The sequence below is a fragment of the Parasteatoda tepidariorum genome, unplaced genomic scaffold (assembly GCF_982258835.1).
Source record: "Parasteatoda tepidariorum strain Cologne lab strain unplaced genomic scaffold, Ptep-v5.0 scaffold_58, whole genome shotgun sequence".
Lineage (NCBI taxonomy): Eukaryota > Metazoa > Arthropoda > Arachnida > Araneae > Theridiidae > Parasteatoda > Parasteatoda tepidariorum.
This window is the reverse complement of record NW_028257417.1, coordinates 108,056-252,234: the sequence shown is the minus strand read 5'-3', so window position 1 is coordinate 252,234 and position 144,179 is coordinate 108,056. Positions and strand designations below refer to the sequence as shown.

The 144,179-nt window shown below is 28.2% G+C and overlaps 1 protein-coding gene and 1 long non-coding RNA gene across 21 annotated transcripts; both read left to right on the top strand.

Annotated features, from left to right (window-relative positions):
• Positions 1-18,604: 18,604 nt before the first annotated feature.
• On the top strand, positions 18,605-19,840 carry LOC147800819 (uncharacterized). Its single transcript, XR_015431152.1, has 2 exons — positions 18,605-18,925; positions 19,717-19,840. It is a non-coding gene; the product is annotated as an uncharacterized LOC147800819 (long non-coding RNA).
• A 31,802-nt stretch (positions 19,841-51,642) lies between these two features.
• LOC147800818 (uncharacterized) lies at positions 51,643-128,714 on the top strand. Of its 20 annotated transcripts, none has more exons than XM_087156435.1 (14): positions 51,655-51,976; positions 54,662-54,847; positions 57,000-57,169; positions 57,263-57,382; positions 59,849-60,021; positions 65,779-65,884; positions 81,392-81,509; positions 85,545-85,643; positions 91,605-91,841; positions 91,942-92,023; positions 92,118-92,218; positions 95,362-95,435; positions 98,402-98,515; positions 127,951-128,714. In XM_087156435.1, the coding sequence occupies exons 6-9, from the start codon at positions 65,847-65,849 to the stop codon at positions 91,614-91,616; spliced, it is 267 nt and encodes an 88-aa protein (XP_087012561.1). In that variant the 5' UTR covers positions 51,655-51,976; positions 54,662-54,847; positions 57,000-57,169; positions 57,263-57,382; positions 59,849-60,021; positions 65,779-65,846; the 3' UTR covers positions 91,617-91,841; positions 91,942-92,023; positions 92,118-92,218; positions 95,362-95,435; positions 98,402-98,515; positions 127,951-128,714. The 20 variants fall into 20 exon arrangements, with proteins under 20 accessions (XP_087012557.1, XP_087012556.1, XP_087012548.1 ...); XM_087156437.1 differs by having other exon boundaries at positions 65,748-65,884; positions 92,118-92,222; XM_087156439.1 differs by lacking the exon at positions 57,000-57,169 and having other exon boundaries at positions 57,263-57,369.
• Positions 128,715-144,179: the final 15,465 nt, after the last annotated feature.

Here is a 144,179-nt window from a genome sequence, read left to right as displayed (position 1 = left end):
AATATATCAAAAAACACATTAAATAAATAATATAATGTAAAAAAAAAAAAAAAAAAAGAAATTAAAAATTTTAAAAATCAACCTCTGCCGGGGATCGAACCCGCACCCCTTCGCTTAAGGCGAAAGTCACCAGCAGGCTGTCGTAGCCGTTGAACCACGTTTACACAGAGATGGGGCTACTACATAGCTTCAAGTACCCTCTCCCGGTGAGCTAAACAAAAGACTTAAGGGGCGCTTGCAGCCCCACCAATAGGCCTATAAAAATTTTCCTCTGTAGGGTGGTTCGGCTCATAGAGGCCAAATTTCCGCCCGAGTTTGGAATTTATAGCTTAATATTAAAGGGAGTTAGATGGGCTTGAAGTTTGAACCTTTTTCCCGCCATTTTATTTTATTTTTTATTCCATTATGCGTTCTTTCACCTAGAAAGACACTTGATTTCAAACACAGAACACATTTCGCATGCTAAACAATCGTGAAAATATTGTAAAAGAAATTTTAAAAAATAATATCATAAAAATAAACTAATTTTCCGGGATTTTTCGAGTTTTTGAGCATTATTTGAAATTTCCTGGAAAATAAAAATTATTTTTTACTTATAGGATCCTTTAATATATCGAAAAGCACATTAAATAAATAATATAAAGTAAAAAAAAAGACAAAAGAAAAAAATATAAGAAATTTTAAAAATTTCTCTCGGCCGGGGTTCGAACCTGCACCATTTCGCTTAAGGCGTAAGTCACTAGCAAGCGGTCTTAGCCATTGAACCACGTTTACACGGTCATTGGGCTACTACATAGATTCAAATACCTTCCCTCGGTTAGCTAAACAAAAGACTTGAGGGGCCTTTCTGGCCCCTCTAATTGGTCTATAAAAATTTCCAATGGTAGGGTTATTCGGCTCATCGAGGCCAACTTTCGATCCGAGTTTGAAATTTATAGCTTAATATTAAAGAGAGTTAGATGGACTTGAAATTTGGACCTTTTTCCCGCCATTTTATTTTATTTTTTATTCCATTATGCGTTCTTTCACCAAGAAAGACACTTGATTTTAAGCATGGAACACATTTCGAATGCTAAACTATCGTGAAAATATTGTACAAGGAATTTTAAAAAATAATATAATAAAAATAAATTAATTTTCCAGGAATTTTCGAGTTTCTAAGCATTATTTGAAATTTACCGAATAAGAAAAATTATTTTTTTGAATAGAATTCTTTAATATATCGAAAAACACAATAAATAAATAATATAATGTAAAAAAAAAAAAAAAAAAAAGAAAAAAATATAAAAAATTTTAAAAATAATCCTCAGATGGGGTTCGAACCCGCACCCCATCGTTTAAGGCGTAAGTCACTAGCATGCAGTCTTAGCCGTTGAAATACGTTTATACGGAGATCGGGCTACTTCATAGCTTCAAGTACTCTCTCCCGGTGAGCTAAAGAAAAGACTTCAGGGGCGTTTGCAGCCCCCCTAATAGGTCTATAATAAATTTTCTTTGTAGGGTGGTGCGGCTCATAGAGGACAACTTTCCATCCGAAATTGAAAATTATAACTTAATATTAAAGGGAGTTAGACGGACTTGAAATTTGAACCTATCTCCCGTCATTTTATTTTATTTTATTTTTTATTCCATTATGCTTTCTTTAAACAAGAAAGACATTTGATTTCAAACACAGAACACATTTCGCAACTTATAATTTTCAAACTCTGCGGGAAATAAGAGTTTTATATACCAACCAATCGTACCAAAGGGAATTTTTATACACTAATTAGGGGGCACATAATGGGCCAAAATAGATTTTGTTAATTAACCGGAAGGAAGTTCTTTAAGCTATATATTCGAGGAAGCATCGTGTGAGTCGTGGTCTGGTTGTTAGCGCTATGGGGAAAGAAGTTTGTAGACTCGGTGGTCAGGGGTTCGGTCCAGGTCACGGATTAATTTTTAATTCTTTTTCTATTTACTTTATTTCATTTTTTAAAATTTATTTTTCGATATTTCAACGTGAATAAAGTGTTATATAGATAAAAATAATTATTTTTCTTTGGGAAAATAGGATTAATAGCTGAAAAAGGGATAAATTTCGTCTCCGGAGCTACGCACACCACTCACTCCGTAACTCCCTTTAATATTAACTTATAATTTTCAAACTCTGCCAGAAAATAGAGTTATATATACCAAAATATCATACCAAGGAAAATTTTTATACACTAATTAGAGAGCACATAATGGGCCAAAATAGATTTTGTTAATTAACCGGAAGGAAGTTCTTTAAGCTACATATTCGTGGAAGGAACGTGTGAGTCGTTGTGAGGGTGTTAGCGCCTTGGGTAAAGAAGTTTGTAGACCCAGTGGTCAGGGGTTCGGTGCTGATCACGCATTAATTTTTAATTTTTAAAAAAAAATTTTTTGTTTAACTTTTTTTAAATTTCATTTTTCGATAATTCAACGTGAATAAAGTGTTTGATATCAAAAAAATAATTATTCTTCTTTGGGAAATAGGGAATATTAGCTAAAAAACGGATAAATTTCGACTCAGGAGCTACGCACACGACTCACTCCGTAACTCTCTTTAATATTAACTTATAATTTTCAAACTCTGCCGAAAATTAGAGTTTTATATACCAACCAATCGTACCAAAAGGGATTTTTATACACTAATTAGGGGGCACATAAAGGTCCAAAATAGATTTTGTTAATTAAACGGAAGGAAGTTCTTTAAGCTATATATTCGTGGAAGCATCGTGTGAGTCGTGGTGTGGTTGTTAGCGCTATGGGTAAAGAAGTTTGTAGACGCGGTGGTCAGGGGTTCGGTCCAGGTCACGGATTAATTTTTAATTTTTTTTTTTATTTACCTTATTTTATTTTTTAAAATTTATTTTTCGATATTTCAACGTGAATAAAGTGTTATATAGATAAAAATAATTATTTTTCTTTGGGAATGTGGGATTAATAGCTGAAAAAGGGATACATTTCGTCTCCGGAGCTACGCACACCACTCACTCCGTAGCTCCCTTTAATATTAACTTATAATTTTCAAACTCTGCCAGAAAATAGAGTTTTATATACCAAAACATCATACCAAGAAAAATTTTTATGCGCTAATTAGAGAGCACATAATGGGCCAAAATAGATTTTGTTAATTAATCGGAAGGAAGTTCTTTAAGCTATATATTCGTGGAAGCATCGTGTGAGTCGTGGTGTGATTGTTAGCGCTATGGGTAAAGAAGTTTGTAGACGCGGTGGTCAGGGGTTCGGTCCAGGTCACGGAGTAATTTTTAATTTTTTTTTCTATTTACCTTATTTTATTTTTTAAAATTTATTTTTCGATATTTCAAAGTGAATAAAGTGTTATATAGAGGAAAATAATTATTTTTCTTTGGGAAAATGGGATTAATAGCTGAAAAAGGGATAAATTTCATCTCCGGAGCTACGCACACCACTCACTGCGTAACTCCCTTTAATATTAACTTATAATTTTCAAACTCTGCCAGAAAATAGAGTTTTATATACCAAAACATCATACCAAGGAAAATTTTTATACCCTAATTAGAGAGCACATAATGGGCCAAAATAGATTTTGTTAATTAACCGCAAGGAAGTTCTTTAAGCTATATATTCGTGCAAGCATCGTGTGAGTCTTGGTGTGGTTGTTAGCGCTATGGGTAAAGAAGTTTGTAGATGCGGTGGTCAGGGGTTCGGTCAGGGTCACGTTTTAATTTTTAATTTTTTTTTCTTTTCATTTCATTTAACTTTTTTTATATTTCATTTTTCGATATTTCAACGTGAATAAAGTGTTATATAGAGAGAAATGATTATTTTTCTTTGGGAATGTGGGATTAATAGCTGAAAAAGGGATAAATTTCGTCTCCGGAGCTACGCACACCACTCACTCCGTAGCTCCCTTTAATATTAACTTATAATTTTCAAACTCTGATAGAAAATAGAGTTTTATATACCAAAACATCATACCAAGGAAAATTTTTATACGCTAATTAGAGAGCACATAATGGGCCAAAATAGATTTTGTTAATTAACCGGAAGGAAGTTCTTTAAGCTATATATTCGTGGAAGCATCGTGTGAGTCGTGGTGTGGTTGTTAGGGCTTTGGGTAAAGAAGTTTGTAGACGCGGTGGGCAGGGGTTCGGTCCAGGTCACGGATTAATTTTTAATTTTTTTTTCTATTTACCTTATTTTATTTTTTAAAATTTATTTTTCGATATTTCAACGTGAATAAAGTGTTATATAGAGAAAAATAATTATTTTTCTTTGGGAAAATGGGATTAATAGCTGGAAAAAGGGATAAATTTCATCTCCGGAGCTACGCACACCACTCACTCCGTAACTCCCTTTAATATTAACTTATAATTTTCAAACTCTGCCAGAAAATAGAGTTTTATATACCAAAACATCATACGAAGGAAAATTTTTATACCCTAATTAGAGAGCACATAATGGGCCAAAATAGATTTTGTTAATTAACCGCAAGGAAGTTCTTTAAGCTATATATTCGTGGAAGCATCGTGTGAGTCTTGGTGTGGTTGTTAGCGCTATGGGTAAAGAAGTTTGTAGATGCGGTGGTCAGGGGTTCGGTCAGGGTCACGGTTTAATTTTTAATTTTTTTTTCTTTTCATTTCATTTAACTTTTTTTATATTTCATTTTTCGATATTTCAACGTGAATAAAGTGTTATATAGAGAGAAATAATTATTTTTCTTTGGGAATGTGGGATTAATAGCTGAAAAAGGGATAAATTTCGTCTCCGGAGCTACGCACACCACTCACTCCGTAGCTCCCTTTAATATTAACTTATAATTTTCAAACTCTGATAGAAAATAGAGTTTTATATACCAAAACATCATACCAAGGAAAATTTTTATACGCTAATTAGAGAGCACATAATGGGCCAAAATAGATTTTGTTAATTAACCGGAAGGAAGTTCTTTAAGCTATATATTCGTGGAAGCATCGTGTGAGTCGTGGTGTGGTTGTTAGCGCTTTGGGTAAAGAAGTTTGTAGACGCGGTGGGCAGGGGTTCGGTCCAGGTCACGGATTAATTTGTAATTTTTTTTTCTATTTACCTTATTTTATTTTTTAAAATTTATTTTTCGATATTTCAACGTGAATAAAGTGTTATATAGAGAAAAATAATTATTTTTCTTTGGGAAAATGGGATTAATAGCTGGAAAAAGGGATAAATTTCATCTCCGGAGCTACGCACACCACTCACTCCGTAACTCCCTTTAATATTAACTTACAATTTTCAAACTCTGCCAGAAAATAGAGTTTTATATACCAAAACATCATACCAAGGAAAATTTTTATACACTAATTAGAGAGCACATAATGGGCCAAAATAGATTTTGTTAATTAACCGGAAGGAAGTTCTTTAAGCTATATATTCGTAGAAGCATCGTGTGAGTCGTGGTGTGGTTGTTAGCGCTTTGGGTAAAGAAGTTTGTAGACGCGGTGGTCATAGGTTCAGTCCAGGGCACAGATTAATTTTAAATTTTTTTTTCTATTTACCTTATTTTACTTTTTAAAATTTATTTTTCGATATTTCAACGTGAATAAAGTGTTATATAGATAAAAATAATTATTTTTCTTTGGGAAAGTGGGATTAATAGCTGAAAAAGGGATAAATTTCGTCTCCGGAGCTACGCACACCACTCACTCCGTAACTCCCTTTAATATTAACTTATAATTTTCAAACTCTGCCAGAAAATAGAGTTTTATATACCAAAACATCATACTAAGGAAAATTTTTATACACTAATTAGAGAGCACATAATGGGCCAAAAGAGATTTTGTTAATTAACCGGAAGGAAGTTCTTTAAGCTATATATTCTTGGAAGCATCGTGTGAGTCGTGGTGTGGTTGTTAGCGCTATGAGTAAAGAAGTTTGTAGACGCGGTGGTCAGGGGTTCGGTCCAGGTCACGGATTAATTTTTAATTTTTTTTTCTATTTATCTTATTTTATTTTTTAAAATTTATTTTTCGATATTTCAACGAGAATAAAGTGTTATATAGATAAAAATAATTATTTTTCTTTGGGAAAATGGGATTAATAGCTGAAAAAGGGATAAATTTCGTCTCCGGAGCTACGCACACCACTGACTCCGGAACTCCCTTTAATATTAACTTATAATTTTCAAACTCTGCCAGAAAATAGAGTTTTATATACCAAAACATCATACCAAAGAAAATTTTTATACACTAATTAGAGAGCACATAGTGGGCCAAAATAGCTTTTGTTAATTAACCTCAAGGAAGTTCTTTAAGCTATATATTCGTGGAAGCATCGTGTGAGTCTTGGTGTGGTTGTTAGCGCTATGGGTAAAGAAGTTTGTAGATGCGGTGGTCAGGGTCACGGTTTAATTTTTAATTTTTTTTTCTTTTCATTTCATTTAACTTTTTTTATATTTCATTTTTCGATATTTCAACGTGAATAAAGTGTTATATATAGAGAAATAATTATTTTTCTTTGGGAATGTGGGATTAATAGCTGAAAAAGGGATAAATTTCGTCTCCGGAGCTACGCACACCACTCACTCCGTAGCTCCTTTTAATATTATCTTATAATTTTCTAACTCTGCCAGAAAATAGAGTTTTATATACCAAAACATCATACCAAGGAAAATTTTTATACGCTAATTAGAGAGCACATAATGGGCCAAAATAGATTTTGTTAATTAACCGGAAGGAATTTCTTTAAGCTATATATTCGTGGAAGCATCGTGTGAGTCGTGGTGTGATTGTTAGCGCTATGGGTAAAGAAGTTTGTAGACGCGGTGGTCAGGGGTTCGGTCCAGGTCAAGGATTAATTTTTAATTTTTTTTTCTATTTACCTTATTTTATTTTTTAAAATTTATTTTTCGATATTTCAAAGTGAATAAAGTGTTATATAGAGAAAAATAATTATTTTTCTTTGGGAAAATGGGATTAATAGCTGAAAAAGGGATAAATTTCATCTCCGGAGCTACGCACACCACTCACTGCGTAACTCCCTTTAATATTAACTTATAATTTTCAAACTCTGCCAGAAAATAGAGTTTTATATACCAAAACATCATACCAAGGAAAATTTTTATACCCTAATTAGAGAGCACATAATGGGCCAAAATAGATTTTGTTAATTAACCGCAAGGAAGTTCTTTAAGCTATATATTCGTGGAAGCATCGTGTGAGTCTTGGTGTGGTTGTTAGCGCTATGGGTAAAGAAGTTTGTAGATGCGGTGGTCAGGGGTTCGGTCAGGGTCACGGTTTACTTTTTAATTTTTTTTTCTTTTCATTTCATTTAACTTTTTTTATATTTCATTTTTCGATATTTCAATGTGAATAAAGTGTTATATAGAGAGAAATAATTATTTTTCTTTGGGAATGTGGGATTAATAGCTGAAAAAGGGATAAATTTCGTCTCCGGAGCTACGCACACCACTCACTCCGTAGCTCCCTTTAATATTAACTTATAATTTTCAAACTCTGCCAGAAAATAGAGTTTTATATACCAAAACATTATACCAAGGAAAATTTTTATACGCTAATTACAGAGCACATAATGGGCCAAAATAGATTTTGTTAATTAAACGGAAGGAAGTTCTTTAAGCTATATATAGCTCCCTTTAATATTAACTTATAATTTTCAAACTCTGCCAGAAAATAGAGTTTTATATACCAAAACATTATACCAAGGAAAATTTTTATACGCTAATTACAGAGCACATAATGGGCCAAAATAGATTTTGTTAATTAAACGGAAGGAAGTTCTTTAAGCTATATATTCGTTTAAGCATCGTGTGAGTCGTGGTGTGGTTGTTAGCGCTATGGGTAAAGAAGTTTGTAGACGCGGTGATCAGGGGTTCGGACCAGGTCACGGATTAATTTTTAATTTTTCTTTCTATTTACCTTATTTTATTTTTTAAAATTTATTTTTCGATATTTCAACATGAATAAAGTGCTATATAGAGAAAAATAATTATTTTTCTTTGGGAAAATGGGATTAATAGCTGAAAAAGGGATAAATTTCATCTCCGGAGCTACGCACACCACTCACTCCGTAACTCCCTTTAATATTAACTTATAATTTTCAAACTCTGCCAGAAAATAGAGTTTTATATACCAAAACATCAGACCAAGGAAAATTTTTATACACTAATTAGAGAGCACTTAATGGGCCAAAATAGATTTTGTTAATTAACCGGAAGGAAGTTCTTTAAGCTATATATTCTTGGAAGCATCGTGTGAGTCGTGGTGTGGTTGTTAGCGCTATGAGTAAAGAAGTTTGTAGACGCGGTGGTCAGGGGTTCGGTCCAGGTCACGGATTAATTTTTAATTTTTTTTTCTATTTATCTTATTTTATTTTTTAAAATTTATTTTTCGATATTTCAACGAGAATAAAGTGTTATATAGATAAAAATAATTATTTTTCTTTGGGAAAATGGGATTAATAGCTGAAAAAGGGATAAATTTCGTCTCCGGAGCTACGCACACCACTGACTCCGGAACTCCCTTTAATATTAACTTATAATTTTCAAACTCTGCCAGAAAATAGAGTTTTATATACCAAAACATCATACCAAGGAAAATTTTTATACACTAATTAGAGAGCACATAGTGGGCCAAAATAGCTTTTGTTAATTAACCGCAAGGAAGTTCTTTAAGCTATATATTCATGGAAGCATCGTGTGAGTCTTGGTGTGGTTGTTAGCGCTATGGGTAAAGAAGTTTGTAGATGCGGTGGTCAGGGGTTCGGTCAGGGTCACGGTTTAATTTTTAATTTTTTTTTCTTTTCATTTCATTTAACTTTTTTCATATTTCATTTTTCGATATTTCAACGTGAATAAAGTGTTATATATAGAGAAATAATTATTTTTCTTTGGGAATGTGGGATTAATAGCTGAAAAAGGGATAAATTTCGTCTCCGGAGCTACGCACACCACTCACTCCGTAGCTCCTTTTAATATTATCTTATAATTTTCAAACTCTGCCAGAAAATAGAGTTTTATATACCAAAACATCATACCAAGGAAAATTTTTATACGCCAATTAGAGAGCACATAATGGGCCAAAATAGATTTTGTTAATTAACCGGAAGGAATTTCTTTAAGCTATATATTCGTGGAAGCATCGTGTGAGTCGTGGTGTGATTGTTAGCGCTATGGGTAAAGAAGTTTGTAGAAGCGGTGGTCAGGGGTTCGGTCCAGGTCACGGATTAATTTTTAATTTTTTTTTCTATTTACCTTATTTTATTTTTTAAAATGTATTTTTCGATATTTCAAAGTGAATAAAGTGTTATATAGAGAAAAATAATTATTTTTCTTTGGGAAAATGGGATTAATAGCTGAAAAAGGGATAAATTTCATCTCCGGAGCTACGCACACCACTCACTGCGTAACTCCCTTTAATATTAACTTATAATTTTCAAACTCTGCCAGAAAATAGAGTTTTATATACCAAAACATCATACCAAGGAAAATTTTTATACCCTAATTAGAGAGCACATAATGGGCCAAAATAGATTTTGTTAATTAACCGCAAGGAAGTTCTTTAAGCTATATATTCGTGGAAGCATCGTGTGAGTCTTGGTGTGGTTGTTAGCGCTATGGGTAAAGAAGTTTGTAGATGCGGTGGTCAGGGGTTCGGTCAGGGTCACGGTTTACTTTTTAATTTTTTTTTTCTTTTCATTTCATTTAACTTTTTTTATATTTCATTTTTCGATATTTCAATGTCAATAAAGTGTTATATAGAGAGAAATAATTATTTTTCTTCGGGAATGTGGGATTAATAGCTGAAAAAGGGATAAATTTCGTCTCCGGAGCTACGCACACCACTCACTCCGTAGCTCCCTTTAATATTAACTTATAATTTTCAAACTCTGCCAGAAAATAGAGTTTTATATACCAAAACATTATACCAAGGAAAATTTTTATACGCTAATTACAGAGCACATAATGGGCCAAAATAGATTTTGTTAATTAAACGGAAGGAAGTTCTTTAAGCTATATATAGCTCCCTTTAATATTAACTTATAATTTTCAAACTCTGCCAGAAAATAGAGTTTTATATACCAAAACATTATACCAAGGAAAATTTTTATACGCTAATTACAGAGCACATAATGGGCCAAAATAGATTTTGTTAATTAAACGGAAGGAAGTTCTTTAAGCTATATATTCGTTTAAGCATCGTGTGAGTCGTGGTGTGGTTGTTAGCGCTATGGGTAAAGAAGTTTGTAGACGCGGTGATCAGGGGTTCGGACCAGGTCACGGATTAATTTTTAATTTTCCTTTCTATTTACCTTATTTTATTTTTTAAAATTTATTTTTCGATATTTCAACGTGAATAAAGTGCTATATAGAGAAAAATAATTATTTTTCTTTGGGAAAATGGGATTAATAGCTGAAAAAGGGATAAATTTCATCTCCGGAGCTACGCACACCACTGACTCCGGAACTCCCTTTAATATTAACTTATAATTTTCAAACTCTGCCAGAAAATAGAGTTTTATATACCAAAACATCATACCAAGGAAAATTTTTATACACTAATTAGAGAGCACATAGTGGGCCAAAATAGCTTTTGTTAATTAACCGCAAGGAAGTTCTTTAAGCTATATATTCATGGAAGCATCGTGTGAGTCTTGGTGTGGTTGTTAGCGCTATGGGTAAAGAAGTTTGTAGATGCGGTGGTCAGGGGTTCGGTCAGGGTCACGGCTTAATTTTTAATTTTTTTTTCTTTTCATTTCATTTAACTTTTTTTATATTTCATTTTTCGATATTTCAACGTGAATAAAGTGTTATATATAGAGAAATAATTATTTTTCTTTGGGAATGTGGGATTAATAGCTGAAAAAGGGATAAATTTCGTCTCCGGAGCTACGCACACCACTCACTCCGTAGCTCCTTTTAATATTATCTTATAATTTTCAAACTCTGCCAGAAAATAGAGTTTTATATACCAAAACATCATACCAAGGAAAATTTTTATACGCTAATTAGAGAGCACATAATGGGCCAAAATAGATTTTGTTAATTAACCGGAAGGAATTTCTTTAAGCTATATATTCGTGGAAGCATCGTGTGAGTCGTGGTGTGATTGTTAGCGCTATGGGTAAAGAAGTTTGTAGACGCGGTGGTCAGGGGTTCGGTCCAGGTCACGGATTAATTTTTAATTTTTTTTTCTATTTACCTTATTTTATTTTTTAAAATTTATTTTTCGATATTTCAAAGTGAATAAAGTGTTATATAGAGAAAAATAATTATTTTTCTTTGGGAAAATGGGATTAATAGCTGAAAAAGGGATAAATTTCATCTCCGGAGCTACGCACACCACTCACTGCGTAACTCCCTTTAATATTAACTTATAATTTTCAAACTCTGCCAGAAAATAGAGTTTTATATACCAAAACATCATACCAAGGAAAATTTTTATACCCTAATTAGAGAGCACATAATGGGCCAAAATAGATTTTGTTAATTAACCGCAAGGAAGTTCTTTAAGCTATATTTTCGTGGAAGCATCGTGTGAGTCTTGGTGTGGTTGTTAGCGCTATGGGTAAAGAAGTTTGTAGATGCGGTGGTCAGGGGTTCGGTCAGGGTCACGGTTTACTTTTTAATTTTTTTTTCTTTTCATTTCATTTAACTTTTTTTATATTTCATTTTTCGATATTTCAATGTCAATAAAGTGTTATATAGAGAGAAATAATTATTTTTCTTTGGGAAAATGGGATTAATAGCTGAAAAAGGGATAAATTTCGTCTCCGGAGCTACGCACACCAGTGACTCCGTAACTCCCTTTAATATTAACTTATAATTTTCAAACTCTGCCAGAAAATAGAGTTTTATATACCAAAACATTATACCAAGGAAAATTTTTATACGCTAATTACAGAGCACATAATGGGCCAAAATAGATTTTGTTAATTAAACGGAAGGAAGTTCTTTAAGCTATATATTCGTTTAAGCATCGTGTGAGTCGTGGTGTGGTTGTTAGCGCTATGGGTAAAGAAGTTTGTAGACGCGGTGATCAGGGGTTCGGACCAGGTCACGGATTAATTTTTAATTTTTCTTTCTATTTACCTTATTTTATTTTTTAAAATTTATTTTTCGATATTTCAACGTGAATAAAGTGCTATATAGAGAAAAATAATTATTTTTCTTTGGGAAAATGGGATTAATAGCTGAAAAAGGGATAAATTTCATCTCCGGAGCTACGCACACCACTCACTCCGTAACTCCCTTTAATATTAACTTATAATTTTCAAACTCTGCCAGAAAATAGAGTTTTATATACCAAAACATCATACCAAGGAAAATTTTTATACACTAATTAGAGAGCACATAATGGGCCAAAATAGATTTTGTTAATTAACCGGAAGGAAGTTCTTTAAGCTATATATTCGTGGAAGCATCGTGTGAGTCGTGGTGTGGTTGTTAGCGCTTTGGGTAAGGAAGTTTGTAGACGCGGTGGTCATAGGTTCAGTCCAGGGCACGGATTAATTTTAAATTTTTTTTTCTATTTACCTTATTTTATTTTTTAAAATTTATTTTTCGATATTTCAACGTGAATAAAGTGTTATATAGATAAAAATAATTATTTTTCTTTGGGAAAGTGGGATTAATAGCTGAAAAAGGGATAAATTTCGTCTCCGGAGCTACGCACACCACTCACTCCGTAACTCCCTTTAATATTAACTTATAATTTTCAAACTCTGCCAGAAAATAGAGTTTTATATACCAAAACATCATACTAAGGAAAATTTTTATACACTAATTAGAGAGCACATAATGGGCCAAAAGAGATTTTGTTAATTAACCGGAAGGAAGTTCTTTAAGCTATATATTCGTGGAAGCATCGTGTGAGTCGTGGTGTGGTTGTTAGCGCTATGAGTAAAGAAGTTTGTAGACGCGGTGGTCAGGGGTTCGGTCCAGGTCACGGTTTAATTTTTAATTTTTTTTTCTATTTATCTTATTTTATTTTTTAAAATTTATTTTTCGATATTTCAGCGAGAATAAAGTGTTATATAGATAAAAATAATTATTTTTCTTTGGGAAAATGGAATTAATAGCTGAAAAAGGGATAAATTTCGTCTCCGGAGCTACGCACACCACTGACTCCGTAACTCCCTTTAATATTAACTTATAATTTTCAAACTCTGCCAGAAAATAGAGTTTTATATACCAAAACATCATACCAAGGAAAATTTTTATACACTAATTAGAGAGCACATAATGGGCCAAAATAGCTTTTGTTAATTAACCGCAAGGAAGTTCTTTAAGCTATATATTCGTGGAAGCATCGTGTGAGTCTTGGTGTGGTTGTTAGCGCTATGGGTAAAGAAGTTTGTAGATGCGGTGGTCAGGGGTTCGGTCAGGGTCACGGTTTAATTTTTAATTTTTTTTTTCTTTTCATTTCATTTAACTTTTTTTATATTTCATTTTTCGATATTTCAACGTGAATAAAGTGTTATATATAGAGAAATAATTATTTTTCTTTGGGAATGTGGGATTAATAGCTGAAAAAGGGATAAATTTCGTCTCCGGAGCTACGCACACCACTCACTCCGTAGCTCCTTTTAATATTATCTTATAATTTTCAAACTCTGCCAGAAAATAGAGTTTTATATACCAAAACATCATACCAAGGAAAATTTTTATACGCTAATTAGAGAGCACATAATGGGCCAAAATAGATTTTGTTAATTAACCGGAAGGAATTTCTTTAAGCTATATATTCGTGGAAGCATCGTGTGAGTCGTGGTGTGATTGTTAGCGCTATGGGTAAAGAAGTTTGTAGACGCGGTGGTCAGGGGTTCGGTCCAGGTCACGGATTAATTTTTAATTTTTTTTTCTATTTACCTTATTTTATTTTTTAAAATTTATTTTTCGATATTTCAAAGTGAATAAAGTGTTATATAGAGGAAAATAATTATTTTTCTTTGGGAAAATGGGATTAATAGCTGAAAAAGGGATAAATTTCATCTCCTCAGCTACGCACACCACTCACTGCGTAACTCCCTTTAATATTAACTTATAATTTTCAAACTCTGCCAGAAAATAGAGTTTTATATACCAAAACATCATACCAAGGAAAATTTTTATACCCTAATTAGAGAGCACATAATGGGCCAAAATAGATTTTGTTAATTAACCGCAAGGAAGTTCTTTAAGCTATATATTCGTGGAAGCATCGTGTGAGTCTTGGTGTGGTTGTTAGCGCTATGGGTAAAGAAGTTTGTAGATGCGGTGGTCAGGGGTTCGGTCAGGGTCACGGTTTAATTTTTAATTTTTTTTTCTTTTCATTTCATTTAACTTTTTTTATATTTCATTTTTCGATATTTCAACGTGAATAAAGTGTTATATAGAGAGAAATGATTATTTTTCTTTGGGAATGTGGGATTAATAGCTGAAAAAGGGATAAATTTCGTCTCCGGAGCTACGCACACCACTCACTCCGTAGCTCCCTTTAATATTAACTTATAATTTTCAAACTCTGATAGAAAATAGAGTTTTATATACCAAAACATCATACCAAGGAAAATTTTTATACGCTAATTAGAGAGCACATAATGGGCCAAAATAGATTTTGTTAATTAACCGGAAGGAAGTTCTTTAAGCTATATATTCGTGGAAGCATCGTGTGAGTCGTGGTGTGGTTGTTAGCGCTTTGGGTAAAGAAGTTTGTAGACGCGGTGGGCAGGGGTTCGGTTCAGGTCACGGATTAATTTTTAATTTTTTTTTCTATTTACCTTATTTTATTTTTTAAAATTTATTTTTCGATATTTCAACGTGAATAAAGTGTTATATAGAGAAAAATAATTATTTTTCTTTGGGAAAATGGGATTAATAGCTGGAAAAAGGGATAAATTTCATCTCCGGAGCTACGCACACCACTCACTCCGTAACTCCCTTTAATATTAACTTACAATTTTCAAACTCTGCCAGAAAATAGAGTTTTATATACCAAAACATCATACCAAGGAAAATTTTTATACACTAATTAGAGAGCACTTAATGTTCCAAAATAGATTTTGTTAATTAACCGGAAGGAAGTTCTTTAAGCTATATATTCGTGGAAGCATCGTGTGAGTGGTGGTGTGGTTGTTAGCGCTATGAGTAAATAAGTTTGTAGACGCGGTGGTCAGGGGTTCGGTCCAGGTCAAGGATTAATTTTTAATTTTTTTTTTCTATTTACCTTATTTTATTTTTAAAAAATTTTTTTTTCGATATTTCAACGAGAATAAAGTGTTATATAGATAAAAATAATTATTTTTCTTTGGGAAAATGGGATTAATAGCTGAAAAAGGGATAAATTTCGTCTCCGGAGCTACGCACACCAGTGACTCCGTAACTCCCTTTAATATTAACTTATAATTTTCAAACTCTGCCAGAAAATAGAGTTTTATATACCAAAACATCATACCAAGGAAAATTTTTATACACTAATTAGAGAGCACATAATGGGCCAAAATAGATTTTGTTAATTAACCGGATGGAAGTTCTTTAAGCTATATATTCGTGGAAGCATCGTGTGAGTCTTGGTGTGGTTGTTAGCGCTATGGGTAAAGAAGTTTGTAGAACCGGAAGGAAGTTCTTTAAATGGATATTGGAAGGTAAGAAGAAAAACACAACCAAACCAGTCAGATTGTTGAAAAAATTGTATTCTTTCTTTTTATAAGGGCCTTTCAATTCCTTTTTTTTTCTGTGTCATCCCTTATGAAAATTTAAGGTATATTTAAGGTTGCAGAGAAAACAGAAATAAAAATTATACCTCGTAAAGGTTGTAATTAAGGTGTACGAGGTTGATTTATATATACTTCAGCTTGTTTTGAGGTTGTTTAAAATTCACTTCAAATCATCCAGATTGATAAGGTGATTTTTAAGGTATACCAGGTTTATTTTCTTACATTTGTAACAAAAGAGGTATTTTTGAGGTGTAAAATTTTTTACCTTATTTCAACTAAAAAGAGTGAGATATTTATTGAGGTATATGAAGTCATTTTATTTATACCTAAGCTTATTTTGAGGTTGTTTTAAATTCACTTCAAATCAACCAGACTGATAAGGTGATTTTTAAGGTATATCAAGTTGATTTTCTGATACTTGTAATGAAAGAGGTATTTTTGAGGTATAAAAAAATTGACCTTATTTCAACTAACGAGAGTGAGATATTTATTGAGGTATATGAAGTCCTTTTATTTATACCTAAGCTTATTTTGAGGTTGTTTAAAATTCACTTCATATCAACTAGCTCACTTCCCAGAGTTCCGTGCTAGCCGGCAAATGGCGTGTGTGTTTACAATAGAAAGTTTCTTTAAAATTCGGTAAGTGTGCTTGACATTTATTAATTTAGCTTTGTCACTTTTAATCAAATATGCTTCAATTTTCAAACTTAAATTTCATTATTTTTGTTTTAAAGACGCGTCCTGATCTTACATTATTTAAGTCGGAGGATATTCTTTGAGGCTATTGTTGTAGGCTTAGCAATAAGACAGATCAATCTAAATATTTCTCGTCGCTGTTTAGGGTAACGTTACTGGTGAATCGTTACAGCAGGTTACGCACAGTATATTTTATTGTTTGTAATTTATTCAAATATAACTATTCTTTTTGTTTTGCTTAAATGTATATGTTTTAACGTAGCAGTATGCAAGCTGATTGAGTAAAAGGTTCATAATTTCTCTTATAAATAAATCACTGAAAATTGAAAGTTAACAGTTTTTATGTATTGCAGGTAATAAAACAAATAAATAATACTATTGTAAGGAACGAAATGCATATTTGTTGCCTTCAACAAAAATCTAACATGCATATTTAACTAATAAAATAAACATATACAATAAAAATTGCAATCAGGGTAAATACATCACACAAAAATTTTAATATTTCTTCAAAAGTTGCATTTTCATAAAAATATATATTTACAAACATGAAGAAAAAAAACAATCCTGTTTTTCGAAGTAAATATTCATTTTTTTAAATTAATGTTTACTATTAACAGGTGATTCTAAGGTAGGAAACAAGTTTACCATATCAAATCAACAAATTTCATAAAAAAATATATGAGAATTCCTAATAAAATCTGAAATTTTTTTTAATAAAAATATATGTAATATGAGATAAGATTCAAGCTAATTTTAGTGAACTAATTTTTTAACCCCGCTCACAAATTAATAAAGCAAACTTCATAAATTTTCATAATCTGAAAAATATTTTGTTTTTAAACTCCAGAAATGATGAGAAATTGGAAATTCTAACATTATCGCAGAGAAAGAAAAGAATTTTTTTTATTTTTAAATGTGCAGAGTAAATAAAAATATAACGCTAATAAATAAAGAATTTTGAAAATTAAATTCTAATAACATTAAATTATGTAAGGATCACAGAAAACTATAATATCAATGAAAAAAAAATCAGAACCGAATAATTTCGGTAATAATAAGTGATTGATATTAACAGCGATTACATTATATATAAGCGGGGATTACTGAACTTACATATACATTGCCTCTAGAGAGAAAAAAGTTATTCTAATTCTAGATTGTTCACCACATTAGCAAAATAAATTTTTCCAGTGTCATCGCACTGGATGGAAATACAAACAGAAGATATATTTGTCACAGGAATTAAGTTAAAGTTGCCAGAATTAGTTACTTGTGTAATATGGCTTAGTTCAACATTAAAATTAAGATTAAGAGAACGCATCTTTTCACCAGAAATCATTTCTTCAATAACACCATAATAATTCCAGCAACAGCATATTGAATTCTGACAAGTACAAGTTACTAAAATTTTTACGAAGAAATTAATGCAGCCTAGTTTAAGTTTACTTGCCCTTTTATACATAAGCTTGGTTTAGTTGAGTATCTTAAAAGTATTTGTATGTGTATCACCTATTAAATAATATCTGAAGTTAGTTAGCAAAAAGGCAACTATAGGTGAAGGAAAACTGGCATCCACTTAAAAAATTCTCATGCAAAATTCAAACTTTTTGTCCGTTTAGTCCACTAAGGCAACGCCCCGCTCTTCCGTGCCACAGGTCCTGGGTTCGATCCTTGGGCCGGGCAAGGTTGACTCAGCCTTTCATCCCTTCAGTGGGTCGATAAATGAGTACCAAGCATGCTTGGGAACTAAACACTGGGGGTTCCGCGTTCGGCTGACCACCTAACCGGAACATCTGCTCCTGCATCCCAGAGCCCAAGGTCAAGAAAACTGAAATGGGCACAGTAGACCTTGACCCTCTATGGGCTGTCGCGCCACTGTGTTTAGTTTTATTTTAGTTTTTAGTCCGCTAAGGCAAAATCTTGAATATTATTCTAGATCAACATGATGCAGTTTAATATTTTGGAATATTTTCAATTTATTTTTAATAAGACTCGTGAAGACTCGTAAAGAGACTAAAAGAACATGAAAACTTTTCGTATAAATAGTGTGCTCTAATAAAATAGTTTTTATCTTTAATCCACAAAGAATATTGTATAAAACAAATTTACTGAGACAGCTATTCCAAAAAAATAATTTTATTATTTCAATTAAATATTAAAATAATTTTGGTGAACCTATACTTAATCTGCCTATATTGTAGTTAAAAAAGTTTAAAAGTATTATTGACTCTGGATTTTTGTTGTCAACATTAGTAACTTATCAAAGTTATATAAATATATATTTCAATTTCCTTCAATTTCTTAAAAAAAAATCTCATCTGAAAATTTCCAAATGAAACTTGCTATGCAACTTTTATATAACTTGATTTTACTCAACTTGAACATGCAACTTTTACAGAGCTGCTCCGTAAATGGCATCCAGAATTTCAAGGTTTGAATAAGGCTGTCAATAATACATGCTCTGCAGCTAGGAGGAAGTGGAGACTAGTAACTGGAGAGCCTTCCCCTGGGAGTAACTCTAAATATACACCAAAAAGAAAAAAGACAAGTAAATTATTCTCCTTTGATTCAATGAAATCTTTTCACCTAAAAAATTACTGATAAAGTTTGCATGATCTTTGATTTTTGAAAACATTATTTTATAGCATTATCTTAAATTATTCTCTCAGGCAAGTAAACATATAAACTTAATGTTGCTTTTATTTCGATGGGGCATGAAAAACACAAAACATTGATGTTCTACATTCTTTTATTAAAAGATGATTGATTCTTGATCACATTAAATAAAAGGTTGAAAATGACCTTTTGTTTTTAAAAACCTTACGTGATAGACAATTATTTTCGGAATCAGCAGCATTGAGAATTGGTTTTAGTACAATTTCTTTTGCGAAATTGGACTAAAAATTTAAACAAGCAGGCCAGTGTAATTGAATTTATTCAAAATTTGCTGAGAAAAAAATTTAAATATCAGCATAACAATCCATAATTAAAAATGGTCGGTTGAATTATTGGAAAATTAAGAATTTCAATAAGCGTGTTATTTCTACAGCAGTTTTTATATGCATCTTATAGAAAAATTAGCTTTTTTAAGTGATATGTTTAAACAGTCAAAATAAAGAATTGAAATATACTGGGAGGAGAGTTTTGCAGGTCATTATTATTATTCTTATTCATCTGCTGTTACTAAAGAAACCATTTATTTATTCAAAATTGAATAGAAATAATAATAAAAGGTGATTTATGCAACGAAATAAGCTTTAAAATATTATTCTAATCTTTTAAAATTTGTCATTATCAATGTAAATATGACTCTCGCTAATTCAAATTTTTTATTTATAGGTTCCAATGCTCCAAATAACGTAAGCACAGCAAACTTGCAGAAGAAGCAGAGTAATTGTCAAGAATTTTGATTTCTTGAACGAAAAATTAATTTTTTTTTGTTAATAAAAGTTTTTATTTGTAAGCTGGCTAAATTATTTAAATTTGCTGTTATTTCGCTTTTAAAAAAAATTAGCGCCTTTAACATCTGTTCTATATAAATGAGTTCCCACATTTTTCTGAAACAAATGTATCCTCTTTTCACGATAGTTTAATTGAAATTATTAAAATTACAGAAACATTTGAAATGTTCTTTTAAGGTTTATGAGTCAGCATACTTAACATTATTCAACTCTACATGTTAATTCAAGATTAATAAATTTTATGAACTATTTAATTGCAAATTAGCACAAGGTTCACAAACTATAAATTAAAGGCGTTAAGGCGGTCCTAAAGTGGATTCTAGCCTCAAACTTGAAAACTAGATGGCGCTGAAAATCACACCCCGCCTCAGGCTAAGATCTAGTTTAGCCTTTCCCAAAATGATTCTAACTCAGGGTGGAATTCAACTGCAACATCGACTGTCTTAAGACGGGTGAAATCGTAACTTTCGCAATGCATGATGGAAAATCTCGTAAGTTTCAATTCAACTGAAACACTTACGCTGAAAATGACAAATCGGTCTTAAGACGGGTGGTTCGACTGACTTAAGACACCCTAATCCAATATGGCGTTTGTGTTGTTTTGTTATGATGATCCGTTGGTGATCATGAAACAAAACTTACCTGTTAATTCTTAAATATTATTGATTTAATCCTTCTCATTTATCAGTCTGTACTTGTTATTAGTAATAATGTCCACAAAATTTGTTTTAAAAAGATAAATAAATACGAACCTAACACCTTATTTTTACTCTTATTCCTGTAAACAAAAAAGTATGTTTAATTTTATTTTTCCTGAACTGAAGTAAAACGTAAGAGTTCTATTGTTTAATGTGTGCATATTAAACTCTTTTGTATGTAAATTTTATTTGACTATTTTTTATATCTTCATCAAAGTTGTTTGCTGTATGTTTTGAACTAAAACTATTATCGAATATAAATTTTTCTTAAAAGTACACGTTTCATACGTAAGTAATTTATTTGGTTACAAAGCGAGTAATCTTACGAAATTTAGTTAAAATTGTATCGATACACATTATGTTATCTTTGTTATTGTACAGTTATAAATTATGCTTATTTTTTATTGATATGCTTACGGATAATCTATTTGAGTTCTTAGGTTTATAAAATTTTAAATCCTTTAATGATTCTTGGTTTATAATAATTATTATTCATTTTAATTGTTAATAACTTTTAACTCTTTATCTTTTTAGATTTAACTGTTGCTAACATTTAATACTACAAAATGCACTAAATTTTTACCTTTTGAACTAGGAATAACTTTTTTCATTGTTTTTTTTAAACTATTTATTTTTGTAGAAAAGTTGCTTTTGTATAAAGATATATTTATTGAAATCCTATCATAAAACATGTTTAACAATTTTAGAAATACAATTACTGATTTTTTAATCTTATATGTTCATTAAAAATATGGGATTATTTCTGTATCATGATTTGTCATGCCAACTACAATTGCTCAAGTCCCAAATAGCTTTTAAACTTGCAAATTTTTGTAAGAAAAAAAAACGTGTAGATGTTTGCCCGGGGGTGGCTACGAGTTATTCTTTTTGTGATGTTTTTGTTTCTTGTAGGCCGCTGCCCAGAAATTGCCGAGACTTGGCAATAAATTACGATCCGAAAATCTCCCAATAAATATTGGCTGTGTGAACTTATTTTATTACAGACATAACTGCTGTTTATGGATGTAAACTTTACAGAAATTAGGAAGTGAAATGCTTACAAGCTTGGTAATTTATGCTTTTGTGATGGTGTAATAAAAAATTGCCATACACTCTAGCAGAAATTTGTTGGCTTGTTTTAAAACATCCAGGAGTGATTGAAGATCAGGATACAATTATTACCTGTTTCTGAAGTTGAATAGACTGTCTTTTATTGTTAGGTAAGAGTGCTTATAATTGATTCAAACAATTATTTAATTAAATCCCAATTAATAAAAACTAATTGCAGATTTGTAATTAGTTTTTATTAGTTAGGATTTATAGGTCTCTTTATTGGGTTATATTAAATGAATAGTATTTAGTTGATGACTTGTTTTATATGTGTATCAAAAATTTTAAAAATACTGTGATCAAATTTTAAATTGCCTTATCACATTTAGTATGCAAAATATATGTATTGTATTCTCTGTTATGAAGAGCATACTAATTTCCATAAATAAGTGCTGTTATGTATGAGTACTTGAAACAAATCTTGGATAATATACCAAAGGCGTTTCTCAACAAATATTTTTTTATACAGATTTCATTATTTATGTTACCTATTGGTAAAATTATAAAATAAAAATAATCTTAATAATTTTTTAATGGTGAATTTTAACTCTAATGCTGAACTCTTAATGTTGAATAATAACACAAAATTTTTAAAAACGAAAAACAACGTTAATATTCTAAACTCAAAATCATGGAAAAATTTAATGAGCACTTTCAAGCACATTTACTGTTTCATGGTATTTAATTTAAAAGATGAGACTTGAAAATTTTTAACAGAATTATTTCCATATTTTGATAGCTATTCCTCTTTGATTTTACTTGAATAAATTTGGGTTAAGAAATTAGCTCTTGTAATTCTGTTGCTAAATGTTTTGTTTTTTCTTTTAAAAAATGACAAGTGGTGAAAACCCTAATTAATATTTAAAATTACTATTAGTATTAATGTTTGTAATGAAAATTTCACTAATTGAGAAAAAGTTTAAAGTTATATTACGTAAATAAGATTCAGAAGTAGTCTATCCTTTACTGTTAGGTACTTGTTAATAGTAAATTGAAATTTATAATTTTTAAAATTTTTCAGTTCTTGCAGATTAGCATAAAGTAGTTATCAAATATGGTTTTTAAGTCAGTTTGTTTAGATACATAAAATAACTTGTATATAGCACTTAGGCTATCGAAATACATTTTTCTCACAAAAAAGATCAATAATATTTAACCGATTTTAAAATCTATTGAGTACTGACCTACTGATTCAAAGTCTATCATAATATGATTAAATCTAAGTTTGACTAACTTCAAAATATCTGTTAAATGCAGTTTTATTCTAAACCAAAAATCAAGTTTAGAAAATAACATAAATTAAGTCAAAGTTAATTAGTTAGAAATTTTGCTTTTCTGAATAATGATTAGTAGTATTGAATTATAGTCTTTTTCAATTTTATATCAATATAGTCTTTTTCAATTTTATATTTATTTTCATAGTTATTTTCAATTATTTTTAATTTATTATCTAAAAAGTTAAAGTGGTCTAAAGTTTGTTTTTTATTTAAAAAGAAGCAAGAAGCACTGATAGCAACTTTAGAAATAAACTATAATATGGATTTTACTAAATTAAATTCCAGCTTTTTTGTTCAATTTATAATGGTATTCATTTGAGAATAAAGTGCTTTGAATCATGTTAAATGATAAGTTTTTTTCTTCCAAAAACTATTCCCCTTGAAGTGCATTTCTGCTAAAAGAGGGACAGGTTAACTTAATGTGATAGAAATCGATATATAAAAGGCACAAGATAAATTAAAGCATACTGATAAGCTCATGAATGTCATTCTTAAGAGTAAGAATTTGTTCAAATAAACAATTTCACACTCAACTAACATATATCTCATATTTACTTTTGGCTAATGTAGGATTCAGTGTTACGATTTAATCTCATTAAAAGTAGCATACAACAATGCATTTATTAAAATATTAATAATCATTAGCTTCATTGTTTTTCTTTTTTAAAGTGATTAACAACAATTAATTCAAAAGTACACTCAACAACAAACAGCACCGCATAGATAATTAAATTATTATTTGTAATTGAGTTGTTTAAAAATATTGTTTTTATACATATAAAATGTGCTATGAGAAATTATTATTCTCATGTCTAGCAAAATAGTTAAATATTTTATAAAGCCTTTCTACCTTAGAATAAGCATCAGTAATTTTTGAAGTTAATATTAATATTGATAATTATTTGAAATATGTTACTTTTCATTTATAAGACTATGCATTAACCAATAGGAAACTAAAAATTAATTCAATGCACAAAATAAAGGTTCTTTTTAATTTATTTTATAAATAAATGTTTTTTCTTTCTCTTTTACTACCCTCATTAAATTTATTTATTAAAATTTTTAAACACCTTAGAACTAAAACTATTAATAATAAAAATAACAATTGTTATTAGATATGTGTATGATTTTATTTAAATCTTAATTGTTTTTCTTTCGTTGGATCACATTGAAAATTTCTGCAATCACTATTGTTTTCGTAAACATTTTTCGAATTTATATTTTTATTTTCAAACAAATTTAAAACATCAACTATTAATAAACGGAAACTAATCATGGAGCTTTTAAAGAAGCTTTATTACGCGAGATGCGATATATGCTTGTAGCTTTCTTTTCTTGTTTATTCACTGTGCAAAAGAATCTGATTGGACAAAAATATTTTGACGTCACTGCTGATCGTAGGGAGAAATAGGTAACAAAATCCCCGTCTTAAGCCAGGGTACATTTAAGATACGACCAGGGACTAATATAGGGGATAAGGACATTTAACTTTCCCCGGGGGGGTTCAGAAAAGCAACACGCTTTTGACAGACCGGTTTTACGCACAAAAAGTGGCGTTCGCGTCGTTCCAGTGATTATCTTCTAACATCCCCGCCGTACCTTAGCATTGCGCGTAATCGATGTTGATCATTAAAAAGCAATTTAATTTAAATTCTAAAATTTTTTCATTTCCGTAAACCAGTATATTATTTTGTATATTGTTTAAAGATGTCTATTCATTGCTCATAATTTATTTGTTAGTTTATTGAAGCTTTAAAAGCAGAGATCATTCAGATTACGAGCAATTATATACTATAGTTTCGGTTTTGTTTAGTTTCGGTTTACAGAACTTAGGTTAATTAAAATCGAAGGAAGGATATTTGCTTATTCAACCATAGTTATTAGTTTGGAGAGTCTGGTTCTATTATAACTGAAGTATAGATGCTTATATTAGCTTTTTTTTATATTTAAAAATATGATTTAACAGAACGAGTTCAAAACTAAAATCCTTTGAATTTTATAAGTTTACTATTATTGTTTTAAAATCGTTAGAATTAAAAATGCACATTAATGACATATTTTTTTTAAACAAAATATAAGCCATAATTAATTTTGTTAAATTTTCGTAATCGTAAATTTGTTAAATTTTCCGATGAGAATTAAAAATAATTATTTGTAGCATTTATTATGAATTTGATTGAACTATCTATTAATTTCCGATCCTTATTAATGCCTTTGCACAAATAATTATTCAAATTATTATTATAATATATATGTGTGTGTGCGTGCGTGCGTGCGTGTGTGTGTGTGTATTTAATTGCCCACAATCAAATGCTCTTCATTTTGTTTTGATTTAACAAGGAATAAAGATTGAATAACTCATAATTTATGTAAATATTTAAACATTGCTGCCTTCATGAATGCTTTTTTAATAAAACAATCATATTTTGCGTTACGCGTAAATGGAAACCACGAAAAGATCATTCAGATTGCTTGACGCTTAAGGAGTTCCAGCGAAATGCTCAGTAATCGTAATGAATATTTTTATATAATAAATCATTTTTTTAGCGTCTTTGACAGACGGTCAATTATTTCGGTGAATATAGCGAGATGCTCTTCATATTTTTTGTAATTTTAAACTCATTCCAAAAATCAAAGTAACGTGCAATTTAAATATTAGAGTAAAATAATGTTTATAAAAGCTTTTGTGGTAACCTATATATTATTTAAAATTAAATTAAAATTTAGACAAATCAAATGTGGCGTTAAATGCAAAGGAAAACCACGAAAAGTCTTCTAGATAACTGAACAATAATGACAATACAGCTGTATGTTCATTATCGCAATGAATTATACTTTTAACCATTAATTTTTTTATCATTCTTGACAGACAATTTGTCATCTTAGTGGATGTTGTGAAATACTTTTCTTATATTTTTAACTTTTAACACGACCCAGAAATCAAAGTAACTTGCAATTTAAATATCAGAGAAAAATCATGTTTATAAAAGCTTTTGTAGTAACCTATATATTATTTAAAATTTAGTCAAATCAAATGTGGCGTTAAATGCAAAGGAAAACCACGAAAAAGTCTTCTAGATAACTGAACAATAATAACAATACAGCTGTATGTTCATTATCGCAATGAATTATTTTTTTAACCATTAATTTTTTTATCATTCTTGACAGACAATTTGTCATCTTAGTGGATGTTGTGAAATACTTTTCTTATATTTTTAACTTTTAACACGATTCAGAAATCAAAGTAACTTGCAATTTAAATATCAGAGAAAAATCATGTTTATAAAAGCTTTTGTAGTAACCTATATATTATTTAAAATTAAATTAAAATTTAGACAAATCAAATGTGGCGTTAAATGCAAAGGAAAACCACGAAAAAGTCTTCTAGATAACTGAACAATAATAACAATACAGCTGTATGTTCATTATCGCAATGAATTATTTTTTTAACCATTAATTTTTTTATCATTCTTGACAGACAATTTGTCATCTTAGTGGATGTTGTGAAATACTTTTCTTATATTTTTAACTTTTAACACGATTCAGAAATCAAAGTAACTTGCAATTTAAATATAAGAGAAAAATCATGTTTATAAAAGCTTTTGTAGTAACCTATATATTATTTAAAATTAAATTAAAATTTAGTCAAATCAAATGTGGCGTTAAATGCAAAGGAAAACCACGAAAAAGTCTTCTAGATAACTGAACAATAATAACAATACAGCTGTATGTTCATTATCGCAATGAATTATTTTTTTAACCATTAATTTTTTTATCATTCTTGACAGACAATTTGTCATCTTAGTGGATGTTGTGAAATACTTTTCTTATATTTTTAACTTTTAACACGATTCAGAAATCAAAGTAACTTGCAATTTAAATATCAGAGAAAAATCATGTTTATAAAAGCTTTTGTAGTAACCTATATATTATTTAAAATTAAATTAAAATTTAGACAAATCAAATGTGGCGTTAAATGCAAAGGAAAACCACGAAAAAGTCTTCTAGATAACTGAACAATAATAACAATACAGCTGTATGTTCATTATCGCAATGAATTATTTTTTTAACCATTAATTTTTTTATCATTCTTGACAGACAATTTGTCATCTTAGTGGATGTTGTGAAATACTTTTCTTATATTTTTAACTTTTAACACGACCCAGAAATCAAAGTAACTTGCAATTTAAATATCAGAGAAAAATCATGTTTATAAAAGCTTTTGTAGTAACCTATATATTATTTAAAATTTAGACAAATCAAAAGTTGCGTTAAATGCAAAGGAAAACCACGAAAAAGTCTTTTAGATAACTGAACAATAATAACAATACAACTGTATGTTCATTATCGCAATGAATTATTTTTTTAACTATTAATTTTTTTATCATTCTTGACAGACAATTTGTCATCTTAGTGGAAGTTGTGAAATACTTTTCTTATATTTTTAACTTTTAACACGATTCAGAAATCAAAGTAACTTGCAATTTAAATATCAGAGAAAAATCATGTTTATAAAAGCTTTTGTAGTAACCTATATATTATTTAAAATTAAATTAAAATTTAGACAAATCAAATGTGGCGTTAAATGCAAAGGAAAACCACGAAAAAGTCTTCTAGATAACTGAACAATAATAACAATACAGCTGTATGTTCATTATCGCAATGAATTATTTTTTTAACCATTAATTTTTTTATCATTCTTGACAGACAATTTGTCATCTTAGTGGATGTTGTGAAATACTTTTCTTATATTTTTAACTTTTAACACGATTCAGAAATCAAAGTAACTTGCAATTTAAATATCAGAGAAAAATCATGTTTATAAAAGCTTTTGTAGTAACCTATATATTATTTAAAATTAAATTAAAATTTAGTCAAATCAAATGTGGCGTTAAATGCAAAGGAAAACCACGAAAAAGTCTTCTAGATAACTGAACAATAATAACAATACAGCTGTATGTTCATTATCGCAATGAATTATTTTTTTAACCATTAATTTTTTTATCATTCTTGACAGACAATTTGTCATCTTAGTGGATGTTGTGAAATACTTTTCTTATATTTTTAACTTTTAACACGATTCAGAAATCAAAGTAACTTGCAATTTAAATATCAGAGAAAAATCATGTTTATAAAAGCTTTTGTAGTAACCTATATATTATTTAAAATTAAATTAAAATTTAGACAAATCAAATGTGGCGTTAAATGCAAAGGAAAACCACGAAAAAGTCTTCTAGATAACTGAACAATAATAACAATACAGCTGTATGTTCATTATCGCAATGAATTATTTTTTTAACCATTAATTTTTTTATCATTCTTGACAGACAATTTGTCATCTTAGTGGATGTTGTGAAATACTTTTCTTATATTTTTAACTTTTAACACGACCCAGAAATCAAAGAAACTTGCAATTTAAATATCAGAGAAAAATCATGTTTATAAAAGCTTTTGTAGTAAATGAAATGAAAAAATTTGAAATTTTGAATGAAAATAATTAGAATTTCCATTACACATAAATGAAAACCAAGAAAACGCTTTATTAGCAAACTAATTGTACGCTAACAGGCTAGCTTGGAATGTTTACTAAAATGCTCTTTATTTTATTTATTTTTCGTAAGTACATAAATTGTGTGTTTTATTTCATTTCAAATATTTGAATTTCAGAATGATATAGAGAATTAATTTTAAGAACATACTAGTTTTCTTTTTTTTTTTTAATTTTAAAATTTAAAAATTATAAATCTTTAAAAAAATCTGAAAAAAAAATTTCATAAAATTTGCGAATTTCAGATTTTTCTGGCAAAGAAACTAAATGTTATCAATTATTATTAATCATTACAACTTATATAAATCAAATAAAAAAAGAACAAATTATGTACAGCTACAATAAACAAAAACCGCAGTTCACTAGAGGGCGTGGATATAGAGTACAAACTGGTTACTAGACCAGTGTTGTCAACGTTCACCGTGACGTCCGTTTGGTCGAGTGATTGATCTTTCTGCCTTTATATCTATGGATACGACGCAAGTGTTTCACTTGAATAGCTATTTAAGACGATAGGCGTAACTTCCCGAACTTAAGACCGTCGCATACGTCGAGTGGCGTGTCTTAAGACTGTTTCAGTTGAATCCCAGCCTCATAGTTGATTGGCTACCTCAAAAAGAGCTATTCTACCTTTTAACAGTTTCTAGATGTAAATAAATCAATGTATCGCAATGATGTATATTGATGTAAATATGTAAAGAACGACTTCTAGTATCGTAAAACAAATAATCTTAGATTAATAAATGAAATGAATTTAACTGGAGAATTTAATTTACACTTCAGTTTAAAATCATTTTTAATAAAATATGAGCTGAAACACCATAAATTATTAGTAATTATTTATTCATGTTTGCATGAACCAGTTTGTTATTCTAAAACATTATCCTAAAACAACAATTTTTTATGCTTTATTCGACAACAAATATTCAGTTTGAAAAATGCGAGGAAGTTATCTAATATTTGCAATTTTATGTGCTTAAGAAATTAAATACATCGGAAATATGTTAGTTTCTTTACTTTGAAATAACTTCAATGTTTTTCATAAGTGAACATTCACACTTGAATATATGTTTAAATTGATTGCTGACATTGTCTGGGCATGAATATATGGTCAAATTGATATCTCTTATTCATAATGACTAGTATAAATGCATAACTCTTGCTTATGCTCAGCTGCAGTCACAGGGATCTTTTAACTTTAGAGCAAACGTTTCTATTCTATAAAGTAATTGTTAAAAATAATTGCGGAATTTCTACAAACTACTGTTTTTTTTTTTTTTTGCACTACACTTTTTTTTTTCTTTTGAAAAAGCACATTATGCTACAAAGTACACAAAAAGTAGCAATTATTGTACATAGTTTCACTACTTGTAGTACATTACTTCAGATCTGTTTTTTCCCTATAAAAATTAGGTAAATATTGTTAACCCATGTTTATTGACAGGTAGTGGTTTGTTATTTATAACTGATTGGAATATATTTCTATATTGTAGATATGATTTCTTTCTACGTATCATTTATTGAATAAATAACTACTCAATTTATTGGTAATATTATTTAATATTTTTGCTTGTCCTTATCAGTCTTTCATGAAAAGAACATTTTTTGATATTTAGTTTTTTTTAAAAAAATTCTGCTTATTAAAGCTTTTCTGCTATTTGAGTGTTTTTGTGTATATTGTGCAGCTGCAATAAAGTTATAGTGTCCAATGATACATACAAGGAGATGTTCACAAAAGTGGCATAAACAATAAGACTTTGTTCTGAAGATGGTAAAAACCATAAGAAAATGATTTGTTTTACAAAACAACAAAAACTATGGGAAATCTTACTTTTTGATAGAGTGAAAAAACTATACGAAAACGTGGTTTTTCCTAGGACCATAAAAACTTCATATGGTCAATACTGCTCTGAACCATGCATCTGCACAGAATCTTGCTCTCCCTACAACAATGCGCAATAAATAAAATTGCATCTTGCAAATAAAAGTTGACAAAAAAAGAGCTTTATGCTAATATATTTTTCTTAATGTTTGTGTTAGGGCACCACATAATGAATAAAATATGCTGATTATTTTAGCCTTTGGTAATTATAAAATAAATTTCTTTAAAATAGATTGTGTAGATAATTGCTTATATTTTCTTTCTTTTTAATGAAAAAAACTATCTTATGAACCAAATGATGCAATGCAATAAATTTTTATTTATTTTTTGAACATTTGTTATAAACACTAAAAGTATTTGTTCTCATGTTAGGTAAAGGAATATATTAAGTACAGAGTGTCTTTTAAATGTACAGAGAGTTCTTTTAAGCGGTTTTAGTTCTACTACTTTTAAGCATTGTTCGACAACAAATTTATGGCTTAAGGACCAAATGTATGGCATTTGAGAAATAATTACCCTTTAATTTTTTCAGGCAATTACACATATTTTTATATTTTTTAATCAAACTTCCTTGTTACAGATTTAATAAATAATATAAATTTTTCACCTAAGTAACCTAATAGAATATAATTAAATTTAAGAATATAATAAAAAGTAGCCTTACAAAATGTAATTAAATGTAAAAAAATCTATTAGGTGCTTTTGTAATAAATATGTAAAACACAAGTTTGTTCATTTAATGGTTGAAATGAATAATATAATGTTATTTTTTGTAATTGTATATATGCTCTAATACCTTAATAGATTATTTTTGAAAAATCGCTTGCATGCATAAATAACAAATGATGCATTTTTTAAACTAAGCTAGATAACATTAAATTTACATAAAAAATTATGTTTCATGCCGTAACCACTCTCCTTTCCTAAGATATATGGGTTATTTAAATAAAATTTTAAAGCCATAGTCATATCGACAAAATTTCATAAGATTCATATTTATTTTGATGAAGAAAAAAAAATTCTAAAAAAAAATTTTATTTCACAATAAATTAAGATTACATTACACATATCTGTAAAAAGTAATTTTTAAGATATGGAAAAAAAAAAGAATCATATTTTTCAGTTAGTTGGCTATCTGTTGATCACAAAAGTACACAAGTATTACAAGTGGTGAACTTCAACATCTTTTTTTCCTGTGGTTTTTTATAAAAGAGTTTCATATTTTAATCTAAAATAATCACCCTTTCAAAAAAAGAAGAAAAAAAATGAAAAATACATAAGTTAACAATCGAAATCGAATGAGTTTCAAAAAGGAAATTTTTTAAAATTTATTCAAATAATAGAAAGTAAGAGGACACTGTCTCAAAAAATCATTAAGTTTTTCAACCCTTAAAATCAGTTAGGTTAATAAAACTAATATTTTCCAGTCGGTGTCATTAACAAATCAACGAGGCTGTTTTAGAGATTTCAAGTAATCAAACTGTTTTAAAAGAAAAAAAATCTGATTTTTCTTAAATAAAAAATATTTTCCTCGTTTAATCATAAAAAACCATTCTAATTTCATACTATTTTATTTTCATGTGGACATAAAAGTAGAATAAATGCCTATTTTTGACCCTCGTAAGATAAGAAACTTAATTCCCACATATATTATTAGAAATGCGAGGAACGTTCTTTGATGAAGTTTATCGAAAGAAGTAAGGTTGAGGGATTTTCGGTGGAGATCAAAGTTATTTACATGGTACGCCCTGTTTTTTTGTGTACCAAAAATTGAATTATTTCCTTCGGTTTAAAAAAAAGACTTTTTTAAAGAATATTTTATTTCTTTCTTTTTCAGTTTTGTATCTGATAGGATAGGTCGTTCATGAAGGAAATAGGTTATATTTCAATTAACAACAGAATGTAGATAAATTGTGCTCGAGGCATTTTGAAATAATTATACAATATGGGCATTTTAGCTTGTTTTAAATGTGTGATCTTAAATTTCGATTTACCATAAATATCAACTGAGAGAAGGATTCTGATTGTAACGGTCAGAAAACGAAGAATACTTGTATTATCATCTAATAAAATTTCTGAACTCTAGCTACAGGGAAAGTGATAGGAATTCCGATTGCGAGAAGCCATATATGTCTTTTGACAGATAAAATATGCAAAAGCGTACACGTTATCAGTTCTTTAAAAAAGTTCTTCTTTACAGGTTTTTGGTTTTTCTTAAAATTGATACACTGATTTGTAATCAAAAAATTTAATTGATTTATAGTTGTACTTTTAAACCTAGTGTGCACATAAGTTGAATAGAAATTATGTTTTTTTTAAATTTTTAATGCGTAATTGTACCCTTAAATTTTCAATTTAAAAACTGACACCGAATTAAGTGCATATCAGTTTCTACAAAAATAAAAGAAATGAAAAGTTATGTTTCTCATTTATTAATTTTATAAACTATGTAGTACAAGTAGTCAAAAAAAAAGAAAGAAAAAAATTTATTCTTTTAGACGTTAGTCACTCACTTCGAACAAACCACTTTCGTAATATATTTCTATTAACGGCGAACATTTATCCCACAATTTTTAAAAACGATTCGATCCACATTTTTTATTTTAGATCTGATTAAATATATTTTCCCAATTTTAGCCTACTTGTTTTTAAGATATTTACTTTATTTTCCAAGTTGTAAATTATTTAATTAAAATTTTTAAGTTATTTTTTTGGATTCTCTTATAGAAATTTTATAACTCATTAGTTTGATTGAAAAGTTGTTCAAAATCTAACACAGTTCTGATTATTACTAAATATATAGAAAACATAGATTAATTAGGCTAAGGTTGGAAGTAGAAATGTAATCGCTTCGGCTAGAGCTCCTAAAACTTAAAAGAACTTAAAGAAATTATAATTTTTTTCTGAATAATTTAAAGGAATCGCGTCAACCACTTATATATTTGTTATTTAATCATCTAAATGTGAGCCAATGGACGCTATTAACACTCTCTATTACAGCTTGTCAAATAAATCATACGTTACATTCAAATTAAACAAAAATAGGATAATTCGTTTCAAATTAAATTTATTGTGCAAATGGGTTGAAAGAATAATTTCTAGTTTCAGGGAATAGGGACATAATTACACATCGTCTATGAATGGAATTTAAATACACTTCTCCCTCAGTGTCATTGTTCAAAAACAGGTTTTTTTACAGACATTCCACCCCACTTCCTCTGACCTCGAGGATGCTACTTACCAAGAAATTTACCTCAAGCAAAGCTCATATTCTTTTCGTTCCTGTGTTGAACATAAAAAAGCTACCTAAAAGTACCTAGAACTTAGATTATTCGCGTGAAAGTTTTCAATAAATCAACGATTCTTTCTTTACACAATTTTTTTCCAATAAAACTTTAATAGAAAATATAATAATTTTTGTAAAAACAATTAAATAAACTATCTTAATAATTGAGTGTTAGGGTTTTAATAAGTCAAGTACAAAATTTTTTGCAAAGCCTTATAATTTAGAACTTCTAATATTTTTCAAATCGATATATAACTTAAAGTTTCTGTGTCTTTTAGTTCCAATGCTAATCGGTGGCGTAACTAACTAGTGGAGAACAAGATAGGACTCCTATCCCTGAGCACCAATATCTTGAAAATGATTAAAATTAAATTATAGACTAAAATGCTCTTTTTTAAAAGTTTAATTTGCTAATTATAAGCCTCATAACTTCTTCAAATTTCTATTTTCTTTACCAAAAAATTGAACAAGATGTTTATTATTATTGATGTTTATTTTGCATGAAGAGCATTTTCTATTATTATTTTTTACAAATTGGTAATATATTCAATGGAAAATGTCTTTAGGAAAACCGCATATCGTTCAGTAAAAAATATCAAAGTATAATATAAGAACTAAATCGAATTAAAATTGATAAAGTTACTTAAGAATCACTGTGTAAAGCTGCAACATTTTATTCAAAGAAAAATTTAAAAAATAATTACAATTGCGTTTTATTTAAGTTTTAACCATAAGTAGAGCAAAAACTTAATTTGGCCTTGGATGCCCAGTTAGTAAAAGTTCATACGCTGGTATTTTATTAATTTCACAAAATCATATGACTCATTGAAACTAGCTTGCGTACAGCCGAGAAAATCTTTTATTATGTATTTAGATTTTTCGGAATAAAAGATACAAAATCAAATTTTGCTCAAGCCGTAATTTCTACATGAAGTAAAGATAATAAATAAAATTTTATTTCATTTACGCTAAAAATGCATTTAAATTTTTGACGTGGCATTATTTTATTATAAATTTTAATAATGCTATTTGCTGCTGTAAAAATTACAATCCAAATATTTATATATATATCTGTGTGTACACACTATTTTTAAAAATTAAGTTAAAGCAAATTTAACAAAAATGAATTTATAAACTGCCAAATTAAACGGTTTTTGCAAATAATCTGTAATGGAAATTAATTTTTCATGTAACGCTTTAGAGCAGGGTTTCTTAACCTGTGGTTCATGGACCCCTTAGGGGTCCATGCGTCATACTTTGAGGGTCCACCGACTATTTTTAAGACGATTGGATCAATAATATTTAAATAACATTGATCTTTTTTTTTCTTCTAAAAGATGAAAATACATACATATTTGAAACTAGGTGATTGAGATACCCCAAATTCAGTGCGGACCCTCTAATATCCCTGTCATATTTTTAACATTCGCCACCAACCGACTTTCAGTTTGCCGCAGCAGGGCAACCCCCTGATTACGTCCGATTTGTTATTTTTATAATCCTCTATCAACCCCTCATTTTTTATGAGCCGTCCCTTTGCTCTTAGATATGCCAGCAATCCTCCATAATGTGAGGAAAAGAACATTCGCAAACCATAAAAAAATTTTACATTTTCAAAAACACAAAGTAGCCTTCGAATTTTATTTCAATTGAAAATAAAGTAAAGTAAAAATAATTAATGATTTTTGCAATAATTTTTTTTACAGGGGGTGGTCTGTAACTTCTTAAAATTTTTTAAAAAGGGTCCATTATACCAAAAAGGTTAAGAAACACTGCTTTAGAGTTTTCAACGCTAATCACATATTATGTATCCTTAGCTTCCGAGCTAAAATAATTTTGCCAATTCTAGTGTTTAATTTTTTAAGAAAATCTCTAGCTCACAAGTTATTTTCATTTAAATTCTGTAAAATATATTTTTATTCAAACTTTCTGGGTGTTCTTTGATGTTTTCTAATGTACTAATGTTTGCTAAAAATTAAGTAAAAAAGATATTTTTATTGTGGATTTGAAGTTAATATTCATGTTTAAAAAAAAGTATCGAATTTTTATAAAAAATACAATAACGTACAAAATCTCGATTAAGTATAAAAACGGAATTAATTATCAATGGAAAAAAAAACAACTCTTTTCTTTTATCACCGAAAGGTTTATTATTATTAATAACTGAATTAAATTGCGATCGAAATTTATACTACTTTCCGTCTAGCTACAGTACTCGTATCTCTTCCGGAGCTCCTGAGCTAATTGACAACACAAATCGTTCCCTGATCACAGCAGAGTTTATTACCATTTTATCTGCAAATAGAACAATCACCACTAAATATCTTGAACTCCTTCTGAGAACCAAAGTGCTCTAAATGCAACCATTATTCTATTGATAAAACAAGCTGCGTTATCTCCTAGATCATTGGTTCCCAAACTTTTTTGTCTCGTAGACCCCTGCTTACCTGATATTAATTTTTTGTAAATTCATAAACTTCAAATGTATTTTTGACAGCTGGTATAGTGCTACTTACTGTGACAGATATAAATTTTTAACTGTAGAGAAGTGTAGTGTGAAAAACTTAAGAGAAAACACATGTTAATTTTATACATTTATTAATTAAATTCAAATTAAAACGAGTCAAATTAAAATGTATTATCTGTTATATAAAATAACTAAGCAATAAATAAATGCTTTTAGAGGGAGGGATGAACCTGATACTTTAATAAGTAATTATCAACATTTGGCATCAGTTTACTAAGGTTTAATCTCAAATCTCATCAGTAAATGACAGGGCCGGATTTAAGCTTGGTGGAGCCCTTATAAGTTCAATTCTATTTCTGTACACCTAAAGTAAACTGTCATTATTTTTTATTGTTGAGTATTAACATTAAATTTTTTAAAAAATTTGATATTACTTTATTGTTAAATATATTAATTGTGATGAGACTATAATGTAGAACCTTTCTTTTATTGCACATATTTTTTGAACGATAGAAAAAAGTTACAACAGAAACAAATTTTAAGCACAGAGTAAAAATTTGGCATGCTGGAAGGGCCACTATATATTTAACAGAGTTTTTTTAAATTTCATTTTGAATATATTTTATTTGCAATTTTTAATGATTTTTTGCTAATTTTTTCTCAATTGTTTTTTCTTTACGGTTCTCAATTGTTCACGACTACCAATGTTTAACTCGGTAGCCTTGTAATTTTGAACCGAAGCCAGAAGACAAGGGAACTGCTGGATCAGTACCCAGAGGTATTTCTTATGAGAACTTGGAGGACTTTGTGACCCCAACAGATTTAACATGCGTCAGTCACCATTTTATACATGGGTATTCTTCTGCCGGCTGGATTCAAACTCCAATTCTCACGAACACGAGTCAAGAGCCCCATCAACCAGGCTATCCCGCCCACATTTTTAATTTATTTTATAACAGTCATTGCACAGCCAACCCAGTTTCGAGTTTACGACTACTAATATTCAAATCAGTAGCCTTGTCAATTCCCAATCCAGCAGTCCCCACACCCTGGATACCGTTATATTAATACTGTTTGTAAAAATAAAAAGAACATTTCGTAAGCTGATATTATTTAATTGATGTTTACATTAAAAATATTTCTTCATTACTTTTGCTTTCTTTTTAATTGTTTCAAGTACATTTGTTAAATTTTAGTGCAAGAATAAAAATTGTCATTATTTATGTAAATTTTTGGCTTATATTTTTAAGGATTTATTAAAGGGTCTATTAAATATCAGAGAGAATAAATGTAATACGGGTTTGAATTATCAGCTCGTCTCTTTGTGTATAGTGGCTAGGATGTGCAAGAGCAGCATCCAGTCAAAACGAGCATTCAACATATCAATGAAACACAGTAATGCTTTATATCAATTAGTTTTAGATAATTACAATTGTAGAATATGGAATGAATTTTATTATGGAATGGAATGTTTTAAAAGACAACTATCTGTTAATGTTAAACATTTTAATCAACGAAAAAACAGAACCAATATTGGGAATAAATGTATTATTTTTAATTACTGATAAATTTTGTGACAGAAAAAAAATTAAAGCCTGATAGATTTCAGAATTTTAGAAACGCCTTCTAGTTTTACCAATCAAATAGGTTTCGATGTCTTTCATACCACCTGTCTCATTTGTGATTCAACATTATCATTTCTGTTTCGTTCTTACTTAATATTAATATGATTGCGACAGTTAATTTGCATACCTCTTTTACTACATTTTTCGAGGAGTTTAAAAATACAATATTGAGGATTTTAACTGAAATTTGCTTTTTTTGTATGCCTCTTTCATTACGTCATCATCACATCCACACGCAACTGTCTCCTCTAAATAATGCTATATAAAATGAGTTTGCAAAACAAACGTGTGTAGTTATTTAAATTCATATTCAAAAGTAATTGTTTTTTGAATTGACAATTTCAGTCATTTTAGATATTTTTAAGTGCTATTTAAAACTGCTGCATATCACATGAAAGCATTGAATATATAATTTGTACACTTTTAAAGTAAAACAAAAGGAAAATTCTGATCCTTAGAAACAGATATTAAATAGTCTAATGATCGAATGAAGGGGTTAAAAAAAAAAAAAAACTTTTTTATCTTTTAAACTAAAAAATTTATTTATAAATAATTTATTAATACTTAAATTGCTTGAAAGATGATATGTTTCATTCTAATGACAATGAAGTTTTTTGTTTTATTCAGTCATTTATTTATATTTATTATGTCCGATAATGCAGAAAAGAAGCATTTTGGGCTTCTGAGGGCCCTTGTCATCTCGGGGCCCCAAGCTACAGCTTATACGTAAATCCGGCCTTGGTAAATGATGTCCAGTCTGTTTCTTTCTTTTTTTGTTAGGAGATTAGCAATTAAATTAGAAATGTTTTAAAGCATTAAGCTAATGCATTACTATATTATTTCATATTTTTAACGAAAGCTGCTTATTATTTCTTGTAACAGCATATTCCATTATTCAATATTATGAATATTTCGTTTTTTTGTTTTTTTATACTTATTATTTAAAAGATAAATACAGAAAGCATCACTATTAAAGTAACTTAAAAAATTATTAAATTAAAGATATTAAAATATTATCAGTTTGTGAAACTAACAAATCTTCTCTTTTTTTTTTTAAACTTCAATTTATTTTAAACGATTCATTTCGCAACAAGTCACTACTCACAATTATGTGAACCAAATAAATAATTAGGTGATCAGCAAATGTCGTCGAATACGGAATAAATTATTCGGAAAATCAATAAAACAATATGTTTGTTTCGTGTCCTAATTTTCTTTAAAGTACCAATTTTTCTTTACTTAAAGAAATATAAAATAAAACTCTTTTTGGATTGTATAAAAAGTATCAAAGTCAAAACTTATCTTAATAATTACTATATTAATATAAATTTGAGGTCCACTTTTATTTTCGATGTTGAGCTGGAATTCAAAGTCAAAACTTATCTTAATAATTACTATATTAATATAAATTTGAGGTCCACTTTTATTTTCGATGTTGAGCTGGAATAAAAGATTTTTACTGATGTAACGAATGTTTGAATTAGAGTTGTACCATATCCTAAAATTTTACTGGGTTTGAGTACCCCATAAATAAAGAAAAGAAAAGAGAGACTTTGCAGTGAACGAGCCATTAGACAATGCCAACCTTCATCTATCAAAAGGTATCTCAAAATTGAATCAAGTTATCATGTCTTACATATAAGTGAATTGATGTTAAGAAATAGTAGTGGTAGTTACGCCACAATTCATCCCCTCTGTATTTGTGAAAGACCAGGAGAGCTGGATTAAGGTCACCAGGTTTTGAGCTTTAGCCATGAGAGTTGTATTAAGTTCATGGCTGTGTGTAGTGAATCGATGTTTAATAATCATATTGGTAGTTACACCACATGTTTTTAATAAATTTTGTGATTTAAGTCTGTTATTAAACACACCAAAATAAAATTTATAATTTTAGTTCCAAATTGCATAACCTAAGGTAAAAATATAAATAGAGACAAGTTTCCTAATATAGTGAAGATTTCATGGAGAGGAGGAGAGGGAATCCATCAAAGCTAAAAAATAATCATTTCACAAAAAAAAAATATTCAATTTAAATATCAAAAAAAAAAAAAAAAAATTTCAACAATTTCAGTTCAATTGTTACAACTTTGATCAAGACATAAAAAGTACATCCTAAGAAATGAGATTAGAAATATGATTTTCATAACCATATAACATATATTTTTGGTCTCAATTCCTTTAATTTAAGGAAAACATTTTAATTTAACTCATCATTTTGGGTAAAAATAAGGTAAATATTTTGAATAAGAGGTAAAAACAATTTACCATGGCAAATAATTTTAATAAAATGTTTCTGATGGTCAATTGAGCTAATACAAAAAAAAAAAAAGTCAACTATATTTCTGGACTGCATTTCATAATTAGTGGTTACATTTAAAACTTTTGTTACATTTAAAAGAATAAAGTTTTTTTTTTTTAAATAAAAACGTAAAATAATTGCCAAAGGAAGTAAAATTTTAAATTATATAAAAACAGGAAGACTGAAAAAGAATTTCATAGTTCGAACACAAAACCTAACTTTCGTCACTATTTGTATAATAACATTTACAGGATTTAGATTGGTCATTTTATTCAACCATATCACTATATAAAATTATTTTGAAAAAAGTAGTAAAGAATATTTGCAGAATTCTAATGCAAAGAGTGCTAATTTAAACCTCTTTAGGCTTTGATCGAACTGCTGCAGAATTTTTAAAGTTTTTGCTATCAGATAAACAACACTAAATATGTATAATGGTTATTAAACAACAAATTATTTAACATTATTATTTATATATGGTACAATTTGAAGGTTTCATGGAGCTTTTATTAACAAATACTAGTATCTTTTTACATTTATCAGTTAATTTTTGACATTAAATAATTTACATACATTTCTTTCCTTTTTGTTACTTTAGATACGGATACGACTTTTAATATTGATAAAATCAAAATTTAAAGAAACTTAACAACACTGTGAATATAGGGATAAATTCTGCATTACAATTTTTCTTTTTTCTCAAATGAATGTCTCAAGAAAAAAAAGAATCTTGCCAATCCTGAATAAAACTGAAGTTATATAATCGAAACTATCGAAAATAGATAAACTTTTTTTAAACATTTTCTTAATCAGATGGAATGAAAAAAAAGGTAAAAAAGTCATCTGCAAAAGCACTGGTAATACAATTCTATTCTACCATTTAGCAAAACTATAAAACATCAGTCATTATTAGACAATTGTGTTTCTTTTAAAAACTGATATTTTAAAATTGAAGCAATAATCAACATTTATAGACTGCATGTTTTAATATTAATTGATATTAATAAAAAACAAAGGCTTTCAAACTGAAGGTATTCAAATTATAATTTGACATAATTAAATTTAACCTATCTTATATAAAAGGGTTTTAATAATCTTAGTTGGACGAAAATAAAAGTATTATTCGAATTTCAAAAGCACAAACAGAATAATCATAAATTTTTAATACATTCAATTAAATGCTACTGATTTAATGTCACTTATTTTGAAGGATATACTTATACAAAAATCTTCTATATTACATTTAAAAATGTAAATACTTTCAAATATTTTTTTATAGTCATAAACATGGTTAATTTGAAAAACCAAGGGCTGAAGGCACAAAAATCACGCAGTGTGTACTCTACTCAATGCCATTATTTCAAAGGAAGTGTGTACTCTACTCAATGCCATTATTTCAAAGGAAGTGTGTATACCTTGCTTATATAGAAAATTTCTTTTAATAGGGTGCAGTAGGAATGTATACAGGAGCATGGCATACTGTCGTTTGATTGTTTTTGTTATGATAATCATAAATTAAGCATTTTTTATTAATGCAAAATTGCTTAAATTTTTTCCAATATTCAGCTATATAATATAATTTAAATGGGCAAAAAATTAATAAATGTATGTGTATGCATAAGGTAACAACTCTTTATTAATATAATAAACTTTAAATTGTTATAAAATAAACAAATAAATAAAAAGAGTGAAACCACTGTAACCAGGTTCTAGTTAAAATTAGTTGCAGTTAAAATAAATTGCAAAAGTTCAACATGCTATTTTCAGAAGAAGAAAAAAGAAAGATCATATTTATAAAATTTGTAAATTTTAGTTCTCTCAAATTGCAAAATTTGCTATCACAATACTGCTTTTTGAATAAATAAAATACTCAAAAGTAAAGCTATATTTTTTAATTAAATTATCCGTACTCAAAACTCTATTAGATGCTTTTGAAGAAAAAATGCTTGCAAATTTTAAAATTCTTTTGAGAAATTCCAGTTAGTCCAATTCCAGTGCCATCAACACTTAATACACAAAAAGTGAATTTAACACTTTAATCATTATATATATATTTTTAAAAAATTATTAATAATAGGTCATTAATTAACAGGATCAGCTATTTTATTTCATAATAATAATTTCCAAATAATGCAAGAATGAAATTGATTTTTCTAACATTAAATACAATTTTTTAAACTTCGGATTCTTGAGAAAACAAAAAAATATTGAGCTCTTATTCGTTTAGAAAATATAACGATTTTGATAGAAATATTTTAGTAGCGTATAAATATTAGTAAAACTAACTAGCAGATAATTTTATTTTGAGACATTTGCCAGAAATTTCAACAGAGTATGTAGATTAAATTATTCTTATGTCTCTAAGTTTTAACATAAGAAATACGATGTTTTAACACCTTTGCATCTAGATTTCCAACGATTTTTCTTTGGTTCAACTTTCAAGTTTATTTCGAATTTAAATGTGAAGAAACAACATAAATGAAAGCTACGTGATATCAATGTAAACATTAAAATTGCTGATGCTAGTCGCTAAATCCTGAATAACTCTCTTTCAAGCGCGTTCGTAAACAACTGAAAAAACAAAATATTCTTATTTTCGATGCTGGAAAAATTATTAATTAGTGACTTTTCTCCCGAACAGTTAAACAAATTAAATACTGAATAAAATGTTTTAAAACTGCTATTGGAATAAAGCTAACAATCTGTATTAATACCTAAAACAAAAAGAATTTGCAATTAATGAGAATATAAATAAGTATTTTATGCTTTCTTTCGCAAATTGTCCTCACTAGCGATAAATTCACATTTCTCGTAGCCTTGTAGCGCCATCTAATTTCCAGAACCAGAACTACAAAATCAAATGTAACAAAACTTTTATATGCTTTTAAAAATAATTCACAATCTAATTTTGCAAAAATAAACATTTTAGGTTCTGGCTAACAAGATTTTTAAACGTCGTGAAAAATTTCGAGACCCTTAGTACGCTATTTAATCTGTGTAACTGTTCGGCAGTTTTTAACATTACAGGTATACGGCTTTAGGACCACCTTAAGTGAAAATTCCTATTCTGAATTGTGTGAGGAAGAATACATTCCAATGAGTTGTATTTCAAAATTAAAGGAAGATATATTCTTTGCATTGCATTTTACTTTTCTTCACACAATACATGGAAATCAGTCGAAAATTCTTTCGAAAGAAAGATTCATCCGTATTCCGCCTATGTGTTTAGAAAATAGTTTCTTAGCATCAGGATTAGCAGTGAAAATTAAGACAGACCGTAAAAAGTTAATAAGTAATTACCACCTAATGTGTAACATTAAAAACTCCATCAGAGTGATAAATACCTCTACAAGTGAAAAGATATATAAACTGCTGTTTGTAGAAAATGCAACACCATGAAGGAATCATCAGAATCAAATGAAATTCGCAGCAAATGTCAATTATAGGATATTATGCAAATTAATAAAGTTTCAGAGCCATCGCGCGTGCGTGGCGCGCGCAGCGCCCTCTGAATTGATGCTGAAAGCGTATAAATAAAGTGCTGTAGCGGGACGTTGAAAATAGTCTATGATTATTTGTTAGTGGCAAACGTTTAGTGAGACCTGAGTATGCCTCCACGACGGAAGAATAAGAAATTCAAGCAACTTACGGAGTTTGAACGAGGGAGGATAATCGGCCTTCGAGAAGGAGGATTTTCCTATCGCGCAATAGCAGCTCGTATGCAGCGGAACAGTTCCACAGTGATGCGAGTTTGGAAGCAGTGAACCGACGAGCACCGAACAACTCGAAAAACAGGCACTGGACGACAGAAGGTGACGTCAGAGCGCGATGATCGACACCTGCTCCGCATGGCGGTGAATGATCGCACAGCTTCCTCCAGGCAGCTGGCAGCACATTGGTCTACTGCTACAGGTGTACAATTGTCGGCTTCGTCAATTCGTCGTCGTCTGCTGCGCCGTGGATTGCGTGCAAGGGTGCCATTATACAGGATTCCCCTCACGGCGGATCATCGACGGCTGCGTCGGCAGTGGGCTCTTGAGCACAGAGACTGGCGAGCTGATTGGCACCAAGTTGTCTTTTCAGATGAATCACGCTTCAATTTGTGGACCCATGATGGCCGTGTTCGTGTTAGACGTTATGCCGGTCAACGCTGCCTTCCTGAGTGTATTATTGAACGACATAGTGGTCGAACACCCGGAGTTATGGTCTGGGGTGCGATTTCGTATCATGGACGATCCAATTTGATACGAATTGAGGGTAATCTCAATAGCAACAGATACGTCCGTGAAGTGCTACAGCCCGAAGTCGTTCCTTTCCTTCAAGGCATCCCTGGAGCTATCTTTCAGCAGGATAATGCACGCCCACATGTTGCGCGGACTGTTAGAGACTTCTGTTCAGCACAACGCATGCAACTTCTTCCTTGGCCTGCTTATTCGCCGGATATGTCGCCTATTGAGCACGTGTGGGATATGGTTGGTCGGCGTCTCACTCGTGATCCGCGTCCTGCAGTTTCCAAAGACGAACTTTGGTTGCGCATACAAGCGATATGGAATTCTCTTCCTCAAGCAGATATTCAACATCTGTTTGACTCCATGCCACGTCGTATAGCAGCACTTATTGCAGCGCGTGGTGGCTGCACCAAATACTGATTTCGGACGCTTAATTTGTTTATTTTGTTTTGAAAATTTCATCATTTATTTGTATCAGTACAAGTCGTTTCTGCATTAAATTTCATTTGATTCTGATGATTCTTTCATGGTGTTGCATTTTCTACAAACAGCAGTTTATTTTAGGTTAAAAATTAGCAGTCTAAGGAGAAATATTTTAATTATATTTAATTACCAGCACTAGCATAAAAAAATATAACCTGAAGGGAAAAATGGCATACTTTAGTTTGATTAAAAAAATTTCCTTTACAAGTATAAAAAACCTATATTTGAGGTGAAAAATAATACACCTTACGTTAGTAAAAAATCACCTTTCCAACTATCAAAAATTACACCTGAGGTAGATTTGAAATAACCTGAAGAGTAAAATGATATGCCTCAGGTTGAAAAATATATACCTCTACAAGCATAAAATTAGATACCTGAGGTTGAAAAATAATTACCTGAGGTCGAACAACATACACCTGAGGTTGATTTATAATAACCTGAAGTGTAAAATGACACACCTTAGGTTGTTGAATAAATACTTCCACAAGTGTAAAAAAATATATTTCAAGCTGATAAGTAATAACCTAAGGTCGAACAAAATACACCTGAGGTTGATTTGAAATAACCTGAAGTGTAAAATGACACACCATACGTTGAAAAATATATATCTCTACAAGCATAAAATTAGATACCTGAGGTTGAAAAATAATTACCTGAATTGGAACAAAATACACCTGAGGTTGATTTATAATAACCTGAAGTGTAAAATGACGCACTTTAGGTTGTTGAATAAATACTTCCACAAGTGTAAATAAATATACTTCAAGCTGATAAGTAATAACCTAAGGTTGAAAATGAAACACTTTAAAGTAGTAAATATCTACCTCTCCCCAGATGTAAAATTAAACACCTCAAGTTGAAACATATATACCTCTGGAGGTATATATTAAGGTATATTTGAGGTTGGTTTTGAGGTATTCATTTGCACCCTTTTCAACCTCAACGACGTCTTTAAATAACAACCTCCTTTATACCTTTAAAATATACCTTGTTTATACCACAATTATACCTCGATTTTTTCATAAGGGATAGTTTCCCGACAGGGATGGGGGTATTATCACGTTAGGCGGTCCCTTCTGCAGGGACCTAACAAGATTGTGGTTGATTAAGAGATGTTATGGATTTTCGGAAAATTTTGAAGATTGATGTATCCTTTATTTTAATTAAATATACTATTTTTCAAATTTAGAAATTTGATACTAGAAAACTATGAAGTATGCAAATATTTGTTTTTTTAACACTTTTTGTAAAGAATTCTTGAAGGTATTGGTAAGATAGTTCATTTGTATAATTTATGTGCTTTTTTTTTATTTTTGTGTGATAATTCAAAGGGATGTTCTCAAATATACTTTACCTCACATTTTTTGTTAACTCATAAAGTATATGTGATTCGATTTTTAAAAATATTTCACTCAGAGTAGTACTAATAAAAAAAAATCAGGCGGTGGATTGCAGATCTACCAAATAACATTTTTATTATATTGTCGGCATTGAGCAGTAGACGCAATTCTGAGTTTGCGACTATCTATGTTCAACTAACCTTGTAATTTTGAACCCAGCCCAAAAGACAAGAGAACTCATAGATCAAGCATTGGGATAAACTAGCTTTCGCGGAGGTCATCTTGATGAAACTAATTCGCATTTGCGTTATAGTGAGAGGAAAACCACGAAAACATTTCACAATTAGCCCGAAGGCTGAGGTATACTAACCCTTGATCCATCTACCACTGAGGATATCCTACGAGTGCACTGTGTTCGGTGCGAGTCGGGACCGGAATTCGAATCAACCAGCACCTCTGGGTTTCCAAACCAGGGCATCTCATTGAGAGGTGAACGCTCTATCTACAGCAGCTCTGATAAAATTTGTCGAAAAAATTTTTCAATAAAATATAACAAAAATATTTAATTAAGTATTTAATTTAAATTTCAAAATGATTCCGCTGAATTTATTTTTACGCAAAAACACTTAAATTATTTACTTAAGATAGAACTCCGATGTTAAGCATCACTGGCTGCTGTCAGTGTGCGAGTGGGTAACCATATTGATCAGCCTGCGTAGGGACCGAGGATGCGCCGTATTGGTCCGCGTTAAGCTATTCTACCATATAGTACTCGACTTCGTGCGCAGGTCGTCGGCCTACCAAAGCAGGGGAGCCTTTGCAGAGGATCAAAATTGCGATATTATGTCTTCGGATCATCCTCACGGATGTTTCCCAGACCGTCGCCAATAGCCCATTGTGTAGCTCTAATGCGTCGTCAATAAAGTACCTACCTACCTGCATAGTAGATATTTTTACAAAAATTAGGAACAAAAAATACGTTTATAGTTTAAATGCATTAGCTATAAAATATATTTTCCATTATTTGATAGAAAGGTTTCGGAAGAGCATCAAAGCAAAAATGTTAAACGACTTAATATGGGACTAAAATGTTTATAACTTCATATTCAAATATTTTTCTATACGCTGGAGCTGAAAGGTTTTTCACTTGTGACCCAAAACGGTGACCCAAAATAAGTTGGGAAGCTATGTTATACACGCTAAGAAGATTTTAGTCCCAGCTTCTTCAATAATTATCGTTATATTTTTGACGGTGTTAAACATTAATTTACGACTTTTTTTGTCCTCATTTCTGACAAGGATTCTAAAAATATACACATTAACCGCTTCCCTTACCAATATTTGTTGAAACAAATGCATAAAAACGATATTTTTTTTTATTTCATTAATAAATACAAGGAACTGAAACAAAAGATAATAAACAAGTTTTAAGTTAAAATTTTTTTTTTTTTTTATTTGTGAAAAAATATTTAATTCACTATTAGTTTACTATCCCGAGTTATCTCGGGAAAGTGAAGAAAATTAAATAGTAGTCTTTGTATAATAGTTTTTAAAAGTGACAACACAAATTAATACTTTACAACAGCCAGTGAAGTGATGTCCCATTTGTTTTATCCTCTTTCTTCCATGTAATGTCATCAACCATCGTATAAACAATTGCACAAAACATGTTTGCAGTCCCACAATCTAACAGCATAACTCCCTAACAAACTTCTGATCACAGCAGATTTTTTTTTTTTTTTTTTTTTTTGCTTTAGGAAAACAAAGCGTACCGACAAATTCTGCTATGCCCGAGTTTTCTCGGGATAATAAATATTTGCAATATATACGTACCCGAGTTAACTCGGGATAATCAGCGAAGCGGTTTAAGGGCGGACGTTGCAAATCACCTGAATGACGGTTATTTTTAAAAGTAACGCTTTAAAAAAGAAAAAGCGAATAAATTTAACCCTTTGCACTCGAGGGCCTTTCATCGATTAAACACAATTCACACGCAAAACTAAGGAGGATATTATTGAATTAGTTTAAATAATTATTAAAAACTATTTTTTATGTTGAATTATCATCGGATAAAGGAATTTTATAATCGTGTGCATAAATTTTACGATTTGCTTTAAAAGTTTTTCAGTAATAGCGAAATACGCACAAAGTGACATTTACAATTAGGGTACCGAACTTTCAATCGCTCACCAGCCTTAATATTTGGAACCCGTATTTTATAGACTACGGGCAAGGCAACAACCCTCCATGTTTTGATAATAACGAATCGAAATCCTTCGAAAAAAAGTTACATTTAATGCAAGGAAAATACGGGTTTGTGTTTGAGTTTAGTTGAGTTATATTTCTTAAAAAGTGTGAAAAGTATAAAGAAATAAAAACTGAAGAGGGTAGAAAAAAAAATGAATAAAATGAGAAACTAAATTAAAGATTTAAATTACGGCTGCAAATTCTTCTGATTACTTGCCAACATATTAATTATTTAAAAATTGCTCAAAGTTACTTCCGCCCTCCCCACTTCCCTTGTCATCCATTTGTGTTTTTCAATCTTTTCTTTGTAAGGTCTCCTTTTTAGAGAGGAATTCTAATTTTTTTTCCTTTTCTTGCATGATTCCCATATTTAAGTCATTATCTTTTTCATAGTTTCCTTTCAAACTTGCTAATTCACTAAATAGGAATTTTTAGTGTAAGATACGTATTAAATTAATAATAGCACATAAAATAATGACATCCCGCCTGGAAGGGAGGGTAGGAGTTCTTAAAACTGCAACAGTTTGATACAAAGGGCAGGGAGGGAGTTCTGCAAAACGCACATTTCGATTAAAATCAAAACTTTTAAAATCAGTAGATTAAATAATTTGTATAACTAGTTTTTGTACTGTTTATATATTTTTCATCAAAATTAGTACACATGTAAACAATATTGTTATTATGCTTACAAATGTCATTAGAAACATGCAGTTAAATTTTAAAAATAAAATGTGAAATACGATCTATAATACGCCTTTTTGTTTCTGAAATTGTTATATTGTTTATGTATTGTAGCGTGAATGCCTTTTTTAACACATAAAGTTTTAACGAAATGATTAAAATAACTCATTTCCTAACTAAAAATGCTTGCACACAATGCTAACTAACATGCATGTTTTGTTTTTTTCTCTTAACGAATAACATGTGATAGATAGCAATCAGCTAGTCAAAAAATAACATGATAATTGTTTTTCTTTTTCGATAATTAAATGTAATTGGTTTTCTAATGATAAGTGTATTGTTTTAAAATATTATCCTTCCAAGGTGTATTTCCGCATATAAATAGTATTTTTATTTTGAATATAAATACCAAATTTCATATAATGTTGACTTACTTAAACTAATGTAAAAAAATTATTAAGAAAAAAGCTTTTTTATCGCTTTGAACAAAAAATAAATATTAGGTATAACTTGTAAGAATCGAGTTAAGTGTCTCACAATTTTCCTGATATTATGACCATTTTGTAGAAAAGTTTATCTTATAATGTGTCATAAGAATTTCTTATAATTTTTTTTTTAAAGAAAGCAGATGAAAAGACATTGGTTAATTGAATGTTATTTTATTTCATAACCACCGTTGAACGGGTAACACATTTCTGAGTTAACGCATATCAATGTTCAATTCTGTAGCCTTAAAATTTGAACCCAACCCAGAAAACAAGGAAACTCCTGGGACAAGCATTGCGAAAATCTAGCCTTCGTGCAGGACTTTTTGAAGAAATTAATCACACTTACGATAAGTAGGTATATGTATATACCCCTTGCCTTTAGGATATAAATAGTAGAAACGCATGACCAGTTAGTAGAACAATGTGTATGTTTGAGTAGTTTTAAAGTTACGGTAGTGATTTTTATATGTTATAACCGTCGTTGAACAGCCGACCCACTTTTGTTTTGTGTTTACGACTACTAATGTTCAACTCCGTAGACTTGTACTTTTGAACCAATCCAGAAGACAAGGTAACTCCTGGATCAGTACCCCCAGAGGTTTGATTTGTTATGGGAACATGGGGGGGGGGGTTGTGACTAGACAGATTTAACGTGCATCAGTCACCGTTTACTGCCCGGGGAGTCCTTAGCCGGCGGGGTTCGAACCAGCGTCCTCTTGAACATGGGTCCAGTGCCCTATCAACCAGGCTATCCCGGCCCTTCGGTAGTGATTTCTGTTAAATAATTTAACTTGAGCTGCGATGGTTCAGAGTTAAGAGCGTTCACCTTCCAATGAGGTGAACGGGGGTTCGATTCCGGCGATGGCTGGTCGATATGAATTCCGCATCCGGCTTGCTCTGACCAAAGTGCTGATATGAGATATCCTCAGTGGTAGACGGATCCCCTAGCCGTCAGGCTAACCGTGGGAGGTGTCTTCCTCTCCATGTAACGCAAATGCGGGTTGGTTCCATCAAAAAGTCCTCACAAATGCAAATTTCTCCCAATATTTGATCCATGAGTTTCCTTGTCTTCTGGATTGGGTTCAAAATTACAACGCTACGTAGGTGAACATTAGTAAACGTAAACCCAAAAATTGGGTCGACTGTTCAACGACGGTTATAATATAAAAACGAAATAAAATAATTCAACTTATTGTTATAGTCAATTAGCTGAATAGAAAAATAAACGAGCATATCTTTTTATTTTATCGCATTAACCTAAACAAATCGAGAATTTAATGCTACAAAATATAGGTTGTTGCGTAAAAACTGCCTCGATGTATATTTTTAGTACCCTTTTAAAAATAGAAGTCATAAAAGTCTGCGTAGTGGGAGTTGTGAATTTAATAGAGAGGAAAAAAGAAAGAAAACGCTATCAATCGCCGTCTGAGGGGGTCGGTCTGAAAACATCAAAATTTGGTTCACTGATAGAGGAAATATGGAGAGTTATAAAGCAATTTGTTAAAAACACCAAGTTTAAACCGTATTCAAAGTGGTTTTAATATTTTCTCTACCAACTTCATTCTTATAATGGCTCGATTTTAACAAAAAAAAATTTTCTTTTTCTCGCTATCGCTGAAATACCGATTTGAGACTTCTAATGGTCATTTTTTTTAAAGGATTCTGAAAGTTCATAATAAAAACTTTTTTACGAAACAAACTGCATGTTCTGGATGTTTTAAATCCTCGGATTTCGAATTCATAACAAACTTAAAATAATAATAATCTATATATTAATAGGCTAGCAATATTTTGTCTCGCTAAAAACTCCCAAACTACGCCACAGAATTAAACAAATAAGGTGTCGTTTTAAAGGTATTGTTATGTAGATGTACAATAAGTTCTTAAATTATGAAAATTTCCTTTAATTAATTAATAAAATTAATAATTTAGTTTCAACCTATGAGAATGCAGCAAATCATTTTTTGGGTGGTTCGCATAAGCATTGTTTCCGTAAGCATCGTTTGATTTAAAGCATTTCTGAATTAGTAGATTGATAAACAAAAATAAGAGTGGATAAAAAAAACGGAACTGAATTTCATAAAAAAAGAATTCAATATCTTTAGTTCCTTTGATAAATTTTTAGTTTCATGATAAATTTTTTGTTTCGTTACAATAGAATGGCAATGTCATCGTGCGAATATTCAAACCAAAACAAACTTTCTACAAACAATTATTTTGATTTGAGATTTAAAGCGATATCTTAGTTATTTAGTTCTATTTTTATTTATTTAGTGCCTGCTGCCTAAATAAAATGCCTGCTATCAGGCGTCGAAATATCTCTGGCAGACGTCAGAGAAATGAATGGCGGAATTCTAAACGGGAAAGCATTTCTTATTGAGATATATTCTCTGCTACAGCTCCAAATTTCTCAGCTACATGAAGAAAAGATAATCAAATTGTGAAGGGGGCAGAGAAGTGTATAAATTTCATTAAGTAATTGATTTCAATATCTGGCATTTTTATTTTAAAATTTAAATTTGTTAAAATGTTTTTATAAGATTGCGAAGCAATATGCAATGGAACTGCGAAGCAGTTCTGGGGGTTGGCGAGCGTAGCGAGCAGGGGGCGGAGCCCCCTAGTAATAATAAATCTAGCTCGACCTCTTCGTATTTCACTCAAGGAAAAATGAAAAAATAGAATCCTTGAATATTAATAAATAAAATTTTTAATGTTATTTTTAATCATATAAGAAATATTTTCAACTCGAAAAATTAGCATATTTTAGTCTGTTTTTTTTTTTTTTATTTGTTTTTATGCGATAAGATAAAATGAAATTTAATCCATTATAACCAGCATACAAACACTTTTTTTTCCCCACTATCACAAAAAAAAAATTTTTTTTTTCCAAGTATTTCTCTTTATTTCAAAAGAAGAATAAATCACGAAAAAAACGCTCATATTATGGCACATCATAATCATATCTTGAAGGATGGATTTTCAAAACAAAAAGATTAAAATCAAAAGATTAAAAGATTTTTATAAAGTCGTTAACTCGAATTTTTAAAAAGATACTATGATCAACAATCATTGAATTGGCGACCTTTTCCCCAATGGAAATACATCGTAACCGTCTCGCCCCGCAGTGGACTGATCGTTAAGACACGGTTCTCAGCAGATCACCGAAGTCAAGCATCACTGGCTACGGTCAGTGTGCGGGTGGGTGACCACTTGGATCAGTCTGCGTAGGGACCGAGAGTGTGCGGTATTGGTCCTCGTTAAGCTGTGCTATCGTAAAGTGCTCGACTTCGCACGCAGGTCCTCGGGCTACCGAAGCAGGGGTGCCATCCCCTCCGCAGAGGATCAAAATTGTGATGGCATGTCTTCGGATCATCCTCCGGGATGTTTCCCAGACCGTCGCCAATAGCCCATTGTGCAGTTCTAGTGCGACGTAAATTAACAACAACAACAGCGTAACCGTCTCAAGTTCTTCTTCCCCTCCGCAGAGGATCAAAATTGTGATGGCATGTCTTCGGATCATCCTCCGGGATGTTTCCCAGACCGTCGCCAATAGCCCATTGTGCAGCTCTAGTGCGACGTAAATTAACAACAAGTTCTTTTTTTTAAAATTTTTTTTATTTAAACGACTTAATACTCCTCATGCACCACAAAGTATAGCATGAGGCTTACAGTTGTAAGTAGAAAACAAAAAGAAGAAAAATTTACAAATTTACATTAAAAACAAAATTCCGCAGCAAGACTCGTCTCAAGTTCTGAGGTGCAAATTTCTATGCGCATCGTTGAATTTGATTGGTTAACAAATTCAAGGCTTAGGCGAAGCGCTGTTATTGGAAATCTTTAATTTGTTCTTAATAGTCGTTCTGTGTGTACACAACGTAAATCACTCTGTAATTTTTGTAATCTATTATTAACCTTTGCACCTTTAATAAGCGAAACTAATTTTGTGTCATGTCATCTTTTATTTATCATGAACGAGGATTAAGGGTCTGGATAGACCCAGGGACCTCTCTACTCCAAGGCTAAGCTAGCCACCGTCTGTACATCTGTCTTTATTTCCAGGCAGATATATTAATTTTATTTTTGTAAATACAGTAGAATATCACATCCGTTATTTTAAATAAAGTGTTTTTATTTACAATTTTATGTATTTACAATTAGTATTTCTCAGTTACTGCTGCCATAATGAAACAATTCATGAAATCTTTAAATTAAAAAGCACTCTTTTTATTGCTTAACTATTATAGTATTGACCATTTTATTTCAGTAACAGACTTTTTGTTATTGGATGAAGTTAGTTCTTTAGCTTAACTTTGCAAATCTACTATTTGAAACGTGTGTTGTTTCTTGTGTTATATTTTTCCCCTATATACTACTATGATCAGCGGTGGTCTAAATTGAGTTTTAATACTGTTTACATTTTCAAATATAATAAAATGCAATTAATCTTATAATTTTCCGGTGATTTTACAACACTCAAATTAAAGGAATACTTTTTTTAAAGTTTAGCTACATAGAATTAACCAATTAATTTGAGTAACAAGTAAGCTTTCTGTTAGTTGCTTTGGTTTCTCATTGCAAATCTGCAATTTGTAATTTTTGTTACTTCTTTTGTTTTTTATTCTTTCTATCTACTAATTTGCTGACCCTTGGCCTAAATTAAATTTTAATATAGCTTACGTTGTGAAATATATTAAAATGCAATAGGTATTTCATGATTTAATTTTAAGGTTACTTATTTTTGAGCTCAGTTTAACCATTTATTATACTAGTAAATATTTTATGCATTTCTATATTTATTTTCTTAAAAGATATAAAATGTAATAATTTTCATTTTTAAATTTTTCTAAAATGTAGGTGTAATATCAGTATATTATATTTAAAATTTCGTTTAAGTATTCATACTTAACGTTATATGATTATAAAAATTTCTATGCTATTAGTAGTTGTGAATTAAATTTGTGATTTGGAGTTGTGTACCTGTTATATTTAGTTGTATTAATTAAAATTCATTATATTTTAATAATTCTTTAGATCATAATTTTTTTTAAAAAAAGGTTTTATATTGTTTATGTAAAATATTGAAGGATTACAGCTATACAATTAGATTTTAATTATAAGATGCTTTAAAAAAAGTTGTTTTAATGTTTGATATTTCTCTAGGAAAAAGTGTTACTCGGGAGAAAAAAAACATATATATTCTTGGGCAATTGGAAGATTTCCCTATTATGATCTGTGGCTGAATAATCTCCAAATATTTGCAACTTCCGGGCAGTGGTTTACAAGGTACTGGACACATTACAGACAAGGACCAACTTGAAGGATATATATCTCATAACCTCCAATCAAGTTTGTATATTTTTTTTCTTCTTTTTTTTTTAAATTGAGATTTTAAAATCTATTAAATGCATTGGCAATAGCAGTTTGCACGACAGGTTCTTGTGATATGGAAAAATTCTTGGAGAGATTTCATTTACTAACCAGGGTTTTAGTTTTTGCATCAAAAGCTGGTTTTGACACGACATGTCAAAAACCTGTCGAAAATTATAATAGACTGTTTGTCGAAATGTGGCAAAAACTTATAAAAACCAGTGACATGTTTCTTTTTTGTCATTGAAGATATTTTATTAAACAACCATCTACATAATTATTTCAATCATGCATAATATTTGCATTATAATTACTAATATAATTATTACTCATATTATGCATCATATATTAAAAATGTATCTAAAATAATTTATTTGCTTTCTTAATGACTAATGTATTATTTATATTTTAAGGTTATTATGTTCGATTTATTATAACTCTTAAGTTTACATTACAGATAATTACTATTGTTCTAATTGTTGAGTTGGTAGTTGTTATTCATCTGAATATTGATGGTACAATTTAGACAGATTTCTTAGCTTAATTAAAACTAAAGTTGTCACTAATAATTGTATAATCTTAACTTGTGAATTTTTTTTTTTTGTAATTCGCATTGTTTTTCATGCTTATGTATGCAGCGTGAAAAAAATAAGCAGACCACCCAGGATGATTTTTGATCTAATGATCAGATCTTCACATTCTCTGACTCAGTCCTAATGGTTTGAAAGGGTGATCTCAAATGTGGCAATTAATTAGTGCAGATGACATTTTAAGGTACAAAATCAGATGGATTAAGGTATTCTGAAGAATTAGGATTTCTGACCCACAATCGTGGATAAGGTCCCAATAGTTTGGTCAGGAGAGTAGTCCAAAATTTGTACCCCTTGATGTTAAGTTTTATATTTCGAATATTTCGTCATATCTGAAGAACTTTTTAGTCGAATTGAAAATTTTTTGCCCACAATTATTAAGTTGGTTTATCCAATGATAATTCGATGCAAAAAAATAACTTGCATATTTTATTTAGCAATAATAATCTAAAAAATTTTATACTGTAAAGTGCACAATTATATATATTTTACGGAATAATTTTGCTATGTAATCATTATATCATTTACTCGTATAAATCGATTAATTTTTTTCAATCAATCGGTTAAAGTGCTTTATCAAGTTGATAACAATATTTAGTACAGTTATTAAAATAAATTTCCCAATACTCAAGTGATTTCGCTAGCTTTGATGAAACTGCAGATCTTTAGGAACCTGTAATTCTAAACTTCTGGGTTCTTTTTTTTTTTTTTTTTTTTTTTTTTTTTTTTTTTTTTTTTTGTAAAAGCAGGTCTCTATTTAAAATTATTTAAATATCTCTATTTTAAGAATCTGCATAAAATGTAAAAATTTGAAAAACTGTGATTTGCAACTAATTCCGTAATAGTTCAACTAAGGATTTTAACAAGAAGCACTTTGCTAAGCATAAGATAAAACTAAATCTGTCCATTGCTTGTATACAAAATAATTTAAAAATGAGTGTATAATATTTGGTAGCTTCAGCATAACTTAATATGAAAATATTGTATTCACACAAATTTAATCAAATAGATTATTCTCAATAAATTTTTGTTATCATATAGGTAATTCAAATGAAATATACTACTAATAAACTGCAATAGATTTGAAGTGAAAATTAAAAATTTGACTGTAGCAACTGTTACATCTGTTAAACTCTGACTTATTTTATTAGATCTGTGGGGAGGAAACAAAATTTACTTCTATTTTTTTTATTTCATAACTTTATTTATTATACTTTGTATATTTCAGTGACTGCACTTTGTGCTGGAAAAAAAAAATCATAATTTTTTTTCAATTTCTATATATTTTTCTAGCAGTAAATTAGATAAATTGCAATTTTGAAAATTCTTAGTCATAATTATTCAATATTTATTATTGATAATCAATCATCCTCTTCACCAAAACTTATGATTTTCAACAGTGATTATCAAAACTAAAAGGGGGGTTAATGTCAGAACAATTGAACATCATAGTTGATCACTTTTTATTTTCTATGTTTATTTATTTATAATTACTTCACATTCATATTAGCTAACAATTATTTTCTTACCTAAAATTTTAGGTTTCTGATATGAGTGTTAAAACTGTGGTTAAATCTGGATAAAACAGTCAATTGTCTAATGCGTGCCAACTTTGACTTTAGCGTTTTCTCCACTGTGAATAAACTTCGTCCTCTTTGCTTCAATTTTGATTTTTTTCCCCAGGCATGAAAATTTACTTCATTTCAATGAAGTAAGTTGTCATGTCTTTACTCGAAAACATTGTTATATACTTTTCTATGGATGTTTAGTTGACATTTTATAACATTTTTATATTCTCTTTCAGAGCATATTCTCAGTTAAATAGTTTGAAATGACTTTTTTTTAAAGTGCACTGGATGATGAACAGAGGTTCTGTATCTATTTATCCTTGTGGTATTTGTGGACAAGAGGGTACGAAAACAAGGTATTTTTCAGTTAGCTAGGCGCAATAAATTTAATTATTTTTTTTAATTTTTATGTGTTAAAAAAAAAGTTGGAGGTCTACATTTTTCATCAAAAATATTTGTTTATGCAGGTGTAATTATTTCTTTTTTTTTGCTGTTTAATTATATTTTGTGACTTTTTTTTTTAAACATAATATTTATTTTGTAAGAGGAAGATATAATAATTTATATTTATTAAACATTTCTATGTTTAAAATTTTTGTTTTTCTTTTAAATTGTAGTTTTTGACTAAGTATGGTAAAATAATAAGCATTTCATTCAAATTATTTGTTGATGAAAGTATTTTATCTAAAGTCTGTTTATTTTTATAGATTAGTTTTTGGTTTTCACATACAATTTATTTAATGTTTCTTTTGCTTTTGTTACATTGCTTCAGCTAAAAATTTTTTAAATCTTTACAAAAATTAATGATCAATTTAATAATTTATGCTCGCCATTTTAAAGTTTTTATAATATTTTTCTCAATTGTTTTCTGTCCATTAAGTAAATAATTCTATTGTGTATTAAGTGCAGAATTTGCATGAAATACAAAATATTTTCAAGTCAAAATCTACCATCCTTTTTTTTTTTTTTTAAACTCATAATTATTAAAGATTGTTACTAATTGAAGATTATTATGGTCTTTGGTGTAATATATTCATAACATTTCAGTTTTATAGCTGATTTCTTTTATAGCCAGGCAAGAGATTGATCTGACTTGTCCCTGGACAAAATTTCAAACTTTTTAAACTTTAGAAAAAAGTTCCTGAATAAAAAAAAAATCTTTAGTGTCTATTTTTCTTAATATTTCTGAATTATTTTGTTTTACTTTACTATGTTATCCTATTTAATCATGATAATCTTTGGTTTGTTCGACTGTTAATGTGCACAAATTATAACTTTAAATAAGTATGTAAATTATGAAAATGAGTTTTACATACTTTTTTAAAATTATTTTTTCACGAGTTGATATGTGTATTTTAGCTTTTTTATACTTTTCTCACTCTTATAACAAGCCTAGTTAGTGACTATAATAAGCTATCTGATTGGAGGAAATAGTCATCCCGGGGTCGGGGAAGCCTGTTTCAGATGCTTCAGACTTTTCTGTTATCTAGTAGAACTTAGTCAGGCATAAATTATAATGTTATAAGTTTTTAAAGTCACACCAAGCAATTAAAATTTAGTAGACCAATGGGAGTACTATTCTTTTAGTGTACCGAGATCTTAATATGGTAGATAAACTTGAAGGGGAAAAATAAAACTTTATGTTTGCATAATTTATATTATGGTACACATGCTATGAGATAAGAGACAGCTGCATACAATAAAAAACAGAAATTGGGACACATATAATAATGAAACTTCACTAGAATTTATTTGCATTTATAAATATTATTAAAAAAATTGCATTTAAAGCTCTCTGTTTTTAGATAAATGCAGTTTTCATTGACTTCTATCAACATAAAAAATTAAAACCATACACATCAATATCATTACACTGCAATGCGTCTTATACATAAAACGGAACTTAACTTTTTTTTTGTTGACAAATACATTGTCCAAAATAGTAAATATCATGTAAAGTAATTTTTATCAGAAACATTAAGAATAATTATTATAAACATTAAGTATGCTTTTACCATTGTTATAATATAAGATAATGATTTAGGAGTACTGTTTATTAAAATCTAAATCTAAAAATCTAAAAATTCCTAAATAAAGTAAATTCTCAAAGCCTAAAAGATATTTCTTTTAGCTGATAGACAAATCTCGCTGTCAGTCCACAGAAAGCATGTAAATTTGAAATTTAAACATTTCAATTTTAAATGCTTCATCTCATGGAAAAGGGGGGTGGGTGGACAAGCCTTCCAAGTGTAGCCACTTTCCAGAAAAATTTAAAAGCTGGTAGCAATTGTTATCCAAAAATATTTGTAAATTTATGTTACAGCTGACAAATTGTATTCATGAAATATCCCTAAAATTAAAGCCTTTGAAACTTGCAATAACCTCATTAAGTAATTGGCGCCTCTTTTAAAAATTTTCCAGACTGTGGCCACCCTGCAACGCGCGGAAGAACTTATTTATTTCTATAATATTCGCTACCGAAACCTTCAGCTTAGAATAATAAAATTAGAAATTTTTTTTAACTCATGGAATTCAATATAAAAATTTTTTTTTTCATTTTTATTTTGCTAATTCTTAACATTTTGACAAATTTGGCACCCATGCATATCATTTGGGTGACATTTGTAGAACATTTTACGTAGATTGTTGCTATATTGGCATAAATCTTATAAATTTTAATCAAGCTCGTTGCAGTATTTAATTCTTATGATACCGATCTATTTAATCAATCCAAAAAGTTAGAAATTTCAAACTGTTGATAGTTTCCCACAACATATATTTATTTTATTATATATTTTATTAATAATATATTTTATTTTTAGGATTAAATGGGCCTTAATAGACTTCATCCTAATGGCTGTGATAACGTTGGGGCTTCATAGCTATTGTTTTGCATAGCTGCAAATGCACTGAGAGTCCCGCAGTGAACTGACTGATCATCAAGATCCCAATAGAACACTGAAGTCAAGCATCACTGGCTGCGGTTAGTGTGCGGGTGAGTAACCTCTTTGATCAGCATGCAAAGGGACCGAGAGTGTGCTGTATCGGTCCTCGTTAAACTGTTTTAAGCAAAGTGATTGACTTCGCATGTCATCAGGCTACCGAAGCAGAGGTCATCTCCTCTCCAGAGGATTTAAAATGGTGATGGCATGTCTTCGGATCTTCCTCTGCGATGTTTCCCAGATTGTCGCTAATAGCCCATAGTTCAGATCTAGTGGGAGGTAAACCAACAACAACTGAGACTTAGATGTTCTGTATTTTAAAAAATTTAATTTAGAACTACCTATGTATAATCATTTGTGTGGATCGGCTCTTCTTTGTCGCTTTGTTTTCACTCTCACTGTTATGTCATTAATTTATGTAAATGCCATCTTTAATGTAAATTTAGCTTCGTACGTTTGCTTTAAAATTAAGTTATTTTAAATGACCTCGGCATGTAAGTGATTTATTATTTCTTATTTAGCTACCTCTGAGTGTAAATTTTTTTTTTACCCTTAAGTTTATATTTTATTTAATTACCCATATATATTTTATTTACCTGTCCACAGTAAATTTTCATTTCAAGATCATTTAAAAAAAATAATAAAATTCTGTTTTCAGTTGTTTAATAGCAATTTGTTTTGTTCATTAGTATATTTCCCTTAATTTCTTTCATGAATCATAGTTTGTCCGTTTAAAACAAGGTCAAAACCAAAAAAAAAAATTTTTTTAAAAAGATAAAGCCTGGTTTTCTTATAATTTTTTTTTCAATAAACATCTTTTTAAATAAATTTTCTGCTATTTATGTGAATGTTTTTAGTTTGAATATTGAAAAATGAAATAGAAATTCTCACATTTGTTACAATTTTGAGTTTAATTGATAATTGGAATTCACCTACTTGAAATAGACATAAATCTGCAATTTTTAATTGTTTATGTAAAATTAATTTTGTCCCCTCCAAAAAAAGCCTATGTAGAAGAAATTAATGCAATCAATTTTTAGCTAAAATCATAACTCTTAAAATGTTTAAAATAAAATAGATTGTTAGTTGTTCCCTGTTATGTTAGTTTTTTTGTATTAGTTAAATTGTGTGAATTAAAGACTGAAAGAATTAAAGTTTTTCAAACTTTATTTTTACAAACTAGTAAAAAGATACATTTTTGCTGCAGTCAAGCGTATAAACAGGAATGAATTACTTTTCTAAATTTTATTTTAACAGTTTAATTTAAGAATTATTTTTTATTATTTAGGTGAACAAATTTGTATTGTATTTATGCAGTATGCTCATATTTATTATTATAATGTTTAAAATTGCTATTTTTATACTTCATTTAAAAAAAAAGTTTGAGAAATTTTTTTAAAATATTTTTTTTTGTTTATGCTGAAATATAACAATAAGAACTTTGTTACATTTAAAGCTAATGACCAAAAAGTAATTTTTTTTTTGTGTGTGTGTTTTAGAATCATTAAAGCTGAAATATACTTTTACAATTTTAAATGTTTGTAATTATGTAGCCCATTTATCAATTTTATTCTTTTCATCATTTTAATTATATTATTTAGTTGAAATATTACATTGTCTTGTTTCTCCCATGATGCTGCATTTTAAAATTGCATTGATTTCACATTTCCTCGATCACATTGATTCGAAGCAGCCAGGTTGTATAATTTTTATTTGACCTATATCAGTTCATAAAAGCATGTCTAAGCTAAGCAATAACAAAAATTATCTAAAGACGACTGTTATAACTATAAACTTATGCTCACAGTAATTTGGTTTATATGTTTTATTAGTATTCATTATACATAAAAAAAATTTTGTTGCTTAATAATTTAAAAAATATGCCGCGACAAATTTCTTTTAAAAAAATAAATAACCAAGATGATAGACATACTAAAATAAAAATCTTAAAATTAATAAATATTCATATTTTTCTTTACAACAAAAGATGTATAGTCATTCATTGATTCAGTTAGATTTTGAGAAGTATGGGTCTCTAAGACTTAGAAAGTCTGCTGTTAAAGAAAATCGTTACATACGTTTGAGAAATCAAGGCTCATTAAGATTGGTCAAACACCTGCATCTAGGAAAAACTATGTAATATGATGCTGAAAATTATTCTAATTTTCTCGTTAAGCTATTTAATTAAATAGCTTAATTAATTAAATATTTAAAGTTTTGTCTACCATCTCAGATAAAAATATTTTAGTGGATCTGTTAATAACCATTTCTTTTTAAAAACTAATTCCAATTTCTCAACATTACTTTTGTTGAAGAAAAAAAAATAGTTACCTCAAAAGTCCTTGAAAATCATTAAATAGAGAGTTAAGGTTACTGAAATTTTTCGCGACTGGTAGACAGGGTTTAAAAAGCTATTTTTTTCTTCATAAAAACCCAAAAACCAGGTGTTTTTTTAATTTTTTTATTTTAAACGAAAGGCTAAATAGTATTTTATATCTAAATGTTATCTTAGTAATGTGTGAATATGTATATATACTGTGACGAATTTTAATATCAAGGAGAATGAGATATTCAAGAAAATGTATTTTTTCAATTAAGAAATATTTCATAACAGATTGATGAAAAGAAATAAAATTGATAAATGTGTTACATAAATATATACACACATATTATAGTAAAGGTGGGTTTTAGTTTTGACCGTTAGAAAAACGAAGAACTATTTACTTTTGTGTCATTTATTTTAACATAATTGAGCTTTAAATATAACAATGTTCTTATTGACATATTGCAAAATTATGAAACATTTACTTAAAAAATATTTTAAATGAATTTTAAAATAATGAATGTAAGCATAAAATTCACATTTGTATACAATTCAAATTTGTTTATCTAAGTAGCAGAAAACAAATATGAAATTGAACTGAAAAAATAAAATTTAGAAAAGCACCTTATTCTTGTTTATACTTTTGTTAGAACAAGAATTACTTTTGAATTAGTTATGGTCTAATTTATTTTAAGCATTTTTACAAAACCTCATGTTTTTATTTTAAATTTGCTTACAATACTTTATTTCACATTGGTATTTTTGTGAAAACTCAAATTCTACCTTAACATTTGAAAATTGCAGTTTTGTGTTTATTTAAAATAACGGAATTTAACTCAAAATTTCCAAAAAGGTGAAAAAACCATCTTGTCACTTCGCAATATTTAAACAAATAAAAAATCAATATGAATACAGGAAACTTTATTTATTAAAAAGATTCTTTTAAAAAAAATATTCTGACTTTGTTTTTTTCTTTTAAATCATTTGGTTTAAACGGCATTGTTTTTAACCAGCTAAGTCTGCTAAAGAGGTGATTGTGCTCCGGAAAAATACCGGATTTTTCGCCAACAACACCTGAAGTTTCTGGAAATCCTAGGTCCATCAAGAAATCATCAATCATGTGTAAAAATTCTTGTCTATTTTATTTAAAAATATTAGAACTAGAATTTATACTTGGCATCTTTCATTTGTAAATATTTTTTCTGACAGAATAATAAATGTGATTAGAGATTAAAGTAAACTTATACATAATTATTCATTTAAATTATGCTGTAAATAATTTATTTAGAATTTAATGTTTTGAAAATATAAATGATTTAACTTTATAAAGACATTAATTTTTTGAAATGCGTCATTAATGATTTTAATAAGAAATTTTCAGGATTTTTGAGCAGGGTTCGTTGATTTAAATCAGCTTGATTTAAATTACGATTTAAATCATGATTAAAATCAAATGATTTTTTTAAAAAAATCATTGATTTAAATCAACTAATTTATATATATATATTATATTGATTTTAAAAGTTAAAAAACAGTGCTTTAAATATTGATACTTTTATTCTTTTCTTAGTTTTAAAATTTATTTAAATAAATTGCTGCATTAATTAATTTTAGTTAACGAAATTACTTTCTTTCTTGGTGTGTGTTAAACACATTTAAAATTACATGTTTAAAAATCTTTTGATTCTTAACATTGAAAGTACAGATTAAAGTAAATATTTAATGCTGTCTTAATATAGACTTGCATAGCTGTAGAAAGTAAATAAACATGATTTTTTTTCAAAAAGAAAAAAAGCAAATGTTAATTAAAATGATTAATAAATAATAATAAAAAAGCATGGAATTCAAATCTACATTATAGTTTATTGATGGAAATTTCTATGTTTCTAAAGTGCGAGGTAATATTAAAAAGAAATTACCTTAATATGCCAAAAATAGAAAAAAAAAAAAAAGAAGCTGAGTTCAGATATTTTTTCCTGATATAGTGTCATTCTTCCCTTACAAAGTCTATTTGAAGCAGTAGGATTTATTAACTAGTATTTTTTCTTTTTCTTATAATATGTTTACGGTATCTTTGAAATTATCAGATTTTCTTTTGTGAAAAAAATTCCAATGAGTACATAGATTTTTTTAAAATGTTTTTTAGCTTAACTTATGTATTTTGATATAGGATTAAAAATGAATATTTTAACATAAAAATTTATAGATTGAATATTTATTTTTTGATGAATGACAACATTTATAAACACAATCTGTTGCATTTATTTTGCCATTTTATAAATCATGAGGAAAAAAAAAAGAGATCACAATTTTAAATTTAAATTATGGTGGGCTAATTGAAACTTTGTGTTACTAGTTAAAGTAGTATTCTTTAAATTATCTATTTTATCTTGTCTTTTAATTTCAATCATGCCCTTGTATCAAAATGGTCGCTATGCATTATAATGAAAAATTATTTTAGTAAGTTAGAGCTTCTAAAATATTGTTATAATATAGTTTTAATATTAATTTAATTTTGATTAAACATTTATAAGATTTTTTAATCATAAATTAAAGCTCTTATAGTGTTTTTGAATAGAAATAAAAAAAATCTGATTTAAATCAAAAAAATCTGATTTAAATCAAAATAATCCGATTTTTTTTTAGAAAATCAAAAAAATCACGAACCCTGTTTTTGAGTTGGGATCACAATCACCCCTGAATAATTCAACAATACATCGGAATAAAAATCCAGATGAAAAAATATATTTAGGAATAGAAATGAGGCAAATGATTGTTACAGTGATCAAGAGTTTTATGGATAAAATGTGATAATTTTCATTTCTAAAGATATGAATGTTGAACATTGTTTGATTGACATAGTCTTTTGACATTTGCTTAAAAACTTATAAAATAGTTGATATCTAACGTCTAAAATTAAATTAAGGAAATGAAAGTAAAATACAGGGTCGCCACTCCACAGGTAGAATAGGAAAACCTAAAAAATAAAGGGAATTAAAAAATCAACTAAATTAACAGGGAAAATGCAAGGAATATTTATTTCTTATTTTCTTTTTTTAAAAATATTGTCCTCTTTAAGTGCAATCTATGGGGTATTTAAATATAGTTCAGTTGTACTTTACTATTTTATTTGCTGTATGTATTTTTTTATGTATGTTAAACTGTTCCTTATTTAAGTTTTTCTAGCAATTAAAACTAGTATTAGTTATCCTGATATAGCGTACAAATTTGCGCAGTAATTGTGTGTTACCTCTTAGTATATTGTGTATAATATATACAGGGAAAACGCAGGGAGCTTTTTTTTTCTTCCCAGATTTGAGTAGCAACCCTGTAATAAATCTATAAAATAACTTTTTTGCTCTATGAATTATTAATTATTTCTTTTAAATTAAATTTTGTAATTTTAAACTATATTTGTGAAAAAAATGTCATTCTTTTTCTCTTGTCTTTATGTAGATATCTCATTTTATCAATTTTTGGCATTTAGCTGAACAAGTCAAAAAGGGGCGAGTAGTAACAGCTCAACAAATAAAGTCTTGGCCATGTACTCAACTAATGTTATTTCTTGACAAGATTGGAAGTAAAAAAAATGAGTATGTTCATTTTAATTATGTCATAAATTAGTTGTAGTATTTTAGTATAAAATTTTTTAATATAACCTGGAACAAAATCCCTGTATTAAATTACACTTGTTTCAGATTGGATAAATTAGAATAGTTATGAGTGTAAATTAAATACTTTGGTTTCAAAGCTCAAAAGATTTTGAAATTTTTTTGAGGTTTTACAGTTGTGTACTGTTAATTATATTTAATAACTGTTAGGCAATTATCTTTGGTGTTCATTTAGTTTTGACTTCTAATTGATCTTGCTTTTTTGAATAGCAAATGTTCACAAGTTCAAAAACTTTTTTAATTTATGATCAATAGAGAAACAGGTTCATGGTATCTGCACGCCAGGAAAGTCTTAAATCTTGGTATTGAACAAAATTTGTCATGAAATGTCTTGATTTTAACTATTTATTTTTAAAAAATCATGGATTCAGGGCGCCCAAAAGTCTCTTTTTTTAAAATAGAATTTACCCTCTCACACACACACAATTTCATGATGTACCGAATATCTGAATTTGTAACAAAATCCCCACTCACAGTCATATTTTATTAAAATATAAAATGTTTTTATTGTGTTCTTTAAAATTATGGTGTTCTTTAAAAAAATGAACGATAAAACATCATTTCTAGAGCGAATTATCTTTTAAACTTCTGTAATTTCAGAATTTTTGTTATTATTTTTATTTTATTTTATCAATTTAAAATTCTAGCTGAAGCAAGCCAGTCATTGGCCATTTTTTTTTATTCCGAAAAGAGAACAGAAATATCAGGAGTATTTCTTTAATCTCCGATACACAAGAAAAGCATCTTTAAAATATATTTCTGCAGTAAAAAAGAGGAGAAGCAAATTGCTTTTGTATTTTTTCTGCTATTTTATTGCTTCAACTTTTTCTTTACTCTGTTTTTTAAATTTAAAATAAATATAAAGATGCAGAGTATGAATTTTCGTTATACCTATTATTTCAATTAATGTTATAATGCTTTTTTAAATTTATTGTTGTGCTTTTGTCGGAGAAAATAGTAACTTCGTTAAGTCATGGAATATTCTTGGAATTAGTCATGGAAAGTTATGAATTTGAAAATTTAAAATGTAGTAGATGCAGCTTATTAAACAAAATGATTCATGAAACAAAGATTTTTTTCTGTTTGGAAAGTGATGTCCAATATTTCTGTGATGGACAATCAAATATCTAAGTAGGCCAGGCCCACCGTAGCCCTTTGAATAAATGTACATGTTAAAATTCCTGTTTGTGTGTAAATAAGAGCAATAATTTACACTTATTATGATTTTTATCTTATTCATTAATTTATCCTTACTATATTCCCCATAAAACATTTCTTAGTTAAAACTTTATTGATCTTTCTTTTTTTTTCATTTATGATAATATCTCAAAATGGGCTAATACGAAATGCTATTTAATAAAGTGATGAAATTAAAACAAAATCGAAATTTCGCAAACTTATATGAAAACGACTTAAAGAATTGTGATAATATCGATCTAAAGCTCAAAATATATTTTTATAAATCAGAAAATTAAAACTGATGCACCATTAGTACAAAAAAAAGTAAAAAGTTTTAAAATATCTTTTTGTAATTTTTTATAAAAATATAAATTTTAGATAATTTTTTATTTCTGTACATTTTTGTATTTCCAACAAAGTTTATTTCAATAGTTGTATTGAAGTTTGTATGATGTGGAAGAAATATATATTATGATTTTTTTCTTTATAAATTAATGTTTTCTTCATTGGGATTTTTTTTTTGTTTTTTTTTGCAAGAAATAAAAAATAACATAACTCCGATGCATAGATGAGTTTCTGTTAACTGTAAAAACAGTTACATTTTAGAACTATAATTGATTTGAAAGAGTGAAACGTTTTGAATAAGATTCAGTTTGTGTTTTTTCTAATCATATATTTTTTTTAATGTAAATAATTAGTAAGATCTATCAAAAAAGTCAAACATGGATGAAATGAGTCCAGTTTTATTTTGATAAAAGTATCAATTGTTTATTACCACTGTCTCCCCTTATACTTTTACCTTTGAGTTTGTATAGCATTTTAAATTTTTACTTTTTGTTATTCTTATTTCAGTTCTTATACAAACTTTCTCAAACAAAATATTGAGTCTATCACTTAAAAACAAAGCATGCCAATAATTATTGCATTAATGCTCCTGAAGATTTTGCTCAATATGAGTGTAGGTTCTTTACATGATCTTCTCATGACATAGTGCAAAAAGTTACACTGGTTGTTATAAATTAAGGAAAAATGATCAAAAATTATATCTCAAAAAGTTAAGTACAAAATGTAGTACATGTAGAAAAGTTCAATAAAATTGACCCGCTGGAGTGCACATATTAATGTATAAAATAACATGAAGTGATAATCCCTGTGTCAGAATCATAGAGACACACCGTCTGAGCACGTTAGAGTTATTGCAAAAAGATTTTTCTTTTGAAAAGTAAAAAAAATATATATTTAATTTTCTTTTCAGAAATTTATGCATAATATTTGAATCATGCATATAGATAACCAATTTTTGACATGCTCAATTTACGCCGATAGTATCGTAAATTAATATAAGGTTTTAATTGTATTTTCAGCAGTTATTGATATTGATTTTCACTTGGATATTAAATATCCCCATATATTTGAAACAATCGGAACATTCGTATTGTGCATTTGAGTATTTACTTTTTAAGGTGATAATTCTATCCCACTTTTTGCAGTTCTTGCTATTGATTTCTCCATTTTTTTAAAATCTGATATTTTTTTATGCGCTGTTGTTTATTACAATAAGGTAATCTCGAAACGAAGCATTTGAGGAGCCTGATTCGAAACACGCATTTGTGGAGCTGGATTCGCATGATTTCGTCGATCTTTGGATTTCATACTTTTTATTTATTTTTTTATTGTGATGATTATTTACAAAATGCAAAGTAGGAAATAATTTGTGTCCACCCCACCCCTACAAAATGAGAGAATATCACCCATAATATTAAAATTAAAAATTATTGCGTGTTTTATTTAAAAAATATATATATATTTTTTTGTTGTAAACACAGTGATTTTGTTACCTTAAATTTGAAACATATATGTTTGTTATTCTTAAAAGTGTCTTGCAGAAAGATATTAGTGCTAGAAAGTTTTGTCGGAGATAGCTCGAAAAAATTCTGCCGTAAGGGTGATAATTATTATGGTATTACAGAAATAATCCTATGCAGCATCAAATATTCCCAAATAATCTTTGAGACGTATACTAAAAGGCTGGATATTTCCAAATCTTCTGAATATCCATGAAATGCTCCTCTGAAATCCAGGAGTTACAACTGTTAGATATCAAACAGATATTTGGGTATTGTGACATCTGTTGTATATCCCAGAAACACCTGACACATACATGTGACTTATCACAGATATCCATGAGATATCTGAGGGACTTCTTTCATTTATGAATTGTATGTTTTATCTGGATATCTCAGATATATTCTTATTGGATATTAGAGCAATGTTTTAATCGTTCAAAAACTTTATTCTATTAAATTTAATGATCCTATATAAATAGTAAATTTAAGTTTTATATTCCATAATTTTATGAGTAAAACTGGTATTACATCATTTAATTTTGCAGAATAAGTTCATTAACTCTAAGCATACTATCCCTTAATTTATACCTATTTCTACCATAGCCGGTCAAATGACTGTATGTTTCTTAATTGAATGTATAAAATATGGATGTTAGGAAAGAAATAAACTAAAAAAAACTTTATTATGATTAAATAAAATTGTATATTGGCAATTTTTATGTATTACAAACACGAAGAATAAAATTTTTTAATTCATTATTAAACTCATTTTTTACATATACAAAGTGTTTCCATTGTACATTTTCCACAGACATATTTCTTGTAATTATTATTATTTCTATAATTCTTATTATTATTCTTATAATTATAATTCTTATAATTAATATTATTTCTTCTAAGAACTTGTGCTGTCTTGATTGTTTTGACATTTTTCTTTGTAAAAACTAACAATTAGTTCGAAATGAAATATAGCTATCAAAATAAAATATAAGCTACTTACGAAAACAGTTTTTGCCACTTTTTCTTTCACAAAAATGTCAAAATCTAAAATTTTAGGTACTTTCTTGAAATTTGAATTCACAGTTATTCTGATTGAACTAATATGCAACAGTCTTAGTAGAAATATGCAACTCACCGAACGCAATACATTGAACGCGCATTACATCGTAATTTCTGATCCGATAACCTTATAAAGCAATAAATTGTTCTCCCGGTCAAATGACTGGCTGTGGTAGAATTAGGTATATGACAAGTATTATTCGAAACAAACAAAATACCAAAAGAAAAATATAATATTAACTATATATAATTGTTAGAAAAAGTCATGAAGTCAAATGTTAAAAAATGATAAGCACATTTTCGATGCAAAAATTCTTAAATGGTCATTTTACCGGTAATGGTATGTTTAGTGTTAAATTTAAAGTTCTGTGAATTATTCATGATTTATAAATAACGATGTTGGAGAGATGTGTAAAATAAAAAGTGTTTATGATAAAAAAGAATTTAGTGTATGTGTAAAATAAAAAGTGTTTATGATAAAAAAGAATTTAGTGTATTTTGGAAACTTTTGCATGTAGAGAAAGAATCAAATAAGTAATTTTTTTTTACTGACAGGGATATTTTTTATCATAAAATCAAACAAAATTATGTAAACATTTCAAGGCTAGATGGTCATTCGTGATCATACTAGTTTTATTTATTTTATTTCAAATTTATAATTGCAATAACTTTTTCTATAATGATTTTTTATAAAGCATCAGTAATTGTAAATCTGTGTCTGTTCAACATTTGGCTTTGTGTATTTGGTAACAGAAAATTTGTTTTCAGATAAATCTGTTACAGTGAATTCTGTAATATGAAATTGTATCTTCAACAAGATAAAATACACTTTAATTAAATAATATTTATGGTAACATGGCCCTAATATTTTGAATAGAAGTACAAACTGAATAAAATTTTCAGTACAAATGCTGCGAAATAATTAAAATTTATACTTTTTAAACTAGATGAGAGAAAAGTTAATGACAATATTGTTTCAATCAAGAAAATGCTTAATTTTAATCTAAATACTTTGAAATTATCTGAAACCATTTGTTTTTACTTTGTTTTGGCAATTTTGTAAATGAACAAATTTCAATTATATTTCCAGTCTTAATAATTATTAGGTAATAATTTGTAATAAATATTTTTTAAACTAATTAATATAAAAATTTTGTAACAAATATAAGTGCCTAGTTCTATTATCCTTAGAGCATAAAAAATTTTACTTCAACTTATAATGCTGTATGAATTTAAATTAACAACTACTTTCTAAATTTACCGTAAGAAAAAAAAAGAATTTTTTTAACAAACTTTTATTTAAGTTCTATATCAAGTTCACTTACTTAATACTTGGATTCTTAAATTTGTTTAAATGAACTACGAAAATCATAATGGGTTTTAACCACCAATATTATGGTATAAGTGTTTTTCTTTTAATTTAGACTGTTTTAATTGTGTCCAATTTAAGATGCTTAATTTTAACACTTACCTGTATAATAAATCTGAAGAAAAAAAAACGTAAAATAAAGTATGCTTATCTTTTTCATGGGTGGAGCATAAAACAAAATATTATTGATGCCTGTGATTATTTTTTAATGGTGTTATTATTAGTTGCTATGTGTTTTGTGTTAATAGGCACTGTTATAAACGGTACCCAAATTACTCTTATAGAGACCTAATGTAGCTAATGTTTTAATATACTTCTTGAATTATGTGAAAAAGCATAAAAGATCAAAAATGCTTCAAAAAGAATTGATCCAATAAATATTTACTGTTAAATGTTCTTTTTTTAGAAATAATTTTTTATTTATTTTGTTTTCTTTCTTTCTTTTTATTTTTTTATTCATACTTTATATACTGCTGCAGTAATAGGCTGCAAATTAATTATCTAATTAGCAATTTTTTTTATAATTAACCTTTTTAAATATTGACTTTTCTCTTACTTAAAAATGATTTATTAAATGACTTGGAAATAATACAATTGTTTAAACTAGATTATAGTTATGGATTTCTTAAAGTTTTGTTTTAAATTCATGCTTGATATTTCTTTATTGAAAAAAAAGTTTCTTCCTCATATGTGAGAGGAAACCTATTTCTTTCACTGTGGTTAAAACTTTTCATTCCTGGTTTCAAGTTCCCTTTTAATTTTCTTTTCTGTGAATGTTTTTCATGTTGTGCCTTATTAAATTTTCTCAATCATAAACTGAGAATCTAACTGTTGCAATTTTAATGTTATGACTTACTGATATTCCTGAAGACTGTTGTTTCTCGCAAAATAATACCGCTTCTAAAAATAATACTATATTATAGGGTTCAGAAAAGAACCAGCCCAGAAAGATTTTTTCTTCTTCTTTCCCCGTGAAACAACTTAATTTTGCCCAGAAATAAGTATTTTTCTATTATATTCGACATGTTACTTTTACATACTAAATATAAAAGTTAAGTAAAGTAAAAACTGAAAAAATATTGCTTGCCTATTACCAAAGGGATTAATAAAAAAATTATTATGAAAATAACTATTTCAGTTATATTTCTGCATTTTAAATGTATAATGTATTGCATAATGAAGTTACAGAAATGGTTCTTTGTAAAATGTAAAGCATAATGTTCTGGAATTATTTTTAAATTATGAAAAAAAGAAAAAACCCCCCCGCATAGTTTGCTTTAAAAGTAATGAATGGAATTTTTAACAGTATTGTATACATATTTTTCAATGTATTCGTTCTCTGTATGTCTTAGAATTTACAAAAAAATTATTAACTTGTTTGTTGTTTATACTTTTTGCTTTAGAGAGGCAGGAAAAGAGAGAATAAATTTTAAACATTTGTTTTCTCTGTTATTTAACATTTGTTGTTCATTTCAAGTACATAATTTATGATTTTTACGAGCTTGTAATAATGCTTCTTAAATTTAGCTAATAATTATGCAGTCCATAGTGTATGAAAGCGCCAATCATTTAACATGTTTGGTGAAATACTTGCCAGTCTGCATATCCGTCTACTGGCTGAGTTTGGTGAGATTCTTGTACTCTCATGTGCAACTCTGCTACATTTTGTATTCTCAATTTCAGGCTTCATTTTCCACCCTCTGATATCAAACTGAAAAACCTCCTGATCCTTTTATAATGGTTAATATAATCAAGAAAAGAGTTCTTTGTCAGAAACTAGTTGTTTTATTATGATCATGTAAAGTCTTTGAAAATTAATTTGCATTTTGTTAATATATATATTGCTTAAAAATATTGTTCCTAGTGCTTAAGAAGTACTTAAAAGGTTCTTATTTCTTGTTGAAGCATTTGGCTCTGCACCCTGATTTATATAAAGTATGGGTTCACAACCTGCATCCCGTTGCAGCTTTTAAATACAATGATTTTTGTTTTTTGAAGAACAAAAAAACCGACAAGTTAGAATTGCTCATTTGAGTTATCACTTTTTGATGCCATTAATTCTATGTTGTTTCTTGATTGCTTTTTTTCGCAGTTATTGCTACAAAATTCAGCATGCTTTTAGTTATAAATTTTTCAATGTGTAAATGCAGAGGGACGATGGCTCAGGGGATAAAGCGTTCGCCTTCCAATGAGGTGCTCACCAATCATACGGCTTGCACCGACCACTGTGCTGAGATGAAATATTCTCAGTGGTAGACGGATCATGGGTTAGAGTCTCCTTGCAGTCAGCCTAACCGTGGGATGTTCTCGTGGTTTTCCTTTCCATGTAACGCAAATGTGGGTTTGCTCCATCAAAAAGTCCTCCACGAAGACAAATTTCTCCCAATCCCTTGTCTTCTGTAATGGGTTCAAAATTACAAGGCTACGGCTATAAGAGAATTGTAACAAAATTTTGTTTCATATGAACTTTTCAATCATTTACATGTGGTGTTGTGGAAAATAATTTTAAATGAGATTTATGAAACAGAGATCATACATCAAAACATAAACTTAGCAACCACAAGGTGTGTAGCGTTTTTTAAAAAGTGCTTGCATGACAATTTTCAATCACAATTTTCTATGCAGCATTTATCAGAAACTAGTTATTTCATCATCATTATGTAAAGTTTCTGAAAATGTTTCCAAATTTATTGACTTCATGTTTATAAATTAAGAACTTTAAACGATAGAAAAAAAATAATTTTTATTACTGCTCAGATCCTAATTGTGTTTTTGTTTTTGGAATGTGATTAAAAATATTTGATTGCTTAAAAGGTGCTTATTTTTCGTTGAAAAATCTGGCTACGCACCCTGTAACAAAAAATTTTGACCCTCGAATATTTTATGATTTCTTACTGTAAACAGTTGTATCTCCTCAGTGCCAAATTTAATAATTGCTTGAAAACGATAAATATTGGTTGCACGATATTTTTATAATTAGCATTTATCTTGGCTAACTAAATTATTTTGATTTGTTTTCATATATTCGTTACGATAAATATTATAGGGTAGTTTTCAAACAGTGGACAGGGTTGCAAAAGAAGACTAAAATGCGACTATTTGCAACTATTTTCGGTCTGAGACAACTATGGCAACTTTTTGCCTGAAAAGGCTAAAAAAAGCAACTATTTTTCTGGAACAGGAGACTGTTTAGAAACTTTTCTGTACTGCTAGCAATGTTTTTTTTTAACAAAACTTAGTTTGACAACCTGCAGCCCTCAGGCTTCTAAACACAATGAATTTTTGTCCCCCCCCCCAAAAAAAAAGCAAAATATTTAAAAAATTTTGAATTGCAAATTTGAGTCGTCACTTTTTAATGCACTCAATTTGCTCAGATTCCATTCTAAGTCTGTTTTGTTTCTCGATCGCCTTTTCAATGGTTATTGCTACAAAATTCTGCATGATTTAAAAAAAATAATATATTTTTAATACGATATTACTATCAGCGAATTTGAGTAACCACTTTTCATAACGTATATGTACATATATATATATAAATCCCATTCAGCATGAAAGGGCAAATAAACGTCAAAAATCCGTTCGTCCGTTATAAGGTTTTGGGCTTACGTTAAAATTACGTTTATTTCACGTGATGATTTTCACCATTTCTTTATTCGTCAAAACGTATATGTTAAAATTACATTACTTTCACGTGATGATTTTCAAAAGTTCTTCATTCGTTATAAAACGTATCCGTTAAAAGGACGTTATTTTAACGGTATCAATGATTTAATTTTTTTTTTTTTACAAAAACTTCAATAAATAGCAAAAATAAAATTTAAGTATTTTGAAAAATGTATCAATCTTGTTTCTTTAATGTAGTATATATCTTCATTACTGAAGGAAAAAAAAAACATACGTATCAAAAGACAGATAATAAGGAAGTCTCACAATTAGTTTCCGTAATAAAATTTAGTGTAGGAAGTTTTAAAATAATTGTTCTTATTAAAAAACGTTTTTACACAGAAAAAAATTGATTACATTTTGTTTTGAATCTTGAATTTTATAATCTAGAAATTGTTTCATAATAAAATCTTATATGAAAATCATATATAATAAAAAATACGTATTAAAAATCCGTTTTTTAACGTGCACTTTTTATCCATTTTTCGACCGTTTTTTAAAGTTGTTATTTTAACGAAAAATTGACCTTTTGTTGCATAGTTATATTTACGTAAATGTTTTAGGATTATAAACGTAAATTGAATATTAAAAATGTTTCAAACAAAAAGGGTGAACCTGTGAGAGCCCACGAAAGATAATCTTTTACGTCTCTCTTGAATTCGAATAAACTGTACATTGCAGATTTTCATTACAATTCATATTAAATTTTTAAATACTTATAATTATTTTTGTTTCATTAAACTGGTTATAAATATTTGCTTGTTGATAATATTGAGTCGGCTCATTATCAGTAATTGACAAGGGAAATATGAGTTTTAATTCTTATATAACTAAACTATGATGAAAATTAAGAAATTTTCCAAAATACTGAATAAAGTAAAAATTTGCTACAACTTGACATGCAACGAACATAACGTAGAAACACATTACTTAAATTTAAATTATCTCAGTCTAGAACAAGAGTCGTGGTGTAGTGGTTACAGCGTTCGCCTGAAGGGTACGGCGTCCTAGGTTCGATCCTACTCTAGAGTGGGATGCTAATATGCTAATACTTATAATTATTATTATTCAAAGATCATGAATTAAAAAATTTATTTTTTTGTTATTATGTAAAAATTGATTCACTATTTTTTTTATATTGTAATTATCGCTCACCATACGAGTTTATAAAAAATAATTTTAATATTATAATAATTATTTTCTACTTCAATCAACATGAAATAGAAACGATTATTTTTGCTTGACTATGTTAACATTTATTTATTAATTTCTTACTTTGCAATTATCGCTTACCCTGTATAAGTTTTTTCGAAATAATTACTAAGAAATGTGTCTACTTTTAAATTCCACGTTCTTACTGCATGAAAGAGACATTTACTTTATTTTAAAATACTGATTTAATTTTTTTTCCTTCCAAAAACTTCATAAATTATAAAAATAGAATAAAAGTATTTTGAAAAATTTATCAATCTTGATTCTTTAATGTATATAATATTTATTAATGAAAAAAAAAATATACATATCAAAAGACAGGTAAAAAGATAATTCTCATAATTAGTTTTCGTAATAAAATTTAGTGTGGGAAGTTTTAAAATATTTGTTGTTATTAAAAGACGTTTTTACCCACAACAACATTTTTACAAATTTATTAAATTTGGCTTTGAATCTTTAAATTTGTAATCTTGAAATTGTTTAATTATAAAATCTTAATTGCAATAAATAAGTTATTTATAAAAATCATACATAGTAAAGAATAATATAAATTTATAAAATATAAAAAATAATATAAAATAGCATAAAATATAAATAATAATTGTAAGTTTTGTTGTAATGTCAGAAAAATAATTTTTTTCATAAGAGCAAGTAATGATAATTCTTTATTTCTTTGCAAAATATTATTTATGAGTGAGTTTTTGTGTATGTGAAATTGAAGCACTTTTAAAAATAGTTAGAGCGTTAGTTCGGTTTATTTTTCCGAACTGTCAGTTTTTGGCTTTCTTGCATTGAATAGCCTTTTTTTTTTTTCATATCGGGCAATAATGTTACATAACAGGGAATTTTAGTAAAATTTACCTAGGGACACAATGCTTGGAAGGTTTTAAATAGTTAATGAAGTTAAATAAATTGTTTTTAATTATTTAGATCATATAAATAAAAAAGAAAAGGATTTAAGTAAGGAAAAGAGAAAGTTCCTCAAAAATTGAAATTAAGACCTAAATTTTGCAATGCTAATACATAAACCCTAAAAAAACAAACCCACCTTTAAGAACAAAAAAAGAAGAGAGAAATTAAATATTTCTTTTTTCATATTTTGACATTAGTGCGACAAATTTTTTTCTATGTTTTTTTACCAAGATTTTTTCATTTAAACTTAGTTCCCGGTTAATAGGGGTTTTAAGGGCCATTCTAGTCCTTGACGGAGGCGATGCTCGATCCTCGACACCACCAAGTACATGCGATATATGTGCTATTAAAATCTGTGGAATCGAGAGGCCTGTGGTTAGTCGCATTGCTGTACCAAATGTACAGGGATCTGGAGAAAATTCCCTACCCCTTCAGAGATTTACAGGGTGGCCACCCACCTGGAAAACCTTGAAAACCTGGAATTATCAGGGAATTTTTTTTATACTGGAAAAATCAGGGAAATATGGATAAAAACTTGGAAATTTTAAAGAAAAGCTGGAAATTTTTTCTTTTATATTTTTTTAATTTCACTAATTTAAATTATTTGCTAATTTTCTTAATTTAAATTGTTTCATCCATTATACCCACATTTTTTAGACGGAAATGTGTTTCCAAACAGTTAAAATATCATCGACTTACTTTGCTTTCATCAAAATTTGCTCCATTATAACCCTGTTAAACTAGAATACAACATAAAATTCTCCCATGGTTGCTAAGCAAATGTAGAAACCTTTGATCTCTATGCAGACTATGGGACTGTGCAATTTAGGAAAGGCAAAGATTATGGTGGATGTGGAAGACGGGGTTAGAATATTTCCTTCGGTTTTTAAATTCTGTCCGTGGGTTTGTTCACACAATGATTCTAGTTTGTTTGCAATTGAGAGTGGTAATTTTTTCTATTTTGACAAAATGAGTCAAAATGTTTTTGTATCTTTAACTTTATTAAATTCTCTAAAAATTAGTTGGTTATAATTTAATAATAATAGATTTTATATTGCACTCTTTTTCTGAAAGCTTTTGAACTCCCATTCAAAGAAATCTGTAAATTATTTTTTCTCAGCAAACCAACCAATCACAACATTTCACCCATCACTAACAGCAGTGTTTGTCGACAAATTGTTACAATTCTTGCATTAATGCTAATTTTTTCTATTTCATTTTAACCTTTTATAGTATATTTTTATTTTGAAAAAAGTTTTTTGTTTAGAACTAACTGTATATTAATATCAAATTTTACGGTTTTGTTGGTAAATATTAGTTTTTGGATTCAAAAATTCGAATTGTATAGTTATAACAATATCAAAAGTTCGTAAATGTTGCTTGCATTCCAGAGATGATGTTTCAAAACTATTCCTCTTTTTTCCTAAAAAAGCTGACAATGACTAAGGAACATATAGGAAACATATTAAATGATGTATAAACATAAAATATAATTTTTTTTATTCATATGTGTTTAGTACAAAGAAGGGAAACGAAACTTAGTGTTTTACTTCTGCACTGTACAAGAGTCTAGTTGTTAAAACAAAAACAATTAACTATACTAAACTAAAAAACTATGTGTTTAGATTGGAATTCTTTAAATATTTTAATTTCATTTAAGAAAAAAAAGAATAAAATTTAAAGAATTTTATCTTTTTTCTTCTATAAATTAAACAACAAAAAGTTAGACAATTATACATTTGTGACATTTATTTTTGGATACTGAATCTCTTAAAATAATAATGCTAATTCAAAAAAAAAACATTGTTTAAAAATTTCACTTGAGATATTGGTTTTAAGAAAATATGATCAATTAATTTTTTAAAATGCACTGTTAAGATAAAATACAGTTTACAGTACAGCTTTATATTGAAATGTAAATCCAGTGATTCACAAAAGTGTTGGTACACTTTATGACTTTAAATGAAATAAGACTATTCATTAATTAAAATGAATATTTCAGAATGGATATTTAATAATAAAAAAATATATTCTATTCTTATCAAGACTGCATGGAATATTTTAAATACAAAGCAAAAGTTAATTTGTAAGAAATCAATCATCAAAAAGTAACAATCACTTTATCGCACAAAAGTCATTGTACACTTTCAAAAAAATCCCTGCCTATTAGTAAATATTCTAATTAGTAATATATTAGTTTCCTTTCACATCTAGAATAGCTTTTATAAGTTTGTAAATAAATGTAACTAGTTTTTTTTGTCTGAACAAATTCGAGCAGAATATTTTTTATAAAATTTTACAGAAACTGTTTCAACGCTCAATTGTAAATTTATGAATTTTTCCACAAATTTTATAATTTTAATCTCTGATATGAAGTCCTTCTTTTTAGCATTTTATTGCATATTACACATTTTATCGCATATTGCAATAGGACATAATATATTAATTTAACAATATTCATTACTGATTTACCTCTTATGATGACAAATAATCAACTATTGTTTTATTATGACCATGAGGCGTTTTTAAAAGATAAAAGAAAATATTACAGTGAAGCAAAAATTAAAATATAATTTTAATTTTTAAAAAAATATAATTTTGCTGTCTCAAATTTGATACTAAATTGCAAATAAATATATAAAAAATGAAATGAAAAATAATGAAATGAAAAAATTAAAGCAACAGATGATAATTTTAATTCTGAAATCGGAAAACATTTAATTTTTGTTGCTATTTCATTATTGATATCTTAAAAATAAACTTTTACTTTGTTTTTAAAATATTCCATGCAGTTTTGCTTAAGGTTAGATTATACATCTTATTGTCTGAAATATTCATTTGAATTAATGAATTTTTATTGCCTATTTCAATAACAGTTATAAGTGAACGAAGACTTTCGGGAGCCACTATAATTATAAAAATGTATTAATATATAATCACCTGAAACGGTTTTCCTTTTTGCTTAATGAAAATATGTTAAACAATACCTATCCAAGGTCTTATTGGTCATTCTTTTTTTCCATTTTCTAGTTACACTTTGAGCAAAAACTAATTAAAGTAACACATTAAAAAAATTGTGTTCAATAAAAACAATATATTCTACAAGTTAAACGTATTTTTCTCCATGTCTTAATTTCCTAAAAATTAATGTTGTACCAAAACATTAAAAAACAAATAAAAAAAATCTTGCAAAATTGTCAAAATAAATTATTTTTTTCAAGATGCTATGTTAAAAAAATAAGTTTTTAAATAAAATATTTTGTAATATAGACACTTTTTTTGTACACATCCTGCACTTTATAAGAGAAAAGAAACACAGACCTGGAAGTTTAAGATAGTTACTTGGAAAACCTGGTAAAATAAGGAAAATTTGAGTGACCACCCGCTCATAAAAGTTGCCAAACCTGAAAAATGTTAAAAGTCTAATCAAAATAGAATTCTGAAAATATTTTTCATTATAAATCTAGCAATATTTTATATTTGATGCTGAAAAAAATATATAAAAATTTAAATTATAATATGTTTGATGATAGATAATTTTTAAAATGAGGAATAGTTTGTAACATTTTATGATTTTCAACTTTTTCGTTTTACAATATATTTTATGTTTTCTAATGTTATGTTTGTAACATGTTATGTCCATATATTAAACCATTTTATTTTGCATTTGAAATTTGTTAATGAAAACTTTTTCCTCTATTTTGTTTTCGAAATAAGACTGCAAAATTATCGGTGTAGGTGTCTATAATCAACTAAAAATATCCTAAGTTTAGATTTAGAAAACGTATTAATTTGAAAGAGAATCACTGTACTTTGTGTAAACTAGACCACTTTCTTTAGATCTGAAATCTTTTTTTTAATTTTTTTTTTATTAAAAGTATTTCTTTAGTTTTTTTTTTAAATAATTAAAAAATTTTTTAAACTGTTTTAAATGTGGTGAGAAAATAATTAATTAAAAAAATTAGTTTTTTAATTTCTCAGAATTTTTTTTTTATGTGGACCTCTGATGCCCAAATCTTCTATGCTTAATGCTTGCATATATTTTGTCAAATATATTTTTGTACAAATTTTATTAAATTATTTATAATTAATGGAGATAATTAAATTGCAAATTCTTTTACCAAAACTTATATTTTGGTTATTATAATTAAAAATATTTAAAGATTGTCATTTCATTTCAAAATTTAGAACTGGTGGTCATCAGTGGGGTTCTCCAAAAATATGTTCTGAAACTGGTGGTGTGAACTGGAGTCCAAATACACCTGTGTCAAACTATGTTGGTGTGCCACAGAATGTACCACCTGTGGTAAGAACAATATTTTTATAAAAATTGATTTTAATATCTTTTCAAGATTGCTAAAATTTTTTATTTTTAAAAAAAATGAAACAAACTTGTATTTTTGCCCTCTATGTTACCTTACTTGTTAGGCATGAATTTATACTTACAAAAGCTTATATCAAGTTTAATTGAGTTTGAATAAGTGCAATTTCAAGAATGATAATTATAGCATGTTTCTTGTAAAAATGTAATGTTACATTAACTTGCATATTGTATGACTTTAAAAAAAGTGTTTATAAAATTTTGTTCGATTTGTTAAGATGTTTGTGCACTTCAAATTTCAGAAACATTTTTCACTTTTGTCCTCAGAAAAAGCTATTTCTTTTATTTTCTAACAGTTATTGATATGACCTCTCTTCAGAACTCCTGAGGGCTGAAATTAGTCTTGAGAAAACGCAAGAGACCAGAATGCCATAGGACAATTAATATCTTTCCAATTTGATTTTTGAATTTATCAAGAAAAAAAATTATTTCTTCTTTAAAAAATTAAACAAACATACCTGCCAAGTCTCCTGTATTTTACGATCTCCTGTTTACCCATATGTTCTCAAATTTCTCCGTATTTGTTCAAGAAATTTAAGAAAAAAAATTTGGTGATAAAATATCCACTGATGGCAAAAATAATTATCTTATTACTCAACAGATGATACTATTGCTAGTACTGTAGTATGCTGAATGTTAATAGTTTAAGAAGAGGCCGGGATAGCCTGGTTGGTGGGGCACTGGGCCCATGTCCTAGAGTTTGTGGGTTCGATCCCAAACCGACCGAAGACTCCCCGTGTAGTGAATGGTGACTGCATGTTAAATCTGTCGAGTTGCAAAGTCCTACGTGTTCCCATAACAAATCAATATCTCTGGGGGTACTGATCCAGGAGCTCCCTCGTCTTCTGGATTGGGATCAAAATTACAAGAATACAGAATTGAACATTGGCAATCGTAAGCCCAGAATTGGGTCAGCTGTTCAAATAAAATAGTTTAAGTATTTATAAATAATGGTTTTAAAAATCTTCTTTAGATTAAGATTTGTATGCATATTTTTTACTTCACTAAATGTAAGTGCTTATATTATTTCTAAATGTGAATTTTTACTTTTTGACTTACATAATTATGCATCATGTGTCAAAACTTTACTCATAGCCTAAGAAATGTTGCTAGTAAAATCTCCGTTATTTATTTCTCCAATGTGGACAGATATGAACAAATATTTTTGGTTAAAAATTATTTAAAATAATATGTACTTTATTATTACTTTTATTACATTATAATGAAACTATTATTTGTTGTAAATTGCAAAATAATCAAATAATGATGTGACACCGCAATGGAAGAATTGGACGCATAATACTTCCAACGTCTTCCGTGTTGGATCTACTTCAGTTTGTTCGTCGTCCTCCTCTTTTTTGAAATTTTGAAAGAATTAAAATGAAATGCTCAAATTGGGAATTTTTAAAAAAGAAAATTTATAGAGTTAGGAATAAAAGTTTGTGATATATAGAGATATGAATGGTTCTAAGAAAAAATTATTGTTTTTCAGCAAATGGTGTTTATTTTAATCTTTATTTTTTAATGGCTTTTATTTTTCATGTTGTGTAGCGTTTTTAAAATGTGCTTAAATGTACTTATCTCGATTTTAATTTTTTTTAAAGCCCTTAAAGGTGCTTTTTTCTTTGAGTATTTTTAAAAAGTGCTTTTGAAAAAGAGATTTTTTTCTTTACTATGTCGATTTTCGGCATGTATTTTGCAAAATCGCGGTTTTCACCTTGTTCTATTCAACGTTTTCACATTTTATTCAACCACAATCCATGTCGGCCTATCGTTTGTCCAATAGCGTATGAAAGCAGCTATCATTTTACATGTTTAATGAAATACTTGCGAAACCGCATGTTCGTCTCCTGACCTGAGTTCTTGGAGATTCTAGCACTCTCATGTGCAACTCTGCTGCATTTTGCTAGATATTCTCAATTCCAGGTTTCATTTTCCACCCTCATTTTTCGGACCGAAAAATCTCTCGATCTTTTTATGGTGGCTAATATAATCAAGAAAAGACTTCTTTGTCAAAAACTAGTTATTTTATCACGATCATGTAAACTCTTTGAAAATAATTTTGCATTTTGTTAATGTATGCTTAAAAATATTTTTTTAGTGCTTAAAAAGTTCTTAAAAGGTGCTTATTTTTTGTTGAAAGATTTGGCTATGCACCCTTTTTTTGTTTTGACTGCTGTAAAAAATATCTATAAATATTTTTTTAAGAAAAAATAAACAAGTCATTTTTATAATATGGGGACCAATCTCATGGAAAAATGCATAAAAAGTTTAAGATTATATTATCAAATTCGAAACACATTTTTTGGAGTAACAAACTGGCTCATGTGAACATGAATAAATATTTCTTAATTATTCCCTTGTATTTTAATGTAAGCCAATTTCTTATTCACACCCATTTTGAATATATGTGTAAACTAAGTTCTCTAGCAAAGTTTGTCTCAAAGTAGTGAAGTAGTCACTACAATTCAAAAATAGTTTGTAGTCAGTTCATTTTTTAAAAAAATAGTTGTAGTTAACTGCATTTGTAGCAAGTTGTAGTTGTAAATTCTGTGCAGTTGCAGTGAACTACAAAAATAATGTGGTTTTTCAAACTACTGGCTGAAACTCATGCTAATCATACATTGATGAATCTGATTAATTTAAACTTAGACTTCATTTCAAAAATTGAAATATATTATGTCAGAATATTTTGTCTTAATTCTCAGGGGTCTGTTTAGAAGAAATTTGGGTCCGTTAATGGACCCTTCACAAAATAATTTGTCTTTTAATCGGACCCTTCACAAGTGACACTCGAAAGACGTTTGTGTATTATTGTAAATGGGCAGGAAAAATTGACTGACGCTGAGTGTTTTGTTAATCATGTTTTTCTGCTTTAATTCTAAGGCTAAATTTGATCTAATTTCAATTATATTAGATCCCTTAACTTCTTCGAAGTCAAAAAAAATTTATAAATTCGAAATGTATTATTGTAAATGGGCAGGGAAAATTGTCTGATGCTAAGTGTTTTGTTAATCATGTTTTTCTGCTTTAATTATAAGGCTAAATTTGATCTCATTTCATTTATATTAGATCCCTTAACTTCTTCGAAGTAAAAGAAAAATTTATAAATTCAAAATGTAGTATTCAAAGAAAATATATCTACTTCTACAAACATCGAGTGTACATTCTTATTGATATTAAAGGATATTTTTTTGTAAATAATTGAGCAATATATTATTCATAAAATTTATTGATAAAATATTATGTAAATAAAAATTAACTTATATCAATTTTTAAAAAAAACTATTGTAAATTTAAGAATTGTTTAAGTTTACTTAATGTGCAACACATTAAGAGTGATACATAACTAAGTTATGTTATTTAAAATGTGTTCATTGAAATTATTAAAAATGTGAGTGATTTTGTTTCCATTATTTGTCCAAAATGAATATTCTTTGTTGTGCAGTATAGGCTAAATACCAAATATTTGTATGTTGCATCTCTAATTTAGTAGCAGCAATAGCTGTTTATTTTTGAAAATTAAATATTTTTAATTATAATTTTACAGTGTTGAGCATAATCTTGTGTCCATTTACAATTTAAAAGCTCCTTGAAAAGGTTTTTTGCAATAACGGAACCCTATTTGCACAAATTCACAAAACAGGACCGTGGTTGAAAGAATGTGACTTAACACTTATTTTATATTCACAAATCACGAGTAATTTTTTTCTCAATTTTACAAATACAGAACCTTTCACAAAATGTCTTGACAGACCCTGATTCTGTTATAATATTTTAAATTATAATTTTTATCTAAAAAAATAAAGATTGTTTATTTAAATAGCTATGTACATTGTTTCTCAATTCCATCATACTTTCACTGCTAGGTTTAAATCAACCAGTTTATAAATGTTTGCAAAATGTAATTTCTTTGTGATAAGCCTAAATGGAATGAATGGAATTTTTTTTCCCTTCTAGGCTGCTGTTGGGCAAGGAATGGTTGGAATGGTCAATGTTCCAGTTTATGGCTATCCTCAAACAGTAATACCTACTATGATACCTGCTCAATCCTTCAGGGTAACCAATACAGTTACATCTCTAAGTGATTTTAGGAAAAACTTTGAAAAGTTATTCCAAATTGGTTTTGCAGAAATTGTTTTATTTCACAAAAAAATTGACAAAAAAGCCCATTTATTAATTTTAGAATGCCGCTACTGGAAAAGCTGTTCTTTAGATTAGAACTATGTGCAAACAAATTGTTTAAAACTTTCTAGATTTTTTTCCCCTAAAAGTTTTAAATAATAAAAAAAAAGTCATTTAAAAAGATTTTTTTTTCTATTTAAAATTATTATACGTTGCTGTTTTTAGCATTTTGAATAAATAACTCTTAATTTTTATTATCATTTTATTTGCGTGTAGCATTTTACTTGATTTATAAAATTAGAGCTGATTTCATTTGTATATTATACCACATTATCCTTTTTTTCATTGTTATCCCTGTTATTTTATTTGTTTTTTTTTATTGTAATCCCTGCTATTATAGTCCTGTTTTATTGATTTGTATCAGGGTTTGTTGATTTAAATCATGATATAAATCAAAAGATTTTTTTAAAAAAATTATTGATTTAAATCAACTAATTTTTTTTATATATATTGATTTTAAAAGTTAAAAAACAGTGTTTCAAATATTGATACTTTTATTATTTTCTTATCTTTGTTTTAAAATTTATTTCAAATAAATTGCTACATTAATTAATTTTAGTTAACGAAATTACTCTCTTTCTTGATGTGTGTTAAATTCCAACACATTTGAAATTACATTTTTAAAAATCTATTGATTCTTGAGATTGAAAGTACAGATTAAAGTAAACATTTAATGTTGTCTTAATATAGACTTGCATAGCTGTAGAAAGTAATTAATAAACATGACTTTTTAAAAAAAAAAAAATGCAAATAATGCTAATTAAAATTCTACCTTTTGATTGAAAAAGTATGGAATTAAAATCTACATTATATTTTATTGATGTACAATTAAAAATGAATATTTTAATATAAAAATTTATAGATTAAATTTTTATTTATTTTTTGATGAATGACTACATTTATAAACACAATCTGTTACATTTATTTTGCCATTTTAAAAATCAAGAGGAAAAAAAAGAAATCACAATTTTAAATTAAAATTATGGTTTGCTAATTGAAACTTTGCTTTAATAATTAAAGTACAGGGGTCTGTCCGAGCCAAATTTACTACCGTTTAGAGTTACCTTCACAAATTCAACTTTAGGAAAAACTGTAGAATAATTTCACTAAATACTTTTTCTTAAAATTTTAGTTTTGTGTCTCGTAGGAAATGATAAATACATATTTTTACAATATTTTTGTGTTGATTTTTTAATATAATTTTTTATTTTCACAAATTTTGTCTAAATTTTCACAAAATAGGTGCCTTTCAGAAAAACCTAAACAGACCCCTGAAGTACTCTTTAAATTCTCTATTTCATCTAGTCTTTAAATTTCAATCATGCATTTGTTCCAAAATGGTTGGCATGCATTCAAAGCTATGTATTATAACGAAAAATTATTTTAGTAAGTTAAAGCTCCTAAAATATTGTTATAATATAGTTTTAATGTTAATTTAATTTTGACTAAACATTTATGAAGTATTTTTAATCATAAATTAAATTTCTTACAGTGTATTTGAATAAAAAATCAAAAAAATCTGATTTAAATAAAAAAAAAATATGATTTTTTAAATTTTTTTAAAAAAAAATCAAAAAAATCTCAAACCCTGCTATGTGTACACTAAATTGAATGAGAATAAAACCAAGCTGTCTGATTTAATAGTGAAGCAATTCGAAATTTTTTAAATGTTTCATGTGTAGAAAGTACAATTTTTTGACTTTTTTATGCAACTGACATTGCTATCTAAACAAATGAGACATTTCTTCAAATTCAATTTTTTATGCTTAACCTAATAAAATAGACCTTTGAAATAATTTTTAAAGAGAAATGAGGGTTTAATGTATGAAATATGCATTTTTTGACTTACCTTTTAATCTTAAAATATTTGTAACATTAAAACTGTTAGATCTATCAAATCAATTCTATTTTTTTTTTTTACTTTAGTCTAAAAAATACACAATAAATAATGTCTCCGGATTTATTGTCATAAAATTAATTTACATTGCATTAAGGGATCATAACTTCTATTCATCATTTTCACATTGCATATCAGGAATATCATTTTTATGAAAAACCAATTTCTTTTTAAAATTATTTTTGAAATATAAGAAGATTTTCAATTTCATACTTGCAATTTATTATTGTAAAATTTAAAGCATATAACACTTTTAAAAGCTTCAGTTATAAGACTTTATTAAAAATGTTACAAACAAAAATTATTCATCGTACAATTATAGGAGATAGTTTTTTAATCTCCCTTTTAAAACACACTACTTGGTTACATTTAAAAACACATATCCCCCATCTCAGTCACCCGTTGCCACCACCAGCAACAAGTGGAGGAAAAATATCACTATGGTGATTTTGGTTGGTTGGCGCGTGGCCGGAGACCATAGCGACCAACCCGTTTGTGATAAGCATTCATTATTGGTATATGATAATTTAATTAAAAGTTACATAATTTATTTTAAGACAAATTTATTGTAATATATACACTATATAAATTCATTAATAACTAGGAAAAAAAAACTGTATTTTATAAAGAGCATATTTTTTCATGTACCCTATTATTTTGTTATAGGCTTTAAATGTGTTTTGTATTTTAAATAATACAAGAATCAATTGAAAAAGTCAAGTGAAATGTTTAGAACATTATTCATTTACATTTTTTATCTTTTAATTTCATTCATAAAAATTTTACAACTCTTTCCTTCTTCACCAAAAAAACCTTGCAAGATTCCACAAAATATCTGAAATAAAAGAAAGAAATCACTATCATGATAAAATTTTACATATTAACATTGGAATACGCACATTAGAATAAGGGGGATTAAATACCATTAATTTGAAATCAGTTAAGCCGTCAGGTATCCCTTATAAACTGATTTAAAGTTTGCCAGATATTTTGATTATAGTTCTAAGATTATTCTATACTCTAATGAAAGATGGCAGATATTTTATTTTGTAGCTTTAACGTTTGGGCTGAAATTTGTTTTAAAAAAAATAAATTGTATTTATAAACGAAGACTATTAAAAATGAAAGTATATTGAAAAATTAGTAAGGTAAACTTACATACTTACTGTTTGTCTACGATAGGTACTCTGTCCGCCATTCGTCTGGAGGGGTGGCGGGGACTATGGTAACGAGGTATGATTATTTCAAGTAGGGGTGCGGGGTCCCTCTTAAGACTGGTTTCGGTGGGAGAAAAGGAGACTTCTTTCTTCGATCTATTGTATTAGCCCTAGAGTTAAGAGAAATGAGCATTCGCGCCTGAAACATCGTTTAGAGCGTGTGATTCCTTTTTTTTAATCTTTTCTCTTTTTCAAAAGCTTCTGTTTTAGAAAAAAAATTTTAAAAATTTATATGTATGTATGGAAATTGTATAAAATTGTTTAAAGCAGCTCAATGTTTTATTAATAAATAACTCATCTATAAATTTATCATACATAGTAAATTGGTTATTAAGAAAAACATAAATTTGCTAATAAAAACTGTTTTTAATAAATAGTGAAAAAAAACTGTACAGGTTACAATAAAATATGAATAAGAAAACGTAATTTAAGCAAAAAAAACTTCAGATAATTCCAGATGGTTTGATGGGTGCTGATAAAAATCATCGTTGATAGTTTTAGATTTCATCCTAGTTGCGGTCACTTGCTTTCAGTTTCAAAAAAAATAAAGAAAGAAAGAAAATATTTAAAAATTAATAATCAAAATAAAGATATTTAATATTTCTCCGGCACAGATAACGTGAACTATTTTTATTTTCAGCAAAAGTTTTATCTCCTTTTAAAATCAGAGTTATTAAGTTTAAGCTCTTCACTTTTTCCAGAAAATTCAAGTAATAAAAGAAATGAACTGCTTTAAAAAATGTGCAAGTTTAGAAATTAAACAATCTAACTATGAATGAACATTCATAATAAATATCGTAAAATTAAAAAGTAATATTAAAAAAACCTGTACTACCCTTAATGTCAGAATTTGTTCACTTTTTTTCCTTTGTATTTAAAAAATAACAACTGATTGAATCGAGAGAATTATTTTAAGTAAGAAAGAAATATTCATGCGAATCTTAAAAAAGTTCTTGAACCAGATTAAATAAGTCTCCTACTGGTGGCTGAGTCAGCCAATCTGGTATACTCCCCATACAAGCTATCATCGAAGGCGAAAGAAAAGGAGACCTCTTCATCGAAGCCACCCTCCCTAAAATGCTCTCTTCTTGTTTCCATAGCACCAGACTGCCGCAGACTTTGTGGCGGACAGAGTACCTATCGTAGACAAACAGTACTACCATTGTAGAAAAGTAAAGTATCAATAGATAAATGTAAAGTATAAATAAAAAGTAAAGTATCGAGAGTTAACTTTGAATAATAATAAACAAAATATTATGCAAATCATCATTTAACAAAAAAAGAGGGGATGAATGTAGAAACAGAAAAGGAAATTGGGAATTTCTATTTTTAAAAATTACTTCTTATATATAATACTACTACCTTTTTCTAATACTTTTCAATAATTACCGAAAAATGGTGTAGCTTTGTGAGAGAGAAGATAAATATTTGTTTTCTAACTTGTTTTAAAATTAACTTTTCAAAAATTAAAAGAATTCTTAGGGAAGAATAAAATAACTATTTCAATAATAAAAATAAAATAAATTTTTCAAATAATCAAACACATGCTTTAACAATCAGCTGAAATAAAGATTAAAGTTTGAAAATAAAAAAATACAACGATTATTATATTTTATGTTACAATAATGCCACAAAGTTTGGCGAATTGCTTGGCGGATATTTCAAAATGAAGTTTTTCACCAGTATAAATCTTTACATACATTAAAATAGAAATTATTTCTATCTAAAGTAATTAAAACTTTGATTGGAATAAATTATAATAAGTTTTAATTTTATTAGTTTAAACCAAATATAAATATTTTAAAAGAAAATGTAGAAAATAGTTTACTGAACTCACCACTTTTGAAATGATGTGCAGGTTCCTGTTATGGTACATCAACTTCATTGAGATTCTCATCTCATCATGTAAAAGTATTTTTAATGCTTTAATTTAAAGGCAAATGTTATTATTGAACTAAAAAACTTCTGTTTCATCATCAAAAAATTTCATCTGATTATTTTCTTCATCAGCGTCGTCGCCATTTTTATTTACCTTTGTATATGTCATCCCACAAAATTGAAATTTCATAAAAAGCAAATGATCTGAATTGTTCAAGAGTTAACGGAGAGAAAAAAATTGCCTGAGCAGTTGCTAATATTTCGGGCAACCGTGATTTCTATATCGCATGAGGATTTTCGAGCATTTTTTTGAGAAAGTAGAGGATAGCGATTGACTTGCCAGTTTCATTGCCGATAATTGTCATTGTGTGATCTAACCATAATATGAATTTTGCTGCTTTTCTAAGCTGAAAACTTTTTAAGGAAATAAATTGGTTACATATTCTTATTTATATAAAATAATCATGTTTGAAAATTAGTTTGGCATTTCTCATACATTTGCATTCTCTTCCAAACTTTATTTTTTGACGTTTATTTCAAATTAGCAGTTTTTAGTGTAATGTTCTACTTTTTAAATTACTTCTAACGTTATATTAAGAACCCAATTATGTTTCTTTTTAAATCAAAGTTTGTATTATTACTTTTGTGTTAAATTTGTCTTAATGTTTATTGAATTCATTGTGTCTTGTCTATTCAATTGATTGTTTTACCTTTTTTTGATATTTGCAAATAAATTCAATAACTGATAATAATAATTTTTGTAGCATGTATAAAAATGTATTCCTCATTAGATTGCGTAACCATCAAATTGCTTCATTTTGAACTTTTCATTTTTGATTTTAGGAAATGTTATAGGGTTTGTCAGAATCATTCGATCTCTCTCTGTGTGGAAGCATACATTGTTGCAGCAATGCTGTTAGTTTTTTTATTCCTAATCTTGATGAGATGAGTTAGTTGAATTTTTTGACTTGTGTAAAGAAGAAAATTTTTCTGAATATATCAATATCAGCTGTATCAAAATTTGATTCAGTCGGTAACAAGCTCTTAAAAAACTTCTCAGAAGGTACTTAGCATTTGAAGGTTAGTGTTTAAGTTTCATTGAATAAGCTCAAACTTTAATAAGGCATTTTTATAAATTATGTTACTACATAATAATTACTTTATATTTTCTCATATATAGCTTTTGGACATTTGGTCCTGCTTTATGAGATCCAAAAAAATGGGCATATGAGAAATTTTTTTGTCTTTGTACCTCCTCTATGGTAATAATTTCTTTTTATATTGTATTTCTTCGCTAACTTAAAACAAAATTCTTTGAAAGATTGAAGCCATATTAATGTACTATTTTTTTTTCAGACAATTTCTCTGAGGAATCTATATCCAGTAAAGAAAAACTTTCAAAGAAAAATAAAGTTGGAGCTGCTTTTAAACGGATGATGTGTGTGTGTGGTTTTGCTGTGGGTATAACATTTTCTTCAGATTTTTCTTCCATTATCATAGCGATGGTTATAACTAGCCCAATTGTTAACAGAAAACTGAAGCTTAGTTTTTAATCTTTTAACAATTCACTGATGGCATTATTATCTGGTTCTTTAGTTGAACTTACCAAAAGTTTTGTTTGATAATTTATTCCTTATTGAAATGACTATTAACTAATTCTAATTCCTGGGAATGTAATTAAATATTATGATTTAGATATGGATTATGCAAATTATGTTTGTAAAGAGTTTTTTCATCATTTCTGAATCTAAATTTTTTCCCTTTGTTTTATATGATTTTAGCAATACCTTTGTTTAACTTTCTTCCTATGGAATTTTATACCTAATGGCTAAATTAAAAAAATTATTTTCTATAGGAAATTTGGTTTTCATTGTGAATTTACTTTATTAATACTTTATCAGATTCTGTATAGTGTCAAGATTCTGACAAATATACGACATTAAGACTCAGTAGTATAGTTACACTTTAAAAAGTTTAGAATTAGGCATAATAAACCATGACTAGATCATCTAAATCTAGTTATTAAGGTCTTGATTTTAAATGCTCATTTAAAATCAGTATGCTCAGTGATGCTCATTTTAAATCAGTAAAAAATTGTAAAATGTGGACAAAGAATGGTCCTATGGTAAATGGTAAAATGGTCCTATTTGATAAAAGATACAAAATAGATAATTTTTGCATGTATTAAAATACAAGAAAACTAATTTTATAATATTTCATCTATAAAACTTGTATATCAGTCTATTCTGGTGTCAACTTTGGGCCAATGTTAATAAGTTGACTATCAGTTCAATATTCTATGATTTTTTCAGTTGATTGTTTATATTTTTAGATGCTATTCATTATTATGACTTTTCTTGGAATTGTTAATTTCTCTAATTTTCAAAACCACCTATAATAGAGTACAACTGACATGGTAAAATGTCTTGTCTTTTTCAGAGACAATAATTTCAGCTGTGGTTTATAAATTGCTTTTGAAAAAATTACAAAGTTTCTTTTTTGTTTTGTCCTGCAAAAAACAGAGCAGTATGCATAAGCATTAATTAATGAGTATTGTATATTTAACATTTTTAACATTACTTTTTTAAAAAAAGCTTGGAAACCATAAATTTTTCTTCAATAACCATTAGTTTATTTTAAAGGAAGCCATATTACTGCAAAACCACTTGTTTATATTATATCTAATAATTTATAGCTATATATTCACTTTCTTTGTTTTGCTGTGAAAGAGCTGATCAGTTTACATAGACTGTTTTTTGTTGTGTAATCTAGTTGTATGATATATAGCATGTAGGCAAAAATTTTTATAATTTACCTACTCAAGCAAGCTTCATATGGATTTTTAATTTTTTTTAATTATATGTCTATTTTAAATTGTTAATTCTACTCAATATTAAGAAATCCAATTTTTATTTTCTGTTTATAATTGCCATTAAAGCTGCTTTTTAAAAAAATTTCCAATGAAAAATTTTTTTTTTTCAATTATAAGGAATTGAAAGAATATTCCACCGTCATTCAGTTGTTATTAATGAATCAATTACTCATATTGGGTAAAACATTTAGAACACCTTGCTTTGAAAATAATCATCATTGGAAAGGTATGAACTATTTTAAGTTTTGTAAATCTTGAAAATCTACTGAAAATTTGGTTTTTATATTTTATATATAGCTAAATGACAACCATGATGTGATATTATCTTGATAGTTTCAAGTAAAAATTAAATTAACTTATGCAAAACTTGTATAAGATTTTCATCTAATAATTATCTAAAATTTTCATTATAATATAATTAGATTATTTTTAAGTGACACATGTTTTTAGAATATATCTATTCATATATTTTCAAAAATAACTGAGTCAACTAATCTTAATTTGTTGGTATTCATACCTGAATAACCTATAATAAAAGTAGAATATATTTTTATTTCCAACACACTAATGTAGAAGCTACCTAATTTACTCTCCATGACTACAAAGTAAAACATTTTCACAACAGCCCATTATGGGCCAAAGGGGTCGTGGATATTAAGACTTCACAATTTCGTAACCAACAGCATGATAGTAGCAATGTGGTCAGCATTACTACACCAGTCGTCTTTACATCCCAGACAAGCTGGTATCTATCAATCTGAAACTGAGTAGGCTTCAATTAACCATCAGCTGTTGTACTCGAATTCTTAATAATGCATAATTTAATCATTTATTTTCAAAAAGAGGGTTTCAATGCTGTATCAGTTTAAATTGTTCTAATTCTTTTAAATTTATTAGATCTTCAAAAAGAAGATAAATTTTTTAGGATTTTTTATGCTTGAAATTTTTAATTATCAACTTAATCAAAATTATAGTGATAAAAATGAAAAAAAAACATTTTTAAGTTTTTATCATTAAATCAAGTTTATTCATTTATTAGTAAGTTTGATAAATGTACTTCAATTCAGAATGTTTTGCCATTTGTATTTCTCAATGCAGCTATATGTACTAAAAAAATGACCTTTCAATATTTAGTATTATAGTATTTTATATTATATTCACTCAATTCAACATTTTGAGGAGCTTAGCTTTAAATTGTCTTTCTGGTTTTTCTTTCGAGTATAGTCTTAAAAAAACTAAATTATAATAATGTGGCTTTTATAGTAGATGCCCATGCCCAATGGCTTAGTGGTAGCATGTCAAAAGTCCTGGGTTCTATGCTAAATCAAGGTAAGGTTAACTCAGCCTTTCATTGCTTCAGTTGGTTGATAAAATGAGTGCCAAGCATGCTTGGGGATTAAACTCTGAGAATTACACATTTGGTTGACAACCCAATTGTAAAATCTACTGCTGTAACCCAGATGTCAAGAAAACCAGGATGGGTACAGTAGGTCTCCTTGAGCTGTTGCACTTCTGAGTTTAGTTTAGCTTTTATGATAAAAATGTTATTGTTTTACTTTACTGTATCTTTGCTATTTTAATTATATTTGTCAATCACAAAATTGCTAAACCAGTTACATTAAAACATCATGAATGTTTATTTTCTGAATAAAAGTTACTTTTTTATTTAGGCTTTAGAAATTAAGATATCTTTTAATGTACTTATTTTTTTTTTTTTTTTTTTTACAGGAAAGATTAGTATTTTTCAAAAAGTATAGTGAGTGTCGACTATATATTTGTTTTATCTGCTCTTAATCGTCCAGGTATGCAATTCCTTTAAATATCAAATTGTATGAATATTTATGTTTTGAGTTCCTTTATAAATTCAGTAATTTTTTGAATTTGATCATAATATTTAAAATTATTTCATAATTTTTTCAAGGGTACTTTTTTGAAAATAATAAATATATTTATTTATATATTATGTGTATATTGTTAAAATTATTCCGATGTATGATAGATTGCATTTTATGCAGAGGAATTATTTCATATAATAAAAAAAACATTTGTAATGTCCAGTTCCATCTTGCTTAATAAGTTTTCTTCCCCTTTAAACTTAGAGAAAGTGATTGTTTTAAACTCATTCAAAAAGTTTTAAAAATAATTTAGTATTAAATATTACAATGCCCCATTTAGTGTTAAATATTACAATGCCTATTAGAAATAAGAAAAAAATATTGCAAAGAGCTTTGCATAAGAATGAATTAAAAAAAAACTTTTGCTAAACTTTATATTTTTATTTGATTATAAAGTTTGAATTTAAATGTGCAAAAGAATGAAGACTGTTTGCTTATGTCTGTAGGAGTGCAAATGGTAGCATTATTTCACATTTCAGTCAAAAGAAAAACATGTTATTATTCATTTTATTTTATTTGAATTACATGAAATGATGAATAATTCCATAACAACTGCATTTTTCAGTTACTGGATTTTAATATACAAGTGACTTTAATTAACATATTATTTGAATTAAAACACTGATATCTTTCACAAAATTAGTAGTTGGTGCACTAAGAGTCTAGTTGAAAGTTGCATTTTTTTTTAAAATTAAAATGTTTTCATTTGGGTCAAAAGTTTCAAAGAACATGCATTTCTGAAATTAATAGTTTTTGAAAAATTTAACACAGTGTTAACACACACAAGGAAAAAAAAGAATATATCTTGTGACACCCATTCCTCTAAAAGTATTTTGAACATAGTTCAAATGTTGCATTACCATCAGTATGTTTTGATATATTATTGCATATATACTCTTTCTGGCTAATAAAATTACATTACTTTTGATAAGTAATGCTATATAGTGTTAATATATTGATTAATTGTCTTCCTTCTTTATAAATTCAAAAGTTATATTGTCAAAATATGTGAAATAAAAAAGAAATCTTTTTATATTTTAAAATGAAAATTTTGTACTAATGGGAATGTGTACGCTAATATTCAGAATGGTATTCTCATAAAAATTCTCATGGTAAAATAAGTTTAATTTAATGAACAATAAAATCAATACAATTTATTTTAATGATTACTGTTCCTATACAATGCAATTTACAAAATAGATTATTTCTAAATAAAGTTGAAACAGAATATGTATCTATATTTAAGACAAAATAAATGACAGTTGATATTTTTTCAATTGGCTATTCTATATCTTTATTATTCTATAGAGATTTAATAACTTTTTTTAAAATTTTGGTTTGGAAATAGAATGTCTGTTTTTAAATGCTATTTGTTTTAAAGTGAAAAATAGTGTGCTACTATATTTTATTTTTTAAAAATTTAGTTGTATGCTACCATATTTTCGACTTTTAAAAATTTAATTTTAGCATAAAAGGTACATTGGTTAACATATTATAACTTTTTCTCCTTATTAAAATATTGATTACTAAAATAAATAATAAATTTAACCTTTTACTTGAAATTAAACTTACCTAAAAAATTTTAAATAATATGTTTAACAAGAATTTAAATTGCACAAATTATAGAGCTAAAACTTACTAGGTAGTTAGCATCTTTATTTATATTTTTCTATCCGAATTAACATTGTAACATAAAGAAAGTTATTAATACTTATTTTAAATTTCATTAATGTTTGCCTAGTATCATGCTACAAATGAATATACTTATTGTTTTGTATACATTTATTTTAAGCTTATTTAAAGATGATGAAATAGCCAATTTTTTCAATGTGGCTTAAATTGTACAATAAAACAATCATGAACGCATCCCTTTTTTTTACTACTAATTTTAAATTTCTAAACTTTTAACCTATCAAATGACAACAGCTAAAAACTTTAAAAAAATAGTTTTAAAAATAGATGAATAATTGCACAAAATTAAAGCATTAAATGATCGTGAATGCGTTATTTCTTTTAATAATAAAGTTGATCTTCAGCTGAAAGTGGGAAAAAAAACTTGATCTTTAAGATTTAACCATTTCACCCAACTCATTTGATTGGATATTTTTCTTTCACTTTTTTTCTTCACACCTGCAGCAGAAAAAAGGTGGAATCATACTTCCGTTGCGCTTTATAAGAGACTATTAGCAGAGTGATTGCGAGAGGGGAATTCACCGACGACTTTTTTGTGTGAAGGGTAGAACGTATGTTGCACCATTGATACATTCTTGCAAACTGTTTTACACCTCCATTGTTAATTCTTTTAATTATTATTGATCATAAAATATAAAAATAGATTGCTGCAAAAGATAAAGAGATGAAGAAAAATAATGAAATTTTGGAGAATCAATTGAACAAAATTGAATTTTCTAGCTCAAGTAGTTAAAAAAAAAAAAAATACTGTACAGGCTGCCCCATTAGGTACGCAGTGCATACCGAAGTTTAATGTTTATAAATCATAAATGCCATGGTATGCTCTGCCAAATTATGGTATGTCTATCCAAGTTTTTTTTATGCATTTAGAAAAAGTATCTTTTTTTTAACTACTTGAAAATCTAATGTTTTAAGGGTAAATTATGTTTAAAATTATTTGTTAAATTTTATAAATGACTTAATTGAAGGGCTTAGCTACCATGCATGTTGAGCCCATCAGTTTTATTAGCAAAAATTAATAAGTTTTAAAACTCTTCTTACTTTTATAAGTAATTAGTATTAGTGGAAGTCATAAGCATTTTTTGTAGCTTATGCTTTTCAAGTTATTTTTTGTCAGCTTTTTAAGACTTATTTTTGCTAATTAAAAATATTTCTACTAAATTTAATTTATTTTATTTCAGGTTAAAGAGGATGCTTCTGACTACAGTTTCTTATACTGGCACTGTGCAGTTTTTCCTACTTATGTTGCTGATTTGTATGACAATGGCACTGACATATGATGAAACCTGATACAGGTATGTAGATTTTGTTGTTATTTCATTGATGCTCTGCATGTGTATATATGTCTATATAATATAGCATAATAAATAAATACACAAAGGACAAAAAAACCCAAAGAAAATTAAGAAAAACAATAAGTTTTATATTTTAATAAGTTTTTTTTTGTTGTCTTTTTTTGTATTTATTTATTATGCTATGTTTTAGTGATCAGATTTAATGCAGCTTACCTCTTAATGTTATCTACTATTAACTTACTTTCATTTTCCTTCTGCTTCAGTTTAATAATTCTTTTTTCTAATTTCGTGTGCTTGGGACGTTGTGTGTGTTTAGGGCGTTGCTCTATGAGCCTATTTTTATGGATTTAAACAGTTATAAAAATTTTGTGCTTCGTAAAAAATATGTTCAATGTTTAAATTTTTTTTTTCACTATTAAAATTATTCTTCATGTTGTACCCAGTACAAAGAGCCTAATTCAGAGGAGAAATTCGGATAGACATCTTGCTACTCTGGAAGCTAAGGATTTTTTGAATTACATTCCATGCCTGCCAAGTCTCCTGTATTTTATAACTATCTCCTGTTTACCTGTGTATTCTCAAATTTCTCCGTATTTGTTGAAGAAATTTTTAAAGTAACTTTTTGCCTATAAAATAATTGATGATGGCAAAAATACTTCTCTTATTCCTCAACAGATGGTGCTATTGCCAGGCAGTATGTTGAGTGTTTATATTTTAAGTAATTATAAATATTGCTTTAAAAAAATCTTATTTTGAGATTAAGAATTATATATAAAATTTTTACTCCAACTAACAGTAACTGCTTTTAATATTTCCAATTTTATATCTTTCTCTTTTTGAGTTACTTGATTATGCATGATGTATCAAAACTTTATTTGTAGCCTAAAATATGTCACTAGTAAAATCTCTGCTATTTTATTTCTCCAATGTTGGCAAGTATGACATTCAATGTCTGAAATTTTACTGGCTTATAAAGCATGTGGTGTTAAAAGGTGCAAAACTTGCCCTAATATTGACCGCAAACATACGCTTCTTAATAACGCTAGCTCCAATTCTTTTTGTAAAAGTAAAAATTTTATTTATATGTAAACCTGTGGTTTTTATAATATGAAATATGTTGGACAAACCAATAACTCTCGTAATATTTGAATTAATCAACACCGTTCTGATAACAGTAAACAGTAATAAAATTATCAATAATCTGGAAATGAATCATTATAGGGAACATAATTTTAACAGTGTCAAAATTAATATTTTAGATGTAGTAGAAGATTTAGATTTAAGACTACAAAAAGAAAATTACTACAGACTTTTATACAAAACATTTTTACCGTATGGGCTAAACGATACCTTCCAACATACACAGATTAACTTTAATAACTCCTCAACTTATTTACTTTTTTATATAGATAAGCATACAAATCGAGGTAAACGGGGATCAAGATGTAATAGAAACTCTCTTAATAGTGACAAATTAAATATAAATTTCATTTCTAGAATGGAAAAAGATTTTCATTATAATATTAAACCAATTTATTAAGATTTTATTTTCCCCCTTAAGAATAATGATGTATATATGTTTCAAGATCTTATTATTAACTTTTCTTTTATTAATTTACATTACTTTGTTTCGAACTTGTAAAAACTAAAATGAGTAAAATTTCTCCAAATAAAAGGAAAAATTTAGATAATTAATATTTCGTTAACTTTCAAAATCCTATTTTCAATAAGATCAAATTTTTATAATATTTTTGAAAATTTACTTCCATTAAAAGAATTTTACGCAATTAAAAGCTTTAAATATAATAAATCTCTTGGTAGAACTATATTTAATTATAATGATGTTATCAAAAATTTTGGGGAAAGTTTGAATATCACTGTGAAGAAGAAAAAGATTAAAATTTTATTGATAAACATATTATTACTGGTAATTTAAATATTATAGAGAACTTAGGAATTTAATGATAAAAGGCACAGAATTTAGACCCATTTACCATATATCAATTATTAAATTTCTAAAATACTTTCTTAATGATCTCAATAGTTTTTGTTTAAAGATATCAAATAGATTCTCTTTACCTTTACGTATGTTAACAGAATGGAAATAGGTTGTTTATTATTACTTTAAAAACTTTGTTTTTAATAATAAGGATAATTTAAATAACTGTAACAATTCAACAAATTTTTCTATAATTGTTCATCTCGCCTTGTTTATCTCGCTTTGCAAGTGGTCACTTGAGGTGTCTCTCGTATGTTCAGGGGCAAAAGACTTTTGGACTTTGCACTAAATGTAGGACTGCTCAGACTTCGCCCGAGCATATTTTAAACTGTATCGATTTTAAGATCGACGAGGTTTTTTCAAGACCTCATCTGTTTTTAGACTTCCTGGACATTTTTGGACTTATGGAATTGGTCTAATTGGGATGGACCTCTTGGGGATTAGAAACAACAACAACATAATTGTTCAATAAATAAAGCAACTACAAGTACATTTTATAGTTTCCCCATAGACAAAGCTAACAGTAACTATCCAACCTTCTGTAAAAAATTCTATATTGCACTTTTAAATATGGAGTTAAAAAATAGTAAAAATTTTTGGCTTTATATAAGAGATTAAAATTAGCAATATACAATTCCTTACTTAATTATCAGTCCTAAATTTCATAAAATTCCTATAAAACTTAGAACAATCCCATGTCACTAATACTTACCTAACTAAATCTGGCACCAATTTCTCTAACTACTTAAATAAAATTATTAACAATATTATTAAAGAAGATTTTTCTTGGATTATCACTAGCAATCAACTGATTTTAGAATTTATTAAACATGTTAAAATTAATTCTATTGTGACTTTTGATTTCCAGGAGCATTCCTCTTAGCATTCCCCTTTCTAAACTAAAAGATGTACTTTTGAATTTTTACTATGATTTTAAACATATCCTTAGTCATGATTTTGTTTATTGGGAAATTCTAATTAATTTTTGTATTTTTAATAATTATCTTTGTGATGAAAAAGATATTTTTCTTTAAATTGACGGAATACCACAAGGATCTAATTTTTCATCTCTCTTATCTAACTTATTTTTGCACTATTAGTAAAAAAATTATACTCTTAATATTAAATTTATTTTTAGATTTATTGATGATTTAATTATCTATAATTTTCAAGATTATACTATTTTATTAAACAACATTTACCCCGAGGATAGGCCTATTAGGGGGTCCGCAAACGCCCATTATGGTTTTTTGTTTAGCAAACCGGAAGAGGGTACATGAATCTATGTAGTAAATCGATCCCCGTATAAACGTGGTTCAACGGATAAGACCGCGTGCTAGTTATTTACGCCTCAAGCGAAGGGGTGCAGGGTCGAACCCCGGAAGAGGTCAATTTTTCTAATTTTTTACATTTTTTTCTTTTCTTTTTTTCCATTATATTATTTATTTAATGTGTTTTTCGATATATTAAAGGATCCTATATGTAAAAAATAATTTTTTCTTGTTCGAAAAATTTCAAATGCTTTAAAACTGGAAAAATCCCGGAAAATTAGTTTATTTATATTATAATATTTTTTTTTTCACCTTTTACAATATTTTCACGAAAGTTTAGCATCCGAAATGTGTTCTATGTTTAAAATCTAGCGTCTTTCTTTTTGAAAGAACAGATAAAGGAATAAATAATAAAATAAAATAAAATGGCGGGAAAAAGGTTCAAATTTCAAGTCCGTCTAACTCCCTTTAATATGTCGTTATAATTTTAAAATTCGGACGGAAAGTTGTCCTCTATGAGCCGCACCACCCTACAATGAAAATTTTTTATAGACCTATTAGGGGGTCCGCAAACGCCCCTTATGTATTTTGTTTAGCAAACCGGAAGAGGGTACATGAATCTATGTAGTAAATCGATCCCCGTATAAACGTGGTTCAACGGATAAGACCGCGTGCTAGTGACTTACGCCTCAAGCGAAGGGTTACAGGTTCGAACCCCGGCAGAGGTCTATTTTTCTAATTTTTTACATTTTTTTCTTTTCTTTTTTTCCATTATATTATTTATTGAATGAGTTTTTCGATATATTAAAGGATCCTATATGTAAAAAATAATTTTTTCTTATTCGAAAAATTTCAAATAACGCTTAAAAACTGGAAAAATCCCGTATAATTAGTTTATTTATATTATAATATTTTTTTACACCTTTTACAATATTTTCACGAAAGTTTAGCATCCGAAATGTGTTCTATGATTAAAATCTAGCGTCTTTCTTTTTGAAAGAACGCATAAAGGAATAAATATTAAAATAAAATAAAATGGCGGGAAAAATGTTCAAATTTCAAGACCGTCTAACTCCCTTTAATATGAAGTTATAATTTTCAAATTCGGTCGGAAAGTTGTCCTCTATGAGCCGCACCACCCTACAAAGAAAATTTTTTATAGACCTATTAGGGGGTCCGCAAACGCCCCTTATGTATTTTGTTTAGCAAACTGGAAGAGGTTACTTGAATCTATGTAGTAACCCGATCCCCGTATAAATGTGGTTCAACGGATAAGACGGCGTGCTAGTGACTTACGCCTCAAGCGAAGGGATGCAGGTTCGAACCCCGGCAGAGGTCTATTTTTCAAATTTTTAACATTTTTTTCTTTTCTTTTTCTCCATTATATTATTTATTTAATGTGTTTTTCGATATATTAAAGGATCCTATATGTAAAAAATAATTTTTTCTTATTCGAAAAATTTCAAATAATGCTTAAAAACTGGAAAAATCCCGTATAATTAGTTTATTTATATTATAATATTTTTTTTACACCTTTTACAATATTTTCACGAAAGTTTAGCAACCGAAATGTGTTCTATGTTTAAAATCTAGCGTCTTTCTTTTTGAAAGAACACATAAAGGAATAAATAATAAAATAAAATAAAATGGCTGGAAAAAGTTTCAAATTTCAAGTCCGTCTAACTCCCTTTAATATGATGTTATAATTTTCAAATTCGGACGGAAAGTTGTCCTCTATGAGCCGCACCACCCTACAATGAAAATTTTTTATAAACCTATTAGGGGGTCCGCAAACGCCCCTTATGGTTTTTTGTTTAGCAAACCGGAAGAGGGTACATGAATCTATGTAGTAAATCGATTCCCGTATAAACGTGGTTCAACGGATAAGACCGCGTGCTAGTGACTTACGCCTCAAGCGAAGGGTTGCAGGTTCGAACCCCGGCAGAGGTCAATTTTTCTAATTATTTACATTTTTTTCTTTTCTTTTTTTCCATTATAATATTTATTGAATGTGTTTTTCGATATATTAAAGGATCCTATATGTAAAAAATAATTATTTCTTATTCGAAAAATTTCAAATAACGCTTGAAAACTGGAAAAATCCCGTATAATTAGTTTATTTATATTATAATATTTTTTTTACACCTTTTACAATATTTTCACGAAAGTTTAGCATCCGAAATGTGTTCTATGTTTAAAATCTAGCGTCTTTCTTTTTGAAAGAACAGATAAAGGAATAAATAATAAAATAAAATAAAATGGCGGGAAAAAGGTTCAAATTTCAAGTCCGTCTAACTCCCTTTAATATGTCGTTATAATTTTAAAATTCGGTCGGAAAGTTGTCCTCTATGAGCCGCACCACCCTACAAAGAAAATTTTTTATAGACCTATTAGGGGGTCCGCAAACGCCCCTTATGTATTTTGTTTAGCAAACTGGAAGAGGTTACTTGAATCTATGTAGTAACCCGATCCCCGTATAAATGTGGTTCAACGGATAAGACGGCGTGCTAGTGACTTACGCCTCAAGCGAAGGGATGCAGGTTCGAACCCCGGCAGAGGTCTATTTTTCAAATTTTTAACATTTTTTTCTTTTCTTTTTCTCCATTATATTATTTATTTAATGTGTTTTTCGATATATTAAAGGATCCTATATGTAAAAAATAATTTTTTCTTATTCGAAAAATTTCAAATAATGCTTAAAAACTGGAAAAATCCCGTATAATTAGTTTATTTATATTATAATATTTTTTTTACACCTTTTACAATATTTTCACGAAAGTTTAGCAACCGAAATGTGTTCTATGTTTAAAATCTAGCGTCTTTCTTTTTGAAAGAACACATAAAGGAATAAATAATAAAATAAAATAAAATGGCTGGAAAAAGTTTCAAATTTCAAGTCCGTCTAACTCCCTTTAATATGATGTTATAATTTTCAAATTCGGACGGAAAGTTGTCCTCTATGAGCCGCACCACCCTACAATGAAAATTTTTTATAAACCTATTAGGGGGTCCGCAAACGCCCCTTATGGTTTTTTGTTTAGCAAACCGGAAGAGGGTACATGAATCTATGTAGTAAATCGATTCCCGTATAAACGTGGTTCAACGGATAAGACCGCGTGCTAGTGACTTACGCCTCAAGCGAAGGGTTGCAGGTTCGAACCCCGGCAGAGGTCAATTTTTCTAATTATTTACATTTTTTTCTTTTCTTTTTTTCCATTATAATATTTATTGAATGTGTTTTTCGATATATTAAAGGATCCTATATGTAAAAAATAATTTTTTCTTATTCGAAAAATTTCAAATAATGCTTAAAAACTGGAAAAATCCCGTATAATTAGTTTATTTATATTATAATATTTTTTTTACACCTTTTACAATATTTTCATGAAAGTTTAGCAACTGAAATGTGTTCTATGTTTAAAATCTAGCGTCTTTCTTTTTGAAAGAACACATAAAGGAATAAATAATAAAATAAAATAAAATGGCGGGAAAAAGTTTCAAATTTCAAGTCCGTCTAACTCCCTTTAATATGATGTTATAATTTTCAAATTCGGACGGAAAGTTGTCCTCTATGAGCCGCACCACCCTACAATGAAAATTTTTTATAAACCTATTAGGGGGTCCGCAAACGCCCCTTATGGTTTTTTGTTTAGCAAACCGGAAGAGGGTACATGAATCTATGTAGTAAATCGATCCCCGTATAAACGTGGTTCAACGGATAAGACCGCGTGCTAGTGACTTACGCCTCAAGCGAAGGGTTGCAGGTTCGAACACCGGCAGAGGTCAATTTTTCTAATTATTTACATTTTTTTCTTTTCTTTTTTTCCATTATAATATTTATTGAATGTGTTTTTCGATATATTAAAGGATCCTATATGTAAAAAATAATTATTTCTTATTCGAAAAATTTCAAATAACGCTTAAAAACTGGAAAAATCCCGTATAATTAGTTTATTTATATTATAATATTTTTTTTACACCTTTTACAATATTTTCACGAAAGTTTAGCATCCGAAATGTGTTCTATGTTTAAAATCTAGCGTCTTTCTTTTTGAAAGAACAGATAAAGGAATAAATAATAAAATAAAATAAAATGGCGGGAAAAAGGTTCAAATTTCAAGTCCGTCTAACTCCCTTTAATATGTCGTTATAATTTTAAAATTCGGACGGAAAGTTGTCCTCTATGAGCCGCTCCACCCTACAATGAAAATTTTTTATAGACCTATTAGGGGGTTCGCAAACAACCCTTATGTATTTTGTTTAGCAAACCGGAAGAGGCTACATGAATCTATGTAGTAAATCGATCCCCGTATAAACGTGGTTCAACGGATAAGACCGCGTGCTAGTGACTTACGCCTCAAGCGAAGGGGTGCAGGTTCGAACCCCGGCAGGGGTCTATTTTTCAAATTTTTTACGTTTTTTTCTTTTCTTTTTTTTCATTATATTATTTATTTAATGTGTTTTTCGATATATTAAAGGATCCTATATGTAAAAAATAATTTTTTCTTATTCGAAAATTTCAAATAATGCTTAAAAACTTGAAAAATCCCGTATAATTAGTTTATTTATATTATAATATTTTTTTTGCACATTTTACAATATTTTCACGAAAGTTTAGCATTCGAAATGTGTTCTATGTTTAAAATCTAGCGTCTTTCTTTTTGAAAGAACGCATAAAGGAATAAATAATAAATAAAATAAAATGGCGGGAAAAAGGTTCAAATTTCAAGTCCGTCAAAATCCCTTTAATATGAAGTTATAATTTTCAAATTCGGTCGGAAAGTTGTCCTCTATGAGCCGCACCACCCTACAAAGAAAATTTTTTATAGACCTATTAGGGGGTCCGCAAACGCCCCTTATGTATTTTCTTTAGCAAACCGGAAGAGGGTACTTGAATCTATGTAGTAGCCCGATCTCCGTATAAACGTGGTTCAACGGATAAGACCGCGTGCTAGTTATTTACGCCTCAAGCGAAGGGGTGCAGGGTCGAACCCCGGAAGAGGTCAATTTTTCTAATTTTTTACATTTTTTTCTTTACTTTTTTTCCATTATATTATTTATTTAATGTGTTTTTCGATATATTAAAGGATCCTATATGTAAAAAATAATTTTTTCTTGTTCGAAAAATTTCAAATAATGCTTAAAAACTGGAAAAATCCCGGAAAATTAGTTTATTTATATTATAATATTTTTTTTTTACACCTAAAAGGTGTAAAAAAAAATATTATACCAATATTTTCACGAAAGTTTAGCATCCGAAATGTGTTCTATGTTTAAAATCTAGCGTCTTTCTTTTTGAAAGAACGCATAAAGGAATAAATAATAAAATAAAATAAAATGGCGGGAAAAATGTTCAAATTTCGAGACCGTCTAACTCCCTTTAATATGAAGTTATAATTTTCAAATTCGGTCGGAAAGTTGTCCTCTATGAGCCGCACCACCCTACAAAGAAAATTTTTTATAGACCTATTAGGGGGTCCGCAAACGCCCCTTATGTATTTTGTTCAGCAAACCGGAAGAGGGTACATGAATCTATGTAGTAAATCGATCCCCGTATAAACGTGGTTCAACGGATAAGACCGCGTGCTATTGACCTACGCCTCAAGCGAAGGGTTGCAGGTTCGAACCCCGGCAGAGGTCTATTTTTCTAATTTTTTCCTTTTTTTTCTTTTCTTTTTTTCCATTATATTATTTATTTAATGTGTTTTTCGACATATTAAAGGATCCTATATGTAAAAAATGATTTTTTCTTATTCGAAAAATTTCAAATAATGCTTAAAAACTGGAAAAATTCCGTATAATTAGTTTATTTATATTATAATTTTTTTTTTTACTCCTTTTACAATATTTTCACGAAAGTTTAGCATCCGAAATGTGTTCTATGTTTAAAATCTAGCGTCTTTCTTTTTGAAAGAACGCATAAAGGAATAAATAATAAATAAACTAAAATGGCGGGAAAAAGGTTCAAATTTCAAGTCCGTCTAACTCCCTTTAATATGAAGTTATAATTTTCAAATTCGGACGGAAAGTTGTCCTCTATGAGCCGCACCACCCTACAAAGAAAATTTTTTATAGACCTATTAGGAGGTCCGCAAACGCCCCTTATGTATTTTCTTTAGCAAACCGGAAGAGGGTACTTGAATCTATGTAGTAGCCCGATCTCCGTATAAACGTGGTTCAACGGATAAGACCGCGTGCTAGTTATTTACGCCTCAAGCGAAGGGGTGCAGGGTCGAACCCCGGAAGAGGTCAATTTTTCTAATTTTTTACATTTTTTTCTTTTCTTTTTTTCCATTATATTATTTATTTAATGTGTTTTTCGATATATTAAAGGATCCTATATGTAAAAAATAATTTTTTCTTGTTCGAAAAATTTCAAATAATGCTTAAAAACTGGAAAAATCCCGGAAAATTAGTTTATTTATATTATAATATTTTTTTACACCTTTTACAATATTTTCACGAAAGTTTAGCATCCGAAATGTGTTCTATGTTTAAAATCTAGCCTCTTTCTTTTTGAAAGAACGCATAAAGGAATAAATAATAAAATAAAATAAAATGGCGGGAAAAATGTTCAAATTGCAAGACCGTCTAACTCCCTTTAATATGAAGTTATAATTTTCAAATTCGGTCGGAAAGTTGTCCTCTATGAGCCGCATCACCCTACAAAGAAAATTTTTTATAGACCTATTAGGGGGTCCGCAATCGCCCCTTATGTATTTTGTTTAGCAAACCGGAAGAGGTTACTTGAATCTATGTAGTAACCCTATCCCCGTATAAACGTGGTTCAACGGATAAGACGGCGTGCTAGTGACTTACGCCTCAAGCGAAGGGGTGCAGGTTCGAACCCCGGCAGAGGTCTATTTTTCAAATTTTTAACATTTTTTTCTTTTCTTTTTCTCCATTATATTATTTATTTAATGTGTTTTTCGATATATTAAAGGATCCTATATGTAAAAAATAATTTTTTCTTATTCGAAAAATTTCAAATAATGCTTAAAAACTGGAAAAATCCCGTATAATTAGTTTATTTATATTATAATATTTTTTTTACACCTTTTACAATATTTTCACGAAAGTTTAGCAACCGAAATGTGTTCTATGTTTAAAATCTAGCGTCTTTCTTTTTGAAAGAACACATAAAGGAATAAATAATAAAATAAAAAAAAATGGCGGGAAAAAGTTTCAAATTTCAAGTCCGTCTAACTCCCTTTAATATGATGTTATAATTTTCAAATTCGGACGGAAAGTTGTCCTCTATGAGCCGCACCACCCTACAATGAAAATTTTTTATAGACCTATTAGGGGGTCCGCAAACGCCCCTTATGTATTTTGTTTAGCAAACCGGAAGAGGGTACATGAATCTATGTAGTAAATCGATCCCCGTATAAACGTGGTTCAACGGATAAGACCGCGTGCTATTGACCTACGCCTCAAGCGAAGGGTTGCAGGTTCGAACCCCGGCAGAGGTCAATTTTTCTAATTATTTACATTTTTTTCTTTTCTTTTTTTCCATTATATTATTTATTTAATGTGTTTTTCGATATATTAAAGGATCCTATATGTAAAAAATAATTTTTTCTTGTTCGAAAAATTTCAAATAATGCTTAAAAACTGGAAAAATCCCGGAAAATTAGTTTATTTATATTATAATATTTTTTTACACCTTTTACAATATTTTCACGAAAGTTTAGCATCCGAAATGTGTTCTATGTTTAAAATCTAGCCTCTTTCTTTTTGAAAGAACGCATTAAGGAATAAATAATAAAATAAAATAAAATGGCGGGAAAAATGTTCAAATTTCAAGACCGTCTAACTCCCTTTAATATGAAGTTATAATTTTCAAATTCGGTCGGAAAGTTGTCCTCTATGACACCACCCTACAAAGGTCCGCACCTACAATGTCCGCACCACCCTACAAAGAAAATTTTTTATAGACCTATTAGGGGGTCCGCAAACGCCCCTTATGTATTTTGTTTAGCAAACAGGAAGAGGGTACATGAATCTATGTAGTAAATCGCTCCCCGTATAAACGTGGTTCAACGGATAAGACCGCGTGCTAGTGACTTACGCCTCAAGCGAAGGGTTGCAGGTTCGAACCCCGGCAGAGGTCAATTTTTCTAATTATTTACATTTTTTTCTTTTCTTTTTTTCCATTATATTATTTATTGAATGAGTTTTTCGATATATTAAAGGATCCTATATGTAAAAAATAATTTTTTCTTATTCGAAAAATTTCAAATAACGCTTAAAAACTGGAAAAATCCCGTATAATTAGTTTATTTATATTATAATATTTTTTTACACCTTTTACAATATTTTCACGAAAGTTTAGCATCCGAAATGTGTTCTATGATTAAAATCTAGCGTCTTTCTTTTTGAAAGAACACATAAAGGAATAAATAATAAAATAAAATAAAATGGCGGGAAAAAGGTTCAAATTTCAATTCCGTCTAACTCCCTTTAATATGATGTTATAATTTTCAAATTCGGACGGAAAGTTGTCCTCTATGAGCCGCACCATCCTACAATGAAAATTTTTTATAGACCTATTAGGGGGTCCGCAAACGCCCCTTATGTATTTTGTTTAGCAAACCGGAAGAGGCTACATGAATCTATGTAGTAAATCGATCCCCGTATAAACCTTGTTCAACGGATAAGACCGCGTGCTAGTGACTTACGCCTCAAGCGAAGGGGTGCAGGTTCGAACCCCGGCAGAGGTCTATTTTTCTAATTTTCTACGTTTTTTTCTTTTCTTTTTTTTCATTATATTATTTATTTAATGTGTTTTTCGATATAGTAAAGGATCCTATATGTAAAAAATAATTTTTTCTTATTCGAAAAATTTCAAATAATGCTTAAAAACTGGAAAAATCCCGTATAATTAGTTTATTTACATTATAATTCTTTTTTACTCCTTTTACAATATTTTCACGAAAGTTTAGCATCCGAAATGTGTTCTATGTTTAAAATCTAGCGTCTTTCTTTTTGAAAGAACGCATAAAGGAATAAATATTAAAATAAAATAAAATGGCGGGAAAAATGTTCAAATTTCAAGACCGTCTAACTCCCTTTAATATGAAGTTATAATTTTCAAATTCGGTCGGAAAGTTGTCCTCTATGAGCCGCACCAACCTACAAAGAAAATTTTTTATAGACCTATTAGGGGGTCCGCAATCGCCCCTTATGTATTTTGTTTAGCAAACCGGAAGAGGTTACTTGAATCTATGTAGTAACCCGATCCCCGTATAAACGTGGTTCAACGGATAAGACGGCGTGCTAGTGACTTACGCCTCAAGCGAAGGGGTGCAGGTTCGAACCCCGGCAGAGGTCTATTTTTCAAATTTTTAACATTTTTTTCTTTTCTTTTTCTCCATTATATTATTTATTTAATGTGTTTTTCGATATATTAAAGGATCCTATATGTAAAAAATAATTTTTTTTTATTCGAAAAATTTCAAATAATGCTTAAAAACTGGAAAAATCCCGTATAATTAGTTTATTTATATTATAATATTTTTTTTACACCTTTTACAATATTTTCACGAAAGTTTAGCAACCGAAATGTGTTCTATGTTTAAAATCTAGCGTCTTTCTTTTTGAAAGAACACATAAAGGAATAAATAATAAAATAAAAAAAAATGGCGGGAAAAAGTTTCAAATTTCAAGTCCGTCTAACTCCCTTTAATATGATGTTATAATTTTCAAATTCGGACGGAAAGTTGTCCTCTATGAGCCGCACCACCCTACAATGAAAATTTTTTATAGACCTATTAGGGGGTCCGCAAACGCCCCTTATGTATTTTGTTTAGCAAACCGGAAGAGGGTACATGAATCTATGTAGTAAATCGATCCCCGTATAAACGTGGTTCAACGGATAAGACCGCGTGCTAGTGACTTACGCCTCAAGCGAAGGGTTGCAGGTTCGAACCCCGGCAGAGGTCAATTTTTCTAATTATTTACATTTTTTTCTTTTCTTTTTTTCCATTATATTATTTATTGAATGTGTTTTTCGATATATTAAAGGATCCTATATGTAAAAAATAATTTTTTCTTATTCGAAAAATTTCAAATAATGCTTAAAAACTGGAAAAATCCCGCATAATTAGTTTATTTATATTATAATTTTTTTTTACTCCTTTTACAATATTTTCACGAAAGTTTAGCATCCGAAATGAGTTCTATGTTTAAAATCTAGCGTCTTTCTTTTTGAAAGAACGCATAAAGGAATAAATAATAAATAAAATAAAATGGCGGGAAAAAGGTTCAAATTTCAAGTCCGTCTAACTCCCTTTAATATGAAGTTATAATTTTCAAATTCGGACGGAAAGTTGCCCTCTATGAGCCGCACCACCCTACAAAGAAAATTTTTTATAGTCCTATTAGGGGGTCCGCAAACGCCCCTTACGTATTTTCTTTAGCAAACCGGAAGAGGGTACTTGAATCTATGTAGTAGCCCGATCTCCGTATAAACGTGGTTCAACGGATAAGACCGCGTGCTAGTTATTTACGCCTCAAGCGAAGGGGTGCAGGTTCGAACCCCGGAAGAGGTCAATTTTTCTAATTTTTTACATTTTTTTCTTTTTTTTTTTTCCATTATATTATTTATTTAATGTGTTTTTCGATATATTAAAGGATCCTATATGTAAAAAATAATTTTTTCTTGTTCGAAAAATTTCAAATAATGCTTAAAAACTGGAAAAATCCCGTATAATTAGTTTATTTATATTATAATATTTTTTTTACACCTTTTACAATATTTTCACGAAAGTTTAGCAACCGAAATGTGTTCTATGTTTAAAATCTAGCGTCTTTCTTTTTGAAAGAACACATAAAGGAATAAATAATAAAATAAAAAAAAATGGCGGGAAAAAGTTTCAAATTTCAAGTCCGTCTAACTCCCTTTAATATGATGTTATAATTTTCAAATTCGGACGGAAAGTTGTCCTCTATGAGCCGCACCACCCTACAATGAAAATTTTTTATAGACCTATTAGGGGGTCCGCAAACGCCCCTTATGTATTTTGTTTAGCAAACCGGAAGAGGGTACATGAATCTATGTAGTAAATCGATCCCCGTATAAACGTGGTTCAACGGATAAGACTGCGTGCTAGTGACTTACGCCTCAAGCGAAGGGGTGCAGGTTCGAACCCCGGCAGAGGTCTATTTTTCAAATTTTTTACATTTTTTTTTCTTTTTTTCCATTATATTATTTATTGAATGTGTTTTTCGATATATTAAAGGATCCTATATGTAAAAAATAATTTTTTCTTATTCGAAAAATTTCAAATAATGCTTAAAAACTGGAAAAATCCCGCATAATTAGTTTATTTATATTATAATTTTTTTTTACTCCTTTTACAATATTTTCACGAAAGTTTAGCATCCGAAATGAGTTCTATGTTTAAAATCTAGCGTCTTTCTTTTTGAAAGAACGCATAAAGGAATAAATAATAAATAAAATAAAATGGCGGGAAAAAGGTTTAAATTTCAAGTCCGTCTAACTCCCTTTAATATGAAGTTATAATTTTCAAATTCGGACGGAAAGTTGCCCTCTATGAGCCGCACCACCCTACAAAGAAAATTTTTTATAGTCCTATTAGGGGGTCCGCAAACGCCCCTTATGTATTTTCTTTAGCAAACCGGAAGAGGGTACTTGAATCTATGTAGTAGCCCGATCTCCGTATAAACGTGGTTCAACGGATAGGACAGCGTGCTAGTTATTTACGCCTCAAGCGAAGGGGTGCAGGGTCGAACCCCGGAAGAGGTCAATTTTTCTAATTTTTTACATTTTTTTCTTTTCTTTTTTTCCATTATATTATTTATTTAATGTGTTTTTCGATATATTAAAGGATCCTATATGTAAAAAATAATTTTTTCTTGTTCGAAAAATTTCAAATAATGCTTAAAAACTGGAAAAATCCCGGAAAATTAGTTTATTTATATTATAATATTTTTTTTTTACACCTTTTACAATATTTTCACGAAAGTTTAGCATCCGAAATGTGTTCTATGTTTAAAATCTAGCGTCTTTCTTTTTGAAAGAACGCATAAAGGAATAAATAATAAAATAAAATAAAATGGCGGGGAAAATGTTCAAATTTCAAGACCGTCTAACTCCCTTTAATATGAAGTTATAATTTTCAAATTCGATCGGAAAGTTGTCCTCTATGAGCCGCACCACCCTACAAAGAAAATTTTTTATAGACCTATTAGGGGGTCCGCAAACGCCCCTTATGTATTTTGTTTAGCAAACCGGAAGAGGGTACTTGAATCTATGTAGTAACCCGATCCCCGTATAAACGTGGTTCAACGGATAAGACTGCGTGCTAGTGACTTACGCCTCAAGCGAAGGGGTGCAGGTTCGAACCCCGGCAGAGGTCTATTTTTCAAATTTTTTACATTTTTTTCTTTTCTTTTTCTCCATTATATTATTTATTTAATGTGTTTTTCGATATATTAAAGGATCCTATATGTAAAAAATAATTTTTTCTTATTCGAAAAATTTCAAATAATGCTTAAAAACTGGAAAAATCCCGTATAATTAGTTTATTTATATTATAATATTTTTTTTACACCTTTTACAATATTTTCACGAAAGTTTAGCAACCGAAATGTGTTCTATGTTTAAAATCTAGCGTCTTTCTTTTTGAAAGAACACATAAAGGAATAAATATTAAAATAAAATAAAATGGCGGGAAAAAGTTTCAAATTTGAAGTCCGTCTAACTCCCTTTAATATGATATTATAATTTTCAAATTCGGACGGAAAGTTGTCCTCTATGAGCCGCACCACCCTACAATGAAAATTTTTTATAGACCTATTAGGGGGTCCGCAAACGCCCCTTATGTATTTTGTTTAGCAAACCGGAAGAGGGTACATGAATCTATGTAGTAAATCGATCCCCGTATAAACGTGGTTCAACGGATAAGACCGCGTGCTATTGACCTACGCCTCAAGCGAAGGGTTGCAGGTTCGAACCCCGGCAGAGGTCAATTTTTCTAATTATTTACATTTTTTTCTTTTCTTTTTTTCCATTATATTATTTATTGAATGTGTTTTTCGATATATTAAAGGATCCTATATGTAAAAAATAATTTTTTCTTATTCGAAAAATTTCAAATAACGCTTAAAAACTGGAAAAATCCCGTATAATTAGTTTATTTATATTATAATTTTTTTTTACTCCTTTTACAATATTTTCACGAAAGTTTAGCATCCGAAATGTGTTCTATGTTTAAAATCTAGCGTCTTTCTTTTTGACAGAACGCATAAAGGAATAAATAATAAATAAAATAAAATGGCGGGAAAAAGGTTCAAATTTCAAGTCCGTCTAACTCCCTTTAATATGAAGTTATAATTTTCAAATTCGGACGGAAAGTTGCCCTCTATGAGCCGCACCACCCTACAAAGAAAATTTTTTATAGTCCTATTAGGGGGTCCGCAAACGCCCCTTATGTATTTTCTTTAGCAAACCGGAAGAGGGTACTTGAATCTATGTAGTAGTCCGATCTCCGTATAAACGTGGTTCAACGGATAAGACCGCGTGCTAGTTATTTACGCCTCAAGCGAAGGGGTGCAGGGTCGAACCCCGGCAGAGGTCTATTTTTCAAATTTTTTACATTTTTTTTTCTTTTTTTCCATTATATTATTTATTTAATGTGTTTTTCGATATATTAAAGGATCCTATATGTAAAAAATAATTTTTCCTTATTCGAAAAATTTCAAATAATGCTTAAAAACTGGAAAAATCCCGTATAATTAGTTTATTTATATTATAATATTTTTTTTACACCTTTTACAATATTTTCACGTAAGTTTAGCAACCGAAATGTGTTCTATGTTTAAAATCTAGCGTCTTTCTTTTTGAAAGAACACATAAAGGAATAAATAATAAATAAAATAAAATGGCGGGAAAAAGTTTCAAATTTCAAGTCCGTCTAACTCCCTTTAATATGATGTTATAATTTTCAAATTCGGACGGAAAGTTGCCCTCTATGAGCCGCACCACCCTACAAAGAAAATTTTTTATAGTCCTATTAGGGGGTCCGCAAACGCCCCTTATGTATTTTCTTTAGCAAACCGGAAGAGGGTACTTGATTCTATGTAGTAACACGATCCGCGTATAAACGTGGTTCAACGGATAAGACCGCGTGCTAGTGACTTACGCCTCAAGCGAAGGGGTGCAGGTCCGAACCCCGGCAGAGGTCAACTTTTCTAATTTTTTTCTTTTTTTTCTTTTCTTTTTTTCCATTATATTATTTATTTAATGTGTTTTTCGATATATTAAGGGATCCTATACGTAAAAAATAATTTTTTCTTATTCGAAAAATTTCAAATAATGCTTAAAAACTGGAAAAATCCCGTATAATTATTTTATTTATATTATAATATTTTTTTTTACACCTTTTACAATATTTTCACGAAAGTTTAGCATCCGAAATGTGTTATATGTTTAAAATCTAGCGTCTTTCTTTTTGAAAGAACGCATAAAGGAATAAATAATAAAATAAAATAAAATGGCTTAAAAAAGGTTCAAATTTCAAGTCCGTCTAACTCCCTTTAATATGAAGTTATAATTTTCAAATTCGGACGGAAAGTTGTCCTCTATGAGCCGCACCACCCTACAAAGAAAATGTTTTATAGACCTATTAGGTGGTCCGCAAACGCCCCTTATGTATTTTGTTTAGCAAACCGGAAGAGGGTACTTGAATCTATGTAGTAACCCGATCCCCGTATAAACGTGGTTCAACGGATAAGACCGCGTGCTAGGGACTTGCGCCTCAAGCGAAGGGGTGCTGGTTCGAACCCCGGCAGAGGTCAATTTTTCTAATTTTTTACATTTTTTTTCTTTTCTATTTTTCCATTATATTATTTATTTAATGTGTTTTTCGATATATTAAAGGATTCTATATGTAAAAAATAATTTTTTCTTATTCGAAAAATTTCAAATAATGCTTAAAAACTGGAAAAATCCCGTATAATTAGTTTATTTATATTATAATATTTTTTTTACACCTTTTACAATATTTTCACGAAAGTTTAGCATCCGAAATGTGTTCTATGTTTAAAATCTAGCGTCTTTCTTTTTGAAAGACCGCATAAAGGAATAAATAATAAAATAAAATAAAATATCGGGAAAAAGGTTCAAATTTCAAGTTCGTCTAACTCCCTTTAATATAAAGTTATAATTTTCAAATTCAGACGGAAAGTTGTCCTCTATGAGCCGCACCACCCTACAAAGAAAATTTTTTATAGACCTATTAGGGGGTCCGCAAACGCCCCTTATGTATTTTCTTTAGCAAACCGGAAGAGGGTACTTGATTCTATGTAGTAACACGATCCGCGTATAAACGTGGTTCAACGGATAAGACCGCGTGCTAGTGACTTACGCCTCAAGCGAAGGGGTGCAGGTTCGAACCCCGGCAGAGGTCAACTTTTCTAATTTTTTTCTTTTTTTTCTTTTCTTTTTTTCCATTATATTATTTATTTAATGTGTTTTTCGATATATTAAGGGATCCTATACGTAAAAAATAATTTTTTCTTATTCGAAAAATTTCAAATAATGCTTAAAAACTGGAAAAATCCCGTATAATTATTTTATTTATATTATAATATTTTTTTTACACCTTTTACAATATTTTCACGAAAGTTTAGCATCCGAAATGTGTTATATGTTTAAAATCTAGCGTCTTTCTTTTTGAAAGAACGCATAAAGGAATAAATAATAAAATAAAATAAAATGGCTTAAAAAAGGTTCAAATTTCAAGTCCGTCTAACTCCCTTTAATATGAAGTTATAATTTTCAAATTCGGACGGAAAGTTGTCCTCTTTGAGCCGCACCACCCTACAAAGAAAATGTTTTATAGACCTATTAGGTGGTCCGCAAACGCCCCTTATGTATTTTGTTTAGCAAACCGGAAGAGGGTACTTGAATCTATGTAGTAACCCGATCCCCGTATAAACGTGGTTCAACGGATAAGACCGCGTGCTAGGGACTTGCGCCTCAAGCGAAGGGGTGCTGGTTCGAACCCCGGCAGAGGTCAATTTTTCTAATTTTTTACATTTTTTTCTTTTCTATTTTTCCATTATATTATTTATTTAATGTGTTTTTCGATATATTAAAGGATTCTATATGTAAAAAATAATTTTTTCTTATTCGAAAAATTTCAAATAATGCTTAAAAACTGGAAAAATCCCGTATAATTAGTTTATTTATATTATAATATTTTTTTTACACCTTTTACAATATTTTCACGAAAGTTTAGCATCCGAAATGTGTTCTATGTTTAAAATCTAGCGTCTTTCTTTTTGAAAGACCGCATAAAGGAATAAATAATAAAATAAAATAAAATATCGGGAAAAAGGTTCAAATTTCAAGTTCGTCTACCTCCCTTTAATATAAAGTTATAATTTTCAAATTCGGACGGAAAGTTGTCCTCTATGAGCCGCACCACCCTACAAAGAAAATTTTTTATAAACCTATTAGGGGGTTCGCAAACGCCCCCTATGTATTTTGTTTAGCAAACCGGAAGAGGGTACTTGAATCTATGTAGTAACCCGATCCCGTATAAACGTGGTTCAACGGATAAGACCGCGTGCTAGTAACTTACGCCTCAAGCGAAGGGGTGCAGGTTCGAACCCCGGCAAAGGTCATTTTTTCTAATTTTTTACATTTTTTTTCTTTTCTTTTTTTCCATTATATTATTTATTTAATGTGTTTATCGATATATATAAAGGATCCTATATGGAAAAAATAATTTTTTCTTATTCGAAAAATTTCAAATAATGCTTAAAAACTGCAAAAATCCCGTATAATTAGTTTATTTATATTATAATATTTTTTTTACACCTTTTACAATATTTTCACGAAAGTTTAGCATCCGAAATGTGTTCTATGTTTAAAATCTAGCGTCTTTCTTTCTGAAAGAACGCATAAAGGAATAAATAATAAAATAAAATAAAATGGCGGGAAAAAGGTTCAAATTTCAAGTCGGTCTAACTCCCTTTAATATGAAGTTATAATTTTCAAATTCGGACGGAAAGTTGTCCTCTATGAGCCGCCCCACCCTACAAAGAAAATTTTTTATAGTCCTATTAGGGGGTCCGCAAACGCCCCTTATGTATTTTGTTTTCAAACCGGAAGAGGGTACTTGAATCTATGTAGTAACCCGATCCCCGTATAAACGTGGTTCAACGGATAAGACCGCGTGCTAGTGACTTACTCCTCAAGCGAAGGGGTGCAGGTTCGAACCCCGGCAGAGGTCAATTTTTCTAATTTTTTACATTTTTTTCTTTTCTTTTTTTCCTTTATGTTATTTATTTAATGTGTTTTTCGATATATTAAAGGATCCTATATGTAAAAAATAATTTTTTCTTATTCGAAAAATTTCAAATAATGCTTAAAAACTTGAAAAATCCCGTATAATTAGTTTATTTATATTGTAATATTTTTTTTTACAACTTTACAATATTTTCACGAAAGTTTAGCATCCGAAATGTGTTCTATGTTTAAAATCTAGCGTCTTTCTTTTTGAAAGAACGCATAAAGGAATAAATAATAAAATAAAATAAAATGGCGGGAAAAAGGTTCAAATTTCAAGTCCGTCTAACTCCCTTTAATATGAAGTTATAATTTTCAAATTCGGACGGAAAGTTGTCCTCTATGAGCCGCACCACCCTACAAAAAAAATTTTTTATAGACCTATTAGGGGGTCCGCATACGCCCCTTATGTAATTTGTTCTGCAAACCGGAAGAGGGTACTTGAATCTATGTAGTAACCCGATACCCGTATAAACGTGGTTCAACGGATAAGACCGCGTGCTAGGGACTTACGCCTCAAGCGAAGGGGTGCAGGTTCGAACCCCGGCAGAGGTCAATTTTTCTGATTTTTTACATTTTTTTCTTTTCTTTTTTTACATTATATTATTTATTTAATGTGTTTTTCGATATATTAAAGTATCCTATATGTAAAAAACAATTTTTTCTTATTCGAAAAATTTCAAATAATGCTTAAAAACTGGAAAAATCCCGTATAATTAGTTTATTTATATGATAATATTTTTTTTACACCTTTTACAATATTTTCACGAAAGTTTAGCATCCGAAATGTGTTCTATTTTTAAAATCTAGCGTCTTTCGTTTTGAAAGAACGCATAAATGAATAAATAATAAAATAAAATAAAATGGCGGGAAAAAGGTTCAAATTTCAAGTCCGTCTAACTCCCTTTAATATGAAGTTATAATTTTCAAATTCGGACGGAAAGTTGTCCTCTATGAGCCGCACCACCCTACAAAAAAATTTTTTTATAGACCTATTAGGGGGTCCGCAAACTTCCCTTATGTATTTTGTTTTGCAAACCGGAAGAGGGTACTTGAATCTATGTATTAACCAGATCCCCGTATTAACGTGGTTCAACGGATAAGACCGCGTGCTAGTGACTTACGCCTCAAGCGAAGGGGTGCAGGTTCGAACCCCGGCAGAGGTCAATTTTTCTAATTTTTTACATTTTTTTCTTTTCTTTTTTTCCATTATATTATTTATTTAATGTGTTTTTCGATATATTAAAGGATCCTATATGTAAAAAATAATTTTTTCTTATTCGAAAAATTTCAAATAATGCTGAAAAACTGGAAAAATCCCGTATAATTAGTTTATTTTTATTATAATATTTTTTTTTACACCTTTTACAATATTTTCACGAAAGTTAAGCATCCGAAATGTGTTCTATGTTTAAAATCTAGCGTCTTTCTATTTGAAAGAACGCATAAAGGAATAAATAATAAAATAAAATAAAATGGCGGGAAAAAGGTTCAAATTTCAAGTCCGTCTAACTCCCTTTAATATGAAGTTATAATTTTCAAATTCGGACGGAAAGTTGTCCTCTATGAGCCGCACCACCCTACAAAGAAAATTTTTTATAGACCTATTAGGGGGTCTGCAAACTTCCCTTATGTATTTTGTTTTGCAAACCGGAAGAGGGTACTTGAATCTATGTATTAACCCGATCTCCGTATAAACGTGGTTCAACGGATAAGACCGCGTGCTAGTGACTTACGCCTCAAGCGAAGGGGTGCAGGTTCGAACTCCGGCAGAGGTCAATTTTTTTAATTTTTTACATTTTTTTCTTTTCTTTTTTTCCATTATATTATTTATTTAATGTGTTTTTCGATATATTAGAGGATCATATATGTAAAAAATAATTTTTTCTTATTCGAAAAATTTCAAATAATGCTTAAAAACTGGAAAAATCCCGTATAATTAGTTTATTTATATTATAATATTTTTTTTTTACACCTTTTACTATATTTTCACGAAAGTTTAGCATCCGAAATGTGTTCTATGTTTAAAATCTAGCGTCTTTCTTTTTGAAAGAACGCATAAAGGAATAAATAATAAAATAAAATAAAATGGCGGGAAAAAGGTTCAAATTTCAAGTCCGTCTAACTCCCTTTAATATGAAGTTATAATTTTCAAATTCGGACGGAAAGTTGTCCTCTATGAGCCGCACCACCCTACAAAGAAAATTTTTTATAGACCTATTAGGGGGTCCGCAAACGCCCCTTATGTATTTTGTTTAGCAAACCGGAAGAGGGTACTTGAATCTATGTATTAACCCGATCTCCGTATAAACGTGGTTCAACGGATAAGACCGCGTGCTAGTGACTTACGCCTCAAGCGAAGGGGTGCAGGTTCGACCCCCGGCAGAGGTCAATTTTTCTAATTTTTTACATTTTTTTCTTTTCTTTTTTTCCATTATATTATTTATTTAATGTGTTTTTCGATATATTAAAGGATCCTAAATGTAAAAAATAATTTTTTCTTATTCGAAAAATTTCAAATAATGCTGAAAAACTGGAAAAATCCCGTATAATTAGTTTATTTTTATTATAATATTTTTTTTTACACCTTTTACAATATTTTCACGAAAGTTTAGCATCCGAAATGTGTTCTATGTTTAAAATCTAGCGTCTTTCTTTTTGAAAGAACGCATAAAGGAATAAATAATAAAATAAAATAAAATGGCGGGAAAAAGGTTCAAATTTCAAGTCCGTCTAACTCCCTTTAATATGAAGTTATAATTTTCAAATTCGGACGGAAAGTTGTCCTCTAAGAGCCGCACCACCCTACAAAGAAAATTTTTTATAGACCTATTAGGTGGTCCGCAAACGCCCCTTATGAATTTTGTTTAGAAAACCGGAAGATTGCACTTGAATCTATGTAGTAACCCGATCCCCGTATAATTGTGGTTCAACGGATAAGACCGCGTGCTAGTGACTTACGCCTCAAGTGAAGAGGTGCAGGTTCGAACCCCGGCAGAGATCAATTTTTCAAATTTTTTACATTTTTTTCTTTTCTTTTTTTCCATTATATTATTTATTTAATGTGTTTTTTGATATATTAAAGGATCCTATATGTAAAAAATAATTTTTTCTTATTCGAAAACTTTCAAATAATGCTTAAAAACTGGAAAAATCCCGTATAATTAGTTTATTTATATTAAAATATTTTTTTTTCACCTTTTACAATATTTTCACGAAAGTTTAGCATCCGAAATGTGTTCTATGTTTAAAATCTAGCGTCTTTCTTTTTGAAAGAACGCATAAAGGAATAAATAATGAAATAAAATGAAATGGCGAGAAAAAGGTTCAAATTTCAAGTCCGTCTAACTCCCTTTAATATGAAGTTATAATTTTCAAATTCGGATGGAAAGTTGTCCTCTATGAGCCGCACCACCCTACCAAGAAAATTTTTTTAGACCTATTAGGGGGTCCGCAAACGCCCCTTATGTATTTTGTTTAGCAAACCAGAAGAGGGTACTTGAATCTATGTATTAACCCGATCTCCGTATAAACGTGGTTCAACGGATAAGACCGCGTGCTAGTGACTTACGCCTCAAGCGAGGGGGTGCAGGTTCGAGCCCCGGCAGAGGTAAATTTTTCTAATTTTTTATATTTTTTTCCTTTCTTTTTTTCCATTATATTATTTATTGATTGTGTTTTTCGATATATTAAAGGATCCTATATGTAAAAAATAATTTTTTCTTATTCGAAAAATTTCAAATAATGCTTAAAAACTGGAAAAATCCCGGAAAAATTGTTTATTTTTATTATATTATTTTTTTAAACTCCTTTTACAATATTTTCACGATAGTTTAGCATTCTAAATGTGTTCCATGCTGAAAATCAAGTGTCTTTCTTGGTGAAAGAACGCATAATGGAATAAAAAAATAAAATAAAATGGCGGGAAAAAGGTTCAAATTTCAAGTCAATCGAACTCCCTTTATTATTAAATGGAAATTTGGGAGATGGTAAACGGGAGAAGGTACTTGAATCTATGTAGTAGCCCGATGACCACATAAACGTGGTCCAACGACTAAGTGACTGACGAAGACGATGACCATATAAACGTGGTCCAGTGACTGACGCTTTAAGCGAAAGGGTGCGGGTTCGAACCTCGGCAGAGGTTATTTTTTAAAAAAAATTTTCTTTTGTTTATTTTGCATTATATTATTTATTAAATGTGTTTTTCGATATATTAAAGGATCCTATGAGTAAAAATAATTTTTTTTATTCGGGGAATTTCAAATAATGCTTAAAATCTCGAAAATTCCCGAAAAATTAAATCCAGGGAAAAATAGTTTATTTTTATTATATTATTTTTTTTAATTTCTTTTACAATATTTTCAAGATAGTTTAGCATGCGAAATGTGTTCTGTGTTTGAAATCAAGTGTCTTTCTTAGTGAAAGATCGCATAATGGAATAAAAAATAAAGTCCAAGGAACTAACGCTTCACCGTTATAAATTTTGAACATTTTAAGCCAGTATTATAAACGAAAAGCAGTAAGAGCTATAATTAAAACATTTCAAGCATGATTTGGCCTAGGAGAATAAATTAGATAAATTTGGAATAGATGCATAAAATAGTAAAAAACAACAATCTCGAAGACACTTTTCCATACATTGACGTTATCATATTTTTTTCAAGCGTGGCATTGGACAATTGTCACTCATGGTAACTATATGTAGCGGAGCACGTTTATTCTCCATTCTGAACTTGATTAAAAATGAACTAAAAAATTACTTAAGAAAAAATTAGTCATCATGAGCATTGAAAATGATGTGCAGGAAATTGATTTTAGCAATGTGATAGAAGACTTATTCTCTCAAAGCGCGTAAAAAGTATTGCTACCTTAAACTTTTGATGAAAATAATGTAAATAAAGCTTTTATAATAATGTATCAATGTTTTACTTTCGTAAAATAAAAATTATTCAAAAGTTAAATTTTTTCTTTGAAATTACTCATAAAGAGCCCCCTAATGAAGCGGCTCTGCTAAACGGCTCTGCTTTTTGGATTATACATTTTCATTTAAAAAAAGTTTAATATATTACATTAGTGCTAGTTTCGTGTACAAAATGAATAAATAATGAAAATGTGATCGAGCTTACACTTTATCGTTCTCATATATCTGCTATTTAACTAAAGTTTTTCTGGAGAGTATGCATAGCGCTATCGAAAGACGGAGCTCCAAAACTAGCACAGCAGTACGTTGTAGTTCTGGGAGGTAATGTCCCAATAGTTTCGTCAAGAGAGCTGTCCAAAGTTTAGAACAATTAATGTAAATTTTACTTTGTGTGTATTTCACCATATCGCGAAAACTTATAAAAAGAATTTGAAAAATTTTTGCTCTCAGTTATAAAGATCGTTTATCCAAAAGAAAATTCTATGCAAAATATAACTTATAGTAAATGCTAATTATTTTATTTAATAATAGTCGAAAAATTGAACTGCAAGGTAGAAATTTTTTTTCAAAATTTAACTTTTCACTAATTGACCGATTTTACTGAAATTTTGCTATTTAAAATTGCATTCTTTAAAATGATATAAAAAAAAATATCTACTATACAAATCTAAAATTTTAAGACTTACATTAAATTAAAAAAAAATATCCTTTACTACAAGATATATTTTGAGTGGAATTAAATTTAAATAAAGGAATTTTACTATTGTGAACAAAAATTTTTCAATTCGTTTAAAAAGTACTCAACAAAAAAAATTTAACATGAAGGGATCCAAATTTTGGAATTATCTTCTGTCCAAACCATTGGAACCGTACTTCCAGAGTTCCGGCTGCCCCCAATATCTTGGGGGTCAGACATCTACATCACTAAAAAAAATTAGGTTGGTTTACTCAAAGAAAGTGCATTTTTGCGTCTGATTTCGTAAAATATTGTTACTGTAAGACTGTCTTTTTCGTGTTAAAAGGGCATTTTTATTCTATTTCTTTACTATTTGATTAAAAGCGGCCAAATACTGTCTTTGGAGATTCCTGACCTCATTTCAAATCAACTTAAATAGAGTTAAACCGTTTAAGCCTCATTATATGAATTATTTGTTTATGCTTTACTGCTACTTTATAACCTGAATTAATAGTGCTTTGTTCTTTTAATCAAGTGGAAAACTGTATTCTTTCTTCTTTAAATCAATTATAATTTAAATGGGAATAAAAAGTACATTGAATGCTTAATTTCTGGATCATTTTTATCAATATTAATGTACTTAAGTGCGTACTAAATAAAAGTTAATTTAAAAAAAGGTGCTATTTTTGTAAATTGTTTTCAAAAATGCTGTAAATCAAGTTTCGTTTCTTTTTTACCTACTATTGCAGGTAACACAACTTTTTTTTTTTTTATTATAATTAATTTAAAACAGAAAATAAGATTTGTATACTATTGAATTTGTAGTTTTTGTTGAGAAGAATATAATTACACGTATAGAATTGGCATTTTATGTTTAAATATCATATTGGTACAAAATGTAAGTCACTGATCCTAACCAATTTCAAGCATTAATTTGAAATAAATACTGTACTAAAATTTGGATATATGTCCAATTTTATTGTGCTTTTAATCGAATTTATTAACACAGAAACTGTTCGTGTAGAACAGTTTCTGTGTTAATAAATTAATACAATTAATTCAAATATGGTGTTTTATGTTTTTTAAATTCAAATATGGTGTTTTATGTTTTTTAAAGTGCTGACCACGCTGTAGTTGGTCTTGTACCTGGAAGGTACTGGGTTCGAATCCAGCTTAGTGCATAGATGTAATCTATCTGTCCTTTTAGGGTTGACGTTGATCCACCTTAATGGGACCTACAAAACAGAAATAAACAATAGTGCCTGTCACGTGCCATATGTTGCCAAAAGTGCTGGGCATTGAAATAATATTTCTGAAAAATATTAATCTTTGGAATGTCTTGCACATCAAAATCATCTTAAAGACTTAACAGTTAAAATTGAGTCAGCTACTCTAAAAAAAAAAATCTTTCTTGTGTTGCAAATTTTATAAATTAGAATGTCTTTAAAGATTAACAGAATATTGTATTTTAAGTTTATACGATTGTATAATATTTTTATGCTCAATTGACTGAATTAAATGATAAATTTTATATTATGCCTTTTGAGGTAACAATATGTCTTTTTAAATCTGTTCTGGCTCTTTCTTTTAGTATCTTGCTTTTTTTTATGTGTCACGTTGATGCATTCTTTTATATATATGTTACGGCGAATGGCCGAAAAAGGTGGGTGTTGACTTTTACTGGTGAATGTCGACAAACACCAAATACGTAAGTGAAAGATCGAATATTTCATTACATTCTTGTACATTCGGACCCTCACCGGTGTATGTCAACAATCACATAGTCGCTTTGGTGAATATCCGAAATATTTGTTATATCCAATTTCATAATAATTTATTCGTTGATATTATTATATTTATTTGATATATTTATATTTACTCTGTATTTTAATACTTACTGACGATAGATTAGAAGAAACATCAGTGTTTGGAGTATCGGGCAAATATATACCGGGCAATGGCACTTGACTTTAAAAAAACATCAGTGTCGGGTATACCGGGCAGTGGCACTTAACCTTAATAAAACATCAGTGTAGGGTATACCGAGCAAATGTAAATGTATGGTCCGATACTCCACACACTGATGTTTCTTCTGATCTATCGTCAGTAAGTATTAAAATATCGAATAAATATAAATATATCCACGAATAAATTCATATCAAATCGAATGTAATAAATATTTCGGACATTCACCAAAGCGACTATGTGATTGTTGACATTCACCGGTGAATGTCGACATTTTCGCGACTTCGGTCATTTACCGTAACATATATCTAACGTCGTTGCCGAGAGGAAGGATAAAAACAGGTCTTAGGCAGGGAAAGAGGGTACAATATTTAATTTTTAGAGAGAGAACAATCATCAAAGTGACACAAAATCGTTGTGTTCTTCAATAAAAGTTATGTTTCCCTAAACTGTGGCTTTTCTTCAAGTCAAGTGCTAGCTTCTATTGTTCAATACTTATCAGTGTTTCAATCAAATAGGTCTACTAACGTACTATTGGACATATTTTCTAAATTTAAGAAGTTTTTAATTAAATACAGTAGCATTAAATTCTAAATTGAAATTTATTTAAACTGAAACAGTTGCAGTGAAATAGTAGTAAGCTTGTATATAAAGTGAATTAAGTACCTTGGATATATATTCTATAAAATAACAGCTTTCCCTTAACATGTATCTTCAAGAAATGATACATTTTCTTTTTATAATTTTTATTTTTACCTTTTTATTTATTTTTTAGTGGTAAGTAAGAGTACAGCATATGTAAAAAGTATAAAATAGGACCAAAAAAAATTTTTATAAAATTGGATCAGACAATTTGAAGCATGTATATTTTTTTCATTAGATCTTTCTATTTAATATATAGGTTTAACGAGTTGCTTTGCACTAATTGGTATAACATAATTTCTATATGTTCTTTATGTCCATTATCTGATATAGCTATAGTTTAAAATTGTTCTATGCTATCCCTTCGAAGATAAATTTGATATTGAAGTACATAAATGATTAAAACAATTTTCTGCTCCTAATTAAAAAAAAACTATATATCTATTTTCTCATTCTTTAAACAAGTTTTTTTTATCAAGCTTAGTTCTTTGAAAGAAAATTTCATTGATATTTAAAATCGAACAATTTAAATCAAATTAATTTAGATAGCGTTTATTGATTAGTAGATGTAGTTTTAATCTGTTTATCAAATATATGCGATTATGTATATGTAAATATATGTTGTTTTATTCTAGGTCCTGTTTTATACTAAGACGTACTTATAGAGGCTAATGTTGGCTGGAAACTTGTAATAAATTGTCACAATTTTTTTTACTGATAAATGAATTGTAGTGGTATCATCAATGAAGAATTTTCTACCCCAGATAAAAGTTGGATAAAAATAAAAATTATTATTATAATATCTGGTTATTGTAACTAAAATTGTCCGCAATATAAAGAAATGTCTACCTTTTTAAAATGTTTGACTTATGAGCAGGATTGTTGATTTTGCAAATTCTTATGAAAAAAAGTCAGCTTTTATATAATTTATTTTTGTTTTGTTAAGACATATCTCTTAAAAAATGCATAGAAGGAAAATAATTCAACAATCAAAGACTATTTTCTAATTAAGGATTAAGCTTTTACTTAAATATAGCAGGATGCAATGAGAATTGTGTATTACAGTATACACTCAATATGTTGAAAACCTTGTTATGTCAAAAAAATATTTTTCTCCTTGACATTATACAACCACCAAATGCTAATTTGAATTCCTATGTTGTAGAGTTTCTTCTCAGAACATTATGTTGATTTTTTTTTTACATGAAAAATCATTTCTATTTAATGCATAATTATTTTTGTCTCACTTTTAAAAATAAAATTATTGTTCTGTTTAAAATTATATGTGAATGTACATTTCTGAAGCATTGATGTTAATTCAATAGAAGGGAATATATACATTTTCTGTAATTTTTTAATCACTTTGTATTTTAGAGTAAATAAAAAAGCATTAAATACCTATCAAAATTGAAAATAATTTATGATTTTTTACTGTTTCTTAAATACTGTTGAGAAATACATAAAGCTAAAGGTTAAAGTAATTTGTTAAAAATGGTTTAGAATTACATACTCGCTCCTGTAAACATGAATAAATATTTCATAATAATTCATGTTTAAATAAACAATTTCCTTATTCAAAACCATTTTCAACAAGTGTGTGATTTAAGTTCTCCAGCAAAGTCCGTCTTCTAAAGATAGGAAAGTAATGGCTATATTTTCTAAAAATAAGTTTTTGTAGTTAACTATATTTATAATAAAGTAGTTGTAATTAAGTACAAAAATGTAGTTTTTTGCACATCTGTATATGCATATATACTATACGTATATGCATACATATTACTTGCTACGAATTTATAATTAGACTAATGTAATCTGCTTCTGTTTTGTGATTTCAATTGAAAATACAGTTTTCTAAATTTAAACCTGTTATTCTTAAAATCTGTTTTGATAAAAAAAAGATTATTTTTTACATAAGTATTTAAATATTTGATGAAAAACGCTTGAAATATAAATGGAACAAAATCTATATTTTTGCATTGCTGTTTTTTTTTGCCAAGATATAACTTTTGAAGTGACAATTAATATACATAAAAAATTGGGGAGTGTGGTAATGAATTGGCCACTAATAATGTATGAAAAAGTATTTTTATTTATATGAAATAAATTTAAATGCTACCGATAAGTGGAGTTACTTGCTCTGTCGAACACATCAAATGTGAAAAATTTGCAACTTCTTTTTTTTTTTCTGCAAACAAAATACTACCTAAAAAATATCTGTTATTTAATGACAACTAGAAAACCTTTTGTAGACTAACTTTAAATGTGTCAATGCTTGAATTTAAATGATCTTCAGAATTCTGAATACATGTACAAAAAGTAATACGTTCGACTGAATGGACCTCCTTTGCCCTGATTATGAATATTATTTTGCTTTTGCTTGCTTTTTTTTTCTATTTAGAATTCTTTTTTCTTGATGTATGAAACTATTAAAATGGCTGTTAAAGATTTTAGATTAAATGGCAGTTCAAACGGCATAATTTATATTCATTTCTAAAGAAAAATGTTGCCTGATGTTAAATTCTTCAGAATATTAGTTTATTAGAAATTGATTACTTGAAATTTAATTAAAATAAGTTTTTGTTTCAGATGGACAGTGTTTTCAAGTCAAAGACAGACCAAGGATATACATTTTAACAGATGTAAAATTAATTTTGATAAATCATTATCTGTTATATTTAGTCAAAAAAAGAAGTTGATACTTACTTTTTAATAGAATTTCATGTGGCCCATTCATATTTATCAATGGCACATTCAACCTCACGTGTTGGAATTGAATGGGCTAAATTTCTATTTTTTTGTTTATCTATTATTTACAGTAAGCATTTTCTAATCCAATTTTTATAAATTTTTCAGATAACCAAATATATAAAATAAACATACAATTTTGAGCTAAAGAAATAAAATCGAAAATATTACAAAACTAACTGAAATTTGACTCATTTATGAACACTCTTTCCTAATGAGGGATTTCCTGGTTTACGAAAAACAAAAACGACCTTGCTTTGTTAAAAGTAAATTATTTAATTTGTTACATGCTTCCATCGTGAAAACCAGTACAAATATATACTAATTAGTCCTCACACTACAGGCTCCAGAAAAAGGTGTAATGTAAATGTTTTAAGATTTATAAATTCATTTTTTCAGAAATTTGGAAATTCTCTCTACATCATTTTTCTTAAAATGTATAAATAAATATTTCACATAAACTAATTTATGTGAACACTCATTAGACTTAATATGCATTGAACAAAATTAAAGACACAGTTTAAAAAAGCCCAAACAGTGTTTTGCTATTTATAAGCATTTATTTCATGAAAGATAAGAGATACATTAGGTAACATACTAAGTAAGCTGAACAAAATAAACGAATCACAAATTTTCAGCTCATTTTAAAATGAGAAAATAAATTGTGCAGCACGGAGCACAGCTTAATTCCAGAAATTATTTAAATACTTCTTTTATATGTGTACTACAGGTCAATACTCTCAATTAGACTTCGTGTTATGTCAATCATTGTCCTTGAATATTTCTGATGGTGCAAAAAAATTTATTGCATGTCAAGTTTTGTTTTAGTTTTTCTCATTTTAACATGATTTTTAACATTATATATTTACAATAAATTTTAAAGCATAAAATGAAAGTAAATTAATTTTTATATCTTTAATTGAGCTATCAATGCTTTCAAGAATTAATTTTCTGGTGAAAAGCCAATCCCAACATAAATTATGATACAGTTGAATAATGGTTGAAATTTAATGATACGTCATGTCATGGCATGATATTGCAGAATTACACATTTTGAAAGTTGGTTCTTGTGAAAGTTTTGAGTAATTTATATTCGTCAATAAACATATAATACAGGGTTAAAGAATACATAGAATCACTCAAATAAAATAGGGCAAAGTATGCAAAATTCCTTATTAATTAATTTCATTTATGTAAAAGTATGGTGACTGAAGGTAAGAAATGCTAAAATAAAAAAAGAGGAATCAGGAATTATAAATAGGTTACAAAGAAAACAAATTTAAAATACATGAAACTTAAAATATGATCTCAGAAAATAAATATTTTATTGCTAGTTAAGTAGGTTTGTAAAATAAAAGTAATATTTACAAAAAATAAATAATTCACATTCTCTGACATAAAATTGAATTAATTTTCTTATGGAAAATCAAACTAGAATAAACTTGATTGTGAAAGATTAGCCAAGGGTCCCAATCCTTGCTTCCGAAACACGCGTGGCAGTGCCTTTCCATGGGGAAATGTATGGAATTAGGTTGCCGGACGCTCTTTCACTGTGTTCCATATAATTTTTGCTAAAAATAAATAAAGTCTTGTTATATAAAAAACATACTCTCTTAAAAAAAAAGGAACAAAACCACTCAATTTAAGGAAAAATTTAGAATTAAAACCTTTCACTCCATTAAAAGAAGGTGTAAAATCAAACAAATATTAAAATATTCGAGAACTTGTTTACTTGAAGAATTAAAGTTTACTAATAAAATCTTCTTAAAAAAAACAACTAAGCCACACAAAAAATTATTAAAAATGTCTGAAATAAATAAATAAAAAGCTAAATTATTAAAATTTCTCAATATCACTCATGATAACAAATTCTCTCACTATAGAATATTTTACAAAAAATTTTTAAGAAAAAAAGGATTCAAGCATCTTACATAAAAAAAACATGCTTTTTTAAAATATAAATAAATAAAAACAATATTCTCTGGGGAGAAAATTTTTCTTTAAAAAATTAAAATCAAGAGCCTTAAACGTAGGACAGGATATACTTTAATTGCTTAAACCTTACTTGCTTATTTAGTAAATGGTAAACTTTAGTTACTGATATGCATGCCATGAAAAAATACATTATTGAAGAAAAATAAAAGTTTATATCTGTAAAATAATAATAACCTAATTCCCGAACTAAGATTTATTTAAAATCAATTTAACAGAATGCGCGGATAAAAAACAGAGATTGAAGTTTGAAGAAAATATTTAATAATTAATTGAGATATATAAAAAATTAAATATATTGTGTGACAAGAAAAAGATGCTTTTGAAATAAAATAATGAAAAAATAGTTAAATAAAACCAATAAGCTAAATATAAATTTTATCGTTTGTTCTAATACTTTTATTCAATTTCAAAATTTAAATGAGTATAAATACAGAATGATAAAGCATTACTTAATATGGTAAGACAATTTATACAACTAATTGGCAATTGAAAATGAAATGTATTTGATTGAATTATAAATGACTAAGTAAATTATCACCTTACATGGAAAAAAAGACATTTTGTTGTTAATATTTTCACAATTCATAAGCTTGTTATGGTCAATAATGAAGTAATTGAAGTGATGAATAATAAAATAAATACAGATATAGTAAACGTGACTTTACGCCTAATTTTTCCAAGTCAATAAATAAAATAAAACCAGCATATAAACAGATGTAGAAAAATGATTAGTTTAAAATTAATGATAATTCACAGCATAAATTAGTCAACACCTTTTTCTCCTCATGGCAGCGAAGGAATTTTGTAAGAGTCTCCCACAAATTTAATGGATGAGTAATTTCTATCGCTGCTAAGTTCTTAATGTTTTTCTTAAAAATCAGAAGAGGGTTCTACTCTAGCACGCTAGTCATTGAAAATTCTAAAGCAGTTCTTTTCCAGCAATCTTCTCACTCTTTTCTCTAAGTTTTATTTAATACTCCAATTTTTATGCCTATATATATTTTTTTTTCTTAGTTTATTTTAACTACATTAAAGGCTATGCCCCCTTCTATTCATTGCTCACCAATCCTTAGAGTTTCACAATTTAATTTCAACAAAAAAATTAGAATTTTAAACAAAGTCACGTTTAAATAAAACATGAGAAAATAAATTTTCATAAATATGACGAATGGCCAAGAGTGAAACTGTATGAAAGGTCACAGCAACCTCCCATCCTGCAGTAGCAAAACATGAGAATTTTTCTTTAGCATTTTCAAATTTTCTTTGACCATAGTCGAACCAAAAATGGGATAATACACCTTCCAATTACACATATCATTTTCTTCCAGGATCTCGTTTTGCAGTCATATCTTGGAGAATGTGACATTACAGTTTAAAAGAAATCAACAACAGCTGAAATTAAAATATATTTAAGAATTAGCAATAGAATTCACCAAACATTTAAAATAATTTATTAAAAATATTATTATCAAAGCTACATTGTTTTTAATATTACAAGTAGCTACACATGCTTTAGTAAATAATAAAAATAATTGATAACAAATAATAGTTATAAATAACACAAAAGAACTTCATAAAGCATATAAAAGCAAATGCGTTTTGTCTGTAAAAGGGATTGTTTTAAATAATAATCACACAAGTAAAATTCATTTCAACACGATTTAAGCAATATTTTAAATAAGCAGTCTAGGATAACAAACTTGATCTTCCACCCCTGAGTGCAGGATGAGGGTAAACTTTGAAATCATAATTATGAACTCCCATTTTTCTTTATTTCATGATTCTCCAAAAAAATTTACTCTTATGTTTTTGTTTTACCCTTATCTATAGGTTTATTTATTTTGCATTATAGATGACGTTGTAGAGGAGAAATTTATATACATTATAGGTACCAACTGCTTAAAATGAATTGTTGAGTTAATTGAACAAGAAGGATATCCATATTTAAAATTTGCTATGTAGTGCTCAATTTGATAGTAAGTTGGAAATATTAGACACCAAACTTTTTCAACAATTAAGTTTTATCAATACATAAAAATCAAACGACTTTTTCAACTATTCAAAAACGAAATCGGTTTAAAATTTTTAGTGAATATAGTTGACTCATTTTTTTAAAGCACCCAAATTTTTTTTGATTCTTAAACAACTGAACTTTTTTGTGACATAAAGAACATTATTTTAAATGAAAATTACATGCAGTTACATAAACACAACACAAAAAGGAATAACAGGAAAAATGTAAATTTAAAGCTCAATTAGCAAACTCTAAAGTTTCTTGTTCTTCAGGAGGTGCCGCTGCTGTTGTTTTGCAGCTTTAATTTCTACACAAAGTCAAATATAGCACAATAGTCAAATATAGTAAAGGAACAAAAGAAAAGAAGAAAGAAAGAGTTGCGCCAACACAAATTATAAAGAAAATATACATGTAGACCAGAATTGACTGAAGGTTGAAAATTTATATTCAGGACATAGTTTAAAAATTAGCAAGTTGTTTAAAGTAAAAATTATCCCTTAAAAGAAAGATAAAAAGCACTATAAGATTATATTAAGTGATGAACTTAAATTTTTTGGATGAATCCTATACTTTTCAAAACATTTTATATTATACTTATTTTATAGTTTTTTAGCAAATTAGCAATCTTCAAATCCCCATAGTGTAGGACATGACATAAACTGCTTGGTTTCAAATGCAAAAACCACCAAGCAATGACAATTCTATTTTGAGAAAGAGAGATAGGCCGAAAGGAATACTTTCTCAAGTTTTAAAACATGTTGTCACACTTCTTTATTCTTTCCTTTCATTTTAGTTTAAATAAATTTCCGAATTCTGCAAATTTAATTTTATTCCAACTAGAATAGAAACATCTGTATTCTTCACAATTATATCCTAATTTTGCTATAACAAGAAAAAAGGACATTTTTGAAAAAAGCAAACAAAATGAATAAAGCATAGATGAATTAGATTGACAAACTTTTTATGTATTATTCCTTTATTTTTAAATGCGAAAAGTTATTAATTTCAAGGGAAAGTTTTTTTTTATATATATATAATTTATAAAAAAATACATTTAAAGTAAGAAAGGTTTATTTAATTTTAAAAAAGTTTTCTTTGAAAATTATCACAGGCTTAATTAGCTTCAAAAATTAGAATGATTGTTAAATATATAAGTCAGCAATATTTTTTTTTAAAAAAATTTGCATATTTTTGCTTTAAGAAAAATACTTGTGAAGCATTTTACCAAATCTCAGTATTTTTCACCAAAAACACATTAAATAAAATAAAGAAATTTCAGCAACAGCACTGAAAAAAAAAGTCCTATCTTTATGAAATCAAAGTAGACCTGATACATGCATAAACACATTTTTGGCTTTTTGATAAGAAAATATACAGTAAACACACTAATATTTCTAAATTTAAACTGTCAAAACTCACTTTTTAAAAATAAAATATTTCAATGGAAAGAACTATTCATTACTATTGCATGTCCTGGTGCATAAGTAAACTTTTCAAATTCCAAAAATTTTACAAAAATCAGGGGGGTTCGACTTATACATTGGTATAGTTCATTCAACAGGAGTTGACACTTGGCTCCGCCTCCATCACGTGGTTTTCCAACGATACTATTTTGCTATTTTTTGGGAAAAGGATGTTAACAAACTTGAAGAAGGTTGCTATTTGGTAATCGTATGAGAAAAACATTTATTTCACAATCTTTATGTGTATTTTTTTTAACATTAAATATTTCATAAATTTGACAGGGTGGCCACTCAAAACAGAGTTCAAATTTTCCTGACTTTTCCAGGTTTTCCAGGTAAAAATCTTAAAATTTCCAGGTTTGTGTTTTTTTCCTTTTTTCTTATAAAGTGTAGGCTGTATACAAGAAGAGTGTCTGCATTAAAAAATATCTTATTCAAAATGTCATTTTTAAAACATATCTTGAAAAAAAAAATATTTTTTACAAGATATTTTTTTATTATTTTTTAATGTTCTGGTACAACATTAATTTCTAAAAAATAAGACGTGGAGAAAATAATATGTTTAGCTTGCAGAATATATTGTTTTTATTGAATAATTTTAATTGTTTTTATTGAATTTAATGTGTTACTTTAAGTAGTATTTGCTCAAAGTGTACCTACAAAATCACAAAATCAGAATAACCAATAAAACCTTGTATAAGTATTGTTTAATATATTTTCATTAAGGAAAAGAAAACCGTTTCAGGTGATTATATATTAATAATTTTTAATAATTACAGTGGCTCCCAAAAGTGCACACTCACTTATAACTTATATTGAAATAGGAAATAAAAATTCAACAATTAAAATGAATATTTCACAATGGGTATTTGATAATAAGATGTATAATCTATTCTTAGCAAAACTGCACGGAATATTTTAAAAACAAAGCAAACGTTAATTTTTTTTATCAAATAGTAACAAAAATGTTACCCCACGAAAGTCATCGTACATTTAAATGTTTTGGATCTCAGAATTAAAATTATCGTCAATTGCTTTTTTTATTTAATTATTTTTCATTTCTTTATTAGCAATTTAGTATCAAACCTATAACAGCAAAATTATATTTTAATTTTTGCTTGCTAACTCCGTAATAATTTATTTTATCATTTAAAAATGACTTGTGGTCGTAATAGAATAGACCAAATTTGATTATTTGTCTTCATAAGAGGTAAATCAGTAATGAATATGTTAAATTAGTTTACTGTATTCAATTGAACTGCGCAATATGTGATAAAATGCTTAAAAGAAGGACTTCATATCAGAGATTAAAATCATAAATTTTGTGGAAAAAATTCATAAATTTGCAATTGAGTGATGTAAAAGTTTAAATGTTAATTTAACGAAAAATTAGATTTACTAATAGACTGAGTTTTTACTTTAAAAGTGTATAATGACTTTTGTGGGATAAAGTTTTTGTCACTTTTTGATGATTGATTCCTTAAAAATAAACTTTTCCTTTGTTTTCAAAATATTTCATATTGTCATTTAAAATATTTCAGTTTTGTTAAGATTAGAACACATTTTTTATCATTAAATATATATTCTGAAACATTTATTTTAATTAATGGATAGTCTTATTTCATTGAAAGTCATATCGTAAGTGTATCAACACTTTTGTGAATCACTGTAATTACATTTCAATATAAAGCTTTAATGTATACTGTATTTCATCTTACCAGTGCTTTTTATAAAATTCACTGATCATATTTTCCTTAAACCAATATCTCAAGTCAAATTTTTAAATAATGGCATTTTAAAATAACATTTTTATTTTAAGGGATTCAGTATAAAAAAATAAATGTCAGAATTGTAAAATTGTCTAATTTTCAGTTCTATACTCTATAGAAGAACAAAAATAGAAAAAATTCCTTTAAATTTATACTTTTTTGATTTTATTTTCTTATTTGAAATTAAAACATTTAAAGAATTCCAATCTAAACACACAGTTTTTTAGTTTAGCATAGTTAATTGTTTTTTGTTCCGTCTAAAAAATGTGGGTATAATGGATGAAACAATTTAAATTAAGAAAATTAGCAAATAACTTAAATTAGTGAAATTAAAAAAAAATATATAAGAAAAAATTTCCAGCTTTTCTTTAAAATTTCCAGGTTTTTATCCATATTTCCCTGATTTTTCCAGGTTTTTTCCAGTATAAAAAAAATTCCCTGATAATTCCAGGTTTTCAAGGTTTTCCAGGTGGGTGGCCACCCTGATTTGATATTTCTCTCTTTTGAGTGAAAAGATAGTCCCTTTTGAGACATTTTGCTGGGAAAGCAGCAGTTTTTAAATTTAAAATATATATTCAATTAGCCAGAGTAATGAAAGGTATAATAGCGGATGATAAAGAGAAGTAAGTAAGTGAAAAAGAATTTACTGTTTGCGTTTGGCGCGCATTAAGGGTTGTCTCCTTTTTAACAGCAAAAATGTTTCTCCTATCCAGCGCTAAAATTAACTCTGCGCCCGAGTAGGTGGAGCCAAGTGCCAACTCTTGGTGAACCAATTATAGTAAAGTTGGGCATTCGTTGAATGTGAAATATTCATGCATTATAAACTATAAGATATGTATGAATAACTCAGTATCAATTTACTCCTTTCAAAAACTATTTTTGCTATGTTATGTATAATTAATTCTGAATTATCTCTCATATTTTCTTTACATATATTGGTTTTTTTAAAAACAATTCCTTAAAATACGTTCTGAAAAATTAAGATTAAGAAAAGTTATATATTTCAAAAAATATAACACAATGGAAACTTTTAAGACAGACCATAAAGCTACAAATTTAAAGATTTCAGATCACCTGTCAGATTCACTACAATTAACAGTGTCTTTATTCGGATCTCACATTTAAAACTTCATCTGCTGAGTCTTACAGAAAATAATTTTAATCCTCATTCAAAAAATTTGTATTTCCACACTTTTAAAAAGACTTCACAATAACAATTGAATTTATATTTTGGAGATGGTCTCAAACATCATCCTTACTTAAGGGTAAACGTATCATATTCAGAGAGATTTAACAATTTTATTTATTTATATTCTAGAAATTTTCCTATTTGGTTTACATAGTGGTTGACTTATACACCTGACCATACCAGAAACTTGATATGTTGTAATCAAAATTGGGTTGACTTTAATCACAGGATATACAATAATTCATCTATTTAAGATTATTCATAATAAACAGTAGAGTAAACTGAATTTAAAAAAAAAAAAAAAACAATAGAAGTCATAATATTTATATCCAGTAAACCTGTTTTAAAAGAAGGAATAGAAAACAGACAATATAATTTTAATTTAAAACACTTACAAAAATTTTTTGTTTACACAGGGTATTTGCGACATTTTAGATTTTCAATTCATGGCTTTCCATGACAAATTCCAAGAATTTTTCATGACTTAAGAAAATTACTATTTTCCCCGAAAAAAAAAATCAATAAATTAAAAAAAGCATTATAATAACATTAATTGAAATGAGATAAAACCCAAACTGTTATACTTTGCATCTTCATAATTATAGATTTTAAATTTAAAAAAACAGTAATGAAAGAGTTAAAGCAATAAAATAGCTGAAAAATACAGAAATGCAAATAATTTTTTTCTTTTTTTCTGCAGAATTATATTCTTTAGATACCTTTATTGTTTAGTCGAAATGAAATAAATACTTCTGATTTTTCTGTTCTCATTTCAGAATAAAAACAATTTGCCAATGACTGGCTTGCTTCAACTGGAATTTTAAATTGATAAAATAAAAAATTCTGAAATCACAGAAGTTTAAAAGATAATTCGCTCTATAAATGATGTTTTTTCTTTCATTTTTTTGAAAGATTATTTAAGATTAATTTTTTAATTAACTTTAAGTAAGCAAAATAATATTAAAAAATTCTTAAAAATTAAATAGTAATATCCTGAAATGATGAATATTTATCAACTAAAATTAAAAAATGAAAAAAGAAAAAAGGCAGTTTATTTCAAATCGCATTGAAAGAAAAATTAAAGGAACATTAAAATGAATATTAGAGGCATGAATTAAAGCCTTAGCATTTAATTACACACACTAAACTACAAAATAAATAGATTTAAACAACATTTTAAAATTTTTAAAAAAAAAAGTTGAGTTAAGAGTAGAGCTTCAAAAATTGGCCATACTGCATCAAATGTAAACAATATGATCTGCTTCAGATAAACTTATAAAAGTTTGCTATGAACTAAGTCCAGGGCGAAGAAAAAAAAGGGAACTCGGGTACATTAGAGACAACCTCTAAGAGGATAACCAAAACTTATGAGAACAAATTTGCGAGTGGATTTTAAATATTAAGCTAATTTAGGGTAAATTATAAAGAAAAGAGTAATATATTTATCTAAAATGAGTAATTCGGTTTTCAAGAAGTATTCGTAATTGTACCTAAATATTGGCAAAAATATCACTTTACAACAGTCACAGTTCCAATACCATCTGGCCTTAGGTAGAAAATAATTTTTACTTTTTTAGTATATTATTTTCATAAAACACATATAATATTACAATAAAATTAGTATACTAAATTATTTATAATATACATAAACTTGTTCTTAGCATTGATGCAATCTTTATAATAAGCTATGAAGTTTATTTAAAAATGTTTTTAACTTCCACTTTACATATTAACTTTACATTTCAATCAAAAAAGAAAGAAAAGAGGAAAAGAGAAAAAAAAGAAAGGTAAGTAAGAAAATAAAAAAATAAGCGAAGAATAAAATATTAAGCATATTTTATCGATTTTCTTTTTCTCCTACCTTTTAGCATAAAGAGGCGGCGATATAATTCGTCACTTATACAGGTCCGAAAACTAAAAGTGTCATTTGGCCTTCTACTATTAATTGGTTACAAGACCTTCATTGCATGCCATTATTAATTTTAAGTAACAATGAGTAGATTTATTAATAATGAGAAAGTGTAGAGTTGGTATAAAAATTTTTTTATTAACTCGAAAATTTAAAAAAAGATAGAAGAATAAAATCCATAAAATATTTAGCATATTACGATTTAAAAAATGCACTTTCATTGTTCTTTAAAATTTGCAGAACTTTTACATAAAACATTAAAAAGTTAGCATTTTATTAATTTACTATAACCTAAATATGAAGTCTGGAATTGCTTATTAAATAGTTTTAAAAAGTAATTCGATTTGAAATAAATATTTTAAAATTTTTAAATAAATATTTATAAGAATTTTTTATTCTAAAAAGCATTTCTCGAAGCATAATATTTAAATCCGTTTATATTCTTTGTTTTGAAGTAAATATTTTTGATGAAATTTAATACTATTTCCCTTAAAAATAAAATTATTACAACTTATAACTAGAACAATTCTTAAATTTATTGAAAAATGTTTTTATTTTAATTGCTTATTATAAAATGTTTAATATGTTGTATTAAGCACATATTTTAAAATAAAGACTTTTCTTTTATTAGATAAAAGATATATTTATTTTTAATGCTCCATGATTCCTAAAAATTTATTATTTTAATAATAGATGGTAAAAACAAGTAGTTAAAAAAATTTCATATAATAGCAGGAAAAAGATAAAGGTACGTTCTTGTTTGCATTACGGCATTTTAGGAAGAAGCCTGAAATGAGCTACTATAACTACTTATAACTATATACATATATATATAATTACCTTTCTTTAAGCCTTCTTTAAAAGTAAAATTAATACGCAATTCAGAAATGATGAAGACATTCAGAAATAATGATATATTTATAGATAAGAAGAAAAAGTACTTTAAATTGCTGAAATCCTCCTTTTAATCATACATTTTTTTAGTTCAAAGTAACAATTTTTTATGAAATATACTTTTTTTATTTTATTAATTTGCTAACTTTAATTACAATTTAAGTATTATGTTATAATAAATGTTAAAATAGGACATTTTTAATTTATATAAATTGTTTTAATTTATTTAAATGTTCAATATTTAATGTTCATTTTAACTTAAAATCTCAGTTAAATTACTTACTTTTTAAAAACGGGATTCAAAAAGGGTCTTAAGAGTTTTGCATAAATAAAATATGTTTAAATTTTTTGAATTTTTAGAACAAAACTCTAGTATAATAAACTCAATAATATATTTTTCAAAAAATTTTGGGATAATATTTGAAAATAGTAATTGCTAAAGAAATTCTGTTTTTAAAAATTGATTTCTCTCAATATTTGGAATTTTTATTAATTGAATTTCAAAATATTAGACAATTTACAATAAAACGATTTACTGATAAAATGATTTTATTTTAAATTTTAATACAGAATATAAATGAAAATCAAAATTATACTTTAAAAATGCTCAACATATTTATTTTTCATTTACATAGCAAAAATATTTTTTCATGTAGCATCATATTTATATTTAAAATAGTTTTAAAAAAAACTTAAATAAAATCTTTCAAATGTCATATAGAGAGAGGGAGCTGTTTATTATTTTATTATATTAATCAAAATTATACTTTTAAAATGCTCAACATATTTCTTTTTCATTTACATAGCAAGAATATTTTTCCATATAGCATCATATTTATATTTGAAATAATAATTAAAAAAAATCTTTTAAATGCCATATAAAGAGGGTGCTGTTTATTATTTTAGTCGTGTTTTATAAAGCTTCTGATAGATGGCAGGGAAATTATTTTTCTAGCTTTCACATCATATACCTCCTCAGCAAAGGGAGAAAGAGGGCTTTATTTTCTTCAGAATTCGAAAAGATTAGAACAGTCAGTTTCATATCAAATCGCTAAAAATCAAGATAAGAACAACAGTATCAAAGATTATTTTCTTTAAAATATTATGGCAAAACAACAGCATAAAAGAAAATGGAAATCCCTTTCCATAAAATAGCATGGCTAACTGATGGTTAATAAAATTAATTTCTGCTAACTAAAGCTCTTTTCAGTCACAGATGACTTAATACTGTCAATAATACTCTAAATAAAACCTATTTTATACTTAATATGTTATTTTTTAAAATTTAATGTTATTTTTATAAAATTAAATTTGAAAAAAAAAAAAAAACATTTCGTGCCATCATTTTTTTAAAGTATTCTTATTCTTTGTGAGTGGAAAGTTTATTTAATTTTTTCCTATGAAGGGGAAAAATACTAATTGAGCTCTAAAATCAAAAATTCGTTCTTTTTTTAATTGAAACTATAGAATTATGTAAAGGAACATTATGTTTTATGGAGACAGCTAATCCATGTTATCCACTACGGAAAATCTTACATTAACAAATTAAAATGTTATAGAACAAATAAATAAAGTTTTATTTTAATTAATTATAAACTCTTTCTTTATTAAAAAAAATTAATAAAGAAAGTTGATTTTTAATACTTTAAACTTTTATGAATAAAGCCTTTTTAACCCTTTCTAGTTCAAACGAAAATTACTTTTAAAATGAATGTTGTTTTTCTTATGGTACTTGATATTTATCTGGTAAGAGATTGAGTGTTACATATGAAAGCATCAAAAAATGAGCTGCGAGTTAAGTAAATTTTTCCATGATCTTGGGATAAATAGAGTAATTTGAGTAAATCTATTTTCTTTTTTATAATATTCTGTATTGTATTATACCATTCCTTTTAAATAGAATTTCTTTAAAAAAAAGAACTCTATAATTCAAAAAGAAGTCTATGACTAAAATAAAAAAAAGTAAAATAGTTTGAAAATCAATTACTTAATTTATGGTGAGCTTCTTAAACATTTCAGAGGAAATATATAATAATTGTACCAAGTATAATCATATTTTTTTTACTATCCCCAAGTTGTATTGAAAATACTGTTATATAAAACTGTTATGTGTTATATGAAAGTACTGCTTCCCTCATGATGTTCTGATGATTTTTTTGCCTGCTCTTCTCTTTTTTCTTTTTCGAATTTACAGTAAAATTTTCACTAACATTTCCTTGACTTATCACTATTTTAAGAAATATTCTCTTTTACGAAAAACTTATTCCCTATTCTTGAAATAGTAAATATTTTCCCTATGAGTTTTTAATAAGCATTTCAATCATTACTATAAAAATAATCTTAAAAACTTATGAGAGAACGTTGTCTTACAATATTTTCCTTTTATTGATTAATAAAAAAGGTTTGACAGAAGATGCAAAGCAAATATTTTGCATGTAATGATTTACATATGGAAAAAAATTATTTATGAGTATAACGTTATAAATTGAAGATAAATGCAAGATAAGTTAACTACGAATTTGTAATTGTTAAGAAATGCGATATTATATATTAAAAATTTAAATCCCTTCCGAAAGAAAATTCTGTCTACAGCTTGATATATAATATTTTAAAATGTATGAATGAATGATGAAAGCACAAAATTATTGACGAAAGATCCGATACTTCTTATCTTGCTGTTGAAAATTTCTTAAATTATATATTTTTTGCAATAAAACACAAGTTTCAAGTGAGAAAAATCCAAACAGCATGGTTCTCTAAGACAAGGTGTGGAGTTTTATAGGGTTGCTTTGCTTTTGATTCTCTAGAATCTCGCCAAAAAACATTTACACGGGTGTCCGTAAACTGATCGGTGTGGCTTTTGAAAAGAGAATGAGAGGAGGTCTT

Bases quoted from the DNA above. Each gene is read 5' to 3' on its own strand.
- LOC147800818 (XM_087156431.1), top strand. From the start codon at position 65,847: ATGTTATTTCTTGACAAGATTGGAAGTAAAAAAAATGA. The intron at 65,885-81,391 runs GTATGTTCATTT...TTCAAAATTTAG, and splicing joins ATTGGAAGTAAAAAAAATGA to AACTGGTGGTCATCAGTGGG. The intron at 85,644-92,117 runs GTAACCAATACA...TTTTTTTTTCAG, and splicing joins TACCTGCTCAATCCTTCAGG to ACAATTTCTCTGAGGAATCT.